The sequence below is a fragment of the Hemiscyllium ocellatum genome, chromosome 12 (assembly GCF_020745735.1).
Source record: "Hemiscyllium ocellatum isolate sHemOce1 chromosome 12, sHemOce1.pat.X.cur, whole genome shotgun sequence".
In the NCBI taxonomy this organism is placed as follows: domain Eukaryota; kingdom Metazoa; phylum Chordata; class Chondrichthyes; order Orectolobiformes; family Hemiscylliidae; genus Hemiscyllium; species Hemiscyllium ocellatum.
The window spans coordinates 60,815,239-60,949,155 of record NC_083412.1 but is presented as its reverse complement, the minus strand read 5'-3'; the positions used below and the strand labels follow the sequence as shown (position 1 = coordinate 60,949,155).

At 40.1% G+C, this 133,917-nt stretch overlaps 1 protein-coding gene across 3 annotated transcripts; it reads right to left on the bottom strand.

The window, feature by feature from the left end:
- Nucleotides 1-17,736: 17,736 nt before the first annotated feature.
- On the bottom strand, nucleotides 17,737-97,928 carry wars2 (tryptophanyl tRNA synthetase 2, mitochondrial). 3 transcript variants are annotated; one of them, XM_060833095.1, is made up of 6 exons: nucleotides 97,829-97,928; nucleotides 35,766-36,017; nucleotides 29,025-29,105; nucleotides 23,352-23,437; nucleotides 19,009-19,127; nucleotides 17,737-18,220 (listed from the first exon to the last, which is right to left on the bottom strand). In XM_060833095.1, exons 1-6 carry the CDS (start codon nucleotides 97,919-97,921, stop codon nucleotides 17,772-17,774), a joined length of 1,080 nt encoding a protein of 359 aa, XP_060689078.1. In that variant the 5' UTR covers nucleotides 97,922-97,928; the 3' UTR covers nucleotides 17,737-17,771. The 3 variants fall into 3 exon arrangements, 1 of the variants encoding a protein (XP_060689078.1); XR_009645242.1 differs by lacking the exons at nucleotides 17,737-18,220; nucleotides 19,009-19,127; nucleotides 23,352-23,437; nucleotides 29,025-29,105 and adding an exon at nucleotides 92,306-92,448 and having other exon boundaries at nucleotides 35,937-36,017; nucleotides 97,829-97,918; XR_009645241.1 differs by lacking the exons at nucleotides 17,737-18,220; nucleotides 19,009-19,127; nucleotides 23,352-23,437; nucleotides 29,025-29,105; nucleotides 35,766-36,017 and adding an exon at nucleotides 91,087-92,448 and having other exon boundaries at nucleotides 97,829-97,918.
- Between the last annotated feature and the right edge of the window lie 35,989 nt (nucleotides 97,929-133,917).

Here is a 133,917-nt window from a genome sequence, read left to right as displayed (position 1 = left end):
CATCTAAAGAAAGAAAGAGGGAAAGCGCGTCGAGTTAATGCCTTAATAAGGACCGCCCAAAGATCTTCACGAGCAGAGGCTACTTTTGCACTCAGTTATACTGCAATTTAACTCAGCTAATTTGAGCAAAACTGGGCTGGTACCAACAGTTCACAAATCCATCACAGTAATTCATTTTGATGTGGTCATTGATTGAAGGGGGAACATTGGCCTGGAGAGGTATGTGTTCTTCCACCTGCGCCAGTTACTCATTGTCCCAGTTTATACAATGTGAATTAGGTCGTTAGGAAAGGTGCACTAATTTCTGTTGAGCTTTAAACTAAACGGTTTGGGTGAAGCGCACACCAACCGGAGTGTCTTTAGATAAAACCTCTTCGGACTTCCAGTACTTGGATATTTTGCATTAGTCTCAAACGACAACATTTTTATTCCTCTCTCAGATTTCTTTTTATTCTCTGCCCTGTGTATTCATAACATTCGGGAGGAGATCGTCAAACCAGCAGATTAAAATGCCTGAGCCAACTTGCAGTCCAACTGATTGTTTTTACTAATTCACAGAAGCACAGAACGGTAACGGAGCAGAAGGAGGCCATTTGGTCCATCTTGTCTATACCAGCTCTCCCAATAAACACCACGAATTAAGTACCAATCTCCGTCCTTTCTATCCCTCCGCATCGTTGCTGTTTTAACATTTAAATAACAATTTGCTGTAATCCAATCGCGAATGCCTCGATTGAATCTGCTTCCCACTCGCTTCCATGCAACGCGTTCCAGACCTGAAACATTTCTGGCGTATTTCTTTTTTCTCTCGCATCGACTTTTTCTTCTTTCAAAAATCCGCTTTCGATCTGCTCCTTCGCGTTTTTGATCGGGTTCAATTAATGGCAGCAGTTCCTCTCCGGTCTTCTCTGTCCAGACCCTCATGAATTGACCGTTCACAACTGGGAGAAGCATTAGTAGAATAAATTCCAGCCGCGTTTCTATTCGCTCCGTTGGCTGGTCTTCAACAGCAAGATGTCAGGTCCCTTCAGGACTTGCAGACGGCCATCAAACTGCACCCCACAGAGAGAGAAAAAAAATCATCTCATCCCCGCGTTTTCTAATGAACGCTTCCTGGTAGCGCATGTTCGTGTTAAAAACTCAGGAATTGTCGATTGCAGGTCAGGGCCGGGCCTGGTACACCCAGGATCTGATATCTGTTTCGGATGACCGTCTTTAACTCAGAGCAGTTACAGAGTGAAGCTGTCTGCCTTGGGTGCATTTCAACACTGGCGAAGATTCGAGAGCGAAAGATTGCTCTTGGAATTCGGGGTTTGAGAGAGAAAAAGAGACACACACACACACAGGGACAGATAGAAAGTGGAATCGATTAAATCAGGGATGAGGTTATTTTAGTCGGATTATATAAACCGTTCTATCAAATCAAAGGAAATTAAAGTCTTTGGCTCAGGTCAAAACTATTCAACAAGTTTATTTGGAACGAAACTTGCCCTTCTAATCCCCCGCGATGGAAGGTGGGCCAGGAAAATCCCGTTTCCTCAAATCTTGAACCTCACTGAATGTACATTAACAACTGCCCCCCAGCCTCCAGGTGAAATGAACGAGATGTAGAGACATCGAAGGAAATCATTAACATTCACTCAGAAACGTCGCAGTCTCAGGTTGACTGGGAACCGCGATTTTGATCCGATCTGGACCGGATATACCTGGATCTGGCTCGGCCGAACATCGCCGTCTGCTTGTCGGAATTGGTCATACCTGCTGAAACCTGACTGCATCCTCGGTCGGGAATCTTGTTATGACTTTTTCAACAATGCTGTGTGAGGATTTTTGGTTTGCTCTGAATGTTGTCCGCTTGCTCGGAACGCAGAATGCGTTCTGTCCCGACACCAGAAACACACAAACCGTACAAACAGATCCTTCGTTTACAGTTCGGGTATTCCCCCACGGGGAATCAAATTCAAACCGGACACCTTTTATCCGTTTCATTAATGTATAGCCGAAACAAAACGACTGTTAATAAATCAAATAAAAACACGTTTTGTCTCGGTAAATTCAACGGGTTCTCTCTTTTTACAGCGATGAGCTCTGGACTACAAATTTACGTTTAGAAGTGATACACATTCAGCGTGGTAACCAGCTTCGAAAGCTCAACCCTTGCGTTTTTATTTTACCCCAATTTCAAAGCTAATTGTTGAACGCTGCTGTGATGGATTTATTTTGATGGCCAATTGCTCACATTTATCATTTACAGTGATGGTCACTTTATTCCCCCGGAGGAACGTTACCCCAAGAAGTGAAAACTGTTATTTTCAGACGCCCCAGTTCCTGCCTGATCAACAGAATCGTTATAATTCTGATTGGTGACGAACGCAGTTCACAGAAAATCCCATTAGCAGAACAGCCTCCGTAGTATCTATCGGTGTAAGTAGCTTCCCTCGATGGCTGGGAGCGATTACATCATTAACAGAGAGGGTAAAGGATCAGAAATCCGGCCACCTCGTGAATTTCCACCCGTAATCAAAGGTTTTTTTTCTCAATTTAATTAGATAGCTTTCTTCGTACATTTTTGTTCTTTTACCACCTATGTTCTGGAAGTGTTGAACAACAACAAATTTCACCGGGAGACTTCAGCAATTTTGTCTCGTTTTGTTACACTTAAAATATATATATATATAGTTTCTGGCCATTTTCAAACAACCCTTTATTTTACAAAATTTGCAACGTGGGCACTTTACTATGGTTACACTTGTTTAAGCACAACTTTTAAGAACTTGTAATTGTTGGCGAGCCTCCATCCTAATGGTAATTACACAGTATAAATGCATGACCGTGTAACTTTGAACGATACTAAATCAAAACACATAACATATGCAGAATAAATGTGATCCTAATCCGAACTAATTTCTTTGAGTTTACATCCTCGGGTGATTTTTTTTCCATATTAACTAAACTGTATGAAGTAAAAGGAGGGGAACTGAGAATCCCGCCCACAATTTATTTCCCAATCTCCAGTCACTTTAGTCAAATAGTGTTGCAGGCACTACAGGTAGTCAGGTAGTACACTCAGGTAGTCTTCCATATTACACAAAGTCTCCACTATTATATGCTCAAGACAGTGTCCAATGCTGTAGCTATAGTCTCCAGAATTACAGGTATACTCAGACTGTCTTTATTGTTACACACACTCTCAGTTTCCAATATTACAAATATACTTAAATCTGCATTTGCTACTGCAGATATATTATTACTGATATACTCAGACCATATCCAACACAGGAGACATTCTCTGCAAGTGTTACAAATATACACAGATAATCTCCAATGCTATGGTTATATTCAGGCAGCAGCTGGTATTACAGGTATATGCATGCAGCTTCCATAGTTACAAGTTTGCTCATGCTGCCCGTAGTGTTACAGGGATATGTCGGCAGTCTCCAGTGTTACAGCAATACTCAAAATATCATTACTGGCACAACGTACAGTCTGAGGCATTAAAACTATACTGTATTCCAACTTCCATCTCCAAAGTAATCATTGATCATCTTGTACACTAACCTACATTTGTCATTGTTGCATTTCATTTGCCAATTATTTGCCCATTTGGCAAGTTTCTCAATCCCCTCCTGTATCTGTTGGATTTTCCTCAATGTGTATCGTCCACTCCAACCCTAACATGTCAGCGTAATTTGTAACTTTGAAATTGTGTTTATGATTCCCAAATCCTAATTGTTAATCTAATTATGAACGACCCAGCACCAATCATCACGAAACACCACTCGCCACTTTTGCCACTATCTCACTCCCAGTCTCTACTTTCTGTCCTGAGGTCAGCTGTTCATTTTGCCACCTATCTATTCACTCCACATTCTCGAACCGTATTCATTAGGGGACAGTTTATTAAAGCCACTTGTAAAATCCAACTATATTACATCTGCTAATCATTGTCTACCGTCTTTATTACCTTCTCAAAAAAAGTAAAAACTTCCCTTTTGAAATTCAGGCTGATTAATCATTTTTTGTATTTCCAATTTCTAGATGTCCTTTTAGTATTCATTTTATTTTTTAAAAAATTGGCTTTGAAAGAAGTCCGTTACCTACTCTTTCTGTCCAAGTGATATCAGGATAGTTCAAATCCCCAAGGATTATCATTCTATGACTTTCACTCAATTATCTAATGCGTCTGTTTATTTCCTCATCCACGATGTCGACTGCATCGATTTACCTGATTGATTTTTCATTCACTTTTGTCTGTCTGGATTCTCTTTCGGTTTTGCTGATTCCACCACCAATGTTATCCCAGATTAAGCTGTTTAGTGCACCTCTCCACTTTCCCTCTATCTTTTGTAAATAAGTTGTGTCCTGTCATGTTTGATCCTCAGTCCTGATTTTACTGTAGCCATGGCTCAGTAAACCCTACTGTGCTTGGTTCCTACCACCGAATAATTGCTTCAATTCTTCAGTTACATGACGAACCTTATGAACATTATCGTGCAGACATTTAACTTAATGGTTGTTATGATTTCTTTGCTCCATTTTTAAACATTTGCATTCTTTAACTTTTGTTTTAAAGATTCCTGCTGCATTTAGTTCATTTGACATCAGCACCCTTTGCTTTAATATTTCGTATGTTCACCCTTTTCTTGTTTACATGTAGGCTGTGCAAGTTTATTGCAGTTCCTCACCCCAATTTTACTATTTACCCCCTCTCTATTTATCTTTCCCTCCAGGATATGGATTCAATTGGAGAATTTACTAATGGTACTGCTCTTTCTGCTCCCAGAACTGAAGAAAGCATTCCATGAAAAGGAACCACTCTTCTCCCATATCAGTCTGATAGCCACATTCTAATCACCCTGACCTTTGCCAATTTTTATAGTTTTAGACAACAAATCAGACATTATTACCGTTGGATCGGAACCAGCGACATAGGTACACCCAGTTTCCAGTAATACAGGACCACACAGGATTACCCAGTATGGCAGGTAAATTCATTTGTATCCGGTATTACAAGTATACTGACACAGTATCAATTATCAAAAATAATTTCAGTCTTCAGCGTATTTCGTATTATAGTCTCCGTATTATATATTCTTGGGTTATCTCCAGAGATCCAGGTAAGCGTCCAGTCTCAAGTATATTCCGGAATCTATTGTGGCTCAGTGGTTAGCACTGCTGCCTCACGGTCCCAGGTTCGATTCCAGACCTCGGGCGACTGTGTGGAGTTTGCATATTCTCTGCGTGGGTTTGCTCCGGTTTCCTCCCACAGTCACAAAGATGTGCTGGTCAGGTGGATTGGCCATGCTAAATTGCCCATAGAATAGGTGCGTTAGTCAGAGGGAAATGAGTCTGGTTGGGTTACTCTTCAGAGGGTCAGTGTGGACTTGTTGGGCCAAAGGGCCTGTTTTCCACACTGTAAGTAATCTATTCATATATACTCAGGTTGTCTCAAGTCTTCCAGGAATGGTGTCCTTTATTATGGCTATTCATAGACTGTCTCCTACTAATATGGGAACGAGGTGGTTAACCCATATAGTAATACCAGAACCGACGCACAGACCAAAGCGATTAATATGCATCTTGAAATATTTTCATAACTAGCTCTGAAGGAGGGCCACCGGACATGAAACGTTAATTCTGTTCATCTCTCCACAGATGCTGCTAGATCGAAATTTCCCCGGCAATTTCTGTTTTTGTTTGTTTCAGATCTCCTGTTTGTTTTATTTCATAATTATTCTTGATTTCCCTTAAGGCTGTCTCAGAAATAAAACAAGAGTATAATAAATCCATCACATAATCTAATCCTTTAAAATTCCCCAGAAACATTATTAATTCAAGGGAATAAATAATTGCATTGACAAGATAAACACTATTGTGATTACTGTAATGTAATCGAATGAACTTTTGTTTTGAAAAAGGCAGACAAGATAAAAATGCTGCATATTACATTTTAGCAAAGCCCCCTTCTCCCCACCCCACGACTTTCTTTGGTTCCATTTCCACCAGCTTATGCATTCGAGTAGTTATGGAGGTCCCAATTACTCTGAATGGCCGTCTCCATTGCATTTTGAACTGTTTTCCCCGAGTTTATGCACATGGATACATTAAACACGCTGTAGTGCCCTCTACTGGTAGAGCGGAGTCACACAGCAGTAATTTTTAAAAAGGGCTGAAAGGAAAGGGATATATGCTTTAACATTGATTACACTGCCGGAAACTATAATACACCAACGAGTACTGTATTGTAATCGGTTATGTACATGTCTAGAAGAGCTCCCGAGTTCAAATCCCAAATTTTGAAACTAAATTTAGTAAATCAGATAATCGACGAGCTAAAAGCTGCTGGAATAAAAACAGGTTCTTTAAAGTGCACTGATGTCTTTAGGGAAGGAAGTCTGCTACGTGAACCCACTGCCAGATTTTCGGACAGATGTTTAATGTTTTCTCTTAAGGAATTCTATTTTGGCCCACTGCTGTAAAACAGAAGGGGAGAGAAATATCATTTAACGTTGTAGCAATGACTCCACCGTCACACCAAGACAAACTTAGGAAATCAAGGTCTCATTGCCACAGCAAAAATCTCCTAATTAACAGGAGAATTTGTGCATTCTTAGGAATTATTTAACCTCAGAACAAGCCTTCAACAGGGGTAAGGAAACCAATACAAGGGTTACCTACTTTAGCTTTCCCCTCCCATTGTAATTTTTTTACTGCTAAACATATAAATGGTTGGAATAATGCCTGCACATCATTTACTAAGTCTTGGCTTATGAGAAGACATCAGTATGTTGTGTTGCACTATCGACTTAGAACATTGAAGATTACTGCACAGTACAGGCCCTTCCACCCTCGAAGTTGCGCCGACCTGTGAAACCAATCTGAAACCTATTTATCCATCTTATTCCATGTTCATCCACATGTCTATCCCATGATCATTTAGATACCCTTAAAGTTGGTGAGTTAGTGGATCCAAGATAGTGATGTCCTGTTAGGATTGCATTTGCTGGGCTCTGCGCTGCAACACCAACCCAAGAGAGCAAGAACGCATCCCAAATACTTTACTGTGAGTAAAAACACAGTAAAGGAGCTAGAAACCTGATAAATATCAACTTATCTTTAGGATGGATCGAAAATAGGTGCCGCAGTCAAAACGTGCAAATTGTATATTACAATTTGTAATTTAATGGCTCCACTTCCATCAAGCTAGAAGGAGTTGACCCCGACTGAGTGTTGCAGACTGGCACATTCCAAGGTCCAGGACTACATGTTGAGGAACGCACTGAAGCCTGAGGCAGCTGCCGCCAAGGCACAGTGGGGAAAGACCACAGTGTAACATCTGCCTGCCTAAAGAAGAACAGGGGGCCCATGCAGTCATTTGGGCTCTGCTGATGCCTCAGCTAAAAATGTAATCATACAGACCTGTAAATAGGAATGATTACTCTGTTTCGGTGTGCAAACAAATGGAAGGTTTACATATGTATGGCATGTCCAACTGTACAGACCATCAAAGTATTTTATGAATAAAGTATATTTTTGAAATAAAAAAAAAGTCCTGATGAAAGTTTAATGGGAGTGTATAAAAATATGGTCAGGACCAACTGCAAGCATATAGTCAGAATCATATAGCATGGACACCCTTCAGTCCAACCAGTGCATGCTGAACATAATCCCAAACTAAACTAGTCCCACCTGTCTGCTCCTGGCCTATATCCCTCCAAACCTTTCCTATTCATATACTTATCTAAATGTCTTTTAAATGTTGTAACTGTGCCCGCATCCACCACGTTCTCAGGAATTTCATTCCACACACAAACCACACTGTGTAAAGAAAAAATGCCCTTTATGTCTTTATCAAAATCACCTTAAAATATGCCTGCTAATCCTGAAATCCCCCATCCTAAGGAAAAGGCACCTCCCATTAAACCTATCTATAACCTTCATGATTTTTAAACCTCTCAATTGCTTACGCTCCAATGTAAAAAGTCCCAGCCTTTCTTTATAATTTAAATCTTCCATACCCGACAACATCCTGGTAAATCTCTTCTGAACCCCCTCTGGCTTAATAATATCCACTAAACTAAGAAAAGCTACAACACAAGTTATTGGGTTTAAAGTGATTGCAAAAAAGTTTTAATTAGCTTCAAGATGGAAAACAAAGTGTTAAGAGTTAAGGGCGGATAGTCACAGTGAGTGGAAAGTAATGCACCACATGGATCAGTGTGAGGCCATTGCTGTGCACAATAACAGTTTGGACTTTGGAATCAAAAATACAATCTTTACATTTTAAATAACACTGAAAATGGGTTGGGAGATTGCAATAAATCATTGAGGAACACTAAAAAATTTGCAGTAAAGGCAATAATTAGCAAATGAAGTTCAACAAAGAGTAAGTACATTTGGATGGTTAAAAGGGGAAGTTACATATTAATCGGAAAGTAATTACTTTTTGCTTGGGATCTCGAGTACAAGTATATTGATTGCTAAAAATTGCTCTATGCTTTAGCAAAACCATAAAGAAAACAAACAACACACTAATTTTTATAGGGATTTTAAAAAAAAAGGGAAGTTATAATACATTTGTATCAAACTTTGGTTCAACTGCCCCGAGATGTACTGTGTGTAGTTCTGGTTACCATATTACGAAACACTGCAGAAGATTTTCAAGGAAATTCCAGAAATGTGAGGTAATACAAATAAGGGAAGGATGAACAGGATGAGGTTCTTTTCCCTTCAAAAGAAGACAGAGACGGTGACCAAAAAGAGTTCTTTGAAATTATGAAAGGTTTTAATAGAGTCAATAGTGACAGAATGCTTTCTCTTGTGGGGAAGAGATTATTAACATTAAACGGTCACCAAAAGTAAAGGTCAATTTGGAATTCAGCAGGGTTTCTTTTAATACAATATGATGAGAAAGTGAAATTCATGACTACCAGCAGTTGAAGTAGATAGAATAGAGGAAAAGCTAAATGTAGGAGCAGAGAATTTAGTTATAATCATACAGTTAAGGTAAGGAAAGATAGGTACTGACTCAAGTGGATTATAACTGGATTGGCCTGATCAAATATCCTGTGTATGCTCTTACCCTACAAAAGTCTCCATCATTAAAGAAATAATGTTACTTACTGGCATTTGCCAGCAATGTCAATTTACACTGGGCACAAAAGAATATACAGACCTGTTTGAGGTCTATGGAAAAATCTGCTTAAATAAATCAATTCCAGCAAAGGGACAGAAAATAAAACAGAAAGTTATTAGATTAGATTATTAGATTACTTACAGTGTGGAAACAGGCCCTTCGGCCCAACAAGTCCACACCGACCCACCGAAGCGCAACCCACCCATACCCCTACATTTACCCCTTACCTAACACTACGGGCAATTTAGCATGGCCAATTCACCTGACCCGCACATCTTTGGACTGTGGGAGGAAACCGGAGCACCTGGAGGAAACCCACGCAGACACGGGGAGAACGTGCAAACTCCACACAGTCAGTCGCCTGAGTCGGGAATTGAACCCGGGTCTCAGGCGCTGTGAGGCAGCAGTGCTAACCACTGTGCCACCGTGCCGCCCACTTATCTGAAATAAAACAAAGAAATGTAGGTACTAGTAATCTGAAACAAACAAATTGCTGGAGAAACTCAGCAGGTCTGGCAGCATTTTTGGAAAGAAAGCAGAGTTAATGTTTCAAATCCATTGCTTCCTCGGAACTAAAGACCATCCTGAAGAAGTCACTAGACTTGAAATGGTACTGCTGACCTGCAGAGTTTCTTGAGGCATTTCTGTTTTTTTTGTAGAAAATTGTTGATAGTTTCGTCTCTCAACAGTATAACAAACCCTTTGTCAATTAACACCCTTTTCAACCTTCTCCCAATAAGTGGCAAAATGACAGAAAGATCATGGATTGATAACTTTTGTGCCCATGTTTAGTTTGTTTTCCACCCAAAACTGAACTTCTTGTTGCTAAAACACCAGAGTGGAATGCGAGGGCATATCTGCTGTTAATGTGAAAGCAGTATTCGATCAAAGGATACATATATGAGTGATACAAGCATAAAACTTGATTAGATATCAGGAAGTACTTTTTTTTAAGAGAAGGGTGACTTGACTCCGGGGAAGTTGGAATCACAGCAATTGTTCAAAAGGCAGCTGGATGTATTTGTAGCTGGGCTTAGTATTATAACTTAGGAAGGTTTCCCCACCTGTTGTGCCTTCTTGAATATTGCACCCATGTCCAGGACAGATTATCACTTATCATTACTCCTAGGAACTTGATGCTGTTGGCCCTATCCATTGATGTAGATAGGGGCATGTCCTCCTCCTTTCTTCCTGAAGTCAATAATCAGTTCTTTTGTTTTGCTGACATTGAGAGAGAGGTTGTTATCATTGAATCATCATTGCTTTAAGTCTTGATTTTCTAAGATTCTTGAGATACTTCGAGCTTCTAGAAGTCAGATACGAAATACATGTTCAGATTCTGTGCACCTTCCTTGTTTCCCACTATTCATTCTTCAGGCTCACTCTGAGGGACCAATCATTAATTTAGATACTATCTTCCTTTTCAAATACATGCAAAAGCTTTTACTGTCTGCTTTGAGTTTTTTGATAAAGGAGTTTCTTGGGGAACCATTCTCAGCCTAACCTCCATCTTTGAGCTGGACACAGTTTTGACAAATATTGTATAATAGTGTGTATAAAATATCAACAAAGTTGGTTATTTTCTTAAATGACAATATCACACAATTTAGAAAGTATATTCTACCTAACATCAAGTCACTCAGTATTTGGAAAGAAAAACACAGGCTGAGACACTTTGGAATGTGCTGCTTCGTGAGTAACCTACTAATTGCCATATTTTCTGTTTATATTTCAGAACCCCTATCTTTATTAGTTTTCATTTTTATTTTATCAGATATTTACTGATATTAAATAACATTATTTTTCATTATCACAAAGACTCAAGGCATGAGCATGACCTGTCACATACAAATCTCAAAGAGTAAACAGCAATACTTTTCTTTTAAAAAAAAGCTCTTGTGTGCAGATCTTTAAAGGTAACAGTGAAGATAGAAAAGACTTTAAAAAGGACAAATGGTGTTTTGGGTTATCTACACAATAGCATTGAATATTAAAACAATGAAATTATATTTACTATGTACTGAACAGTGATGAGGCCACAGTTGGACTGTTGCCTGCAGCATAAATGGGACCCCCCACCATGTGGGAAGGATATGGGAGGAGCATTGAGAAGATTCATTGGAATGATACCTGAAATGGAAGAATATTATTGTGAAGATGTGTTTTTAAATTTAAAATTTTAACTGCAAGAGAGGGGTTTGCTAAGTTTGATTTGAGATCGCAAAAAATACTTGACCGCTTTCACAGGATGGCAAATCCTTAGCAAAGGAATCTCAGCCTGAGACACTCACCAGAAGAACCGAAGTGGAAGCGAGAAGAATATTTTTTCTACACAGAGGATTGATAGAATATGGAATGCTTTATATAGCAAGTAGCCCTTGAGGCAGAAACTATATCTTTTAAAAGGAAATTGGATAAATACTTGAAAAGGAAGAATATTAAAGGGTAGAGAAATGGGAGGGAAATTGGATTAGACAGCTCCAGATGCGTAGCTTGGATCAACCTATGCACAATGGGCCGAACAACCCCCTGCTGCGCTGTTCATTCTGCAATATGAAAGCATTTAATACAAGTTTAAAAACAGTAATAGCACCATAACTTATTGCAATATTACTGTGACAAAATTAATAGATTTTGGTATAACTTCTGGGTCAGTGCTGCAACTTAAATTCTCACTGCACATTGATTTGGATTTTAACAGCCAGCTAAAACTAAACTCAAATTGGGCAGCTCTGACATAATCTTGTAAAGAATGCAGTGTTTGCTCTGTTAACAGGGTTTTGAGGAAGTCCAAGCCACAATTGTTAAATACATTTATAGATTTTGAGATTGGGACAGATTGCATCGCACTGACAATTCGCATTGGAATCCTAATGACTTCAAGTAGGACTCGATTAACACAGTTATGAAAATCACCACATTGTGAAACCACATTATTTGAAACACATATTCCCATAGAAACCCATGAAAATGTTTGGATTATGGTCCCAGAATGTCAAACAAGAACAGAATACAAGCCCAAAGTTAAGATAATACACCAAAATAGACATGAAATTATGGAAAAAGAATATATTTAAACGTGCTTTGCCCCGTAAGTAAGATTGCACCTCTGGAGGTGAAATACTGTGAATCTTCGTTCAACTCATCTGCAGTTCACAACCTTGAAGTTTGAGGATCATCAGACTGCTCTTTTGTTGCTTTAGAGGCAGAAGGTTGAGTGTCCTTGGGGACATTTTTAAAAATACATCCAGCCAGAACTGGGGCAGGCAACGATCAAAATGAGCTGAATGAACAGGAGCATGCCCAGGAGTGCTCAGTTTTGGCATGCAGCTATTTCTCCACATGGCTGGAAATCGGGCAAGAACCACACAATTGCAAATCAGGCATGTATTATTGGAATCATGCAAAATACAGTAAAAACACTGTTCTGGTAAAAGCGTGTTTATCAAAGATGATGTATATTTTGAAAAAAAAAAACACGAGATTTTTACTTTGACTCAAGCTGAATTTAATGGAATTCAATGAATAAATGTGTACAGGATGCATAATGCTTGGCTGATCTTATCCCATCAGATTTCCACTTGTGCCTAAATGAAGATAAAGTTCATTAAATCCAATTAGCTCTTTAACAACATCAGATCAATTGTGAGCTTCTGCAAAAATCCAGAGACAGCTCGTTAAAAAAAATCACAAAGAAACATCTGGTGCCAGTTTAAAAAGAACACAGAACCTGAAGTTCCTGGATGAAAAATATTGTGTATTTTAATGGTTTCTATGGAAGCTGAGTTTGATTTATATTTGCACCTCTGGAATTGCAATGGAGTTCTCCTGATCTCCCACCAGAAATTCAATGAAAAATTGTGGAAACATTGAGAAAAATGGCAGATACATTTCCAATATTGTTGGGCAGAATTCATTATAGTTACACTAGAACAGTATGGCTGGAGAAATGATAAACTCTGCTGCATAGGTGTTTTGCATCACAGGAAGATGCTGACAGGGCCAACAGCTGTTGTTGAGTTTCATACACCTGCTAATGGAATCGATTATTGGCAACTCTGCAAGTAGGAACATTGGAGGCCAAATACTTTCTGTCACTCAGCATTTAAAGCTAAAAATATTTGGAATAACTTCAGCCTTGACTTGTGTTCACATGTTACACTCCACCATGACAGCTGATGGATATGTTCATGGAGTTTCCTACTTTCTTGTTAGTTTCTTGGGTATCTATCACCATTCTCAAACAAGATTGGTCAGGATAAAGAACTCAGCTGTCATTTGTAGATTGCTGTACAACTTAAGTGATAAATCATCCATTATCTGAAGCACAGGAGTAACGTAAGTGCAGACTGAGTAAGCAAAGACTGGATGAAATGTTGAGCATGCAAACATAAACCATTCTGAAAGTAACTTTATTTTAGTTTAGGCAAACCTCAGTAGTTATATGGAAGCCCAGTCTCAATACATCACTAATAGAAGGAAACATCATGAATATCCCATCAACTGCTATGGGGTCAACACACAAGTATAGGCTGAGATGTTTGCAAGTATATAAAGTGAAAAAGATAGAGTGGAAAACCACACTAGGCTCTGTCTCAAAATCCATAGTCATTCTTGTGCAAAAGATTATGACAGCCGTTATTCAGTTTAAAATTGCATCAACTTGAAAAGTCACAAATTTAACATGCAATTAAAGTTGTGGTTAGCTTTCTCCAAGAAAGAATACTGTACTTTTATTGCATTGCGTGTGGTCTGTAAAGCAATAGCAATAAAAATGATGGCACAAGACAACGGTTGTAACACTCCATGATCCGTTAAACAACTTAACTTTGGAATGCTTACAAAAATGAGCTACTTTAAAATGGCAGTCATCTAAAGATGCCTGTGGTACATGCACTTTTTCACACATGAGTTCGATCTCCATGAGGACAAAATGATTCATGGAAAACATTTCACATATCATAAGCCACCCATATGTGTCCGCTCATGTGGTTTCTGGATCAGTGATTATACTTGCTCTTATGTTTAAATCAGATGTGATTTCAAACAGAACAATTTCATTCGAATCACTTGAAGTGATAAGTATAGACAAGTTTATTACTTTTTCCTCTGGAGCAATATAAGCCAGTGAAAGAAAGGACTAGGAATGATCGCTGATAATGCACAACTCTCAGTTTATTGGACAGGGTGACTTATCTGTGTCCTTATGTAACTGTACGAGCTAACTTTGCAAAATCACCATACTTAAATAATTATATGTGCAATGCATTGTAAAGATTTACCATAGACTATCCAGCATCTGAACATTTTGCACTGATGGTTTGCTAATCTGTAGTTTGATTGGAACACATTGAAGTTGGAATTTAATGATATGCAATTGTAATTAGTTTGGCAGGAGCTCTCATGCAGCTTTTTCCACAGTTTCTCTTAATATATAGTTGAGAAAGTTGTTTGTTTTCTAAGCTGGGCAGTCATATGGTGCAATTATAAAATAAGTTACAGTATTTACCATACCACAGATCATCTTAGTTTGAGGAGCCAACTTGGCTAATGTTGAAAAATTAAAGTTCAAAATGAACCATCTGTGTCCTGTTGGCTTTCTTAACTAGAATTCACTAGCCAACTTGGATAAATAGTCACGGAAAATATTAGATGTAAAGAATTTGGCAGAAATAGACAAAATCAGTAGCTACTCCAAAATGCCACACACCAGACCAATCATAGAAACAAATACCATGGAACCTTTCGTCTCGTGACACTCCAGACAAAACTCATTAAGCTTGTGAAGTGCTTGTTAGCTGCAAGAGTTGAGATGAATAGAAGCAATACTTATTTAATATACAGGAAAATCTAACAGTGACTGCTTTCCAGTAGAAATAGACAGCAGTTATTCTCAATATTGGTTAGATTCAGTTTTCTGGCATCATGGATTACTCAGGGCTATGTATAAAAAAAAGGTTGACGTTTAAATATCATCTGTCACAACTCCAAGATGTCCCAAGCACTTAACAATGATCACATTTCAAAAGTATTGCGCTAAACATCATCAATGGGACACAGGACACACATATTTTCTCAAGTTCCCATTAATATACATGTATTAAAAGCTCCAAATGTTAATGAACATATCCTCATTTAAACTTAACCACAAGTGATAAACAAGCATAAAGGTGTCCTGATAGCATGAAATCAATAATTTTACTGTTTTTTTAATTACATAAACTGCTGAGTACTCCACTTTTTGCCAGGAATAGATCAACTGAGTTCAATACTTCAGCTATTAAATATACTGCAGAGCAAAGAAACAATGATCAGAAACCAGAAAAATCATAGCTTTAAGCTCAGCTCCATGCTGAGCTCAGCTGTATGGATAGTGCAATTGGCCCCAACATCCAGCAATCATGAGGAGAATGTAAGTTGGTGGGGAGTGGGGGAATGAAATAATCAGTTAGTTTTACCTGATGTTAATTTTTTTTTAATTGCAGGACATCAGATGAGGACAGCATTGAACTAGCCTGATTTAATCCTCCTTCTCCCTCAAAGGAAGGCTAAATTCATACTCTAGGTTTATCCATAAAGGTATGGCAGTATAGCACCCATGAATAGTATTACAGTACAAGTCAGAGCCTTCTGCTGAGAAGATCACTGAAGAATAAAATGCATTTTTAATTCCACTGCATGACAGTTTGCTTTTTCTTACACCACATACCTAATTTATAACAAGTCTTTTTGTTTACCAACTCCAGTTTGATTAGGCTCTTTGGACTATTTATGAAAACACAGCCACAAGCAATGTTGAACTCCTCATGCTTTCATTTTAATCAATAGAGAAATTAGGCCAGTATTGGACTTAATACAGTATTTAAAGCATATCATAAGCATGTTAATGATATACTGTAAGTGTTTGGATTTTACTGTTTTCATTGCAAATACTTCTGATTTTTAATGAAAATGTGCACATTTAGCAACAATAATTATTCATTTTGCTGACAAAGTAGAATTGGTCTTAGAGAAATGTTAAACTTTCATTATGATTTTCCATTTATTTTAGGTTCATCTCCATTTCCATCGGAGAGCAGCCAATTTATTCCTAGTCCTCTGTGGGTTTAAGTTGGCAGGCAGGAAGTATAGAGGAGTATTCCAGGGTAGGTTCCTCAAAGTTTCCCTTTCTCCATGCCAAGGCTCAAATCCACGTCACCTCCCAATGTCACAGTATAAACCAAGGAAATACAGGCAAATTAATCATAAGTTGCATTCTCTTACGCAAGAGATTCAGAGACATTATTTAACCAACTTGGTGGTAAAACCTTTATCCTCTTGGAATCTAGGAGCAAATCCAACCTAAATTAAAAAAAAAGAAACCTTTCCTCCCCAACACAGGAAATAGTAGGCACAGTTTGTTAGGCCATTGTATTTTTCATTGGAACATCAGTTCTAATGCAATTGGGGAGAGAAAATGCAGAGTGCAGGGAAGTGTGTAAATATCCACTATGACAGGAGGAATGGAAAAGATGATTGTTGGTACTCGAGAGATTTGGGATCTTTGCAAATAAAGCACAAAAATGCATCAATGTAACATGAACCAATTATAAGTTGCACTGTATGTTAGCCTTTATTAAAAGGGGGCTGCTGTGTAACACCAAGTAAATCTTGTTGTAATACATAAAGCTTTGGAGAAATTACAACTGGAACACTGCATACTGTTTTAGTTTTCTTGTCCAAAGAAGGTTACAGATGAGTTAGAATGGGTGCAGTAAAGATTCATGAGGTTGATTCTGGAGATGAAAGGGTTGTTCTATGAGGAAAGATTGAGTGGAGTGGGCCTATGTTCTCGAGAGTTCAGAAGAATGAGAAGCAACCTCATCGAAACATATACAATCCTTAGAGGGTTTGAGAGGGTAGATGTTGAGGTGTTCCCTGGCTGGAGAGACTCAAATGTGTGGTCACAATCTCAAAATAAAAAGCAAGTAAAAATGTTATCTTTGGAATTCCGTGTCTCAAAGTCAAGGGTATGGATGCTAAATTGTTAAGCATAATTAAGAAAAAGAATTATAGATTGACCATAGTACTAGATTTTTGGATACCAAACAAATCTGAGGACAAAGGAATTTATGGGCGAAGGATTCATAGGGAATAGAAATTGATATTCAGTCACGATTGTACCAAATGGCAGAGTAAGCTCGATGGGTGAGTGGCCAAACTTGCCTCTGTTTCTTATAATGCAGTATGCTTGTAATTATTTAATGGTTATACACATTTCATTTTCTTTGGGAACTGGCTTGGATCTAGTTTGGCTTTGACAAGCCATGTTAAAAAATCTCATTTTCACTCCCAATTAATATGCTTTTGGGCAAGCCCCTTATTTGCTACTTACCCATGGCATGCTTCTCTGTATTCAATATTTTTTATAGGATTCACAAATAAATTATGATCTCAGAATTATACCAGCTATCATTAACAAACTTTTCTAAATTTAGTAATAACTTGCGCAGATCTTAATATGCATATGTCATAAATAATCACTGACCACCCTTTATGTACGTCATGATTAGTTCTTCCACAGGGTTTCAATTCAAACAGATTTTCTCAAAATGCTAAGGTAAACCAGTAACTACAGTTTATTCTCGATACAGAGTTAACTAAAACCAACCAGTTTCCGGATTTCATGGTAGATGGGGCCTGCTAATTCTTTTGCCTTTTCAGCTCCACAGTTTAAGACTTGCTGCAGGAAACCTTTCTCAGCTTTAAGTCTCTCAATTTCATTCTTTATTGGTGCAAATTTTTCAATGACTGTCTCAGCCACCACATACTTGTAGCGTGCAGTGTCCAATCCTTTGCTTTGATGCACTACTTCCTCAACAGTCAGCCCAGTCACTGCTGCATGCACAGTTACCAGATTTGATACTCCTGGGCGTGTCTCTGGATCATACGTCACTTCAGAGGTGAAGTCTGTTACTGCTTTGCGAAACTTCAGTAGTATATCCTCTGGTGAATCTGTGATACTCACAGTTGCTAACGTTTGAGTGTCTGACTTTGACATCTTTGCAGTAGGGTTCCTCAATGATTTAATTTTTTTAGTTTCACCTGCAAAGAAAGGGGGAATAATGGAAAAGTGCTCATTCGTAAAGTAATATTCAAATATAAAACAATATTGAGTTTGCAATCTTTCGCTGGTGCAAATTCAGTCAAATAGAGGCTGGGCCTGAACTTGTTCCACTTCAACACTGACCTGATAGAACCAATTCTCTTCACTTCCCATCAGTAACTTCGAGTCCCGGGCTTTGATTTTCTCCCTCTTCCTGATTGCTTTCTTGAACTGAATCAGTGTGAAATTTCAGTGGCTTGCACTACCCTGAACAAAACTGCAGTGTCACATCTGGCCTGTCATTAATATAGACTCCCTCATCATTTTTAGCATGGTCATTTACATCTCTTCTTCAATCCCATTGCTCTCAAAACCTTCATAACCTTAAAGTTTGTTTTTTGCAGTGCTGACCTTATCTTATCCTGCACAAAGTCCAGCATTATTTGCCATCTCATTCTTACTCATTCTCAATGACTTATGTTGCTGCTCATTGACTTTGCTCTCATTTTGAAATGCCACCTCTGCTATCTTCAGCATTTCTTCCACTATGTTCAGCATTCATTACCAAAATCTCCACCCATTATGCACAAACTCTCCTTCTGGACCTTTCTGTCCAGCAACCTTCATATCAGTTAATTACTTCTCAAAATCCATTTATAAAATATCATCTCTTTTAGTTCTTTTTTCCACTTTGCTGTCTGAATAATCCAAACCTCCTGTGAAATACTTTAGGCATGCATTAAACAAAAGGAACTGTAATAACATGACCAGTTGCTGGTGTACTCACTTAGAATAGCTTTTGGTATAGGAAAGAGATGGCCATAATGGTTGTTGAAAATTCGGGCGACATCCTGTGTCAACTCCAGATGTTGTATCTGATCCTCTCCAACAGGTACATGGGTTGACCTTATCGGATATAAGAAGAATCTTATTGAGATCCTTCCTAAAGAACAATACAGGTAACATTTCAAGTAGAGGTCTAATAGCAAGCAGTTTGGTGATTCTATGATACACAATGCCGGTCTATCACACAGCATCTCTGTAGAGAAGTCTCTTAATTGGAAATCAGGCTCTTTCAGAATTCTTGCACCCTCAGCCAATGACGAGCTTCAGGGACGTGGTCACTTTATACCTAAAGCTCACCGGAGACATTGAAATATGATCCGCACTTCGAACTGATTGAAGCTCTCACCGGTAGCTTCTGCCTGGCAGTGCACATCCTCTGCTGACTTCATGTCCCCTCCAGGCAGAAGTCTAATTTTACTCCTGCAAACAGCCCCCAAGATCACTCATGCCATGGTGGAGTACATCAATAGGATAAAATTGCAGAATAATTTTGATTATTAACTTGTCCCAAATTTCCGCTGAAAGTGGTCTCACACCAGGTCAACTTGACACCAAATTAATTGCAATTTCAATGTGGAAGGAAATCTGGTTTATGAAATGCCCATTGATATTCCCTAGGTCTATGTTTTTAAAGCTATATCAAGTTAACTGAAATATTTGCAGACCAGAGACATTGCTGTCTAAATTCCCTCAACATTTAATTGCCTTGCTTTGAGGAAGAATCTCTCAGTATGCAGATACACAGAGGTCTCACCTGGGCAGGTTAATTGGAATTCAATTTGGGAAGTATAAATGAGACACTGTTCTGTTAAAACCAACATTGCAGACCACTAAGCTCAAGGGAATGCCACAGATCCCATGGCACTATTTTGCTGAGCAGCAGGGAGTTCATCCCCAGTGTCCTGGTCAATGCTTATCCCTTAATCACAGAATGAGATAGTCTGATTATTATCACTTTGCTGCTTGTACATGTCTGGTATCTATAAGTTGCATGTTGAACTCTCCACATCACAGCAGTGACCCTAGTTCCAAAGTACTTCATTGACTGGAAATTTTTTTGGGACATCCTGTGCTTACAAAAAGATGCTATACAAATACTAGTGTTTCCTCTCTTTTAATTATTCAGAGATAGGAAGCTGTAATATTTGTCAAAATCATACTTGACCTTGGGAAACTAATGGATCCAACACTGTTTAAGTCAGCACACAGACGTACTTACAGCTAATGACAGATGCTTAAACTGGAAGAATTAAATCACTGTCCAAAGTTGATAAACAGACCACCCAAATCTAGAACATTAGATAAATCAGTACCAGCAAAAAAGACAGTCTAAGCAATGCAATCAAAGCTAGTTAAATGTGCTTGGCCAGATTAGAATACATGTTATAACTGATAAAAGGAAGTAACTAGATTGAACGTGGAACACATCTCTGAATGTAGTGGTTCTGTTCGCCGAGCTGGAAGTTTTGGTTGCAAACGTTTCGTCCCCTGGCTAGGAGACATCATCAGTGCTCTGGAGCCTCCTGCGAAGCGCTTCTTTGATGTTTCTTCCGGCATTTATAGTGGTCTGTCCTTGACGCTTCCGGGTGTCAGTTTCAGCTGTCCGCTGTAGTGATTGGTATATTGGGTCCAGGTCGATGTGTCTGTTGATGGAGTTTGTGGATGAATGCCATGCCTCTAGGAATTCCCTGGCTGTTCTCTGTCTGGCTTGCCCTATGATAGTAGTGGGAAACAGCCAAGCAGAACGGACTCAGGATGATCCAGGTAATGATCACAGACGCTCACAACCGACTGCACAAATACAAACAAGAAATTGCGCGCCAAAAGTCGTTAATTTCAAAGACCGCTAATCATGAATGGACCCGGACCATAGAACAGGCTGTCACTATAAGACAGAACAGGATAACACATCGCAAAAAAACGGCACTAAAAGAAAAACTGGCCAAACTAACACACAAAAAAGGGGACACTACAACACACACCTGGGTTAAGAACCTCTCCCACAGACAGCTCACAGACATGGAAAGAACTATACTGACCAAGGGACTCAACTACAACCACAGGGACGCCAAGACAGCAGACTTCCTAGCAGCACTGGAATGCACACTCAGGAACAATGGACTGACTGAAGAGACACAACAAACAGTGAGACAAACGGTCGTACCTATGATGATAAGAAAAAGACAAACACATAACCTCAACACCAAGGAGAGGGAAGCACTGAAAGCACTAAGAAATGATAAGAACATAATCATACTACCAGCAGATAAAGGCAGAATGACTGTCATCCTAGATAAATCAGACTACATCAAAAAAGCACAACACCTACCAGCAGACACCAACACCTACCAAATGAAGGATTCGGACCCCACACCACAACTCACCAATAGAATAAATAACACTCTAAGGAATCTACAAAAAAATGGACAGATAACCAAAGTGGACCTACGAAGAATGAAACCGGAAAGCAACAACACCCCCAGATTCTATGGACTACCCAAAGTACACAAACCAGACATCCCACTCAGACCCATAGTATCACTACCAGGGACACCAGCATACAAACTGGCCAAAGAACTACAACAGAAACTGAAACACCTGGTCAGCGGATCCAAACACTCCATACAATCAACACAGGAATTCTTGGACGCCATCAGGAATACACACATAGACAAAGAAGAAACCATGATCTCATTCGACGTGACGGCACTGTTCACTTCGATTGACAAAACCCTAGCCAGAGAAACAATAGCCAACCTACTGGACATACATAACAGAAACCAGGAGGCGGAACCTATCAACAAAGACGGCATACTTAAACTACTGGACTTATGTCTCACTACACACTTTACATTCAACAATCAGATATACGAACAAATCAACGGAGCACCCATGGGATCACCAATCTCGGGACTCATAGCAGAGGCAGTTATGCAAAGGTTAGAACAAACAGCCCTACCACAAATTCAACCCAAACTCTGGGTCAGATATGTCGATGACACTTTCGTAATCATCAAAAACACGGAAATAGAAAAAACACACCGGATCATCAACGCCACACTCACAGGCATCCGTTTCACGAGAGAAGTAGAAAAGGATAGCCAACTCCCATTCCTAGACGTGATAGTACAGAGAACACCGAACGGAGAATTCACCACAAGGGTACACAGGAAAACAACACACACAGACCAAGTCCTAAACTATGAAAGTAACCACCCCAACACACACAAACGAAGCTGCATCAGGACACTATTCAAAAGAGCTACAACACACTGCAGTACACCAGAACTGCGAAAAGAGGAAGAGGAACACCTATACAAGGTATTCGCCAAAAACGGATACCCGCGCAACTTTATCAACAGATGCCTAAGAGATAGACCACGGAACGAGGACATGCCACAACCAAAAGGACTAGCCACACTACCATACATCAGGAGCGTTTCAGAACTGACAGCCAGACTACTGCGACCCCTAGGACTCATAACGGCACACAAACCAACAGCCACGCTCAGACAACAACTTACTAGAACAAAGGAGCCAATACCCAACATGAGCAAAACTAATGTAGTTTATAAAATACCATGCAAGGACTGCACAAAACACTATATAGGACAAACAGGAAGACAGCTAACAATCCGCATACATGAACACCAACTAGCCATGAAACGACACGACCAGCTATCCCTAGTAGCCACACACTCAGACAACAAGCAACATGAATTCGACTGGGAAAACACTACTATCATAGGGCAAGCCAGACAGAGAACAGCCAGGGAATTCCTAGAGGCATGGCATTCATCCACAAACTCCATCAACAGACACATCGACCTGGACCCAATATACCAATCACTACAGCGGACAGCTGAAACTGACACTCGGAAGCGGCAAGGACAGACCACTATAAATGCCGGAAGAAACATCAAAGAAGCGCTTCGCAGGAGGCTCCAGAGCACTGATGATGTCTCCTAGCCAGGGGACGAAACGTTTGCAACCAAAACTTCCAGCTCGGTGAACAGAACCACTACAACAAGCACCCGAGCTACAAATCTTCGCACAAACTTTGAACATCTCTGAATTTCAGTAGAGCAAGTCAAGAGCGCGAAGAATATCCAAGTATTTAACAATGCTTGTTGAATGTTGATTCCTGTACATTGTTGCATCATTAGATTAAGGAAAAATGGCCAGAGATATAGAAATTTACACACAGGTATTCATGAAGAGTTTGACTAGTAAATCCCCATATCTATTTACAATTATTTGTATGCTAGTTAAAGTATATCTTACTTGTATAACAGAATATCTGCGGACTGCAGAACTGGGTAAGTGAACAGTCCCAAACTGCCCTCTTCCTTCTGACCAGAGCTTTTCATCTGCAAAATATCATAAAATAACTAATCTTTTCAAGGATTCAGGAATTTGTTTTTAACGTAAATTTGGTTGTTTCTGTTAGTTGTTTTATTATGGTTGGACTCTCAAAGCTGATTTTGTTCAGTCAATTAGAGTCTTGCATACAGGGATGTTTGAAAGCAACCCTTTACTCTTCGAATAAAAAGCAAATGCAATGCCTAATAGTTCACTATTATGGGCAAGAAGAAAGCAAGAATAATTTGGGAGCATTCTTTTCATCCTCAGTATATCCTAAATGCCTTATATTCAATTAACTACTTTTGATGACTAGTTATGGTTACTTGGGGAAATACTGAGTGTTGCACTGCAAGGTCTTATAACTAGCAGGGACATCTGCTTTAGTTGAGGGAGCAGTGGGCGGGTAGGACACAAGCTAAATTCACTATTTCTCTCCAAATAGTGCTGAGGGATCTTTTACATTCACTTGAATAGGCAATCAAAACCATAGTTCAACATTTTATCTGAGGAATCTCACACCAGACAGCAAGGCATTCTCATTGCTACAAAGTAATATTGACTTAAATTATGAAGTCTTAGAATAGGCCCAGGACTTTGGGAGTCTGGGGTGTATGTTTTACCACATAACCAAGCCGATACATTAAGATTAACTGTATATTGTACACTGTATCACTCAAGTTTAACCTTTGTAAAGCTAAGGGATGAAAATAAATTACAGCAGTTCAGGGTCTGTTTAACTTTTTTCCTGTACTACAGAAAGAAAATAAGCTTCTTGAAAGCTCAAAATAAATTCAAAGAAGTACAAGGTTTGAACGTATTCCTTTCGATTGCAGAGAATGTGAAAACAAGTCCATGTGTATGATTGTTTGTCACTCATAGGAAGCCTAAATGAGCCACATGACAAGCTTAACTGATTACTTTTAAGATTATCAATCAAATTCGTAACATAACTGATTTCAGAATGTGAACACACAAACATATCAATTAGAAGCAGTAGAATGCCAATTAACCTGTTGAACCAGCTCCACCATTCCCTAAGATTATATAAGATAATGGCCTCAAACTCCACATTCCTGCTTGCTATATCTCTTACCCCGATTATCTTTGACATTCTTGTTAGTCTCTCTCAGACTTATAAATACACAATGACTTTGGGAGAGCTCCAAAGGCTGCAGACCCTTTGAAAAACAAAATTCTCCTAATCTCAGATGTAACTGCAAGATTCGTTAATGTTAAACTACATCCTCTAGTTCTAGTGTCTCCCATAATGGGATCATTCTCTCAGCATCCACTCTATTAAGTGTCCCAAGGAATTCTTGTCCCTTAAGAATCACTTCTTACTTTTTCAAATGCTATGGATAAATCCCGATTCTCCAAAATTCTTTCATAAAATAACACCCATTATCCCAAGTAGTGGATGAGTGAACCTTCTTTGAACTACTTTGAAGGCATTTCTATCCCTTCCCAAATACGGACACCAAAACTGCTTGGAGCATTCCAGCTGTTGTCTCACCAACACCCTGTTCAATTTTAGCAAAATTAGTATTCTTCATTTCCAATCCCCTTGGAATATAATGACAATCTTCCATTTACCTTCTTAATCTTCTGCTGTTCTTACCTTCTAATTTTGTATTTCATATACCAGGACAACCAGATCTCTCGTTAGCTCAGAATTCTACAATCACTTTCCATTTAAATAACATGTTGCTTTTCTATTTTTTCTGGTAAAGTGGACAAGTTCATATTTTTCTACATTGTACTCCAGCTGCCACATTTGCGCCAACTCACTTAACATTTCTATATCTCCTTGGAGACTTAATATTATCTCTTCACAAACTACTTTTTTACCTCATAAAAAATGAATGAATAACAGACGTTGTAAATCAGAAACAAACACAGAAGTTGCTGGAAAAATTCAGCAGGTCTGGCAGCATCTGTGAAGAGAAATCAGAGTTAACGTTTCGAGTCTGGAGACCCTTCCTCAAAAGGGTCTGAAGAAGGGTCACTGGACCAGAAACGTTAACTCTGATTTCTCTGCACAGATGCTGCCAGCCTTGCTGAGCTTTTCCTGCAATTTCTGTTTTTGTTGCTTTCTTTCCTATCTTGGTGGCATTTTATCAACACAGCTACCAAACATTTTTCTCCTTCATTCTGGATTAGAGTGGTGCTGGAAAAGCACAGCAGTTCAGGCAGCATCTGACTGCTGTGCTATTCCAGTACCACTCTAATTCAGAATCCGGTTTCCAGCATCTGCAGTCATTGTTTTTACCTATTTTTCTACATCATCCAAATCAGTGACATAAATTCATACACCTTCAAGCTTTGCCCATTTTGTGAATTAGCTGTGAGAGCAAAGTTCACCATTACTTTCTCCATGGCAACCTGTTGGCCAATCAGAGACGATTTGCCAACTACTCAGCACCATTTTCTCCCCCACTGATATAAAATAGATGAGCTTGGTTGAAATTTAGCATTCTGCATTTGTTTTGAAGAATGCAACGTGAAATGCTTTGGCAACACAGAAGCAGCAGTACGCCATTTGGTGCTTTGAGTCTGCTTCACTGTTCAATATGACTCATCATCATTCTCCTCTTTCTCTACATAGTCCTCAATGCTTTTAATATCCAAAAACAATCTTTTCCTTGACATTGTATCTTTTTATTTTCCTGAACTTTTGATTGTGGACTGAAATGGGAATAGAACCATTTCAAAAACCAAGGATTGTTGCACTTTTTAAAAGCAAGTAACCAACACTCAATGTAAGTATTGTTAACATAGCTGCTTGTTCAAGCAGTAATTGAAGATTAGTTCACAGATGAAATGGAGCCAAGGGGTGTGTTAGAATGAAGCTTTTGTCAGAAACAAGTCACTGACTGATCACTGGTCACTAGTCCACAGACCAATGACAAAACCCTTATGCCTGCCAATAATTATGTGCTTGGTTTCCGGGTAGCTGCATAGCTTTGAGGTGTGAATGCTTTGTCAGAAATTATTGGACCCCTGGAGGACAAGGAGTTGTTTGTGCCCTGCAGTAAAAAACAGCCTGAAGATAGTCAATCTATTTGCCCATTTCAGTTACTGTAGGCTGTGACTTTTAATTGATAAGACCAAGTCCAAGTCCTAGACCTTGAAAGTGAGACCTAGTCACCTGGTGCCTTCTGCAAATAAGTGAAACTATCTGGATTTAGTAAGGGGACGTCATGCCTGACAAACCTGTTGGAATTTTTTGAAGAGGTGACAAGTAGGTTAGACCAGGGAAACCCAGTGGATATGGTCTATCTAGATTTCCAAAAGGCCTTTGATAAGGTGCCACATGGGAGACTGCTGAGCAAGGTGAGGGCCCACGGTGTTCGAGGTGATCTACTGGTATGGATTGAGGATTGGCTGTCTGACAGGAGGCAGAGAGTTGGGATAAAAGGTTCTTTTTCGAAATGGCAGCTGGTGACAAGCGGTGTCCCGCAGGGTTCAGTGTTGGGGCCGCAGCTGTTCACATTATATATTAATGATCTGGATGAAGGGACTAGGTGCATTCTAGCAAAGTTTGCCAATGATACAAAGTTAGGTGGACAGGCAGGTGGTACTGAGGAAGTGGGGAGGCTGCAGAAGGATCCAGACAGTTTGGGAGAGTGGTCCAGGAAATGGCTGATGGAATTCAACGTGAGCAGATGTGAGGTCTTGCACTTTGGAAAAAAGAATACAAGCATGGACTACTTTCTAAAAGGTGAGAAAATTCGTAAAGCCAAAGTACAAAGGGATCTGGGAGTGCTAGTCGAGGATTCTCTAAAGGTAAACATACAGGTTGAGTCCGTGATTAAGAAAGCGAATGCAATGTTGTCACTTATCTCAAGAGGGTTGGAATATAAAAGCACCGTTGTGCTACTGAGACTTTATAAAGCTCTGGCTGGGCCCCATTTGGAGTACTGTGTCCAGTTTTGGTCCCCACACCTCAGGAAGGACATACTGGCACTGGAGCATGTCCAGTGGAGATTCACACGGATGATCCCTGGAATGGTTGGTCTAACATACGAGGAACGGCTGAGGATCCTGGGATTGTATTCATTGGAGTTTGGAAGATTAAGGGGAGACTTAATAGAAACTTACAAGATAATACATGGCTTGGAAAGGGTGGACGCTAGGAAATTGTTTCCGTTAGGCGAGGAGACTAGGACCTGTGGACACAGCATTAAAATTAGAGGGGGTCAATTCAGAACAAAAATGCAGAGACATTTCTTCAGCCAGAGAGTGGTGGGCCTGTGGAATTCATTGCCGCAGAGTGCACTGGAGGCTGGGACGCTATATGTCTTCAAGGCAGAGATTGATAGATTCTTGATGTCATGAGGAATTAAGGGCTGGGGGAGAATGCGGATAAGTGGAGTTGAAATGCCCATCAGCCATAATTGAATGGCGGAGTGGACTCGATGGGCCGAATCGCCTTACTTCCACTCCTATGTCTTATGGCCTTATGGAGAAGGAAGATCAGCAAGTAGCATTCTGATCAAGGCTCATCTCAGCAAATTGAGAACTGCCATTCTAGTCTTTCCCTCCATCAATAAACACATGATCTTTCCCTCATCTTTGTCTGTCTGTATGTACATGTAGATGGGAGTTTTTAACAGGGTTAGAGTCTTAATTAGTAAAATTATACACTGATGGCTCATAATTGTTGGCTTACACTTAGAATCCATTTACAGAGGAACCTCAATTATCTGAAGGACATGGGCGGGGAGTATTTTGTTCAGTTAATCGAATTCCAGATAATCGAATGCTGGATAACATAGTTTAGCCAAGCGTCGTGTCCTTGTGATTTTGCCGGATAATTTGATATTCGGATAATCGAATGCTGGATAGTCGAGGTTCCTCTGCATTTGTAATAAATAGTCATTCTTGTTAAGTAAAGAAGCCTGGCCATACTTCTAGGAGAAAGTGAAGACAACAGATGCTGGAGATCAGAGTAAAAAACGTGTGGTGTTGGAAAAACATAGTTGGTCAGGCAGCATTCGAGGAACAGTAGAGTCTTTGATTCAAACGTAAGCTCTTCATCAGGAAGGGCTGATGATTCCTGATGAAGAGTTTAGGCTCAAAATGTCGACTCCCCTGCTCCTCAGATGCTGCCTGACCGGCTGTGCTGGTCTGTGTTCTGTCAACCTGGGATGAAAAGCCACATAAATTGGTGAATTCTGAGTACTGATTCTGGGAATGGTGAGGCTTGAGTTCCAGGGTCTACCCCAGTGAGGTGTAACAAAGTTTTCTGCCACCAAGTGACAGTACAGGAAATATCTGTCCTATAATTATAGTATAAATCCCACTTGTTAAACATTTGCTGATTGTTAAGCTTTTGATTATGAGGGACTAAGTGTGAAATATTTAAATTATTTTCAAACTCTTTAATTTACACAGGAAAGACATTTGCAGCTACAATCTGTATGCTTTTTGTTCTTGGGATGGGAGTGCCATTAGTTAGGCCAACAGTTGATGCCCATTCCAGTTGCACTTGAGGTTTTCCAACAACCTTACCATTACCACCTCAGAAAAATAGCAGTTTTGGAATAAAGAGTTCACACAGACTTTACTATTCAACAAAGAAGAGAATACCTTCCATTGAGGTAAATGACGTAACCTTGGCATACTTGTTAGACAACTCAGAATCCAAGCTAATTCTGTGTGTTCAGAGACCTGTAAGAGAGTAACATATGTAATCAGGTTGATGGATTGGGAGACTACCAGATAGTAGGTCATTTGAATCTTCTATGAAGAGACATTATTCACATACTGCTGTTACATACTGGTTACAGAGACAGCGAAGTCTGCCTGATGGCATTTCAATTAAATTGCATGTTTATAATAAATAATTATAACATAATTAGATCATTTGGCTTGGCCTTTCAAGGCTGTTCAATGTTCAAATAAGACCAAGGTTAGCCTTCTTTTTCAACTTTACATTCAACAATCTAGTCTGACGATCCTTGATTCCCTTGGTTTTCCAAATCTATCGACACATGTCTTGAACACTTTCAGCAGTAGAGGGAGAGAAATCAGAAGACTCACAATCACTTGAGTGAAGAGATTTCTTGTTTTCTTGGTCGTAAATGGCCGCCCATTATTCTGAAACCATGGTCGTGACTCGCCAGCTCTTGTAAACAGTTTGGCGGCATCGCTTCCGTATCGCTCTTTTAAGAATTTTGTGTGTTTCGATTAGATCACCTTTTAATCTTCTGAATGTTAGGCAAACACAGACCTCATGTACTTAATTTCTGCTATTATGACAAGCCCTCATCCCAGGAATCAGTCTCGTGAATCTCTGTTGCACTCCCTGTAATATAATTGTGTTATAAGATGACCAAGAGAAAATAATGCATTCCAGGTGTGGCCTCACCAGTATCCTGAAAAAATGTAATCCTACGATAATTTTTTTAAAACTCTAATTACAATTACAGGTAAACAGGATTGTGAAGAAGGTAAATGATATGCTTGGCTTTATTGGTCAGTGCATTGAGTATAGGAGTTCAGAGGTTATCTTGTGGCTGTTCAGGACATTGGATAAGTCCCTTTTGGAATATTGCATTCTGTTCTGATCTCCCTGCTAAAGGAAGGATGTTGTAAAATCTGAAATGGCTCATAAAAGATTTAAAAGGATGTTGCCAGGACTGACGGGTCTGAGCTATAGGGAGAGGAAGAATGGGCTGCGGCTGTTTTCCCTGGAACCTCAGAGGCTGAAAGGTGACCTTATAGAGGTTTAGAAAAATCATGCAGGGAATGGATAGGGTAAATAGATAAGGTCTTTTCCCTGACATGAGGGAATCTAAAACTAGAGGGCATAGGTTTAAGATGTGAGGGGAAAGATTTAAAAGGGACTTAAGGAGTAACTTCGTCACACAGCGGGTAGTGTGTGTATGGAATGAGCTGCCATAGGAAGTGGAGGAGGCTGGTACAATTACTGGACTTAAAAGGTATCTGGATGGATACAGTATATGAATCAGATGGATTTAGAGGGACATGGGCCAACTGCTGGCAAATGGAACTGGATTAACTTAGAATATCTGGTTGGCATGGACGAGTCAGACCAAACTTTTTAAGATTCACGTACGTACAAGAACACACAAGCCACTCTGAATGCAAACATTTCTCGATTCCATCACTAATCAAAAATATTCTGCAATTTAATTTTTTCCTACACAAATGGATAACTTAACAATTTGCCATATTGCATTCCACCTGTTAAGTTCTTGGTAATTGAAGCAACTTATGTACATCATCCTGCAGACTCTACATTCACTAGAACAGTACTGCAACTTTGATTTCACAGACTTTGCATGTAGTATCCACTTCACTTTGATAGAAATGCTATTTTTTTGGAAGGAGTGTTTAATATCAGCAACTTCTGTGCAATCCATATGACTAACAGATCAACTGGTTGCCTTTGTAGCCTTAGCTCTGAGAGGTGAAAACAGCATTTCTTCCACCTACTCAGAATAACTGCCAGTCTTCATTGAACAACACCAGGCTTCTGAGTCAGTTTTTACACAGCTATCTAACATTGTGCAAAAGGCAACAACAATTATGACTCTAAGGTATTTGCCTCTTGAAATCCATCTGGAAAATTCCAATTCATCTACCTCCTCAGTTTTTACCCCCATCTAAATCTTCTAATAAAATCGTGGATCCTGCTCCCCCATGCTAATGATATAAATTAACCATCAAAGCAAATAGGAGTTAGATTCTGCTGCTAAGTAAGCATACCATGAGCAGGAGGCAGGTAGCAGGGTTGTTTCAGCTAGAGCATATTTTCACAGAATCAGTACAGTGCAGAGGCCATTCAGCCCATCACGTCTGCACCAATCCTTCTGACGTGCATCCCATCCAGCCCCAGCCCCCACCCTATCCCTGTGGCTCCACATTTATCATGGCCAACCCACATGATCAACATATCCCTGGACACCACAGGAAAATTTAGCTTGGCCAATTCACCCATCCTGCATATCTTTGGACTGTGGGAGGAAACCAGAGCACCTGGTGAAAAACCATGGAGACAGAGGGAGAATGTGCAAAGTTCACATAGACAGTCGTTTAGATTAGATTTAGATTCCTTACAGTGTGGAAACTGGCCATTCGCCCCAGAAGTCCATACTGACCTCCAAAGGGTAACCCACCAAGACCCATTCCCTTCTTACTAATGTACCTAACATTATGGGCAATTTAGCATGTGCAATTCACCTAACCTGCAAATCTTTGGACTGTGGGAGGAAACCGGAGCATCCGGAGGAAACCCATGCAGACACGGGGAGAATGTGTAAACTCCACACAGTCACCCAAGGCTGGAATCGAACCTGGATCCCTAGCACTGTCAGGCAGCAGTGCTAACCATCAAAACGCTCTGCTGCTCTTTGAATAAGGGATTTCTTATTCAGTCACCATAAGTGACTAAGCAGCACTACTTAAGGCTGACTCTTGAAGCAGATACCTTGTAACACATCGGCCTGAGAGAACTAACACAAGGGAGAAACTTACTCAACCCTATCATCATAATCTACCTCCGTCCATGATGGCACTAGTGTCAGAGACAACTGCACAACACATGTGGAGACAAAGTTCCATTACAATGTGAAGGCCACCCCTCCATCATTTGTATACAACTAACACAGTGTTAAATGAGAGAATCAGAACTGGTCTAACAGCTTAAAACTGGACATTCATGAGGGACTGCGGGCAATTAGCAGCAACAGAACTGTGAGGTGCCACAGTTATAAACCTTGTGGTTTGACAGATCCCTCACTCTATCATTAGCAATAACCAAGGGACTAGCCCTAGCTTAATTAGGAGTTTGGAACAGCATACCAGAAGCAGTGCCAGGCATTACACCAATGAAATGCCAACCTGATGAAGTTACCATGCAGGAATATGGATATGGTAAACAATACACGGAAAAGGCTAAGGGCAGAGCTACGAAATCTTGTGACCAATAAACAAAACCAAAGTTTTGGAGTCTTGTCAAATCTAGACATGATGTTGGTGGATAATTAAACAATTATTTGCACACTCTATGACATCCAAGTCCAGCATATGAGTTCAAGAGTCAAGGCTGAAGTGTTTGCAACTATCTTCAGCAGGATGGATAACGCACATTGGCCTCCTGAGATCTAAAATCACAGATGTTAATTTTCTATCAGTTTGACTCACTTCAACATTTTAAAAATGGCTACATGTAACATATACAGCAGAGGCTGTTATACTCTGAATAGTTAGTCAGTAAAAGAAAAGAAAACAAAGCCAGTCTTCACTTGGTAAACATTTATTCACAGAATGAAATATCATCGGCATACATCTCCTGACACCACTCTACTCTTGTGAAGCTAAGTGTCTCTTTGTGTGTGCTCATATAACCACCCAAACACTGTTCTCAGACTGTATGTACTTAACCTCAATTGGTACAATTAATGAAGGCTACAGGCACTAATGAACTTGCAGCTCTAGTACTGAAGACACCGGTTCCTGAATGCCTCTAGTCATGCTGTTCCAGTACACTTACAACACTGCCATCAAACCAATAAAGTGGAAAATTATCCTGATCACAAACAAGTAGGAAGATCCAAACTAGCCAATTACTGCCCTGTAATTCTACTCTCAACTTTACATTTCTCTTGTCAAAGTGATTCAAGAAGTCATCAACAGTGTCACCAAGTAGCACATACTCACTTGGGTGGGAGGAGGTGTGGTCTACGTACAGGAGGTAGGGTGGGAGGAGGTGTAGTCTAGATTACAGGAGGTAACCTCTAAAAATGCCATCCCTTATTCCCAATTCCTTAGTTTCTGTCGCATCTGTTCCCAGGACGATCAATTCCACCTTGGAAAGTCCCAGATGGCCTCCTTTCTTACACATGGTTGATGATGCCCTCCAGCGCATCTCCTCTATTTCACACACCATCGTCCTTGAACCCCACCCCTCCCAACACAACAAGGACAGAACATCCCCAGTCCTCACCTTCCAACCCACCAACCGCCGCATACAACGCATCATCCTCCGCCACTTCCGCCAACTCCAAACAGACCCCACCAGCAGAGATATATTTCCCTCCCCATCCCTATCAGTGTTCCGAAAAGGCCATTCTATCTGCAACTCCCTCGTCAGGTCCACACACCCACCCCGCCACCAAACCCACACCCCCCTCTTGGCACCTTTCCCTGCCACCGCAGGAAGTGTAAAACCTGCACCTACACCACTCCCCTCACCTCTGTCCAAGACCCCAAAGGATCCTTCCACATCCATCTGAAATTCACCTGTACCTCTCCCAATGTCATCTACTGCATCCGTTGCACCCGATGTGGTCTCCTCTACATCGGGGAGCCAGGATGCCTTCTTGCAGATTGCTTTACAGAACATCTCTGGGACACCCGCACCCACCAACCCCACCGCCCTGTGGCTGAACACTTCAATTACCCCTCCCACTCCGTCCAGGACATGTAGGTCCTAGGCCTCCTCCACCGCCAAACCGTTACCACCTGACACCTGGAGGAGGAATGCCTCATATTCTGCCTTGGGACCCTATAACCACATGGGATAAATGTGGATTTCAACAGCTTCCTCATTTCACCTCCCCCCACATTGTCCCAGTCCCAAGCCTCCAACTCGGCACCACCCTCCGGACCTATCCATCACTCCCCCCTCTGACCCTTTCACCTTCTCCCTCACCTTCATCCACCTACTGCTGTCCCAGCTACCTCCCCGCAGCCCCATACCCCCTCCCATTTATCTCTCAGCCCTGACCCACAAACTTCACTCCTGATGAAGGGCTTAAGCACGAAACATCGATTCTCCTGCTCCTCAGATGCTGCCTGACCTGCTGTGTTTTTCTAGCACCGCACACTCAATATTCATTCTTGGCCTCACAAGTGGCAAATAACATTCATGCCATAAGCATGATGTAAGGAGGTAAGGACTACCTCCAAGAAGGGGTATTCTAACCATCTTCCCTTGGCATTCACAGGTATTACCACCATCATTCTGGGAGATGATCACCATTGACCAGAAATCTTACTGCATCAGCATGTGACTGGATATTTTATAGCAAGTGACTCACATTCTACCTCCCTAAAGCTCATTCAACATCTACAAGATACAAATCAAGAGTGTGACAGAACCCTTTCCACTTGTCCTTCTGAATGCAGCTGAAATAATGCACAAGGAGCTTGACACTGTCCACAGCAGAGCAGTCCCCTGTTTGTTTGACACCCAATTCACCACATTCATTGCCTTCCATTACTAGTACACTATGGCAACAATGTATGCCCTCTACAGTATGCACCACAGCAACTCATTAAGGCTTCTCTGCAAGAATCTCCTAAAACCTGTAACCTTTACCAATTAAAAAAATGAAGAACAGTCAGCAAATAGAAACTCAAACTCCAAATCAAATCTCTCTGACTTGGAAATATATTCCCATTTCTTCACTACCATTGGGTCAAAATCTTGGAACTCCTTCCTTAACAGTTCTGTGGTGTCCTTTCACAACCGGAATAACAGGAGGGTATTCAAAAGGAGGCTCACTATCACATTTTCAAGGACAATTAAGGATGAGCGTTTGCCAGAAATGGCCAGACTACATCAACAATTAATCAGGAAAACAAGCAGCAGAGCTCAGCAGAAATGTTTAAGAGGTAGATAATAAAAAAAATTGTTTCAGAAACCAATACAGTATATATTTCAGATGGTCGAGTCCAATATTTTCAGAAGAGGAGAACTGTGGTTCTCTATTAAAATAATATACAATGAGTGACTTTTCTGAATAACACAAGAATGAACAGAAACTCATAACATGAACCAGATAGGAAAAAAAGTACAATTCACCTTCACCATAAAAGCTCCCAAAGCTTTGTAATGTAATAAATAATATTTCAATACTTTGAAACAATCCCTTACTAGAAAGCTGAGGATCCAAATTCCACAGCATAAAGCCTCAATCAAACCAGAGTGAGCACATTTCAGAAGTCGAAGAAAACAGATTTAAGCAATAAAATGTTCTGAAGCAGAAAAAGAAAGAATCAGCCACAAACTTTGTGGCAATCCTTGCAAAAGCATCCAATTAATGGCATGAAGTTACTTTCACAATTCAAGACACATTGTAACAACCACCTGTGTGTCCAACTGCAAAAAGCTGGTTCAGTGCTGCAGAGTTTGTTTGGATCTTACAGCGCAGTTAAGTCAAGTATTTTCTTTGGATGAATATGTTATTTGTACATGTGGAATGCAAAATGTTCAATAATCTTCAGGAGGTCCACAGTTCTGCCAAAGTTAAGGGGGAGTGGGAAATAAAAGGATTTAGAACGTTAGCTGGAACTGACCTTGGATTGTTGAAATAGGACTGATTGCTCAGGGTTAATACCACATGCCAGGAGACTGGCTGTCATTTCGAGAATGTTTTGCCTGAGTTTGCCAGAGTCTTGAGGAACAGTGATGGAGTGCAGGTCCACAATACTGTACAGAATGGAGCTGTATTCATCCTGCAGCTTCACCCAGCTCTCTATTGCTCCGAGATAGTTTCCTAGGTGAGGGACCCCAGTTGGCTGGATTCCAGAGAAGACTCGGTTAACGACCTGCATCGAAAAGTACATATTATGTTCCTTTATAATGTACAAGTTACTAAACAGTCAGTTTGTATACCAATTAGCCCCAGATTGGGTGGATTATATCAGCACAGTGAACAAACTTGTACAATGGTTGTACAGTAATCCACACATTGGTAATTTTTACATCACACACTTATTTTCACAATTCACTCTTTCTCCATCCAAAAGCATTAAGTCACACTGGAAAATAGTTTCACAGCTACCTTTCAGGAGTCACCATCTTGACCATTTTTCATGCGTGAGTGTTGGAGCATTTTCATGTTGACTACAGGGTACATCCATGTCATCCAAGTCCAGTCTAGGCCTCACTGACTACCTATTCCCCGGGTAGGATCAAAGATTACCATTAGGAGCTGCAATGTTGGCTTGGGGGCCCAGGTTCAATTATATTACCAGAGGTTAGTGTTGTGATTGTAACAAGATCAGCCAGGTAGACCTCATAGAATATGGGTTCCCTAATTGGACCAGGTTAACAGCCCCAATCAGGAAGCCCTGGCTGACAGATATAAATATGAGTGTTACAGCTGTTAATGTTAATTGTTTTGTAAACTGTATATTATTTAATACAATAAAAAAAGAGTGTCAGAGGTTCTGTTCACTCTGAGAGCTGCTCTGAGGAAGCCAGACCAGTGTCAAGTACGTTGCACGTGTAAATCAAGGGTGACTTGGTGATGGGATACCGGCCTCTGTGGAGTTACTTCAGTTAGCTAATTTATATGCACAGTGTCCAAATTTCATGGGCTGTAGGTTTTAGTTTTAAATCCAGAACTCTGCATTCAAGAAGAATGTACCAATGCCAAAATAAAAGATCTGTCGAAAAGTATAGGGTCAAAAGTTCCTCATTCCCCAAGACGCATAGGCGATGACAAAAACTTGCCTGAATGTGCAATTTACTCCTGGAATTCTGAGGTTTAATATAATAAAAATAGAACAGGCATTTGGAAATTGACATGGATAGTCCCATTCCAAATCAAACTGCATGTCTCAAAAGTTGAATGTATGGATTGGCTCTCAAAAGAATCTTTTTTTTAAAAAAAATCTTGATTAAGATGAAGGAGGGAGAAATTTGTGTGATTAGCTCAACTCACCATTTGGAAATATTTGCTGCAGGGAGGGGGCTGAAGTTTTGATTTGGAGCTTGGCTGTCACTGTTGGGATTTCTCAGTGCAATGCTTGTTGTGAATACTTATAAACATGAGGTGGGGGAGGGGTGCAGTGGGACGCTAATTCCATGGTATTTTAACAGAACCGTGTAAAATGTTAAGGCTTTTCCACACCTCATCGAAATGGGACCATTTATAAATATAATTTAGATTAGTCTTGAAAAAAAAGCACATCTGGAATTCTAGTTATCATCAGGGATTGCATTTATTAAAATTTTAAGCCAGTTTAGTTGGTAAGATCAGAGTGTCACATGAGTCAAAGAGCAAAATGTGAAATTTCTCATTCCAAAGTACATAAGTTTCCCTTTCTAGATTTTAGTGATTAGCCTTCAGATCAACAAGTCACAAGATAAATATAAAATAATTTTGCATTTCATTAAATTGAATAGCTGCAGCGAGCATGATTCTACATCCTGGCGAAGGCTAAATACTGAATGATGGTCTGATGTTTGAGGGAAATGAAGTGAGGCAGGAACATTAAGATTTACACCTGTCACAGCCACTTGCTTCTTGTTTTATATGGTACATTTTAAAAATTTGAATCAAATTAAGTATTCCAGTGTTCCAGTGCAATAAAATTCCTGTAATATTAATTGTAACACTGTGCAGCCTTTCCACCTCACACCAAATAACTAATAATGGGGCTCACCAATGTGCTTTTGGCATTCCAGAATCAAAACAAGACAAAACTGAGCTCTTTGCATGCAGAAGATGTGACTTATTTATTGCCATGTGTATTTGTACAAAATATAGTGATAAATGTTGCATAGTGTTGTCACTCTCCAGCATCATCTTAAAACAAAGAAAAATAAAATCAAAACAGAGAATATAAAGGCATAAAAAAATGAAATAAAGTTCAATTTTACAGTTCTTCTTGTCAAGTGCTCAGTCATGGGCCTGGAGTGGCCAGCCAAGAGTTCCCTTGTCGCTGGAACAGAGTTGCCACTCTCCAGCACCATTTTGCCTTCACCGACGCTGCTGACACTATTAGTCCTTGTTGGGCGTTGCCAATACAGCCGCTACCATCTCTGCCAGGTCCCACACTGGCCCAAACTTGACTCTGCTACCACCAAGAGTCTGTTCTGGGTCCACCTCACTAATGCAGCTATTGACCTCAAATTCACCTGGACCGTCTCAGACTCCTCCCTCTCCTTCCTAGACCTTTCCATTTCTATCTCGGGCGACCGAATCAACACAGACATCTACTATAAACCGACTGACTCCCACAGCTACCTAGATTACACCTCCTCCCACCCTGCCCCCTGTAAAAACGCCATCCCATATTCCCAATTCCTTCGTCTCCGCCGCATCGGCTCCCAGGAGGACCAGTTCCAATACCGTACAGCCCAGATGGCCTCCTTCTTCAAGGACCGCAGATTCCCCCCAGATGTGATCGACCCTCCACCACATCTCCTCCACTTCCCGCTCCTCCGCCCTTGAGCCCCGCCCCTCCAACCGCCACCAGGACAGAACCCCACTGGTTCTCACCTACCACCCCACCAACCTCCATATACAGCGTATCATCCACCGTCATTTCCGCCATCTCCAAACAGACCCCACCACCAGGGATATATTTCCCTCCCCTCCCCTATCAGCGTTCCAAAAAGACCACTCCCTCCGTGACTCCCTCGTCAGGTCCACACCCCCCACCAACCCAACCTCCACTCCTGGCACCTCCCCCTGCAACCGCAAGAAATGCAAAACTTGCGCCCACACCTCCTCCCTAACTTCTCTCCAAGGCCCTAAGGGATCCTTCCATATCCGCCACAAATTTAACTGCACCTCCATACACATCATCTATTGCATCCGCTGCCTCCTCTATATTGGGGAGACAGGCCGCCTACTTGCGGAACGTTTCAGAGAACACCTCTGGGACACCTGGACCAACAAACCCAACCACCCTGTAGCTCAACACTTTAACTCCCCCTCTCACTCCACCAAGGACATGTAGGTCCTTGGACTCCTCCATCACCAGACCATAACGACACGACGGTTGGAGGAAGAGTGCCTCATCTTCCGCCTGGGAACCCTCCAACCACAAGGGATGAACTCATATTTGTCCAGTTTCCTCATTTCCCCTCCCCCTACCTTGTCTTAGTTGAATCCCTCGAACTCAGCACCGCCTTCCTAACCTGCAAACTTCTTCCTGACCTCTCCGCCCCACCCCACTCCAGCCTATCACCCTCACCTTGACCTCCTTCCACCTACCACATCTCCATCGCCCCTCTCCCAGTCCCTCCTCCCTACCTTTTATCTTAGCCTGCTGGACACACTTTCCTCATTCCTGATGAAGGGCTTATGTCTGAAACGTCGAATTTCCTGTTCCTTGGATGCTGCCTGACCTGCTGCGCTTTTCCAGCAACACATGTTCAGCTCTGATCTCCAGCATTTGCAGACCTCACTTTCTCCTGTCATTAACTTAAGACTAACTTAAAAAAACTAGAGTAATATTAAGGTTATTGATATTTTATTTCCTGTTTCATGGCAGTTTGTAGGTCACTCAAGCTATTAGAATTATACTAAATTGGTCCTGCATCCTAAAACCAGTCAAGTATATCAGTGCCGCTGTTTTCAGGACTCTTTAATCTGATTGTTTCACTGCTATTCTCCTTACCACAGACATCCTGTAGAGAGGCACACTGGATCAAACATCTAAAAATGTGAAATCTCTGCTAAAAATGTCTTGGACTTGAAAAATGAAAAGTTATTTTTCCCTGAATACAGCAAAATTTGGGTATTAAAATTTCAAAGTGACCACTCGCATTTATAGAATGCTTTTCATGAGTACCCAAAGTGTGTTACCCTCAAACATTCCTACCCAATTACATTGTTGCAATCAAGGAAACATGGCAGTCAATATCGGCACACCAATTCCCACAAGTAGCACATGATAATGTCTAAATAGTCTGTTCATGACTGCAGAACATATACTGACTAGGGTACCTGCTCTTTAACAAACAATATCATTGAATCTGTCACAAATGTGCACAAGTATAGAACCACAGAAACAGGACAGAACAGAAGGGAGCCATTTGGCCCATCTTGACTATGCTATCACAAATACTCCCAGATGCCTTTTCTCATTCCATCCTCCTGCACATGGCCCATAGCCCGATAGCTTACAGCACTTAAAGTGTGGATCCTCATACCTTTTAAAAAAGAATTTAGGATGTCTGCCTCCACTACTAATTCAGGAGGTGAATTCCAGACCCTCTGCAAAAAAAAATGTTTTTCTTCTTGTCCCCTCTAATCTTTCTGCTACTTAGTTTGAATCTATGACCCCTGGTTTTTGAACTCTCTGACAAGGGAAACCGGAGCCACCTATCTACTCTATCTCCACCTTGCACAATTTTGTACGCCTCAATTACATCACCTTCAGCTTTCTCTCATCTAAGGAAAATAAACCCAACCTCTCCAGTCTTGTGGCTACAATTGTCCAGCCCTGGCAACATTCTAGTGAATCATCTCTGCACTCTCTCCAGAGCAATTACTTCCTTCCTGTAATGTGATGACTGGAACGGCACACAATACTCCAGTTGTGGCCTCATCAATGTTGTTTATAGTTTCATCATTACATCACTGCTTTTGTATTCTATTCTGCTGCCAATGAAGGAGAGCATTCCATATTCCTTCTTTACAACTGTACCTCCCTGTACTGCTACTTTAGGGAACTGTGCACTCGTACACCAAGATCTGTTACCCTTCTCAGTATATTCCAGTTTATAGTATATTTCCTTTCACTGTTTGACCTCCCTAAATGCATTACCTCATATTTATCAGAGTTGAACTCCATCTGCCACTTTCCTGCCCACTCCTGCAACCCCTTGCAGCTACTCTCTACATGGTAAATTTTTGTGTTATTTGCAAATTTCCCAATTGTATCCCCAAGGTTCAAGTCCAAATAGTTAATGTCAAAAACAATCAGCAAGGATCCCTGTGAAACAGCTTTCCAATCACAAGGGCAGCCATCAAACATTACCCTCTGTTTGCTATTACAAAGCCAACTTCGGATCCAATTCAACACATTACCCTGAGCTTTTATTTTTTTTGGACGAGTCTGCCATGTGGGACCTTGTCAAATGCCTTACTATGTAATTATTATGTAACTATACCTGATCCACGTAGACAACATCTACTGCACTACGCTTATCGATCCACCTTGTCACTTTCCCAAAAAATACAAATCAAGTTTAAAAGGCATGATCTTCCCTTAACAAAGCCATGACGACTGCCACTGATTACTCCATACTTTTCTAAGTGACAGTTTATTCAATCTCTCAGGGTTGATTTTAATAATTTGCCCATCACCGAAGTAAGACTAACTGGCCAAAAAATGTTTGGATACAAAATCCAAAATTACTATAAAACCTCTGCAGGTCTGGCAGCATCTGTGGAGAGAAGGCAGAGTTAACGTTTTGGGTTGACTGACCATTCTTGAAAGCCTATTTGAAGAAGGTTCAATGGACCTGGAACGTTAACTCTGCTTTCTCTCTACAAATGTTTGTAGGCCTGCTGAGTTTTTCTCACAATTTCTGATTTTGTTGTAGGTTTCCAGTATCCAAAGTTTTTTTTAAAATATAATTGGCATTTCTTTGCACCCTTTTTAAACACATTTGCATTCCTACAGTCTCTGGCATCTCATCTGTGTCTAGTGAAGGTTAGAAAGTAATGCTCAGAACATCTGCTATTTTATCTCTGACCACATTCAACATCAGAGGAAACAATCCACCCAGCCCTGGCAACTTACCTGCTTTCAAGGATTCCAATTCTTCTAATACTGCCTCTCTCATTATGATTATCCTGTCCAATCTTTCACAATGGTCCTCTTCAATTACGATATCCATATCATCCCTTTCCTTTGTGAATACAGAGACAAAATATCCTCTGCATCTTCACAGATGCTCCCTTCTTCATATCTGATAGGTTCCACTTTTTCCTTAACTATCCTTTTGTTCTTATATGCTGGAGAACATAGGTTTAAGGTGAGAGGGGATGGACGGTGGTGCATATATGGAATGACTGTGAAAGATAGTGAAAACAGTTGGACAGGTACATGAATAGGAAAGGTTTAGAGGGATATGGGCCAAATGCAGGTAAATGGGTTTAGTTTCATTTGGGAAACCCGGTAGGCATGGCTGAGTTGGATGGAAGGGTCTGTTTCCATGCTGAATGACTCTATAACTCAATCTCCCCCATAAATATTGGGCATCCTTTAATATTTAGCCCCCAGTCTTGGTCACAAATTAACCACATTTCCACAATGACAAGTAAATCATACCCTATCACTTCTACTACCAGTCACCAATTCACCTACCTTGTTGCATTCAGAGATATTGCATTTATTTTTGCCTTTTTAACACTACTGTGTAATTTTGGTCCTGGTTGATTTGAGGACTTGTTTCTGTTGCTTTACATTTTAATTTACAGATTTTCCACCTATCACAACCAGCTTTGTTTTTATTTCATTAGAATTCCCTCTCAGGTTTCTACTCCCTTAACAGCACTAGAAAATTTCCTGATAATGATATGAGTCCCATTTCTGCTAAGAACATAGAACATAGAACATAGAAGGATACAGCGCAGTACAGGCCCTTCGGCCCTCGATGTTGCGCCGACCGAATCCTACCTAACCTATACTAGCCCAATAACTTCCAAATGCCTATCCAATGCCCGCTTAAATGACCATAAAGAAGGAGAGTTCACCACTGATACGGGCAGGGCATTCCATGAACTCACAACCCGCTGTGTGAAGAATCTACCCCTAACATCTGTCCTATACCTACCACCCCTTAATTTAAAGCTATGTCCCCTAGTAACACCTGACTCCATTAGCGGTAAAAGGTTCCTAGTATCTACCCTATCTAAACCCCTAATCATCTTATACACTTCTATCAGATCTCCCCTAAACCTTCTCTTCTCCAATGAGAACAGCCCCAAGTGCCTCAGCCTTTCCTCATAAGATTTTCCTACCATTCCAGGCAACATCCTGGTAAACCTCCTCTGCACTCGTTCTAAAGCTTCCACATCCTTCCTATAGTATGGCGACCAAAACTGCACACAATACTCCAGATGAGGCCGCACCAGAGTCTTATACAACTGCAACATGACCTCAGGACTCCGGAACTCAATTCCTCTGCCAATAAAGCCCAGTACACCATATGCCTTCCTCACAGCACTATTTACCTGGGTGGCAACTTTCAGAGATCTGTGTACATGGACACCAAGATCCCTCTGCTCATCCACACTACCAAGTAGCCTACCATTAGCCCAGTAATCCATCATCTTGTTATTCCTACCAAAGTGAACGACTTCGCACTTAGCTACATTGAATTCCATTTGCCACATTTCCGCCCAGCTCTGCAACTTATCTATATCCCGCTGTAACCTACCACTTCCTTCCTCACTATCCACAACTCCACCGACTTTTGTGTCATCCGCAAACTTGCTTACCCAGCTTTCAAGTCCTTCCTCTAGATCATTTATAAAGATAACAAAAAGCAATGGTCCCAAAACAGATCCTTGTGGTACACCGCTAGTAACTGCGCTCCAAGATGAACATAATCCATCAACTACTACCCTCTGTCTCCTTCCAGCCAGCCAATTCCTAATCCAAACCTCTAATGTATCCTCAATGCCATACCTCCGAAGTTTTAGCATTAGCCTACCATGGGGAACCTTATCGAACGCCTTACTAAAATCCATATACACAACATCTACTGCTTTACCCTCATCCACTTCCTTGGTCACCTTCTCAAAGAACTCAATAAGGTTTGTGAGGCACGACCTGCCCTTCACAAAACCATGCTGGCTATCCCTGATCACGTTATTCCTACCCAGATGTACATAAATCTTATCCCTTACCATTCTCTCTAAGACTTTGCCCACCACTGAAGTCAGACTCACTGGCCTATAGTTGCTAGGGCTATCCCTACTCCCTTTCTTGAACAATGGGACCACATTCTCCATCCTCCAGTCCTCTGGTACTATTCCTGTTGACAACGACGACATAAAAATCCAGGCCAATGGCTCTGCTATCTCCTCCCTAGCTTCCCATAGGATCCTGGGGTAAATGCCATCAGGCCCAGGAGATTTATCTATATTCATCCTTTCCAATATTCCCAAAACCTCTTCCCTGCATATTTCCAGGGCATCCATTCTAAGGTGCAACCTGTCCTCCTTCTATAGGCCCCACCTATCACAGAGCTGCTTCCAATGTCTCAGAAGCTAAAAACACTCCCTCTTGCACCATTTTTTCCAGCCACATGTTTGTTTACTCTGCCTTCCTGTTTTTAAACATACTTGTGCGTGGCACTGGGAGTAAGCGTGAGTCTTAAAGGTATTTTGAGTTTCTTCCTTGTTCCCTATATTCTACTTTTGGGGCCTCATCCTTTTTTTTAAAAAAATTATTCTGTTGGTTCCAATTTGGACCACAACATCTGGCTCTTCACCCTCTCCCAATAGAATGACTTGCATCTACTCTGTGACATTGGGCACCGGGGAGGGACAACGTAATATCCCAGAGTGACAAACACATGTGTGTTCCAGAAATTATCAGATCACATATCATTCGTGTCCTTCTACTCTGCTTCCACACTCCCATCAATGTCTTCAACTGAACCTCTTGTGTTGCCATAAAATGGTCACTTCACACAGCAAGTTATCCTGTCATACCTTAAGGTTATATTAAGCCAGCAGAAAAGTGAAATTACTCAAGAATCAGATCCAGTGAATCCAGGGAAGTCACCTTTGACCAATTTATCATCATTCTTTGAAGGAGGAACATAGGTTGTAGGTAAAGGGAGCCGGTAGAAATATTGTACTTTTATTTCCTCCATCTTATTTACTGATAGTTATGCAATGTTCAGTACTGTTCATAATTCCTTTGCAGCAAGACTTGGAGAACATTAAGGAAAATTATTTTCTCCACATAAATTCCAAGCAACAGCTGTTCCAAAACTACTGTGAATTTAACCATCTCCTCTTGACATCAATGGCATGACCACCATTGAATTCCACACCATCAATATCCGAACCAATAACTGAACTAGACCAATTGTGCCTGCAAAGGCAAGTTAGAGGCTGAGAGCTTGAATGACAGAGGGATTATGTGTGCATGAGAAAGGGTGATTCTGTGTGATTGTCTACTTTGTATATGTGCGTGTGTGTCTGTGTGTTAGTAGTGATTCCATGTGTGAGAGAGTGTGACCGTGTATGTTCGATTGTGTGCTTGAGAAAAAGTGAGTGATAATGTTTGTAAATATATGTACAAGCTTCTGTGGAAAGGGATTATTTCTGTGTGAGAGAGAGAAAGAAAGAAAGGAAGGAAGGGAGAGGGAGTGTATGAGTGAGTGATTGTGTTGTGTGTGAATGTGTGCATGTGAGTACGAGTGAGTGGAAGTTAGAGTGTAAATCAGTCTGGGAGCCAGATGCACTTAAGCCCACATGCAGACTACCCCTGCTCATGCTCCCTGCCAAAGAGGTATCAGCTGGTAGAAGAGGACTATGCAGCTTTTCAGGCAACCTGCTCTTGAACCCCACTAGGATACAAAATCTGCCAACACCAGGCTGGAGCGTGCACCACCAGAGGTTAAACTCAACAACTTAGCTTGGCCCCAGTCCCATCCCCAGCTGGTGATCAGGACTTGGGGCTTAGTCTGTTTCGTTTTATTTCTCAACTGAAAAGGCAAAAAAAAAGGTTTACTAGACAGCTCTGCTGCTTGGCACTGATTAATGACCAAATGTATTTGTTATTAATTTAATTGCATTTTTGATTTATTACTTTTGAATTTTATTTTCAGAAGACAATGTTTACCGTAGTAGAAAACTTTATCTTTCTGAAATGTTCTCTCTGGATTCCAAAGAGAAAAATTGAAATATGCCTCCCCCACTATGGTTGGATAAGCCTGCTATACACCAATCAGGAAGCAGGGGGAAGAGGCATACTAAAAGAGGCCAGTGTTAAAACAGTTAAGGGCAAATGCTGAACCAGGGCTGAAGAAAGTTTGTTCAGCATATAACTGAAACACAGTTCCTTTTGTTTCAGATACAGTCAAATATAATTATAATAAACTCTACCACAATTCTCTTCTTACAACAAGGCATCTCACTGGCCCCCAAAGTGGTTTCCTGTAGTCAGTAAAGTTCAAACTTTAATAATATACCTCCACAAACAACCATTTGCCAATCCATCACTGTATTAATGAAGAAATTTGACTGTACACCACAGTTTCAATGCCAGCTTTCAATAAAAAAAATTCCAATAGTCCAACTACTTCCTTAATGTAACAGAATTTGCTCAACACTGGATTAATAAAAATGTTTAAACTTGATGTGACAAATACACTGACTCTTATGCAATTTTTCAATGTGCCTTTTTCTTACAGTAACATGACTGGAAAATGTAAACCACAAAAGAAAACTTGTTGTTATGACTGGTAGAATAAAATATTGCCCACCTAATGCCTAGTGTTCTCCCGTGCTGAGACAAAAACTATGGTCTCAGTTCCCTCCAAGGTGAGACACTGGTCTTCAGTAAGTCACTGGAGAGGTACCAAGTTGAGACAAGGTACATCTTCACATACAGGAACGAAAGGTTAAAACACCCAACTGACTGATTAACACTTCACTCTTGAATTCACTGACATTACAGGTACAAAAGCAGAGGTGGTCTGCTTAAGCAGCAGCGTTTTGCCATGGAGAGAGTGTGTGTTTAGTTTGGGGGGAGGTATAAATTTAGAAGCAGTAAAATGAATTTCTTATGCATAAAGTGAAAATTAATTATGTAATTCACTGCTTGACCTACACACTTAATTTCAATACTCACTTTTATAAATGCACTGTTTATTCTGTCTTAAAATGCAAGAGGGTGACAGAAGTTAAAGCTACGTTTCTACTAAGTGACAAGAGAAGAAAAGTGCAGTGGAATTACCAAGCATTTTGAAACAATGCTCTTGGGAATATAGTTTCTGCATTTCTCATTCTAAAAGTCATGACATCAAAGTGACCCCTGCTGATCAAAACAACTTGCACGTATAGTCAACCTTTAATCTTGTAAAACATATCAAGATGTTTCATAAGAACATTATCAAACAGGGTCAAATAATTTAAAGGCCATGAATTTCATTTTGTGCTTTATAAAGTTGTGGACTGAAATGAGAAAGAACTGCTTTAAAACGAATGATTTAAAGGATTGCTGTAAAAATCTATTAATTTGATATATATATGGCAAGCATTGTGTAAACAATGGTTTGAACAAGTTGTAATTGAAGTTTGAGTGGTTGATGAACAGGAACTAAGTGGCTGTCTACTGGCGCAGCTAGATGGCATCACAAAAGTGGATTGGTCCATGACTAGAGGCCACTTATCAATGGCAAAAAGCCTTTTCTCAGGTCAACAACCCTGTGATTGGTCCCCAGGCAACTGAACAGCTTGGGACAGGGAACAAGATACAGAGAGAAATGATCTGATTGTCAACAACTGAGGAGCTCTCTCACTTCTCTCCAGATAAAACCCACTCTAAGAAAACCAGTTTCTTTCTTTAATCAGTTGTTTTAAGTTATAACATTAAATTGATAAATTTCCAGAGAAAGATGACTGAAAAGCAATATTCTGACCAGCGTAAAAATAAGAATCATCTCAGCAACATGCGAATAGGAACCATTGAACTGCCTTCCCAGTTTTCCTACATCCACAACCTACTTTTGCTTGTGTGCAAGCATATATGTGTGTGTGTGCATGCACACAAACGAGAGTTTAAACAGAATCAGAATTTTAATTTGTCATATTACACGCTGATTTTTTATAACTGTTTACCTGGAGTGAATGCCTAATTACTAATCATGCTAATCTTGCTTTCTATCAAATGGATTTGGAAATTAGGTTGAATAGGCAACATTTTAACATATTTGGTAATCTATAATTTTTGTAACAATTCTGGGAACAGTGGCAATACCATAGTGACCTATGATAATGGGAGGATACTGGGGGAGATGATCAATAGCTTGGTTAAAAAAATGTAGGCTTTCAGAAGCATCTTGAAGGAGAGCTTGTCATGCAGAGAGGATTAGGGAGGGAATACCAGAGTTTAGAGTTTAAGCAGTTGACACAATAAACCACAATAATGCAATCAATAAAACTGGTTCATGTTGCTGATGTGATGCTTACATTAGTCAGGATGTTGTTTTCCAGTTGCCTTTTGCTGGATGTTTCCATTGGTTTACAAGAGATACAAGGTAGTTGGTTTGCTTATAAAAGATCTCCTGAATTATCAATTAAAAGTCACAATTTAGAACAACATTGCCTGAGGTCAGAAAAGGAGCAAAACAGCAATCTCAGAGAATTGTGGGGATAAAGGTTGCTATTGTAACAAAAGGGGGTGGAATGGGATAAGGGCAAAGGACCAGTGTGACTAGGAGTCCTGCTACTGTCCTCCCACCAAGTAGGAGGAGTCAAAGAAGAACTTGGGAGAGTAAGGGGTGGGAGGGTAGCAAAGGAAGGAAACTATTGAAGCAGCAGACAGCTGAGCCTTCACACTCCTCAAACAGAGGGACAACTTTAGAAAATGCAGTTGGTGATGAAGTCCCTGAAAGAGGAGGAAGTCAGAAAAGGACAAAACCACCTCCCCAACAGGCAACCAGAGGCCACTCCCTGCCAATATGGCTGACGAGGAGTGCTGCTTTTAGACAAAAAACAAATCAGGACAATTTCCTTCACTCATAGCAAGTGAGATAATTTGTGATCACTACAGGAATATAGGAGAGGACCCAAGGATTAAAACTATAAAAGAAAAAAGGCAATGGTAAGCAACAAAAACCTTTGTATGTTAATGCAAACGATTCCTATTCTACATAGCATTAGAACAACTACGCCATATACTTCATCTTTGGATTACCAGACCAAGGTTAACATCAGCCTGCTGTTTCTGCAGGGATGTCTGAGATCCCCTCAGCTCCTACAGACTGTGGTCACATTGGTGATCTCATCGGCCAGGGATCTGGTCAGGAGAAATTGAGTCATGTTCCTCCGGTCTCAGTATTCTGTTGTGGGAATGCAACTGCACTGTGGGAGTGGTGGGTGGGTACCTTCTTGCAGCTAACATTTTGTTTAAAAACTCTCCACTCCAGTTCATTAACGTGTACAGTTCAGCTCAAAGCAGCTAGACATCTTTCAGCAACTAGCTTGATCTTGGGATGATCCAGCAGGAATGACAGCAGACTACACACTATGTCCAGACTCCTTATGGATTGGCAAAAGGTATTAAGCCTTGTGGTGTCTTCAGCACCCCAGCAAATGCAGTCTAGATGCACCTAGGTGAAGCCAGATGGATCAAAGTCTATTACACAGACTTCCTATTTATGACTCTCATATTTAGTTACATTCACCAACATCAATCCAATGTTCTTCTCTGACCAGAGTCCCTGTTGGTTGACTGTTACCGACAAGAAGACCAGAGGGATGGCAGTGGTCGTGGAAATTGAACAGAAATCTGCTGACTCCAGAAAACATTGAGGAACTCAAAAGGGCTTTCAAAGGTTGGAGCACACTACAAACCCTCTTTGAATTTCCAGGATTCAAATGGGAAGCCATTAAGATGAACATCAAGGTGTTCTTCATCCTTCAAAGATGTTCAGAAAAAGCTGTGGCTGCACTCTTTTGGGACTGATGTTAAGGAGGATCCTCAGGTGGGAATGGGCTAGCAAGGTTCACTCTATGCATTGGAGGCTTTGAAGATCACCTGATAGTCCAGTGTCCATTCTGTGAAGCAGGATGAAACATGCTCACAGTCCCTCTGCCACAATAAGACAGAAACCTCTGTGATCAGCAGTCTGAAGGAAGAAAATGCCTCATAAAGTCATTAGAGTTTGGTCTTTTTGAAGTTCAAAATAATTTTATACTGGATTGTTAAAATCAAGCCTGCCTCCCAGTCATTCCTGCCCTTCATCATGGACACCTCACACAGGGGAGAGTCTAAACATAACTCTGGATGAACTGATTAAGGTCTTTGTGTAAAACTCCTAGAAGTGAAGACTTACCAGTTGAGTTGTATTAATCCCTTTGGGCCAAGACCTTCTCAATGTGTTCAGATATGCTTCTGGCTTACTTCTAACCAGAAAATGTAGCATTATCCTCATCTACAACCTTAAAGGGTAAGAGGGAGGAAACTAGAAATTGGCAACCCGTCTTACTGCCAGACGATTCACGTATGGTTTGGGGTTGGTGAGTCACCTTGAACAGACCTGCACTGTAACAGGCAATGCAGGGCCAATGTGCCATTCAGGGGTTGAATAACAGCTTCATCAACCTAGATCAGGAGAAAACCTGTGACAGAACACTGCACAGCTACATAATGGAAATGTGATCTCCAAAATGGTGCTCAGAGAGAGAATATGCAATTGGATATAATTGTTCTGCATAAACATCATAAAACTATGCAGATTCAAGCAATGGGTGGAAATGAGACAACTTTCTGATCAAACCTGGACTCAGGCAGAACTTTCCTCCTTCCCCTCTCCTGTTTCTATGTCTTGCTAATGGTGACCTTACTTTGTGCACCTCTTGTGCAGCCATAATCTTGGAGCATGGCTCTGTGTAAGCACCCTATGATCTGTATGTTCTTGTTTGTTATGATCTGTCTGTACTGCTCGCAAAACAAAGCTTTTCACTGTATTTAGGCATACGTGACTACAATAAATTAAATCAAAATCAAAATGCAAAATCCATCAGGAATGATGTGAAGGTTAACAGTGGCGACTATCCAAGATAATAAAGGCACTCAGATCAAAGTCTCACTGCACGAGAGTGACATCACTGCTTAGATGCATAGACTGATTAACATCAGTGATGGTTTGAACTGACTTTGGAAGTCAGCAGGTAATTTCCATGAAGTCTGGCAGGGAAAGAATATGGTGGATCATGACAGTTGGTTCCATGAGCACACTGCCAGAGTCACTTGAAAGTCTCATGAATTGACAAAGAAGCACCAAGACGTGGCTTGGGTGATGGTGTGAAAGAACATACTCATCAGCTCCTTCCAATACATTGCTTGCAAGGTGGTTATGGTTGGGGAGAAACTGTTGTCCACCTTCTCGTGGAAAGGACATTTACAAAAGAACATCTCCAGACACCGGGAGACAGAATCAGAGATTTTCATTGAGGTTCACAATAAGCAGTGCTGTGATGCAAGTCTTTACCCACTTTGGGCTGTTTCTACGAATATACACCAAAACAAGCATCTAGATAAAAGATGCTTTTTGGTCTGCCCAAAACCTAGTCTTTCAGTGCAGAAAGTTGTTCTTGACTGGTGCTGCAGATGTGCACAGTCCAAGGTCCAAGAATACATGTTGAGGGACACACTAATAGTTGCGGCACCTACACAAAGGCTCAATAAGGAAAGGTTGCTGCCTAAGGCCTTTCAGACATAGTACACCAATGAGCTGGAACCTGGAGAACCCACCAGGCTGTGTGTCTTACCAAGAACGTACATTCTGAAACAAGAGTACTAAAAACTTATTGAGACACCTCAAAGTGTAACATGATTTTTAGATAAATGTTTTATTTTACTTTCATAATTTCCAGTTTAAAATGTTAATGTCCTCCGGCTGCACACATCATGTCAAATGCAATTTGTAAATAGTAAGAGTATTATAATAATATTAAGTAGACTATGCTATATGGAAACAACGAACTTTATTGTAAATTTTGTAATATTTTCTACAAACCTTATAAATATTAAGTATATTTTTGGAAAAGAGATCAAAAACTCAGTTCAAGGTCGAGACTGTACAAAGTGTTGTTCACCTCACAGAATGCCAAAAGCAAGGGATGAAATTTATTTACATGGGCAGGTTGTATCTTCATTACTTCTGGTCAGATCAAGCAATGTCAAGTGCTTACTATTTCTCATGCTTCCAATAATTTATTCCATGGATAGTACAGGAGATGTATTAGCTTCTTTTAGGCTATTACACTTTCACATCCTGGGAAGTGTTGCTGAACAAAAGAGTCCTTGGAGTGCAGGCTCATAGTTTCTTGAAAGTGAAGTCACAGGTAGATAGGATAGTGAAGGCGGCGTTTGGTATGCTTACCTTCATTGGTTAGTGCATTGAGTATTGGAGTTGGGAGCTCATGTTATGGCTGTTAGGCCATTATTTCAGCCACTTTTGGAATATTTTGTGCAATTCTGGTTTCCCTGCTATAGGAAGGATGTTGTGAAACTTGAAAGAGTTCACAAAAGATTTACGAGGATGTTGTCAGGGTTAGTGGGTTTGGGGTATAGGGAGAGGCTGAATAGGCTGGGGCTATTTTCCCTGCTGCATCGAGCTTTGGAAGCTGAGGGGTGACCTTATTGAGGTTATAAAATCAAGGGGCATGGATAGGATAAATAGGCAATTTCCTCAGAGTGGGGGGAATCCAGAACTAGAGGGCATAGATTTAAGGTGAGTGGGGAAAGAAATAAAAGGGAACCAAGGGGCAACATTTTCACACAGAGGGTGATGCATGCATGGAATGGGCTGCCAGAGAAGCTGGTGGAGGCTGGTACAATCCAACATTTAAAAGGCATCTGGCTGGGTATATGAATAGGAAGGGTTTAGAAGGAGATGGGCCAAATGCTAGCAGATAGGACTTGTCTTCTATAGGATATCTGGTCAGCATGGATATGTTGGACTGAAGGGTCTGTTTCTGTGCTGTATATCTCTATGACTCCAGTAATTCATTCCAACTAGATGGATTATTTGCCACACTCTGGCCTACAACACAGAACTGGATACGCATTCTGGCAGATTGCCCATCTTTTGACTTGGCTTGAAACTAGAAATCGAGTTCCTCAGTCTGTTCTTACTGTATAGCTGATAACTTGAGAGCCATGCCATCATCCTCACTTTCCATGGGACTCAAAGGCTATATCAACTCATTTGTTTTGGAGTTTAAAAGAAAGATTCAAGAGATGGATATTACACCTACTATGTTAATTGTCAGGATGGTCATCTGGTTACCTAATTTGAATCAATGCAACTTTCCAGTGGACATCAGAACACATTTGACCTCAAAGGCAGTAACTCGCAAAGTCTTGAGCCCACTCATGTAAGGACATTTTTGCATTGCAGAGGTACCAGCCTTTCTGATAGTTTTGAGTAATTTAGAGCAGAACAAACTGTTCTCTATTAGCTTGTGCATCTACTCATCTACATGCCTCAGTAGACTTAAGCTCAATGGTGTAAGGACGTCTGAATACAGAGTTTACCATTGTCAGTTCAGCTATTTGAGAGTTTGGTATTGGCTCAATCTTATTTATAACTTTAAAATAGCTACAGTCAGTTCTCCTATAACACAATGGTTGTGTTCTTGTGCAACCCTGTGCTACAGAAAAATCGTGCTTTAGAACCAGCACTTAAAAGTGTTGGTGATATAACCCCATTACAGACAACACACATTTTAAAAGATTGCGCTTTAGAAACAGCATCCCCAGTTTGTCAATCACGTTTCAGTGAATTCGTGTTGACGAAACAGGTTATAATAGAACAACCTTCATTGTGGTTTGCATCTAATTCTATTTACTCATTCTTTGGCCTAGGTCACATGTTCTGCTATGCTGAGCTCTACATACACAGCACAGCTCAAGATAAAACTTTATGGATCTAAACATCTCAGCTACTCGGTGCTTAAAATCAGGATTTTTTCTGCACACTTTGTTTAGTGAAGCTACAGGCCAGTTTATTAAAAAGTATGATCTACCCTGACTAACTGAGCTACCATGTGCTATACATTATGAACCACAGTGGTTCCAGATATTGCTACCACGGTATATACAAACATCGACACTAGGAACAAAAGGAGAGCATTAGTGTCCGCATTCAATAGGGTCTTGGCTGATCATCACACTTATGTGCTGATAATGTCTTAACTGCAATCATCTGAAATGCTTTAGGCAGATTCACCACCACCAAATCCTTTGTACTGGTAGTAGTTTAAATTTCTTAGAACATGTTATGAAGGATACCCGCGTGAAGTCTTCAGCAAAAGGAGGGTTCAGCTCAAAAAACCAACGAGGTTTATTTCATAGTCCTCCATAGCTATTTAGATTACATGTGAACAAGTAGTCTCACAAGAGAAGAACACATTGCTGCTAGCTACTGGCACATGTACAAAACACATTGATCAGTCCTTTATATCCTGATAGTCAGAGCTTATCTCTTTCAGGTTTTAACTGCCTTGCACAATGTTGCCCTACTCCACAAGCTTCTTTCTGTATATATTTTATATAAATGTTCAATTTAAGACAGCTCCATGTATCTGACTTTATTGATGTCACTGTTGAACATTTGCCCTCTTTAGAGGATCTTTAGTTTCAGAGAATATTTCCTTCAGAAACAACTATAATCTTTTACTTTTCACATTACAGGAAAGTAGACTTGCATATGATGATGTGTTCTATTCTTGCATGTACTTGCTTGGATAAAGGTGTTATTTTATCAGGTTTATTCGCAGACAATAAACCTGATTGAACTGTTTTGATACTGCTTCTTTTATGCAATTGAATCACCTGCAACAAGTATCTATTACCAACTCTTGGTTTTTGGGACACTAAGGATGTCTGATGATCAGGTTCTGAAGATGCATTTATAATTGAAGATTATCGAATCATCTGATAAACCTATGGAAACCAGTAGTATCATTTGGTCTCTCAATTGTGAAGAGCTGCGGGACACCAATATAGTTCATTTTGAATGATGCATCATGCAGCTCTCAACCAGAAGGTTACAATTTCATTCTTATCAACTAACGGATCATTTTTGATAATACAATATCATTCTGTGTCACCTTGATAATTAGTTGGGTGACTGTTTGCTTATGAGCTGCATCATGTCTGGTTCAGATGAGTCAACAGTTACAGCTAGGAAAGGTGGATTCACATCTTCCAAAAGTGACACATCATCATATAACGATAGGTGTCACAGTGAAGGTATATCTTAGTATTCTGGGTTTCTTTTCAAAGATGCTTGCTGTAAGGTGGTAAACCACTTTTTACCAGCAAGCATTATTAGCTCGCTTATTCAAAAGGTGTTTTTTGGCTTCTGCATATTTTCTGGGAATGCCTCACTTTCTTATAGAAGATGCATTGACATGATGAGGTGAAACTTTGTTCCTGTTTTGTGGTTTTGTAAAGACCAGATTTGAATACTGAATTCTAGCATCAAAGAGTGTAAATACATTTTGTATTGATCTCATGTGATGCTTTGGTGTTCCAGCATCTTCAAAAGTTGACAAAAAGTCAACCTGGCTTTTTGAACCAGGTTGACCTTTTGTCCCTATCATTATCTTGTGATGTTTTGGGATTTCAGCATCTAGCAGTATCTGGATAACTCTTTCCAATGCAAGATCACATTTTGATTAAAGCCTATTTGAAATGGATCAGAAATTGAACAGCAATTCTATCTTGAATTAGTTCAGGTTGTAAATCATCAGTCACAAAATTCTGATAATTTGCAAAGAACGTTAATAACATTTATCAACAGGTTCTCCTGGAAGCTAAACCCTTCTAGTAAAATTAAAACATAAGGTAGTGGAGAAACTCAGCAAGTTTGGTAGCATCTGTTGAGAGAGGAACAAAGTTACCTTTTTAGGTCTGATATAATTCTTCCTCAGAACTAGGTTGCTCCAGACCTACTGTGTTTCTCCAGTACTTTGCATTATTTCAGATTTCCAGCAACTACAGTACTCCGCTTTTATCCTTATAAACCTTGCTCTCTCTCCATTATATGATTGATACTTAGTAATTATCAAATTACTCTTATAATATTGTCTGTGACAACTGTCTTTTCCCTTATATTTTGTCATTCTACAAGTCTGTTATTGAACACACTGAATAAAGAAATGTGTTCACTTGTTCTGGATTCCTCCTGCAATCTGAAGCAATTTTGTATCACATCGATATTTCCGCCCCTCCCCCATAAAGTTCAGTTTATTTCCATCTGAAGTATGAGGTTTTAAGTCTACTTTGAGGTATAATATCTTCCTTAATTTCTATTTTTATTTACTGTTCTTTCTCTTATTTAAATGTTTTACTTGAAAGCTGTTGTAGGAATTTTCTAATTTTATTTGTAAATGGAGCGCGTTTTGCTGTTTATTATTCTAAACTGTACAATCACACTTAATTGAATTAAAGATTGTCACATTTAGCAAGTTTTTAAATGAGGTAATAATTTGGTTTAATTATGGATAATGGGTCATTGGACCCCAAAACGTTAACTCTAATTTCTCTCCACGGATGCTGCCAGACCTGCTGAGCTTTTCCAGCAATTTCTGTTTTTGTATTAGATAAAGATGAGTTACTAATAAAGCTTTATCATTAAGAAGGGTTCTTGATTTTATGAAGATTTTTAACCTTTACCTTATTTTCTTCTTCAGAATTTTTCTTTAATTTCTAGCAAAGTTGGAAAACTTCTATGTCTCAGAATTATCCTTCTATTTGAGCCACAACATTATTGTCAATCATTCAGAGACCATTAAAATGTTCATAGTTTGTGAGAAGATTTGTAGCTTGGGTGCTCGTTGTTGTGGTTCTGTTTGTCGAGCTGGGAATTTGTGTTGCAGACGTTTCGTCCCCTGTCTAGGTGACATCCTCAGTGCTTGGGAGCCTCCTGTGAAGTGTTTCTGTGATCTTTCCTCCGGCATTTGTAGTGGTTTGAGTCTGCCACTTCCGGTTGTCAGTTCCAGCTGTCCATTGCAGTGGTCAGTATGTTGGGTCCAGGTCGATGTGCTTATTGATTGAGTCTGTCTTACAATTAAGAAATATTGCACTCCCTCTGCACCGCCAAAGAGGATGAAAGACCATTATTACAGGCTGTTTCTTCCCCTTCTTCTCAACTATTTTTAATAATAAGCCCAACATGCCTCTTTCTGTTTCTTCTGTGATATCCTTACCAGTTCTGATTGAAAAAGAATGGCATTATTATTACAGCTCTAAGAAAATATTTGATTGTACAGTCAAAATTTGTCTTTTTTCCTCATCACTGGATTTTAATAAACCCTTCTGCTGGCTTCAATTTGTTGACTGTAATGAGTTAAGTTACACTAGTGTTTTAATCATTTCCTGCAGGAGTGTCCTTTTCTCCTTTTAGCTGCCAGCTGTAGCATTTGTAGACCATTTATTTCTTCTTCTCATGGCTGTGGCTTTTGTAGAAATAAAGATTTCTTCAGCCTAAAGCTGCCTGGTTGAAATCCACACTGCTCTTCAGAATGTATGCATGGATGGTTTCCACGAGCTGCTACCACACTATATTTTGCTGTTGTCTATACTGGAACTAGTAACTGAGGTACCTTGAATAGGTTCACTACCACCAACTCTTCTTCTTCGTCTATGATGCTGAGACCATGTGTAGATGAACGTTTACACAGAGGATGGGTTCAATCTTAATAAATAGCAAAGGTTTATTACTCAGTACATTGATATTTACACGATATTCGAGATACATGATTGTCTCATGAGACTAGCAATCCTAACTCAAGAAAAAGTACACAGTACTGCTAGCTACTCAGGCGCATGCACACGCAACACACTGGTTCGCTCCTTCAGGATAGAATCCTTTATATGAGTGCAGCATATCTTGTTGATGCCATTAACTTCTTCAGATCTTAACTGCCTTAAGCAACACCAAAGTGACTAAACTACAAGAACTACCTCTTTTGATGCAAAACACATTTTGGTAGTCACGAAAGGAGCTATATAAATGTAACACTTTTCTTAAAATATAAAATTATTTGCAGACTTGTTGCATCCCTTAATTTTCCTCGAGTGTTCTAAAAACTTACTTTGTTCTGCAATTCCGAAAAAACACCAAATTCTACCAGTTGAAGATCAAAATGAAGAGAAAAGCTTTTTCTTATGTCTTTTCCTGTCTACTTTTTCTTACAGAACAGATACCTCCATTCAACGGGACCAAACTGGAGTCAATTCAATCTGGAAATTAATGTGGTAGGATTAGTTCTTAAAACTGAAATGTAACTGCTTCAGCAATATTCATGCATTAGATAGCCAGGATGAGAGCAGTAAAACAACCATAACTCGTTAGTTAATGATGACATGGTTAAACCTTCAGTATCATAGGATGCATACTCAGACTTTGATTGTAATCCATGTCTGAGCTATTACTAATAATTCACAGCCAACAATTTAACAGTGAGCTTCAATAGCAAATTTGTTCAACATTAAATAAAACTTGCATACATCAAAATGGATAACTCTGCTGGATCCTACACGTTATAAGGTCAAAATAGTAATAGAAAGTATATTTCACTAGGCTCTTAGTTTCAACAACAATGTCATTTATTAAAAGTTGGACTTCTAAGCAGAGAAAACCTTGCCCTTTTCAAATTCTAATGGTAAATAAATATGGACATTTAAGAAATCGAGGAACAGAGGTTCTTTGATAAATAAGCGATTGTGAATGCAATTATTGTTTCTTCTATCTAGTGAAGCATTCAGGCTTTACGAAGAAGTTGCTCTCACAGGTATAAATGAGCTGTCACGGACCAGTGCAATTCTTCAATGCATCAAATTCTGTGCTGCTCCATGCTCTAGAGCATTGCTGTCTACAGGTCTCGCCATTTGTTGAAGATCCATCAAACCATTGTTATAGGAGAAAGTGAGGGCTGCAGATGCTGGAGTACCAGAGTTGAAAAATGTGGTGCTGCAGAAACACAGCAGGCCAGGCAGCATCTGAGGAGCAGGAGAATCGATGTTTTGGGCATTGTTATAGGCAGCTGATTAATGAGGCCAGACACTGATTCTGTTGAAGAATGTTTGAACAAGCTGCACCTCCTGAGTCCAGCAAAAGATAAAAGCACATATTGCTGGAAAATCTTATTCATTTCATTTGCATAGCTGATTGTTGCCATTGAGATGATTTATACTTGTACTGCCCTTCTGTGACAAGTGCATAAACCACCTGCTTTAAGATTTAAAATGTCAGAATTTAAAACTAAATATTGATATGGTTCACAGAATATAGCTATAATGCTACGGAGTTGTCACCAGCGAGTGATAATTAACAAGATGTATTTATTAAGCGCTTGCAGTGCTAGACAACATCACATTAAGATTACATACAGGCATAAGGAATCAAGAAAACGCCAACCCAAAAGAATTACGTATTGGAAAGGCTGACAAAAAGTTTGGCTAAAAGAGTGAATTACATTCCTCATATTGAATCGTATTCTTCTTCTGGGAATAGAGGAGTTTCACAATCATTGGCTCAGTTGCTGAATTAAAGAAAGACTTGCATTTATTTGGTGCCTATCACAATCTCAGGTCATCCCAAAGCACTTTACAGCTAAATAGGTCACTGCTGTGCTGGAGAAAACATAACAACAACGTGTGCGCAGCAGGCTGTCACTCAAAAAGTGCTCTACTAATAACCAATTTATTATTGAAGAAATAAAATTAGTCAGAACAATGGGAAGAACTGCTCTACACTTCTTCAGAGTAATGCTATGGAATCTTTCCTATCCACTTTAAACATAAACAGGGGAGAGGCACCAATTTGAAAGATGACAGCTCCAACAACGCAGCCTCTCTTGGTACTAATCTGGAATATCAGTCTAGGTTTTGCGTCCAAGTCTCTGAAGTGGAATATGAACATGTAACCTTCTGACTCAGGTATGAGCACTCCTCACTTGGCAAAGCCAAAACTGAGAAGCAATGCATTGTAATACTACAGCCTGTTAAAATATCAATCCTAGGCGTCCATTACCTGATGTTAATACCCAAGAGTCGAGAGTGTGGGGCTGGAAAAGCACAGCAGGTCAGACAGCATCCAAGGAGCAGGAAAATCGATGTTTCAGACATAAGCCCTTCCTCAGGAATGTCAGTGAATACCCAAGACCCTCATAGACTAAAACGAGTTCTGAAAAGGACACAATGACCTAAAATGGCTGTTGTGATAAAGGGACCGAGGCAAACTTTGTGAAATCAGTGTCAGAGACGGAAAACCTGTTTGCACTGAAATTACTATTTCATCCAAAAACCTGGCAATTCAGTCCATGGCAATAAATTTGCAACTTCTAATTCACACACGTGTGATAATAATCCCATTTAGTAGAGATGGAAAACTGACCTGCCAGATAGCCAGCTTGAAAAAGCAATGAGCGACTCAGGAATATACAAGTTAACCTTTAATCATCAGCTGCTTGGGGCAGAAAAACAGAGCCAAGTTAAAATGGAGTTGTAAGAAAGAACAGGAAGATTCTCTCTCTACCTGTCTCTCTCTCTCTCTACCTATCTCTCTCATCAGCGTGTACAGCAAAAGAAACTTGAACAACCATCATTCACTGAGAATTCAAGCTTATTCATTGCTACTGGATGCAAGTAAACAATAGAGCAGTTGGCCTCGGGTTTAAAATCTAATACTTCAAGTACTGCAAAAATTTTAAAATGGAATTGCCTTTACTTTCCTGTGCATATACACAAACCCCAAATTCTCTTTAGGCATAGTGTCTGTGTTTGATATTACCCTTCAATTTTTTCTTCTCGGATGCCATGCAATATATATCTGCTTTCACTCAAGGAAGTCTTATTCCTTCAAATGCAACTGAACTGAAGTGTGATGGCTGTGTGCTTAAAAAAAATCAAAATATTTGTTGAGACAACCGACAGGAGTTGGTCACTCCTCTTCACCTGATTGTAACAATCCAGTGTGTTGGTGTGATGCTGCTGCTACATTAATCTGGATAAATTGTTTCATTGATCATACAATTTTGTTAGTCAGCCATGATCTATCCTCATCATGTATAACAAAGAAAGACCTTAGATCTACACCAACTATGCACAATGTCTTCAGTAAATGATAGCAACAGCATGGCACACAAACACCCTGAGGTTTGAGGAAAGGGCACCAGGAATAGATTAGAGACAAACTCAGATGGCAGCTTAGGGAATATTGGTTGCTTGCTGATCTAAAGTGCCAGGCTTCAGAAAGCAGCTCTGTGACACAGGACTCTGTGCTCTATGATCTGTTCCCTGGGATGCATACTGAGACAAATATAGACTGTGGCTGGAGGACTATCAGTTCAGTGAGAGATGTTATTTACTCTGCTTGAAATTGTTACTCTTCCAGAGCAAGGAGTTGATCCCCACAGAATGTTGCAGATTCTCAGGTCCAGGACTATGTGCTGAGGAACTTACTAAAACTTGGGGCAGCTGCCACCAAGGCGCAGTGGGGAAAGACCAGTTCTTTTCTGCCAAAGTTAAATGGAGGTCTGTTCAGTTATTGGACCTAGCTGGTACCTCAATTGTGAATCTTGCACAAGAAAGAGATGTCTTTGGCTTGTTTGTTGGATAGAGACCGACTCTAATGTTTGTTTCTTTGATATGCTATGTATAGATCTGAATATGTATATAAATAGCTTTTCATGAATAAAGTATACTTTTAAATTAAAAAAAAGGTCAGTCTTAAGAAAACAGAATCAACAGTTTGTGATAGGACTGATGAGTGTCAGCAGCAACTAAATTATGAACAAAGTGCTCACTGCAGCTTATTTCAGGAAGCAAAGGCCAGTGTTCAGATCATTGGCCGTGCTGATGGTTCTATAGGCCATCAATGAGATCAGGAAGAAACGATTCATGCGCCTCTGGTCTGGGTATTCTGCTGAGGGGAGGCAACAACATTATCTTAGAGATCATGGAGATGATGAATGGGTGCTTTCTTGTAGAAGATGCAAAGTACAAATCACCGATGTCCAATGATCTTGGCTAAAAAGTAATTTTGGCTTCTGCGTACACCTTGTACTCAGTGTTCAGTGCACACTACTGCCCACTGTAGCAAATGAAGAAAGGTTTCAATCTTTTGATTTAAAAAACAAATCACAAATTCAGTTAAGGAGCGAAACAAATAGGTTTATGCTCCTAAGTTAAAAGTGATACATGAAATAAGGTTGAGGTTTACCAATCAGTACAATAATTAAATAAATGAGTTAACACCCAGTTGGTTGGTTGAAGACATATTGAAATCAGCCCAAAGAAAGAGGAATAAAGGGGTTTCATCAAATGGAAGTGACAGCTTAATGACAGTCTATATTCTGCCATTTGTGCATGCCTTGCCTGCATTGCTCCACTTTTTCAGTTGAAGGCAAAGTAAAACAGCACATCATCTAAAAAATGAAATCAGAAAATTTATAACCAGCAAATCTTCCTTGATATGATATGATTCACAAGCAAGTTTCTTTAAGTGTATATAACTCAGGAGCTGAAACTGATGAAATATTTATTACACTGAGTTGCAACTGGAACTCAGGAGACTGGTGAGCTGAGTGTCAGAAAAGCAGTGCCTGAGGTGGATTGTGTCATTGAGAGGCATAATGCTGGCAACAGCAGAGGCAGGTTATAGGTCCGAATCAAGAATAGGTGGGATTAGTGATAGATTATGCACTATTAGATTCAAGCTGACCAAGCAACTGCAAACAGGATGAAATTAAAAAGTTTCTAGTGGGACGCATCGTTCTGGATATAAAAACGAATGTTTAATCCAAGGTCTGCGCATATGTTCAAGATGACCTTTATGTTTGCATCCAATAATATAGAAATGATTAAAAGATACAAAAAGAAGATTGTTTGATGAAGCTTTTGCAGCCAGCATAATTATTAGATGAACCTTTAGCAATCAATTTAATGGGCATCATCACATTTTTGCTTGTGGGAGCTTGCTGTGAAAAAAATTGGTTGTCAGATTTATTACATTAATCACCACACTTAAAAAAACCTGAAAAATGCTTTGGGAAGTCATAAGATTGTGAAACGTACTTATAAACACGTTTTATTTTTTCATCAATTTAGTGATAGTGGAGACCAATATACTTGTACAGCTCAATGTATCCTCAGATATTCTTGCAACTTACTTTCCCTTAACTTACAAACCCCAAACCCAGATTCAGAATTTCCCTGACTTTCTCCATTTTTTTCTTCAATTTCTGTGTAAAATACCAGGGGAAATTAACTAACAAAAACTAAAATAAAGGCAGCAAGCATTAGTGGGCGGCACGGTAGCACAGTGGTTAGCACTGCTGCCTCACAGCGCCAGAGACCCGGGTTCAATTCCTGCCTCAGGCGACTGACTGTGTGGAGTTTGCACGTTCTCCCCGTGTCTGCGTGGGTTTCCTCCAGGTGCTCCGGTTTCCTCCCACAGTCCAAAGATGTGCGGGCCAGGTGAATTGGCCATGTTAAATTGCCCGCAGTGTTAGGCAAGGGGTAAATATAGGGGTATGGGTGGGTTGCACTTCGGTGGGTAGGTGTGGACTTGTTGGGCTGAAGGGCCTGTTTCCACACTGTAAGTCATCTAATCTAATCGAATAACCTGAAAAGGTGACTGAATTAAATCCACATGGCAGTCTTTGCCTACTTTTGAATATCAATTTATCATCTCAAGACAGGACTTGATCTTTATTCCATGTGTAATGCTACAGGAGATATATTTTTGATATTCAAGTATCAAAATCCATCCCAGAACATTCCATTTACACCCTTAAAACCCACTAACAGCAAACAATTGGAACATGCTTAACTTTTCTACCCTTCAGACAGGTACTCACTTGTCTGAAAGCTCAACAGTCTCCAACAGAGCTGGATGCTGGAACCATGCACATGCTATTGTGACTCACAAATGAGCTTCAGGAAACTCCTCAAATTCAATAAACGTTATTCACCCAATGCAAAGAGGCACTTACATGACTTTTAAAACTGTACTACATGGCAGAATCACAGCTTAGTAAATTTATTGGAGGAAAATCCTCGTAAATGGTGAGCAGTGTCATTGTCATGAGCCACATTAAGTTAAATGCCATAATATTTTGTGCTTCACAAACAAGCTGTTGGTTTGAGTAATGCTCGTGTGGCAAAAGAAAGGATCTGTTCATTAAATTTGCGGCCCAGAGTCAAGACAGGTAAGATTGATGCTTTCCTTCAAAGTTCCCACTGAGAAGGGCGGAACAAACACAGAGACCTCTTGTAAGAGCTAGAGTGTTTGGGGGAACTACACACCATGGGGTTCTACCATAGAAAGCATTAACACTTAAATTGCCTGTTTAGTCTTGACCCGAACAGAACTGGAAAATATTTCTTGATTTCATCTTGTATAAAATTTCCTTCATATAACACCTGTAGAGTGTACTGTGTTCAAAATTATGAGGTACACTGTGAAAATGTACAAATCAGGAAAAACACATTCCGAATGAGAATTTATGGACCGACTGAGATAAACTGTTTTCATATAAAACTTTGCTTATACCAAGCCTAATTCCAGTCTATCTATTTCCAGCTGATATTATTACTGAACAAAGTCAGATCCAAGACTGAAATCTGGCTTGATAGATCATTTATTTGTTTCTCTTTTTATTTACCACAGTGGCCTTTCACTGAAATACAAGCACACAATGCTGCAGATCTAATTTTAACTGTTTATTATGCAAAAGCTAAAATAGAATCAACCAATTTGCACACAACACAATTTGAAAGATTTCAAAACACAGAAAAAATATAATCCAATCTAGCCTGAAACCACCACATTCTAGCACTCAAACACTAGAGAGATTTTGTTCTCTCTAACATCTATAGGTTTGAAGTGACTGTTTCCTTGAAGGCCCATTTTGAGAGTTTATTAGTGTCTTCCTTGATTAGTCACACAACTTATACTTCCTGAGATTCAAATAACCCTTCCAGATTCTAACCAAACACTTCTGGTCTGGAATTTTCAATTAAAACCTGACACTGAGGTAACCTATTTGTTAACTTTTCTGAACTAACTCCTTTATCTAGAAGAGACAGTTTCATACAGCTAACTTGAACCAGGACTTTGTAAATTAAAACCAAAAGCTTTTCAAGCTAGGGTGTTTCCCTGAACAGGTTAATGCTCCTCAATATTCACTCATAAAACTCTCCCAATGTAAAAAAATTCCAATCATCACTACAGAGACTCCCCTCTCATAAAAAAAATATGGTTCCATAAATATAGACAAGTTAATCATTAAACATCCATGTATGCACACATAAAAACCCATATGCAACTAGATCCAGAATCTTTATTTAAATTATATGATATTAAATGATAGCAAAGTACATATAAATCACACACATTACATCACATCCTCCAATTACAGCATAAATGAAACCTGAATTTGGATTCAGGGCAGCTTTTACCCAGAGTGAATCGAAAAGGTCTACTGGACTAAAGGGCTCATGCCCGAAACTTCGACTCTCCTGCTCCTTGGATGCTGCCTGACCTGCTGCCCTTTTCCAGCAACACATTTTCAGCTCTGAAGGAATGTCATGCCAATTCACTCCAAAATATGCTGATCCTTAATTCCATACAACACTGGAAAGTGAAAATTGCTTTCCAATAATGTTAATCTTATTGTCTTACAATGTTTAATTGAGAACTCAATTAAATAAGTCAGCTGTTGCAAATTTATTCCATAAAACTAAAATCCTTTTATTTCATACAAATTTTACCAAAAAAAAGTGGAAGTCAAATGATGCTACTGGCATAAAGTCTAAATAACCCCACAAATGCTCATCTTTGATCTCCCTTTTCCACAATGTTCCAAATCTGCAAGAACAAAACCTTTCTACAGTTTGCCTTTTTTCTCCCTATGTAAAGCATGAACTTTACCTACATTCTAGGGGGTAAAATTTCCATTTTGAAAGCAACCAGCAATTCCAGGCATACATTGTTCCCATTTAGCAAATTGAAAAACAGAGTTTGTATCTGAAAAAAAATTACACATTACCAAATGTAAAACCTGCATTGAATGACTGTAACTGTATGGTATTGAAAAACTTCTCCTCGAGAAATATTCTTTCCTGTACTTAAGAGTGACAATTTGGCAAAGTTTGATTAATACACATGAAATAAGATTTATCAATAAAAGTAAGCTCTTTAAATCATAGTGTTGATCCCCCATTTATAAGTGAAACAAAGCTGCTCCTTTAACAAGATTGTGCTGTCCTTGGCTTTTGTTTTCCAGGGAGGTTGTGAAAAATAGCAATTTGAAAACGTCTGGGTTTAACTGGCTTTCTCTGGGTGCTCTGGTTTCCTCCCACAGTCCAAAGATGTGCAGATCAGGTGAATTGGCCATGCTAAATTGCCCATAGTGTTAGATGCATTAGCTAGAAGGAAATGGGTCTGGATGGGTTACTCTTCGGAGGGACAGTGTGGACTGATTAGGCCGAAGGGCCCGTTTCCATGCCGAAGGTAATCTAAACTAAACTACTTGAGAATGTTTTCAAATATAAATAAAATGCACTTGTAGAATAAAAGGGGTGCGGTCAGTTCTCCCAGCACAGCTTATCTCTGGTTTGGCTATTCACTGAAAGCAGTCAGTCAGTTGTGAAACTGCTGGACCCAAAGAAGCAGATCCATGCTGATCCTCCCACTCTCTGACATCTCTCCTGTAAGAACCGGTGTTGGATTTTTCCTTTTTTTACAAAGGGGTATTTATGGGGATTGTTGCAAGTATTTGAAACAGCATCATTAAGTTGGCATAATCTGTTGAGTTTGTGGATGAGTTAAGTTACACTATATTCTGTTCTCGTTTGTTTGCGTTTCATTTGGTTATCTTGCAAATAAATCCTGTATTGTTTAAAACTAAATGGTTGGGCTAGCTGCATCACTCCTGGAATATCCACGTTACATCTGCTTAACACAACTAGCAAAGTTAGGTCCAGGCTACTTTCTTGAAATGATTTGAGGGGGTCTGCCTCGTCCATAACAATGAGTAAACAGATTATACAGTCATAGTGTCAGACAGCATGGAAACAGGCCCTTTAGTCCAATTCATTTAATTTGATTAATTTATTGTCACCTATACCGAAATACAGTGAAAAGCTTTGTTTATGATTGGTACAGGCAGATCGGTTAGCAAGGCTGCACAGATCAAAAAGGTAAAGACAGAGGCAGACAGATTACATTGCGCAAGGCATGCCTTAGGCAAGATCAACGTTAGCAATGTCTGAGCTGACCAGACATTCCAATCTGACCAAGTCCCATTTGTTAACATTTGACCCCCTCGCCCTCTAAACCTTTTCTATTCATAGACCCACACAGATACCCTTTAAATGTTGTAATTGTACTTGCCTCCACCACTTCTTCTGGCAGCTCATTCCATACCATCCTGCCTACCTGTGACTCCACTTTCAAAGAACTCTGCATTTGCACCCCTAGGTCTCTTTGCTTGGCAACGTTCCCCAGAGCCCTACTACTTACGTATAAGTATCGCATTGGTTTGCCTTACCAAAATGCAATGCCTCACATTTATGTAAAATTATACTGTATCAGCTCGTCCTCAGGCTGCTGGCCTATCTGATCAAGGTCCTGCTGTATTCTGAGAAATCTTCTTCACCGTCCACTAAACCATCTATTTTGGTATAATCTGCAAACTTACAAACTGTATGTCCTATATTCAGATGTAAATCATTTACTTACACACACACAAACAAACAAAAACGGTGGATCCAGCACCAATACCTGTGGCACACCACTGGTCACGTCTTCAGTCTGAAAAACATCCTTCATCCGCCACCCTGTGTCTCCTACCTTCAAGCCAATTTTGTATCTAATTGGCTAGCACCCCTGGATCGGATGCGATCTAACCTTACTAACCAGTCTACCGTGCAGAACATTGTCATTCAGGCTTTACTGAAGTCCACACAGACATTGTCTATCACTCTGAAAATGACATTAATTCACATGCAAAGGGATTTTCTAGCCATTTTGGGTTACAGTAACCAGTTACTTAGCAAAAGTTAAACCTTTCAATTAAATTATAAAATAGTGAACTGCAAGCCAGTTAATCTGATGTCAGTCGGGGAAAATGCTGTAACTTGTTTTGCAGTCTTAATAATGTATTTATAAAATCAAATCATTAGAGAGTAATGACATGATTTTACAAAGACAAAGACAGTCGTGCTAGACAAATGTATTTGTTGTTTGAGATTTAAATAGGAGTGTAGTTAAAAGGGGAATTAGTATTTTAGTTCTTATGGTTTTATTGGTTGCCCTTGAGCTGCCTTCTTAAACTGCTGCAATCTATTTGGTATAGATACCCCAACATGACATTAGGCAAGGAATGACAGGATTTTTAACTCAGTGACATTGGAGAAATAGTGATATATTTCCAAGTCAGGATGGTGAGTGGCTTGAAGGGGAACTTGCAGGAGTGGTGTTCCCATGACTTGCTGCCCTTTTTCTTCTAGATGGAAGGGGTTATGGGTTTGGAGATGCTGACAAAGGAGCCTGACTGAAATTCTGCAATGCATATTGTAGCTAGTATACACTGCTGTTATTGAGCAATGGTGGTGATTGAATGTTTGTGGATGTGGTGCCAGTCAAGCAGACTGCTTTGTTCGGAATAGTGTAAAGCTTCATGAGTTTTGTTGGAGTTGTATTCATCCAGTATTTCATTAGACTCCTGACTTGTTCCTTGTAGATGGTGGATAGGCTTTTGGGAGTCAGAAGATGAGTTGCTTGCTGCAATATCCTTAGCCTTTGACCTGTTCTTTAGCCACTACATTCATATGATTAGTCTAGTTCAATTACTGATCAATGGTAACCACCAAGATATTGATAGCAAGCATATAACATTATGGATGGCATGGCAACTCAGTGGTTAGTACCGCTGCCTCACAGCACTGAGGACCTGGGTTTGATTCCAGCCTTGAGTGACTGCCTGTGTGGGGTTTGCATGTTCTCCCTGTGTCTGCACGAGTTTCCTCCAGCTGTTCTAGTTTCCGCCCACAGTCCAAAGATGTACAGGTGGTTTGGCCATAGTAAAATTGTCCATAATGTCCAGGAATGTGAAGGTTAGGTGGGTTAGTCATGGGAATTGTGGGGTTACGAGGACAAGATGGGGTTTGTGTCTTGAGTCTGGATGGGATGCTCTTCAGAGGGTCAGAGCAGACTCGATGGACTGAATGCCCCATTTCCACACTGTATGGATTCAATGATTCTACAATAATTGTAATGCCATTCAATACCAAGGGGCGATGGATAGATTATCCCTTATTGGAGATGGTCATTGCTTCACATTTGAGGCATGAATACTACATGTTTAGCCTGGATATTTTCCAGGTCTTGATGAATTTGAACATTTGGACTGCTTCAGTATCTGAGGAGTTGTGAATGGTGTGGAACATTATGCAATCATTGATGAACATCCCTCCTTCTGAGTTGATGATAGAGGGATGGTCATTGATGAAACAGCTGAAGGTAGTTGGGCCTAGGATACTATCCTGAGGAACTCCTGCAGAGATGCTCGGGAGCTGAAATGACTGACCTCCAACAATCATAACCATCTCCTTAGGTTCCAGGTATGATGCTGACCAGTGGAGAGTTTTCCCTGATTCTTACTTAATCCAATTTCACTTGTGCTCCTTAATATCACATTTGGTCAAACAAGCCTTGATTTCAAGGGCTGTCACTTTCATCTCACTTTTGGAATTCAGCTCTTTTGTCCATATTTGATTAAAACTGGATGAGTGAATCTTGAAAAACCTAAACTGGACATCAAGGAGCAGGTCATTGCTAAGAAAATGCTGCTTGATAGCACTTTTGATGACACTTTGCATCACTTCATTAAAGATACTTTGATTTACAAAAAGCATTTGTTATGGTAATACTGTGCAAAATTAAGGTTCATAGAGCTGAGGACATTATATTAACAGGGCTGAAAATGTGTTGCTGGAACGCTGATAAGGGAGGGGAGGGAAATATATCCCTGGTGGTGGGCTCCGTTTGGAAGTGGCGGAAATGACGGCGGATGATACGCTGTATACGGAGGTTGGTGGGGTGGTAGGTGAGAACCAGCGGGGTTCTGTCCTGGTGGCGGTTGGAGGAGCGGGAAGTGGAGGAGATGCGGTGGAAGGCATCGTCGATTTCATCTGGGGGAAACTGCGGTGCTTGAAGAAGAAGGCCATCTGGGCGGTACGGTATTGGAACTGGTCCTCCTGGGAGCAGATGCGCTCCGAAAAGACCACTCCCTCCGTGACTCCCTTGTCAGGTCCACACCCCCCACTAACCCAACCTCCACTCCCGGCACCTTCCCCTGCAACTGCAAGAAATGCAAAACTTGCGCCCACACCTCCTCCCTTACTTCTCTCCAAGGCCCCAAGGGATCCTTCCAGATCCGCCACAAATTCACCTGCACCTCCACACACCATCTATTGCATCCGCTGCACCCGATGTGGCCTCCTCTATATTAGGGAGACAGGCCGCCTACTTGCGGAACGTTTCAGAGAACACCTCTGGGACACCCAGACCAACCAACCCAACCACCCCATGGCTCAACACTTCAACTCCCCCTCCCACTCCACCATGGACATGCAGGTCCTTGGACTCCTCCATCGCCAGACCATAACAACACGACGGTTGGAGGAAGAGCGCCAAATCTTCCGCCTAGGAACCCTCCAACCACAGGGGATGAACTCAGATTTCTCCAGTTTCCTCATTTCCCCTCCCCCCACCTTGTCTCAGTCAAATCCCTCGAACTCAGCACCGGCTTCTTAACCTGCAATCTTCTTCCTGACCTCTCCGCCCCCACCCCACTCTGGCCTATCACCCTCACCTTGACCTCCTTCCACCTATCGCATCTCCAACGCCCATCCCCCAAGTCCCTCCTCCCTACCTTTTATCTTAGCCTGCTGGGCACACTTTCCTCATTCCTGAAGAAGGGCTTATGCCCGAAACGTCGAATCTCCTGTTCCTTGGATGCTGCCTGACCTGCTGCGCTTTTCCAGCAACACATTTTCAGCTCTGATCTCCAGCATCTGCAGACCTCACTTTCTCCTCCATTATATTAACAGGGTAAAGATTTGGTTAACGATCCGGAAACCAAGAATAGTTGATTTGGAGGTGGTGCTGGACTGGGGTGGACAAAGTTAAAAATCACACAACACCTGGTTACAGTCCAACAGCTTTATTTGGAATCACTAGCTTTCGAAGCGCTGCTTCTTCATCAGGTGATTGTGGAGCAGAATCATAAGACAAAGACTTTATAGCAACAGGATTGTAGGGTCATGGAATGTAATATTAAACAGGTAGTAGCTAGTGGAGTGTTGTAAACATCTGTATTGGGACATCAGCAATTTACCATCTATATGAATGACTTTGACAAAGAGCTTAAGAGCAATGTATTCAAATATGCTGGTCATACAAAGTTAATTGGGATTGCAGCAATTAGGGAGTGTAATGAAACTGCAAAGAAATACAGACAGGTTAGTTGAGTAGGCAGCAAGGTGCAGATGGAGTTTAATGATACAAGAGTGACGTTATTCACTTTGGTAATCAGGATAGAAAAAGAAATTTTTAAAAATAAAATATATTAAACTGTTAAGTATTTATGTTCAATAAACTTGTGCAAAGACAAGCAGTTACAAATGCAAATAGCATTTTGGTCTTTATTGCAAAGGGTTTGGAATACAAGCATAAAGAAATTTTGCTACAATTACATAAGGTTTTGGAGAAAAACACCCTGGAGTACTGTGCAAAGTTATGATCTCCATATCGGAGGAAGCATATGTTTGTATAGGAAGCAGTATAACAAAGGTTCACTTGTCTGTTCCTTAGGACAAGGATTGTCCTATGATGAAAGGATGATTAAATTGGGCCTATATACTCTGCAATTTAGAAGAATGAGGTCATCTCATTGAGACGTAGCAGATTCTGAGAGGCCTGAAGGGTTGACAAAGAGGTTGTTTTTCCTGGCTGGAGAATCTAGAACCACAGATGATTTAGCTAGAAATAAGGAGAAATTTCTTCATTCAGGTATGTGTGGATCTTTGTCATTACTGTCCCAGAGGGTTATGGATGTTCTATTGTTGACTATATTAAAAGGTGGAGCTAGATGTCATCTATTTCAGCAAAGCAAGGAATATGGAGAATGGGTGGGAAAGCAGAGCTGAGGCAGATGATCAGCCATATTGATCACATTGAATGGTCTGGCAGATATGGGGGCATTTGGTCTGTCCTCTTGGTGGTCTTAAAAGATCACAGAATTCTGAATTCCACAAAATGCAATTTGTGCTTTAAATTCTATGTTATTTGTGCCAGTTGATGATCGCTAAGGAGCTGTGCTGAAGAAAACCCAGAGTAATTGAGAAGAGTTTCTAGACCTGTGCACTTAACTTTGATAATATTCCAAGTGCTTAGCACAAAATGGAGGGGGTGAGAAATATGGGCAGAAGTAGTTAGCCTGGGTTTTAAAAAAGCTTTTAAAGATGAGAGAATTGTTTTTTTGTTAAGAAAAAGAGACTTTGCTGCCAGTGAAGGTTGAGGCTAGGAAGGGATTTTAAGATGGGAAGATGTAGTTAAAAGTACAATGTGGCAGTTAATCTTCATACAAGGTCCTAAGTACTAATGAGGTGCAGTGGGGAAAGACCACTGTCTAAGGTCTTCCTGTGCATGTTAAATGGGTGTTCACTTAGTTATTGGACCCTCCTGGTCTTTCAAATGCACGTAAATATGTGGTTCAAGTAAGAGGTGCCTTTGGTTTGCCTGGAATGGAGTCAAACTCCAATGTGCATGTTTCCTTGACATACCACTATATAGAACTGAACTGTGTTTGTGTCTCGATATATAAGATTTTTTTATGAATAAAGTATATTTTGAAATAAAAAAGGTCCCAGATACCAATGTGATAAAGGATCAGCTAATCTCTTTGCAGCATATAATATTTTACTTTTACTTCAGATTTTCAATATTAAAAGTTTTCCTTTATCGCTAATAATTAGTCAGGAATACTAGGGTTTGCTATTGTGAATTTCAGAACTGAACTTGACTTGTAGGGTTCATTGAAACCATTTAACCCACCCATAAAAAGGAATAACACCTGGTGACTAAATATTAATCTTACATCTGCACAGAGCCTTGCATTCAAGTAGAACACTGACATCAACGGGATGATAATCAACCCAAACAAAAAACCTTACACTGATCCAAATTGCCTGGAAAGAGATTTTACTATGTGTAAAGGTTTCAATTAATCGGCACCCTTAACCAGAGATGTGATTCATACCATAGATTGGAACAACAGTCACAAATTGGAGTTTGTCATTGTCGTTGATAATGAACTGCTGCTGTGTGTATGTTTGGCAACATTCCAGGAACCCTGCTGCCAGCAAGAACAACTTTCCCAAAATCTTCGCAAACCAGCTCCTAATGAGGTTTAAGAGCCTCATGGTTACGTTTCGGTAATAAATCCTGAATAACACCATCATTACCTGCAATTTCTCTTATTTCTGACAATGACTTAAAACTCTGCATTGTGCACTGAAGAAACCCCCAATTACATTACGACAAGCAGACTGATTCACAATTAGCAATGTTGCTTTTTAAATGAAATCATTCATTTTTATAAATACCAAGGGACCTGTGATTTGAGTTAGCACTCCATAAATTTCTGGAGTCACATGCCTCATCTGGCACAGTCACTGGAATGCATTAACCTTCAGAGAAATACAAGGCGACATTTGTTAACCCAGAATAACAAAAGCAAAACCAACTTTGAAACTTCCAATTTGTTGTGAGGAAAAATGCTAAAAGACAGGATTGGAGGATTACTGGCTTGTACACCACCTAAAATAAAAAGAAAGTGTTGGAAATGCGCATATTTATCATCATCTGGAATCTTAAAAATAACCGGGCAGTTTGGGGGAGATCTTTCTTGTGATAAAGTCTCCCAGCAAAATATTCACCCAACATTTTGTACCAGATGCTGATACAGGTGCTGTACAGTGCTGGCACTGTCAGTTTTCTAACCTCTACTCTTTGTATACTCTTACTGAAGACAGCCTGTTTAGAAGAACACTTTTGTTAATCTACTTTTGTCAAGTTTGGAAATTGTGTGGGATCATACCACAAGACCACGTATCAATCAAACTCTTTAGTGTCATGGCTACACAACTGACTGTCATCAAGGGGAGGAAAAGAAAGCAGAAATATGACATACACATTACAAAACTCAAAGGGTGATAAAGGTACATTGGGAGTATTGCATACAATAAATCACATAAAACATCTGGAACTGTCTCATACTTTTTCATCAAGGCTGCTTATGAGCCTAAATTTAACTATTTCATAATTAGTGCCAGGAGTAAGTAAAATTCCTGCTCTAGTAAAACTGGCTCCTTCCATCTGTTTAAGGCACATAAAAGATGAACAACTTTTGTTAGTCTATTTACTTCAATGTTTTCAATATAGAATATAAAATTACAGATGTGCTGATATACCACACTTCAATGATGTGAGATTTCCTGCAAAATATTCTAATCTTATCATCTTAAACCTACCATTTTAAGACGATTTCTAACAATCAGTATTTGACACCAGGTGCTCTTAACATATTATAAGAATGTCACTTCCTGACATATGGGTTTTGTGCAAAAGTACTTCCAAATACAAGATCTTGTTTTGGTGATGCTGGAAATGCTGACAGAATTATTATCTCTATGCTGGCTGCCACATCTATTGAACTGGTTCAAGTGGTCATTATCACTGTATTGCAGCCTTAATTTGAATTATAATACAATCAGTCCAGTCCCACAAATGGAACAACTCAGCATATGATCACAAGTATATTTTTACTTCAACTAGAAACAGAGAAAATAGGAGCAGGAATAGGCAGGTTGGCTCTTTGAACATCATTCCATATGATCATGGCTGATCATTCAACTTAGTACCCTGCTCCTGCTTTCTCCCCTATACCCTTTGATCCCTAGAAGAACCATCATCTATAAGATCTGTTTTTTTACATGGATTAGTTTTTTTACTCCCAAACCTAAGGTGCCTACATTATTGGGTGCAACATCTGTTAATGGATTGCTTTTTCTGATCTAGGGTTTTATGTAACACAGGGAATTTTCCTGGTTTTTAAGCCAACATTTCTCTTTTCATACCACGCACGCGCACACACACACACACACACACACACACACACACACATAAAAGGCAATTGGTGATTCATCAAATGACAAATACAGCTTGCATAATGAACTTCACAATAATAATTGCTGTATCTTTGCATATCAATAAGGATCACTGCAAACACTCTGACTCAAAAAGAAAATTATAGAAACTGAACATGTACTTGAACATCTTTGTAAATAATAAAGAAAACACGTATGTGTTTTGTGGCATCAGGACAACGCAAAGTTCTTCACGGACAATAAATTATTTTTAGTTATGTAGTGATCACTGATGTGCTTCAAATAGCACTACAGGAGTTTTTACATCTCCTTTAAAGAGCAAACAGGACGTCTGTTTAACACATTACCAGGGTGCTTTTGAACATAACAGGGTTCCCTAAGATACCTCATTAGCATCCAAGCTAGTCTATTCAATTGCTCATCAATGAAAGCATATTAAAATATAGGTGTTGCAGTACTCCAACCCTTAGATTACTTATGGATTATTACATAAATCCATAAGAAATATAATAGAAATTGGAGGGAATATCAAAGTTGATAGGTGACAAAGTTGGTTGGAAGCCTCAAATTAAACTCATTACAGCACAAGTTTTCCAGGTTGTAACATAGATCAGTTGTAGAAGTAATTAAACCATATTATTAGTCAACGCATTGAATACAGGAGTTGGGAGGTCATGATGCAGCTGTACAGGACATTAGTTAGGCCATTTTTGGAATACTGTGTGTAATTCTGGTCTCCCTGCTATAGAAAGGATGTTGTGAAACTTGAAAGGGTACAGAAAAAATTTACAAGAACATTGTCAGGGTTAGAAAATTTAAGCTGTAAGGGGAGGCTGAATAGGCTGGGTCTGTTTTCCCTGGAGCGTTGGAGGCTGAGGGGTGACCTTCGAGAGATTTATAAAAGCATGAAGGGCATGGATAGGGTGAATACCCGAGGTCTTTTCCACAGGGTGTGGAGTCCAAAAGTTGATAGCATAGGTTTAATGTGAGAGGGAAATATTTAAAAGGGTCCTAAGGGCAACTTTTTAACACAGAGGGTGGTGTGCTAATGGAATGAGCAGCCAAGGAAGTGGTGGAGGCTAGTACAGTTACACCATTTAAAAGGCATCTGGATGGGTATATGAATAGGAAGGGTTTAGAGGGATATGGGCCAAATGTTGCCGAACGGGACTAAATTAGGTTAGGATATCTAGTCGGCATGGACGAGTTGGATCAAAGGGTCTGTTTCCATGCTGTACAGCTCAATGACTATTTACTGTACAATCCTGTCACAGTTTGACACTAATTTTGGCACACTTTAAATAACAAAATGCTTGAGCTTTGATGAGTTTAACTTTCCCAGATCTTTGACTATTGGGAAAAAACTGTAAAATTTGTGCCAAGGAGAGTAAAAAATCACATACAAAGCAACCAACATTCCATTAGCAAACTTGCTGCCACATCAGTCATGCACAAAGACCAAATTAACTGATTTCAAACATCTTCTGTATAAATCAGATTCATTTGCCACCCAAAGAGCTGAATGTTAGCAGTTGGAAAGTGTGAAGGCCTGTTCAATTCTGACATATCAGCTTTTCAGATGGGGCGATAGCCACATGATAGTGGCTGCAGTCACAGTGAGAGAAACTGGGAGCTAGGCAAACAAGGCATGCAACTGCACATCTCCTTAAACAGATTGAAATTAACAATGTGAAAGGCAAGTGTAAATAGAGTGGGTGAATTCAATATCAAGTCAGGTACGGAGAGAAAGAGGAAGGGGACAATTTTTTAAATTTAACGTCCGACATTTTAAAAAATCTCTAACAATAATTAAACCTTGAAGAAGTGTGATTCTATACTTGTAACAGTTTATTTCAATGTCGGCACTAACATTTATCATGTCATTAAGAAAAATTAGGCTAAAACAGACATACCTCCATACTGCGGTGAGTTTAGTGCATATTTTTACAAAGTTAATGGCAGAACAGCATGATTCTGACAGCAGCTTTTGGATTGCCTTGTTTTTCCATGCATCCAACCTTGCCTGCGTGCAGCATTTGCACATAATTAGAGGTTTTAGGCACCCCGTTATTTTCGTAATATTATTTTAACTGCTGTCTTCTCTCCTCAAGTAGCTATGGATGTCCTGAAAAACCCTAAAATTAATTTATTGCAATTAAGTGTGTATTTTAAGAATAGAGTCATACAGTTATACAGCACAGAAACAGACCCTTCGGTCCAACTCATCCATTCCAACCAAGTTTCCCAAACGAAACTAGTTCCACTTGCCAGCATTTGGCTCATATCCCTCTAAACCTTTCCTATTCGTGTACCTGTCCAAATGTCTTATAAATGTTGCAACTGTGCCTGCATCTACCATTTCCTCTGGCAGTTCATTCTACATACGAACCACCTCTGTGTGAAAAAGCTGCTCCTCAGGTCCCTTTTAAAATCTTTCTCTTCTCTCCTTAAAAGTATGCCCCCTAATTTTGAACTCCACAACCCTAGGGAAAAGACGTTAGCTTATCACCTTATCTGTGCCTCTTATGATTTTATAAATCTTTACAAGGTCAGCACTCAACCTCCTACACTACAGTGAAAAAAGGCCCAGCCTACCCAGCTTCTCTTTAAAACTCAAACCCTCCAGTCCCAACAACATCCTGGGAAATCTTTTCTAACCCCTCTCCAATTTAGTAATAATCTATAGTAGAATGATCAGAACTGAACACAGTGCTCCAAAAGTGGTCTTACCAATGTCTTGTATAACCTCAACATGACATTCCAACTCCTATACTTAATGGTCTGGGCCATGAAGGCAAACATGCTGAATACCTTCTTAACCACCCTGTCTACCTGTGATACAACTTTCAAAGAACTATGTACCCGAACCTCTGGGTCTATTTGACAAAACTACCCAGCGCCTTGCAATTAAGTGTAGAAGTCCTGCCCTTGTTAGTTTTACCAAAATGCAACATCCATTTATCCAAATTAAAATCCATCTGCCACTCTTCAGCCTATTGATCCAATTAATTAAGATCTCTTTGTAATCTTAGATAACCACCTTCATTGTTGACTATACCACAAGTTTTGGTGTCATCTGCAAACGTACAAACCTAGCATAGATCCCTGCAGAACACCACTGGTCACAGGTAAGGAGGTGTCTGGCAAGTTGGAGGCTTTAAAAAGTGAGGCATTATGTTCCTGCTACAGTCAAAGGTAATACTGAAAAGTGTAGGCAACGATGGATGAACAAATGATGTGGAGGAGCTGGTGTTGGACTGAGGTGGACAAAGTTAAACAACACCAGGTTATCGTTCAACAGGTTTATTTGGAAGCACTAGCTTTCAGAGAACTGCTCCTTCATCTGGTGGTTGCGAAGCAGGACCATAAGACACAGAATAAAACAAGATTACTATGCTATGCAAGTAAAATGATATATTTAACAAGCCTAGATTGTTGTTAAGGCTTTCAGCTTTTAGAATGGTTACAGGTTTCGGTTTTCTCTCTCATACATACACGCATACACCCCCACACTCACACCCACACACGCATGCACCCTCTCACAGGCTTATACCCCATTACAACCAAACACACACTTTACCAAACTTGCACGCACGCAAATACACATTCTCATGTGCACTCAATCACAACACACAGACACACACACAAACACAAGTCAATGGGGTGAACTTACATGTGCAGAATTATATTTGCAGATACATTCTATTTTGCTCAAAAAATGCACAATCTGCAGGCAGACAATGCAGTCAATCCATATAATATTTTGTAAATTCCACTTTGGAAATAGAACCAGTCTGACTCAAGATTGGGATACAGACAGACTCTGATCCCACACCTTTAATTCATTGTCTGAGCTGAGATGCCATCTTTTTCTTTAAAATAAAGTCTTAAGTTATCTTGAGAATGTGACTCAAAAGAAGTTCTAGGATTTACATATTAATGAACCAAAACCTGTAACGCATCCCAAAAGGTGAAAGACTCAACAAGACTCTTTGTTTGTTAAATATATCATTTTACTTGCATGACACTGTAACCTTGTTTTATAAATTCTGTGTGTTATGATCTTGCTTCACAATCACCTGAAGGGGCAGCGTTCTGAATGCTAGTGCTTCCAAATAAACTTGTTGGACTGTAACCTGGGGTTGTGTGATTTTTAACTGGATAAACAAAGACATTGAGGCTCTGGTCAAAATAAGGAACCAGCATAAATTAGGAATGGACAACTGGGATCAAGTGAATCCCTTGAAGAGTATAAAGGATGTAGGATCTTTCTTAAGAGGGAAATCAGGAGGGCAAAAAGAGATATGAGATAGTTTTGGCAGATAAGGTTAAGGATAATCCAAAGAGATTCTATAAAGTAAATTAAGAGCAAAAGAGCAACTAGGGAAAGAATAGGCACCTTAAAAGATCAACAAAGTTGTATATGTGTGGAACCATAGAAGGTGGGAGATATACTAAATGAATATTTCAGGCTGGTTATTATTGTGGAAAACAACATGGAGGCTTGGGCACTCGGGGAAATATATATTGATGTCTTCAAAACAGTCAACATTTCAGAAGATGCTGAGGTCTTAAAAAACAAAGGTGGATAAATCTCTGGGACCTGAACCAAGATATTGTGGAGAGTCAGGAAAGAAAGTGCAGGACTCCTAGAAAATATATCTGTGTCATCTATGGCCACTGGTGAGGTGCCAAGGAATGGAGGGTGACTAATCTTGTCCCTTTATTTAAGGAAGGCTGTAGGAGAAGCCTGGGAACTCTAGACCGATGAATCGGATGTCAGTAGGTAAGTTTTGAAGGGGATTCTGAGAGATAGGATTTATACGTATTTGGAGGGAAAAGGACTGATTAAGGATAGTCAGCAAAGTTTTGTGCATGGGACATCATGTCTCACAAACTGGATTTGAGTTTTTTTGAGGATGTAACCAAAAATGTTGATGATGGCTGAACAGTAAATAATGTCAACATGGGCTTTAGTAAAGCCTTAAACAAGGTTCCGAATGGTAGGCTAATTAGTAAAATTAGATCACATGGGATTCAGGGAGAGCTTGCCAAGTGGATACAAAATGGCTTGAGGGTAGAGACAGAGAGTGGTAGTGGAGGGTTGTTTTTCGGACTGGAGGCCCATCCCTTGTCAGCTGAGAGTACTACAGCTCACTAAGCCCTCCTATTCCAGCGCCTCTCTGCTGCCTGGAACAATGTTATCCAACATAATTCTTGCAAACAATAATCCTTTGAGAAACCAGTGCAATATTGGACTTTAAAATATGTTGTTGCTCCAGCCTGCATTATTCCATGCCAAACCCGTTGGGCGGCATGATGGCTCAGTGGTTAGCACTGCTACCTCACAGTGCCAAGGAACCGGGTTCGAGTTCAGCCTCGGGTGACTGTGTGGAGTTTGCCTATCCTCCGGGCGCTCTGGTTTCCTCCCACATTCCAAAAAGATGTGCAAATTAGATGAACTGGCCTTGCTGAATTTCCCATAGTGTTAGGTGTTATAGGGAAATGAGTCTGGGTGGGTTACTCTTCGGAGGGTCAGTGTGGACTTATTGGGCCGAAGGGCCTGTTTCCATACTGTTGGGAATCTAATCTAATCTTATTACTGCCCAGTAAACTGACTAATGACCCTTGCTGCCTTGTAGATCATTCTAGGGCACTCTCAGGAGCAAGGAACACATTTTATAGGATTGACATTGTTCCTGAGTTGTTGGATTGTGTAGTCAGTAGCGCAGGTCCAACAGTAATTACATTTTGTAGCTTCTTCATTATGGCACATAGCCTTGAACAAGTTTTGGTATCCCGAAGACAGCGGACAATATAAACATTACATGCAAAACATGTTTTAAAATAATAATTAAAATGGAGCTCTTAAAATTTTCCAGTAAGGCAAAATGCATGTGAAAATAATAAAAGGAGATTTGAAATGGTAGATATAACGCGATATCTTAAGGAAAAACCTACCATGTGACAACTGCCACCCCCTCCCCCCAACACGTTGCAAGCGAGATGTACATGGACATTCAAGCCTAATTTTATGGTTAAACTGGGTAAATTAAGCTCCCAAGATTGAATTTCAAATGAAAGTGAAGTTCACAAATATCAATCTCTACACTTTCTATATTGGTTCCATCTGAATCACACACTTGTTGTAAGTACAGCTCCATTTTCAACTCCATGCTTCCTATGGCATGACAGCACTGAAAAAGATTGCATCTTCAGGCAACGGAGTGGAATTGAAAATGATGCTATCAATACATATAAACCCTTTTGGTATTCTATTTTATGAACTGTTATAGCACTTGAGGTTAATAGCTTAGATTCCCTACAGTGCAGAAACAGGCCCTGCAGCCCAAAAAATCCACACCGACCCTCCGAAGAGTAACCCACCCAGACCCATTCACCTACTCCCTACTAATACACCTATCACTGTGGGCAATTTAGCATGGCCAATTCACCTGACCCAATTTGTGCTTAAAATTCTATGTTATTTGTGCCAGTTTCCCAATTTGACCCAATTAATCTAATCTGCACATCTTTTTGGACTGTGGGAGGAAACTAGAGCACCTGTGAGGAAACCCACACAGACACAGGGAGAATGTGCAAACTCCACACAGACAGTCACCTGAAGCTAGAATCGAACCCGGGTCCCTGGCGCTGCGAGGCAGCAGTGCTAACCACTGAGTCACTGTGCTGCCCCACTTAATGGCTCTGAAATTGTTTGGAAAATAAAGGTGAGTTTAACATCTATATGACTCTTGCTCTTAAGCAACTCAACAATTCGCAAGTTGATACACTTCAGGAGGTCCAAACTGCCAAAATTTGTTACAAGATTTTAACCACCAGGCTTGTGAAAATAGGAGCACAAGACCGTGAATTTCAAGATAATGCTGCTCTTTCCTAATGAATATGCACACAGTTAGGATAGGTAGCATCGTTAAAAGTCCATTTAATGATGTTTCTGCAAAGTCAATTGATTTCTCCAGAGCAGGGAAGAAATTGAAATTACTGATACTTATTCCTATGATCAGAAAATTTTGTTCTCATAGGTTCTTTTTTTAAAAATAATACTTCCCTAAATTTTATTTTTAGTTTTCCTCAATTCAAATTTTCATGCTTCTGGGGTTTCTCTTTCTTAATTCAATTAAACTCCTAGGTCATGGGATTCCTTCACTGTCTTTCCTCTTTGTTCTTTAAATTGCTTAAGAATATTGTGAGTCCGATTGTTTACCAAAGTCCTAGATGCCCTGAATTCCTCGCAGTTTCACAACAGGCAATTATTAATTCCCACTTCCATCAATCCTAAAGGCAAAAGATTTTAGCTGAAGTTAAAGGGAGGTAAAGTCTAACAAGGCATGCTGCGGTTGTGGGTATGTTTACCGAGCTGAGAAGTTGGATTTGCAGATGTTTAGTCCCGTCTGGGTGACATCCTCAGTACTCTGGAGTCTCCTGTGAAGTGCTGCTGTACTGTCTCTTCTGGAACTTATTTGGTTCCGTTCCTGCGGCTTCCGGTTGTTCATTGTAGTGGTTGGTTTATTGCGTTTAGGTCTACATGGTTGTTGATGAGTGCCATGCTTCTAGAAATTCTCTGGCTGTCCAATGTATAGCTTGTCCTATGACCGTTGTCTTGTCCTAGTTGAAGTTGTGATCCTTCTCATCTGGGACAGCTGGTCGTGTGATCGTCGCGTTGTTTGTCTGTTAGGCATTTGCGGATGAAGTTGCAGGGATATCGTTCTTGGCATAGACTTTGTCTCAGAATTAACGGCCAGACTTCTCCGACCACTGGGATTCATGACAGCCCATAAACCAACAGTCACGCACAGACAACAACTCACCAGGATAAAAGACCCTATATATCCATCATCTGCAAGGCCAACGTAATTTACAAAATTCCATGCAAAGACTGCAGGAAATACAATATAGGAAAAACAGGCAGATAACCAGCAATCTGCATCAATGAACACCAACTAGCCACTAAACACCACAACCAGCTGTCCCAAGTATTCACACACAGATGGCAAGGACCACAAATTCGACTGGGACAACACAACTATCATAGAACAAGCTACACAGAGGACAGCCAGAGAATTTCTAAAAGCATGACACTCATCCACTGTCTCCATCAACAAAACACATTGACCGAGACCCAATATGCGGCCACTACAACAAACAACCGGAACTGGCAAGCGGAGCAGCAGGAACAGAGCCAAATCATTTGCAGAAGACACAGTACAGCAGCACTTCACAGGAGGCTCCAAAGCACTGAAGATGTCACCGAGGCAGGGGACGAAACATCTGTAAATCAACTTCACAGCTCAGCAAACATACCCCTACCACAGGAACTGGCGACCGAGTGACAAATCTTTATGCAAACCTCGAACAAGGCAGGTTATGAGTTGACACACTCCATCAAATTCTGGGCCAATTATTGACTTACAATGTATTTACTTTATCCCTTCAAATAATTCACTGTTTTTCTGATAACATCCTGCATCATTTTGGAAATGAGGAAACACTTAGTAGCTTGCACGTTTTACTTGAATTCAAGTTAAAAGAAAAAAAAACTATAAAGCCAATTTATAACAATCTTTCTATTTATTTATTTTCTGCTTGCTGCACTGTTGGTTCAGCTGAGTTAACAAGACATTCAATAAATTTCAAATCCAAAAGTTTTGTTAAGTGTAATAAACAGTTTGCAATCAAAGCAAATTATTATGGAACTTGCCAAGACATGGTCAATAAGAAGCTTTGAGGAACCTGTTTAAGGAAAGACCATGTATTTCACCTAATACATACTTCTAAGTACAGGAAGCAGTCACTGAAACCACCTTAATTATGGGGTGGAAAGAAAATCACATAACAATCCAGTACCAGAGAATAGATTACATTTAATTGAAACAAATAACTTAGTATTTTGTGATTCTGAACCCAGGTTTTGAACAGAGAGAAAAGATCTTTGCATTAATCTATTAGAGATTTCCTATTGTAATCTATATCTTAAGTGTTCAAAGCTACCATTACACAACCACATCATTTCCATTCTTATTTTTGAATCAGTAGTTACTCATTTATTACAAATTATTTTAAAATTTTAGACGAGAGCATATTTTTCCCTTTCAAACTGAATTTTGGATTTGTGAAGGATAAAGTGGTACACTTACTGCACTTAAAACTTTACAGTATGCCTCTAAATAAGACCATATTGCTCATTTTATATATTTTACAAGGCTTTCATCCCATTATTTTGCCAGGACCCTTGGGACAGTCCACCTGGCATTTCTAATATTACATGGAACTACAGTTCATGGTTTGATCCTGTTTTACCTTGTGATTTAAAAGTTCTTGAGCGGGAAATATCAGCTTTGAAGAAAAAAAACTGTACAAAAAATGTAGATGTATTATTTTAGTCTGCAGAGAAGAACAGGGGAGGGAAAACAGACAAGTTATAAATTTCAACCATTTCTAACCAGTTCAGTAACGTGCTACTGTATTGGCTGTTAGAAAATATATACAATGGCAATAAAATGTTTCTGCATATCTTGGGACATGAGTACTTCAATAATGTCTGCTATTATTGGAATAAAAACTGTGCATGTATGCTCAAAACATAAAACAGCACCTGGTTTAGCATGTAATGCCTTCTACTCTATTCCATGTATATTACTACATAAGAGTTCTTTAATTTCTAGGCTACAGTGAATCTTGTGTCAACAGCTGACCAACACACTCTCCCTTTCACCACTGTCTATATTCATTGAGAGTGTCAGCATGGATTTGTGAGGGGCAGATCATGCCTTACAAATCTTATGGAGTTCTTTGAGGTGGTGACATGATAGGTTGATGAAGGTGGTGTACGTGGTCTTCAGCAAGGCATTTGATTACGTTCCCCATGATAGGCTCATTCAGAAAGTTAGGAGGTGCAGAGAAATCTGGCTGTCTGGATTCAGAATTGGTTGGCTGACAGAAGGCTATGGTTGTAGATGGAAAATATTCTGCCTGGATGTCAGTGGTAACTGGTGTCCCGCAGGGCTCTATTCTTGGGCCTCTACGCTTTGTAGTTTTTATAAATGACTTGTATGAAGAGATTGAGGGGTGGGTTAGTAAATTTGCTGATGACACAAAGGTTGGAGGAGCCGTTGATAGTATCAAGGGCTATTGCAGGCTGCAGCGTGACATAGACAGGATGCAGAGCTGGGCTGAGAAATGACAGATGCAGTTCAACTTGGATAAATGTGAAATGATGCACTTTAGAAGGTTGAACTTGAATGCTGAATATAGGATTAAAGACAGTATTCTTGGCAGTGTGGAGGAACAGAGGGGTCTCGGTGTGCAAGTACATAGATCCCTCAAAGTTGCCACCCAAGTGGATGGGGTTGTTAAGAAAGCATATGGTGTTTTGGCTTTCATTAACAGGGGAATCGAGTTTAAGAGCCATGAGGTTTTGCTGCAGCTCTACAAGACCCTGGTGAGAACACACTTGGAATATTGTGTCCAGTTCTGGTCGCACTATTATAGGAAAGATAGAAAGGCTTTGGAGAGGGTGCAAATAAGATTTACCAGGGTGCTGCCTGGACTGGAGGGCTTGTCTTACAAAGAGAGGTTGACTAAGCTCGGACTTTTCTCTCTGGAGAGAAGGAGGAAGAAAGGTGACCTGGTTGAGGTATACAATGAGACGTATGGATAGAATCAATAGCCAGAGACTTTTTCCCAGGGCAGGATTGACTGGCACGAGGGCCATAGTTTTAAGTTGTTAGGAGGAAGGTATAGAGGAGATGTCAAAGGTAGTTTCTTCTCAAAGAGAGTAATTGCCATTGGTGGTGGTGGAAGCAGAATCATTAGGCACATTTAAGTGACTGCTGGACATGCTCATGGACAGCAGTGAATTGAGGGGTGTGTAGGTTAGGTTATTTTATTTTAGGTTAGGAATAATCCTCGGCACAACATCGTGGGCCGAAGGGCCTGTTCTGTGCTGTACTCTTCTATGTTTTATGTTCTATGAGGTGCTCTCAATAAATAGCACAAGGTCCCAGATATGGTGAAGTCCACATTGAAATCAATTTGCCTAAAAATCTATTTTGGTAGCGGATGATTTTACCAGATTTCACCCACATCAGCGAGACCATCTCATCTCTGAAGAATCATTACCAAAACCTTGAGCATTTTGTTAACCCAAATCTCCTCCCTTCTACTTTCATTCAAACTTGTGCAATGTCTGTTTATCCTTCAGACTTCAAGTTCCATGAAGTTGCTTCGTTATCTGCTCAGGCTCCTTCAGCCCGACCCAACCTCCATTCGTAAGCATGGCCAAACTCCAACATTCTACACACAACCCATCTACCAACTTTCTGCTTTTAACAAAAGCCAATCTTTGAAAACTTCATTTTTTTTAACCTAGAAACATAAAGCATAGTAGCAGGAGTAGCCCTTCAGACCTGCTCTGTCATTTAATATGATCAAGGCTGACCATCCAACTCAGTACCATGTTCCTGCTTTTACCCCAATCTTTTGATCCCTTTAGTCTGAAGAAATATTTCCGTCTTTCTTGAGAGTCTTTGATGTCCACAAGCTTAATTCCTACAGTGTGGAAGCAGGCCATTCAGCCCATTGAGTCCACACCGACCCTTCAAGAACATCCCGCCAGACTCACCCCTTTAACCCTATCCCTATAACTCTGCATTCTTCCATATCCCTGTCCTAAAAGGACTAATGTTCATCCTTTGACTGTGATCCCTGGTTCTGGACTCCCTGGTCAATGAGAACACCCTTTCTGCATCTGGCCGATCTAATCCATTAGGATTACATCTGTCTCATTCTTCTAAACACCACTGAATATGGTCCTAACTGATCCAGTCCCTCCCTATATGTCAGTCCCATCAATCCAGGAATCAGTCTGGTAAAGCTTTTTATACTCCCTCAATAACCAGGAAATCCTTCCTCAAGCGGAGAAAACAAAATTGCACATAATACTCCAGGTGTGGTCTTACCAGTGCCCTGTATAAATTACAGCAAGACATCCCTGTTCTTGCACTCCAATCCTCTTGCTATGAAGGCCAACATACCATTTGCCTTCTTTACCACGTGCTGTATCTGTATGCTTATTTCAACCAATTATCATAAAAGGATACCCAGGTCTCGTTAGATCTCTATCTTTCCCACGTTATTATCATTTAGATAATGTGCCTGACTAGCTGTGGTACGAAAGTGGATAACTTCACAATTATCCACATTATACTGCATCTGCCATGTGTTTGCCCACTTACTTAACTTGTCCACACTAAAGCTTGGCTGTATTCACCTCACAGCATACTCTCCCACCCAGCTTTGTGTCATCCACAAACTTGGTGATATGATGTGCAGTTTCCTCAATGAAATCGTTAATATACATTCTGTCTTGCTAACCTTAGATGCTGCAACCATCACTCTACACTGTAACAATCGAAAACATCTCCACTTTCATTGTAAAAAAAAGGGTCATTCTTCTGTTTAGTCCAACTTACCATCACCATTGATACCTGTACTAATTTACTTCGAATTAGTCAGATTCGCAATGGTCTTCACACTATGACACAGGCAATTTCCAACCTCTGTTTCAATGGTACACTCCCTAGTTCAAATATCAGTTTACAACTGCTCACTTTCCTGGAAATTTCCTACAATTTCAAGAACATTTCCAAACCTTCTTTTCCTTATCACAAAATCAAAATAGAAACACTATGTCCTGCAGCTAGACTGGAACAGGAAACTGGTGCCACCCATGTTTTCATTTTGCACCCACTGAAAGGCTGACACCCACTTGCTCATGTGGCTCTTTGCTTACTAACTCAGAGGCCATCATGTGTGGTTCTTCATTGTCACCCTCCCACTTGCCACTCTGTTATTTCAATTACGTGGAACAAACAGCAAGGAAGTGGGGCAGCGAATGGCAGGGAGACAATGAGGGTTGCGGAGGAGTGAAGTGGTAAGCAGGGGTCAACCAAGTGTTAAAGACTAGGGCAGAAAATAACCCATGATCCTAGGATTTTTGACTGGTGCTTTGAGGTTAAATATTGTGTGACAATTACAATGTTTAAACATATTAGGTTGATGGAGTCACATCAAGCACCTGTACTTTGGAAAATGTTTGAAAAAGAACAATTTTATTGCTGTTTCAATTATTAAAGTATCTTTGACTTGCTCAATGCTACTCATGGGCTTATTCCTTGATGCAGAACACTAACTGTGGTGTTGCTGCCTGTGATGTCACAGGCACTGCAACTTCATGTGGGGGCGAGTGTGCCCCCAGCAATTTTGGTGGCAACAAGCACAGCCTACACAAAGTGCTGTTAACATATAGGTCCAGCAATAATTATGGAGCTATGTTTCAAATACTTACTGCAATTTCTTTCTCCACAGACAGCACCAGACCTGCTGAATATTTGTATCATTTTTGGTTTTATTGCAGCCTTTCAACATCTGCAGTATTTTGTTCTTGTTCTTTCCATCACAAACTATCTCTTGGATATCTGTCGCTTGTAACTTCAACCCAAATGTCTGACAATAAACATAAGCAGTTTATGAACTCCAAAAAAAAGACACATGCTTGACAGCTTCTAAATTTCCATCTACTCCATTCACAGGTATACTGTCTCCCTCTTCTGTCCTGACTTTGCAAAGTGCATCTCCTTCCCACGGTCCAAGTATATGTTTGCTCAATCTCATCTTGTCGCAGTCACAATAATCCAATTACTCCTTCTAGATCTATTTTCAAACCTAAACTCTGGAGTTGCGTTTTGAAAAATAGCTATCATTACATCTTCCTTCAAAAAAATATTCTAAATTCCTTCACATTTCCTGACATGGCCTTTTATATCAAGGTAACCACTCAACTCTACGTTTAATACATCCTAATCTGGTCTCATCTGTTTATTCCATTGAGACTCTTCTGGAAAGTATTACCAGTAATGTCTTGTGATTACTACAAACACAGCATACTATGATTCTTTATCTTGCTTAATCTGACATTTAGTATTTTGGAACCATTTATTCATAGTTTCTCCACAGCTTCTCCTTTGTGCTCCATTTCATTGTAATTCACTGTTGTCTCCATTTTTCACGTTCCCAACATGACTTCCTTGAATGAATTCCTCTCCTGTGCTATTGTCCCATTTTATTTCCCATTTCTGTTTAACATTTGGGAAACAAATTATTTTGTTATTCCATAATCCCATCCATCAGACTATTCCTGCAAATTCTCACTGCAATTGCCCCACACCGGTAACCAAGTCCAAGCTCATTTTAATACTTGCATTCTGTCTCATTAGTCTTTCTGTTAAATAAGTTCAGTGGTTTACTAAAAACAAAGGGAGTCACCATTTGCTTGAGGAAAATATATTTTTTAATAAAATATCCATTATCTTTCCATGGCCTAAATAGTTCTTACATTGCATATATGGTACACTCTGAAAAAGGAAACAATTTCATAAGCATCACTAATACCAAAGCAATCTGAAACTTCAGCACTTTTCTGAAATTTGTAATTCAATTGACGGAAAGGTAATTATCTTGAATACTGTATACTCACTCTCATCTCTCATGAACTGGAACTGAACAAAATCACATTAAGAACCTTGCTTAATCAGTAATGCAGAAGAACTGCTGGGATACACCTACTCTATCACTGACATGTTGTCAGCTCACAGAATTTTTAAAAAGTCTGCTCCAATTAGAAAAGATAGCTTATAAAATGTCTAATCAAAGTTATAAATCGTGCACGTATAATTTCTGCAACTCATAAGGAAAATTCTCACTGCTTTACATCTAGTAGCTTGTAAGGGATTCCTTTTTTGTGGGATGTACTCTACAGTCAGTGGTTCTACTGTAATGTGTCCTCAAAAAAACATCTGTTTCACACATGGTTTCTGAAAGCTAAAGTGACTAGCATTTTTGCATGTGACAAGTAAACACACATTCTTTCAATCTCAAGTCGAATTTACTCATAAATTATCCAAGGCCTAGCAAAGCTGAAAAGCATGCTAATTTTACAGCTGATTTTTTATTCATTGGGTAAGGTGTTGGGGAGAATCAACTGGCAACTGCTCTTATCTGAAAAATCCTGTCATTACAACATTTATGTAAATAGTACTCAGAAAGAAAGGGGTAGGGTGAAGTGACAGGGGAGTTACTTTGGAATTATGTTGACAACAAAGAAAGCTGAAAGACAACAAATAATAATAAAAAAGAAACTTGACAGTAAAAGAAAATAAAGGCATTACACAGAGTTAATATCAAAAGATTCAGAGAGAAGATGGCTGGAAATACTATAGATACAAAGTAAGAGCTGGTCTGCTCCAATTACAACATTTAGCTAGTATAGAATCTAATATTCAAAGAACATATCATATGAAATAACAAAGACATGCTGGGAATTAGAACATACTTTGTGTACAAAGTGCAATTGTTTAAAAGTAATATTATCCATATTCAATTCAATTATTAGCATGAACAATATATCCCATTAAGATGGCTGGTTTTTTTTGAAAGCTATAAATATTTGAATTTTCTTTTTAGGAAACCAAATTCTTCCAATCACAGATAAGGAACAAAAATGACTTTATTTCTCTGAGTACAAAATAAAGAAGCTTAAATGAACATGGCTTTATCATTCATTCAATCTGTTGTTGCAACTTTTTCAACTAGTCTTGCAAAGACAAAAGCTGGGACCAATATACCAACAACATCAGGTTCATTGATCTGAAATCATAAAATCATAGAATCTCTACAGTATGGAATGTTAACTATTTTTCTCCAGAGATGCTGCCAATCTCACTACTTTCAGCATTTTGCCTTTTTTATTTCAGATTTTGATTATCTGCATTAAAGTTGGAACCATATCTATCTACTTTATATGGAATCAAACAACTTTTCTGTCTGAAGTGGTCAACTACATAATTTGAATTTAAGCTAAAATAATAAGCCAGCAATTTAAATTTAAGACATTGGTAACCATTCCATAGAGTTTTCCAATTAAGGACCATACTCATTGTTTTGCACTACATCAAAACAAATCATATAAAACCCGACTTTACATCAAACTTAAAATGCTTAGAACCAGGAAGTTGTGGCAAATTCCATTTGGACTTACAAGAAAGAAGTTCAGTGTTTTGAGCCATAGACATCTTCCCAGTCGGAGGTGAAATGACACTCCAGAATATGTTTTTAACCTCAATAATTATGGGAATGCAATAAGTTACAACCACATCTCACATCCCATTGCATTCACAATTAATTGATTTAATATGCAAGTTGGGAGGAAGAACAGGTAAAATGACTGTACCTTGGAATGTGAATAGCAGTGATTTAGGAGAGCCTGAATCAAATAAGAGGATGAGACCAGAGCTGCTATTGCTTCACATTTCTAGCAAGACAGACATCTCTCTTCAGAAAATTAGCTAGGTTCGCCTTGTTTTCCTTTATTCTGCTTCTTTCCAAATACCCACACAGTCCCCGCCCCTCAGCCCACCAAAGCCACAAACCCATTCATTCTCTTTTGCAAGTTTTAGTCCTATGTTTCCTTATTCTCTTCCACTTTTCATTCTTTGATTTTTCTCCCTTTAGTATTTAATGACATTATAACTGCAAAACCTCATTTGGGGTGGAGAGAGGAGGCAAAGAGGACACAACAAATGACTCAACCATTAAGAGGAAAATATTCGACCAGAAATTGAGTGCAAGATTACAGTGAAAAAAAAGTCAGAGATTGCAGCTGGGGATATGTGCTGGGGAGGGAAGAAAAAATTGCTGGACCTATGGAGATAATGGAGATTTTTTATTTGATTACTTTAATGCAAAATACATGAGCCATTCAGCACTCTTTCATATTTTATGGATAATGAGATAGGTTTGCAGCAAATTGTGCAATTAATCCTCCCCAAGATTTACATGGTTGTAACTTCATTTTTTTTTGGTACCCAGTGCAAAATATGGGGTCCCAACAAGGCCTCTACAAAGGCTTTTAGGAACTCAATTAGTTTCACTTTCTAAAAGTCAGGAATATATTTAAGTCTATGAATAATTGATTGGTCCCTTTAATGGAGAATAAATATGAGCAATTAGCACTCTTTACACTTTATGAACAGTGTGAATTTGTGCCAGATATGAACCTTCTAAATAATGTTATCCTTTGCCTATTGTGCTGGTTGTCCTGCTGATTGACACAGTCGTCCATAAAGTATTTCCAAATGTAGCCACTGATATCTCATTCTTTTCCTTATCCTTCATTCCCATCATATGTTGGTCTTCTGCACTGAGAAAGAGTAAGGAAATAACTGTCATGTTTCAGCAATCCAGCCTTGAAAATACAATAATGCCAAGCCTTCATTGGGGGTAATGACCAAAAATTGCATTCCTTTAAGAACTTTCACTTAAAAATTGGTACATTTTAAAGGTTACATAAATATTTGACAAAATGTAATTATGTAGCCTCACTTAGCTGTACATTACAAAAAAACTTTCAAAGCATTTCCAATTAATTACTTCTGAAATGCTAGCATTGTTATGAAGACAAACATAGCACTCAAAACACATGCAAGATTCACAGAGAGATCTTGTCTTTTATCTGGAGATGTTGATTCAGATATAAATATTTCTTACTTTGATCAGTGCCATAGAAGTTTCCATATCCACCTGAACAAGATTATATAGATTTGCTATTGTACGTAATCTGAAAGATTTCACCTCCAATAATGCAACATATTCTTAGTATTGTGTTGCTGAAGGCTTTGCAGTGGAAACTGAATGCAAGTCATGATTTGGAGATGCCGGTGTTGGACTGCGGTGTACAAAGTTAAAAATCACACAACACCAGGTTATAGTCCAACAGGTTTAACTGGAAGCCCACTAGCTTTCGGAGCGTCGTTCCTTCATCAGGTAATAGTGGAGGACTCAATCCTAAAACACAGAATTTATAGCAAAAATTTACAGTGTGATGTAACTGAAATTATATATTGAAGCATACCTTGATTGTCTGTTGAGATTTTCATCTGTTTGAATACCATGATAGTTTTATTTCTTTCATGTGTAAATCACAAAACTTCTTTTTTAAAAAGTTGCATTCTCGGGTTAGCTGTAACAATGGGTGATAGCTAGACAATATGTTGAAGGTGTTAGCCCCCTGTGTTCTCTGTCTATGTCATGATGTCTAGATTGATTCTAATCTAAAAAGTGAGAATGCAACTTTTTTAATAAAAGGTTTTGTGATTTACACATGAAAGTGAAACTATCATGGTATTCAAACAGATGAAAGTCTCAACAGACAATCAAGGTATGCTTCAATATATAATTTCAGTTACATCACACTGTAAATTTTTGTTATAAATTCTGTGTTTTAGGATTGAGTTCTCCAGTATCACCTGATGAAGGAGCGACGCTCTGAAAGCTAGTATGCTTCCAATTAAACCTGTTGGACTATAACCTGATGTGTGATTTTTGACTGAATGCAAGGTTGTCTGACTCAGGTGCAAATGCTTTCACTGAGCCAAGTTAACACATGTACTTTTAACAATCACTCTACAGAGATTGAGAGCAGATTGTTAAAATTTTATGGGTTTAACAGTACTGCAATTGCTGAAATTATTGTAGAATAATCTAAGGATAATTAATTCCACAATCTGACGAGAAGACAGTGATATTAGTGATAAGTGTAAGGCAGTTGGTTTGCAACAAACATTAAAATAAATTATATTTTCTTTAACTATTTTAAAAGTTATGATTTTCAAACCATTTGCCTTAAAACAGAATTCATATTCTGATAAACACAGACATCATCACTTGGTAAAATGTGACCCAGATGGACATTTTTTTTAAAATTCTGTGTTCAGTCTCTTTAAAATTCAGCTTATCCAGAGCTTTGTTGCTCATATCTTGATACTCCTCAAAACCTACAAATTTGACCGAGCTTTTAGTCATCTTCCCTAAAACCCCTTTATGTAGGTTAGTGCTAATTTTGTTTGATGGTGGTCTTGTGAAGTGCCTTGCAGTGTTTTACTTTGTTAAACATGCATAATTTAATAATAACCCTGAGATACTCAACTATTGAAACTTGAAGTTTTGCTCTTCCCATCTCTTTAGAACCAAGGAAAAAAAAAGTGGGAAAAAGTGAGTTTGATTAAGGTGTCAATATAAAGCAAATTGTAGGAGGAAAGGGTGATATTATACACTGACTAGGCTGGGTATGAGTAAAACTGTAATTGAATATCTTGTACAGTGCTGCGATATTTATACCATAATGAACCAAGGCCTGATTCCAATGAAACTAAAATACAACTGCTTCAACTCAACAATGGTAGGCTGATACAATTGTGGTCTTTGAAATATTACTTTATAATAACACTGCAGCAATTAACCAACATTAATTGTCCACTTCTCATTGGTAGTCTCTATCTTACATGTCAGTCATGACTCAACTGGTAACATGCTTGTCTCAGTGACAACATTTGGTGTTCTAGTCCCACTCTGGCATTTGAGCACAAAATTCTGAATTCCACTGCATTACTTAAGATGTGTCATCTTTCAGATGAAATGTTAAAATCAAGACAACATCTTTCCTCTTAAATGGATGTCAAAGGATCCTGAGGCACTATTTCAAAGAAAAACAAAAGGAGTTATCCTTAGGATCCCTGCCAACATGCATCCCTGAATCAACATCACAAAAGCAAATAACTTGGTTGTTATCACACAGCTATTTGTGGGAGTGCACTGTGTGCAACTTGGCTGGCACATTTCTTATGTTATAACATTAACTATACATCAAAGTACTTTATTGGCAGTGAAGAGCATATATTGTATTGAAGCACTACATCAATGCCATTTTTAAAAATTCTGTAACTCCCTTCCTATATTTCACCACTTACATCTCCATCTTTAAAAATCTCACAATGCTTCTGAATTAAGTGCTCCATCACTACTTCTAACGATCACTCCATGACTCAACAATCACATCACTTGCAAATATCCATTTTATTTTCTTTCGTGATCATTTTATTTCATCTTTCATGTAATTTCCTTCTTACTCCACTCCCTAGTAAAGAAGGGTATGTATACATGGAATTTGTTAAATTTCAAGCAGTTGTTTTATTTGGGTATATTTTGACTTACCACAGAGAAACAAGAACAAGGTTCCCCATGGGAGACTGGGTGGCAAGATTAGATCTCATGGAATACAGGGAGATTTGGATACAGAACTGGCTCAAAGACAGAAGGTGGTGGTGGAGGGTTGTTTTTCAGACTGGAGAGCTGTAACCAGTGGAGTGCCACAAGGATCAGTGCTGGGTCTTCTACTTTTTGTCATTTACATAAATGATTTGGATGCGAGCATAAGAGGTACAGTTAGTAAGTTTGCAGATGACACCAATATTGGAGGTGTAGTGGACAGTGAAGAGGGTCACCTCAGGTTACAACAGGATCTGGGCCAATGGGCTGAGAAGTGGAAGATGGAGTTTAATTCAGAAAAGTGAGAGGTGCTGCATTTTGGGAAAACAAATCTTAGCAGGACTTATACACTTAATGGTAAGGTCCGAGGGAGTGCTGCTGAACAAAGAGACCTTGGAGTGCAAGTTCACAGCTCCTTGAAAGTGGAGTTGCAGGTAGATAGGATAGTAAAGAAGGCGTTTGGTATGCATTGGTCACAGTATTGAGTACAGGAGTTGGGAGGTCATGTTGCGGCTGTACAGGACATTGGTAAGGCCACTGTTGGAATATTGCACGCAATTCTGGTCTCCTTCCTATCGGAAAGATGTTGTGAAACTTGAAAGGGTTTAGAAAAGATTTTGCAAGGATGTTGCCAGGGTTGGAGCATTTGAGCTACAGGGAGAGGCTGAACAGGCTGGGGCTGTTTTCCCTGGAGCATCGGAGGCTGAGGGGTGACCTTATAGAGGTTTACAAAATTATGAGGGGCATGGATAGGGTAAATAGGCAAAGTCTTTTCCTTGGGGTCAGGGAGTCCAGAACTGGATGACATAGGTTAAGGATGAGAGGGGAAAGATATAAAAGAGACGTACAGGGCAACTTTTTCACACAGAGGGTGGAACGTGTATGGAATGAGCTGCCAGAGGAAGTGGTGGAGGCTGGTACAATTGCAACATTTAAGAGGCATTTGGATGGGCATATGAATAGGAAGGGTTTGAAGGGATATGGGCTGGGTGCTGGCAGGTAGGACTAGATTGGGTTGGGATATCTGGTCGGCGTGGACGAGTTGGACCGAAGGGTCTGTTTCCATGCCGTACATCTCTATGACTCAATAATAAATAAAGAACAATGATTTCTTTTTTTCTTCTATGACTGATGACAGGTGCAACCAAATGTTATAGGCTGGGAATTTGTCTGGCTTGGACAACATTATAAAGCTGAATTAGCAGATTCAATTCAACTGATAGTCAGAATGAAGCTCTAAACAAAAGGCAAAGAACTGCAGATGCTGGAAAACAAACAAAAAACAGAAATTGCTGGGGAAACTCAGGAAGTCTGCCAGCATCTGCGAACAGAAAGCAGTCAACATTTCAGGTCCAGTGAGCCTTCTTCAGAAAGGATTTTTCCTCTCGATAGATGCTGCCTGACCTGAATTTTGCCAGCAATTTCTGCCAGAATGAAGCTCCCTGGGTTAACAAGTAATACTAATTCAGCTGGTTGTAATACTTACACTCAAAAGAAAAGAATCATCAGCATCAATTGCTTACACAAGAATATTATGTGGCGGTGCCGGTGTTGGACTGGGGTGGAAAAAGTTAAAAAATCACAACACCAGCTATAGTCCAACAGGGTTATTTGGAAGTACAACCTATCGGAGCACTGCTCCTTCATCAGCTAGCTACCTAACAAAGGAGCAGTGCCCCGAAAGGTTGTACGTCCAAAGAACCCTATTGGACGGTAACCTGGTGTCATGTGATTTTTAACTTTGTACACAAAAATAGTATAGCCACAAAGTTTCCTTCCTATCTGTGCTGGAAGATTCAAGTCCCATTTGCCCTGGAGATGCATCTCCACATAATATATATGAACATGCTGATTAAAAGTAGGTATTTATTCATTTTTTTAAAATATAAACTACATACTATTGGGGCTGCAAATTCTAGAAGCACCATAGTTATCCAAAATGATAACTGCAGCAATTCAACCACTGCTTTTACTTTACACACCTAACAATCCATCAGTTTACAATCTAGGTACAGCCAACAATAGCAATACACATAATTGAATTAAATGTTAAAATGAAGTACTCGCAAATCTAAATTACACAACACATTGATTCAGGAGATCAGAAAAGCAACGATTCGACTTCCTCCCTGCACCCAAAGTGTCACTGCGCGATAGATTACCAACCAGATATATTTATATTCCCTTCACACATACTTATACTAGCCGTATGGTTGCAGCTGGGGACCAGAGGGAGAACAGAAACTATTCTTTGTTTCAGGGACAAGATAATCTTGCAACAGCAACATGATCGTGGTCCCCGTAACATTTGTGTCACAGCCCCCGGATCCAAAGCAGGGGGCCAGCCCATGCAGCAAAGCCTCACACTCCCCGGCTATCAGTGAGCACAGGCCGCGCTGCTCCGGCTCACTGCCTGGGCAGGTTTGGGGGGAGTCACCGCAGATTCACAACGAAAGGCTTCGGGGTGGCGCAAATACCTTTGGTGCCAGGCTAGATTCGACGCGGAAAGATCCAACCCCGAGTTTAGAAACTGGAAACCTCATCACCCTCTTCACAACGGGCGCCGCCATCTTCAGGTTAAAGGTCAGCAGTGAGGTCGTGTGACATCACCGCGGAGGCCCCTTTGCCTTGGTGGACCATCAGGGTCAGTGTCTGATCAATGTCTGGCTGAAGGATTGTATACTTCTCATTCCCTCAGCAAATTAACAAAGGGTTAAACCTTCGATGCTGTTGCATTCAGCATGAAGTCAGGGACATAAATCTGGTGAAAATAAGCTGTTTCTAACATCTAGAGTTGCATTAACTGCAAAACAAATGCAAGTGAATCAAAGCAATCCCTACTGTGCTGGGTAGTCTTTATCTCCCTATTTGAATGTCATTGAGTCATAGAGCTTTACAGCAAGAAAAAAAAACCTTCAGTCCATCATGTCCATGCCAGTCATCAAACATCTATTTATTCCAATTCTGTTTCCTTGCACTTGGTGTGCTACGGTGTTTCAAGCATTCATTGTAGATCTTAAATATCTTCAGGGTTCCCTCCTCTGCCACACTTCTGGACAGTGAGTTCCAAATTAGAGACAAAAAAATCCCTGCAGATGCTGGAATCCAAAGTAGACAAAGTAATGGTCCTGAAAAAGGGTTAATACCCAAAACATTGACTTCTCCACCTTCTGATGCTGCTTGGCTTGCTGTGTTCTTCCAGCCTTCTGTTTGACTACAATGAGTTTCAGATACCCAGAACCCTGAAACAAAATTCCTCAAGTCTCCTCAAAACTGCCTTGACTAAGGAAAGATTTCTCCCGATTTACTCTATGAATGCCCCTCATAAATTTGCACACCTCAATCAGATCCCCTTTCAGCCTTCTCTGCTCTAAGAAAATCTCCAACCAACTAGTCTCTTTTCATAGCTGAATCTCTGCAGCCCAGACAACATCTTGATGAATTAGGCTACTACCCATATCACTGGGTGGGTACTTCATCATGGATTTTTAGGTCATCACAGCCCCTGTACTTTTGTATCTTAATTCCATCGTCTTGCTAAACTCTATTGTGTATTAGGAGGCTTTTGGAAAAGAAGTCAGACACCAAGTGCTCTAGCTCCTGAATTTAATGACATTAGCGAGTTTTGTGAGATTTGTAGCTTGGGTTGAGGATGTGGATGTAGGTTTGCTCACTGAACTGGAAGGTTCATTTTCAGACGCTTCATCACCATACTAGGTAACATCTTCAATGATGAGAAAAAGAACAGGAAATGACATCACCAGAAATGACATCACCAATCCAAGGAAACCCAAACATATAAATAGAAAGCAGGAAACACCAGCAGTGCTTCGTGTGGAGGTTCACTGAAGATGTTACCTAGTATCGTGACAAAATGTCTGAAAATGAACCTTCCAGCTCAGCAAGCAAACCTACATCCAAAATTTAATGACACCTTTATACACTGTGCATGCCTATAACGTATGAATACATTACAAGGATCGTGAGACTGAAGTGAATCCAGAAGCTGAAGAACATTAGCAAATTTGTTTCAGTATAGTCGCAATACTGGCATCTACCCAGTAATATGGTCAAATTTCCCAGAGCCATCCTATCCATAAAAAGCAGGGTTGTGGAAGGACTCATTGACAATGCTATCAAGTGGGAGTGACAAAGCAACAAACTGCTCACACATGCTCAGTTTTGCTTCTGCTAGAGAAACTCATCATCTGCCCTTATCTTAGCTTTGGTCCAAGTATAGAGTGAACTCATGTAAGGGGAGAGTGACTAGCCTTGATATCAAGGAGAAAGTGAGGACTGCGGATGCTGGAGATCAGAGCTGAAAATGTGTTGCTGGAAAAGTGCAGCAGGTCAGGTCGCACCCAAGGAGCAGGAGAATCGACGTTTCGGGCATGAGCCCTTCTTCAGGAATGAGAAAAGTGTGCCAAGCAGGCTAAGATAAAAGGTAGGGAGGAGGGACTTGGGGGAGTTTCCCCTCCCCCCAACTTGTCTCAGTCCCAACCCTCGAACTCAGCACCACCTTCCTAACCTGCAATCTTCTTCCTGACCTCTCTGTCCCCACCCCACTCCGGTCAATCACCCTCACCTTAACTCCTTCCACCTATCACATTTCCAACGCCCCTCCCCTCAAGTCCCTCCTCCCTACCTTTTATCTTAGCCTGCTTGGCACACTTTCCTCATTCCTGAAGAAGGGCTCATGCCCGAAACGTCGATTCTCCTGCTCCTTGGATGCTGCCTGACCTGCTGTGCTTTTCCAGCAACACATTTTCAGCCTTGATATCAAGCCAGCATTTAACTGAGTATAGCATCAAGAAGAACAGCAAAACTGACATTAATGGAAATCACGGGAAATTTCTCCACTGGTCGGACTCATCCCTATCTCAAATGTCTATTTCAGTCCCAGTATATCGCTATAGGAACTCCTCAGCATAGTGTCCTAGCTCTATTCATCACTCTTCAGGTACCAAAGCAGACTATGTTCATTTGCAGGAATATCTAGCTTTGTCTGAAAATTAGGAAGTGACATTTGTTCTTGGCAAGTGCCAATAAAGGCCATCTCCAACAAAAAAATGAGTATAACCACCTCCTTTTGAAATTCAGTGTCTACGTTATCAATATCCTGATGTGTTAGCACTAAACAGGAACTGAACTTGGGGCTTTACCACACCACCCTGTTTCCTACCCAAAATCTCCATCTTGCTCCAGTGAACCTCAGCACAAGTTAGAAGAACAATTACATCATTTTCTGCTTGGGGACCATGCTCCCTCCAAACTCAATATCAAGTTCAACAACTTTAGGGCCTGAACTCTCCCATGTCCTAGTGCCCTGCCCGACACACCAAGTCTTGTTATCACATATCTGCCAATACACACTACCTACTGTAAGCCACTAATAGTCACCATTAACAGTTATTCACCCTCCTGGCCAGATTGTTGTCCACTCGTTTGTCTGCCCAACTGTTCTTCTCTCACTTTGATCTTTATCTCCACCTATCATTTACTGCTATCCCCTCCCCCCATCCTATCTTCTGCACGTAAACTGACATTTTCCTAATTTAGAGATGCTGCTGTTGGACTGGGGTGTACAAAGTTAAAAATCACACAACACCAGGTTATTGTCCAACAGGTTTAACTGGAAGCACGAGCGTCCGGAGCGCCGCTCCTTCATCAGGTGATTGTGGAGTACACAGTTGTAAGGCACAGAATTTATAGCAAAAGTTTTCAGTGTGATGTAACTGAAACTATACATTGAAAAATATCTTGATTGTCTGTTGAGTCTTTCATTGTTTGAATACCATGATAATTTCACTTCTTTCATGTGTAAATCACAAAACCTTTTCAAAAGTTGTATTCTCAGGTCAGCTGTAACAATTGGTGTTAGCCAGACAATATGTTGAAGGTATTGGCCTCCTGTGTTCTCTGTCTATGCCATGATGTTTAGATTGATTCTAATCTAAAAAGTGAGGTAACCGAGTTTTACATGAATTGATGCAGTTTCTAAGCAAAGTACAGTGTAACTCTGCAAGTACAAATTCACCACACAAAATATATGTGTACACATGGGGTTTTGTGTCTGTGTGTGTGTGTTTATCTGGGTTGGGGGTTGAGAGTGTGAGAGAGAGTGATGTATGTGTGTAGTGAGTGTAGAGTGTCTTAGTCTGTGAGGGGGTGCACGTGTCTAAATTCATCTCTAAATTCATCCAGTTTTACCGCTGCCTCTATCTTCTCCTGCTTCTGCTGCTCCTCTGTCACCTCAACTTTCTTCTGCTCCTATTGTGCCTTGAGCTGCTGGTCTTCCAATGCCTCAATACCCTGATCCTTGCTCCATTTTCCTGTTCGTCCGTCTGTACCGGCTCTGCTACTGCTCCATCTTCCATCTCTGCTGCTGTCCACCTTCTCTGTTGTTGAGACCACCTCCTCCTTCTCTCACTCTGCCATCTCAAGCTCCTCCTGCTCCACCACTGAGGCAGCCTTTGAATTTGTCCTCTTTTGCCGTAACTACCTTCTGTGTCTGTGTCCACTTCACCTGATGAAGGGGCTGCACGCTGAAAGCTTGTAATTTCAAATAAACCTTTTGGACTATAACCTGGTGTTGTGTGACTTGTAACTTGGTCCACCCCAGTCCAACATCACCTCCACATCTCACCTCCTCCTTCTACTCTTCCTGCTGTCTCCTGTGTCATATTTCTTCCTGACCTGTTAACTCCCCACTATTGTTGCCTTTTCCAGGCCAGGGCAACTATCCCAGTGGATAAAGTATGGAATGCTTCCGTACAGTAACAAATGGGAGTTGGTATAAAAAGTCTGCTTGCTTCTCTCACTCTCTCTCACTGTTTCCTCACTCTTCCTATTAATCCTGTAGGAGGAACCTGTTTAATAATGTCCAAATTTCTGTTACCAGCACTTTACCCCTGACTCCTTTTACTGAAAAAATGCTTTATCCCATGTGAATAACCTTTCCTTTTCAGCAATTCTCTGCAGTTCCAAGTAAAAAAAACATTTTTTCTTCTGTTTAAGCTTTGTGCCCAAATGTCACAGCTGTAAGGTCACTTCTGATTTCAGCTCTGGGAAAGAAAAATTCAGTTGCGAAAACTCAAGGGAGAGAGCAATTGGGGAAGAGAAATCAGGGGTCAATTTAGTGGAGAGAGAAATTGGGGGAGAGAAAAATCAAGAGGTGGAAGATTGTGGTCAAGAGATTGAAAGGAGGAGTGGAGTAAAATTGGTGCCGAGAGATTGGAAGGAACCCAGAAATCCGGTGAGGAAGAACTCTTTTGGGAGTGGAAGGGAATCTCAATCCCGAGAGTGGAGATCAGTGGGAATTCAGTCGTGTGGGGAATGCCTCCTCTCACTGTGGTAGTTCCTGTCCTCCACCCCAAACCATCACACTTCCCCCATTAGATGTCAGAGTTATTTTTACATGAAACGAGCACCCTGAACTTGGCTATCTGTGCTGCCTAATTTGTAAAATAACATTTGTCATTCCATTCTTCATTAAATAAGTAAAATACCAAAGCTGACTGAGGTCATGAAATAATCTTGTTAATAGGTTTTGTGATGTAAAATAATGAAAATACCTTAAATCACAAGTTTATTCTCAAAAGCCAAATTGCATACCAACCTTTGAAAATCTCCACTGAAATTGGTCATGTAAAGCTTGAAATTTTATTCACAGAAAGCAAAAATACAATAATGAACTTATCTCTCAAATGATTTCTCGTTAAAGTACATTAAACGAAATCACTGATCCAAGCTGATTTTTTCCTTCTGGGAGGTTAACAATAAGTTTGACTGATAAATGTACCGTGGCAAGCGGGTGGAAGATTGTAGAACTTTTAGCTAAATGAGGTTTTAAAAGGTACATGTACCAGGGAACCAGAAAAATACAATGTATGTGCCCCCACTACATGATGTGCACACCGCCTGTGAAATAGTCTGCATAGTACACTATGTGTCAGTTGGGATTAAAAAAAATCCAAGGCACAATATCATTGTTAATTGATGTATGGAACTTAGTCAAATTTTGTTTGAGTTCTTCAGCGATGAAGGAAAACCCGTGGCACAAACCGCAAATGCACACATGCTATGATATTTCATTTAATACCAATTAATGATAATGTTGTAAGTTAATAGCCATTTGGGATATCATATTATAATACCTGATTGCTCTTCGGTTCAATGATATCCACTGATAGCTGAAAGATTGCATTTTGCTAAAAGATTAGTTTTAAAAACAAACTAAAGATGTTGAATGCAAATAATGTGAAAGATGTTAAAAATTTCTTGATGGGTCACATCAGCCTGTTCATGAAACCAACTCAGTGCCACTTTCTCGAGGGGCATTAGGGATGGGCAATAAATGCTGACCTAGCCAATGGTCAGATCCCATGAACTTGCAAAAAAATAAAGGCAGCCATTTAAAAATGAAAAATTAACTTTCAGTGAGCAAAAATGGGAAGTGCAGGACTTACTGAGGCAAAAAGTATAATAGGCAGTTTATACAGTAAGTCCACAAAGATACCTGCAATGAAGGACTTAAAGCCAGCACAGCCAATTATCCCAGGTGGTTTTCCCATCCAAATACTAACTTTATTTCAGTTCTGAAAAGAAATCAAGTGGAACATTTCAGAATAACATGGATGTCAGTATGATGGTTCCCTGTGGACCATGTGGATTAGACACTTTGTTCCAATGTCATTCTGGTGGTTCTAATTGATATAAGACTATCAGACATAGGAGTGGAAGTAAGGCCTTTAAACCCATCGAGTCCACTCTGCTATTTTAATAATGGCTGATGGGCATTTCAACTCCACTTACTCCCCTTAATTTCTTGCGAGATAAAAAATTTATCAATCTCTGCCTTGAAGACATTTAATGTCCCAGCCTCCATTGTGCTCCGTGGCAATGAATTTCAAAAGGCCCACCACTGTCTGGCTGAAGAAATGCCTCCTCATTTCTGTTCTTATGTAACCCCTTCTAATTCTAAGGCTGTGCCCATGGGTCCTAGTCTCCCCACCTAACGTAAACAATTTCTCAATGCCCACCCTTTCTAAGCCATGCATTATCTTGTAAGTTTCTATTAGATCTCCCCTCAGCCTTCAAAACTCTAATGAATACAATCCCAGCCATTCATCATATATTAGGCCTACCATTCCAGGGATCATCTGTGTGAATCTCCGCTGGACATGCTCCAGCACCAGTATGTCCTTCCTAACGTGTGGGGCCCAAAATTGGACATAGTATTCTAAATGGGGCCTAACTAGAACTTTATAAAGTCAGAAGCACATCGCTGCTTTATATTCCAACCCTCTTGAGATAAATGACAACATTACATTCGCTTTCTTAATCACAGACTCAACTTGCAAGTTAATCTTCAGCGAATCCTGGATTAGCTTTCCCAGATCCCTTTCTACTTCGGATTGCTTTCTCTTATCATCAACTACTTCTCTCTCTCTATACATATGCCCTTAAGCCTACTCCTTTCACTCTTGTCATTATTCATATTACAGCTTGACATTAAGACCAAACCTTTGCAATAACTGTTTTCTAGTCTGACATGACTTTCTCTAAGACTCAAGAGTCCTGAACAAGAATCATATCAGACTTGAAATGTGACAGACTCTCCACAGTATGCTGCCAGACCTGCTAAATCTCTCTAGCATTTTCTGCTTTATTTTGGATTTACAACATCTGCGGTATTTGCTGATATAAAGCTGTGTTTTCTATGTTTGCCACCAACGTGGTACTTTTAATGCCAGTCTGAGTTGGTGGAAATAGGACACAGATTTATAGCACACTTAAGTGCGTGGAAACTCTATGTTTTAATTGGAATTCCTCCCTGATTAATAGCATTGAGAGTTTGAAAGAGATTCCATAACTTCTTTCCAAAATTGGAAATTGCAATTACAAAATGGCCACTCTAATTAAGTGAATGACTATGTTGAACTACATAGCACTAACACTTTTGGGTGTCTTTAGACTGTCAGTAAAATTCCAGACATCTGGAAACTTGCCCACAGAATGGGACTGACAAACGCCTGTGATGTAGGTCACCTGCCCACCTTATGTGGCACAGAATGATATATGGTCCTGAGAATGTAAAAAGGAAGTAACAAAATAAAATTTCTCCTCTACTCAGTGTGATTTATGCTGGCTCTGTTATGCCCCTTTATAGTACCTGGCCCTTTTTAAAAATGCAGACTTTCTAAAGTCATTAACAACTATTAACTCACATTTACAGAGTCATAGTGCCTGCTCACATCATACCATTTCAGCTATTTCCACCTTCACAAGGATTTTTCTGTTAGCTGATGGGCTGTGGACCTAGCTAATTTTCCATTAAAAAATGAAAACAAAGTTTTATATATGTCTTAGTAACAACTCTTGTGAATTGATTTTAACCCCAGCACAATCTATCAATTCAATTTATCAGCACATTCCCAGTGTAATTGAGATGGCTGCCATTTAAACTTTGTTCACTTCATTTAGATTAACGATGTGCCTGCTAGAAGCATGCAGCAACTACATGACAGTAAGCTAATAACATGACCCATGTGAGCGAAAACCTGGGTAGCAGTGCAATTTCATGAGACTTCAACTCGCCAATAGAAACAAAGGGACTGAAAATCTACAAACCTTAGCTGATCTCGGAAGAGTGAACTTTGTCAAATGGCAACTTTGGAACAGATAAATAGGTTAACCATATTGATTGGTAATCAAGCTAAATTAGACTACAAACTGGAAGATTTTATGGGCAAGATTAAATATGTGGAATATATCTTTGTGTTGAAAGTCAAAAGAATGTATTGTAGTAAGAACACGCCAGAGAGATACTCTGTAGCATGAACCGTTCCAGTATATAAATGATTATTTTTTCATCATGAGAAAAGAGACATGAAGTCGAAGCTTTATTTTTTCATGTAATTAAGTTAGTTGTGTAATTCTGCAGACATTTGAGAAGATCCATGCTTGTTTTGCAAATAATAGGCTGCCAGTGATATCTGAAACTTCAACATGTTGTATAATAGTTCTTGGATTCTATTCCCTGTATGTTTGAGTTCCTATTTATAAATGTGCTTTTGGATGAGCAGAACTGCCAAAGAAAATCATGAATTCCATAGGAAAGGGTGGAATATAGAAAGGTAAGCTACGACAGACCACTCTCAAAAGAATTCTTTTAAACTGGTAATGAAGAATCTGCCATTTTCACATCCCCCACAAAATTCTTTTGTTTCAATTGTAATTTCTTTTGACCAAACACGATCAACTCTTCTGTCAATTATTGTCTCCTTTCTTCTGCCTTATCACACATCCTGTTTTTTGTTAATTTTTTCTGCCCTTTCACTTGTTTAGAATCTGTTACATTTTGATCTTTTTCAAGATCTGATGCAAGATCGTCAATCTGAAATATCAACTTCCACCACGCATATTACCAGATTTAGATTCATACAGTCATAGAGATGTACAGCACGGAAATAGACTCTTCGGCCCAACTCATCCACGTCGACCAGATAACCCAACCCAATTGAGTCCCACCTGCCAGCAGCTGGCCCATATCTCTTCAAACCCCTTCTTATTCATATACCCATCCAGATGCCTTTTAAATGTTGCAATTGTACTAGCGTCTACCACTTTCTCTGACAGCCCATTCCACACATGCATCACCCTCTGTATGAAAAACTTGCCCCCTTGGTCTCTTTTATATCTTTCCCCTCTCACCCTAAACCTATGCCCTCTAGTTTTGGACTCCCCCTCCCAGGGAAAAGACCTTGTCTATTTACCCTATCCATGCCTTTCATGATTTTATAAATCTCTATAAGGTCATCCCTCAGCCTCCGACACTCTAGGGAAAGCAGCCCTTGTCAGAAAGAAATCTTGAAATGGGTTTTTTGACTGGATTTTCAGAATTTCTGTGCAAACTAAGCCTAATGGAATCAAGAATGTTCAGATATGCTTAAAGAGTATGCTGAGTTAGCTGACTTTTAGTCATCCTTGCAAGAGGATTCGCAGTAGGGTTAAAATCAACTAGGTAAAAACAATGACTGCAGATGCTGTCATTAGACATTGGAAGAGCATAGCAGTTCAGGCAGCATCCAAGAAGCAGTAAAATCAACATTTCGGGCAAAAGCCCTTCGTCAGGAATAAAGGCAGAGAGCCTGAAGGGTGGAGAGATAAGCTAGAGGAGGGTGGGGGTGGGGAAAAAGTAGTATAGAGTACAATAGGTGAGTGGGGGAGGAAATGAAGGGCTTGGAGGCCCTGGTCATGGCGGATGGAAGTGTAGAGGGATTGGATATCTATGGTGAAGATGAGGCATTGAGGGCCGGGAAACGGAAGTCTTGGAGGAGGTGGAGGGCGTGGGTGGTGTCTCGAACGTATGTGGGGAGTTCCTGGACTAGCGGGTATAGGATAGTGTCGAGGTAGGTAGAGATGAGTTCAATGGGGCAGAAGCATGCTGAGACAATGGGTCGGCCGGGGTGGTCAGGCTTGTGGATCTTGGTAAGGAGGTAAAACCGGGCAGTGCGGGGTTCCTGGACTATGAGGTTGGAAGCTGTGGGTGGTAGATTTCCTGAGGTGATGAGGTTCTGTATGGTTTGGGAGATGATGGTTTGGTGATGGGGGGTGGGATCATGGTCGAGGGGGTGGTAGGAAGAGGTGTCCTCGAGTTGGCGTTTGGCTTCAGCGGTGTAGAGGTCAGTGCGCCAGACTACCAGTGCGCCCCCTTTATTTGCTGGCTTGATGGTGAGGTTGGGATTGGAGCAGAGGGATTAGAGGGCTGTGCATTGTTAGGGTGAGAGGTTGGAGTGGGGGAGGGGGGTAGAGGTTGAGGCGGTTAATGTCCCGGCGGCAGTTGGAAATGAAGAGGTCTAGGGCAGGTAATAGACCAGCGCGGGGTGTCCAGGTGGATGCAGTGTGTTGGAGGTGGGCGAAGGGGTCCTCGGAAGGTGGGCAGGTGTCCTGATTGTGAAAGTAATCTTGGAGGCGGAGGTGACGGAAGAAATGTTCGACGTCATGGCGTGTATTAAATTCATTGATGCGTGGACGGAGGGGGATGAAGGAGTCATCACAACCTTTATAGGACTGCCCTACATAAGGCCACAATATCCCTAGGCTAAAAAGGGGCACAATTTCTGTTCATTACCAGGTTCTTTCTGCTAGTAAGTATACATGTGTGAACATTGGATGAGAGCAGGATCAGGTTTAACACAGATGTAATTGCAGTGTTTATTATCAATATCCCGTATTAAAGAATGACTACTTGAATGAAGTACTCAAGATGTTAGCACCAGTGAAACTGCACTCAATACAAGTCACTGTTTTCATGAGAAAATTCCAAACAGCAAAAAAAAAGAATTTACAAAGATATTGTTGTGCACAACAAAATCACCACACAAATACAGATTAGTGCTTCAGAATTAAAGCACTACTTCAGGTCAATGTTTTAGAATTACACCACATGCTCATGAGAGATTTATACATCTTTGGGAAGATTCTGCAACTGAATCTATTGACATTCCTCTTCTTGCAATATGAAAGAGAGGGAAAAGAAGGAAAGAAATCAAAATCAAATTGTTATCCTCGATTTGGATCTTTTTGAGTATCTCTCTATTGGATGGTGCACTGCCCTCCATGTGTGCCTCTGCTTGAAGCTGACATGAAAGATATTACTAAGACAGATGATCTTGTATGGCACTGTACAATACACATCTTGTTTGAATTAGCTAGTAATAAGACACAAGATGTAATATACACCTTGTTTGAATCAGCTGTGCAGACCTCAATCATTTCAACCCATAAAATACAAACTGATCATTTTATTCTACTCAATCACCTCTATTGTATGTATTATGCCCATCGTGATGGGTGCAGAAAATTTACTGAATCTGTTTATTTTAATTTATACAAACTTTAAATTTTATTTATTTTCTTATGTTATTTGATAAAGACTTTGAGAGGTACATTTGTAAAACTTACTTGGTTTTAAAAGGGTTAATTCTGAATAAAAGGATTAGTATCTGAACAAACATGTCACTCACCAATCTGACCTTCTTTGGTGCATAGTTTTTCAACTTTGCTTTCTTCGCCATTTGAATTATTCAGAATCTGGTGGGGAACGACCACCTGCACAAACATAACTATTCAACAGCGTCAGACACTCCAATAGAGGCATCTGATACCCTTGTGCATGTACTTAATGCACAACAGACCCGACACCATCTTGTGCCAGGCAATGTCAAAAGTTTGAGCTTTGCAGTTGGGTTGACAGGGTGGGCCTGATTGATAGACATCTGGCTGGAACGGGGAAGGCTAAAGCCACCCTGGGAGATCATCAGTGGTTTGAAGCACTTTGTGAGAACCTTTGTTACAGATCTGATACAATGGAATCTCAGTTAAATCTCAAGGCAGTTCTGTAAATGGTGCAAAGTTCAATAAATGAAAAATATACTGAATTAAAAGTGTGAGAATACTGTTACTGTACATCTAATTTTGTTACAAATAATAGTAATTCTGACATTTATATAGACCTTCATTTTACAAAATGATTTATACGATAATTTCTTTTTGCAATGTGATAGCTGTATTCATGTTGGCACATTGATGTACGCACAAACGTGTGAGTACCAGGAAAAGAAAAATCACGCAGGAATCCAGATTAGTCAGATTTTCAATTGACGCCAGTAGTTATATCTAGCGTCACTAAGTGATTTATTTTTGCTGAACAAGAACTGAATTTGAAATCCCCTTCACTCCACCATTGTTTTATTATCTGTCTGTAATATTCTAAATGTGATAAGGGGCTGATGAAGGGTTTATGCTCGAAACATTGATTCTCCTTATCCTCGAATACTGCCTGACCTGCTGTGCTTTTCTAGCACCACATTCTTGACTCTGATCTCCAGCATCTGCAGTCTTCACTTTCTGTTGTTTTAATCACATTGTTCTGATTGGTGGCAAAACTTCCTTGCAGCCATCTAAGCTCTTGTTGTCATTGTTGTAATGTAAGAAATGCAACAACCAATTTGTGAAACAGAAACACAAATTGCTGGAAAATTCTCAGCAGATCTGGCGGCATCTCTGGAGATAAATCAGTGTTAGCATTTTGGTTAGTTCTGAAGAAGGGTCTGAATTTCTGAAGAAGGGTTATTGGACACAAAACGTTAACTCTGATTTCTCTCCACAGATGCTGCCAGACTCGCTGAGCTTTTCCAGCAATTTCTGTTTCTATTTCTGATTTCCGCTTGTGCTGTTTATTCATTTTTTAAAATCAATTTGTAGTCACTGAGTCCCACTTACAGCATGATATTCTGTTTTAGTGATGTTAGTTGTGGAATAAATATTGGACAGGGCATTGGGTGTATGACCTGCTTTGGAATAGGACCATGGAATCTTTCATGTCAATCTGACATGGCAGATGGGCTACTAATTAATATCTCATCTGAAGGTTATCACCTTTGACAGTGTGGTACATAGACCATAGAACATTACAGCTCACTACAGTCCCTTTGGCCCTCGTTGTTGCACCGACCTGTGAAACCATTCTGAAGCCCATCTACTCCCTCACTATTGCACTAGAGTGTCAACCTAAATTTCTTTTGTGCTGAAATCCTGGATTGTGAATTGATCTTTCCCAATTACTCAATCCTGGAATTGCAGTCATTCAAGCTCATGTATCACTGCCCAGAAGTATAATTGTTATCCTAACAACTGAGCAAGGAAAGCGAAGAAATTAAATAAAGATTGGTTTCAATAGTCATCCTTTGCAATATTGCACTACATGAGAAATTGTGGAGCAGCATCAATAATGAAACCCATACAAATGAAAACCTTCATACATCTCATGTTGGATGTTAATGAAGAATATATGAAAGGCTCTCTCATAATGTTCCTTCTAAGCTGCGCAGTTGTGAGTGGCTGAGGATCTGTGCATGGTGATCAATGTACTGACGGGATCCCAGCATTGACTTGCAGTTTCGGAAGTTGCTGCCATGCATGGATCTCACAGGTGGACACAGAAGAAAAATTATTTCGTGGGAATGTGGTTCTGGGGTACAGTTTTACCTGAGTTGCTAATATGTTTAGTTTTGACAAAAAGGTTATACTGGGTGGAGGCTGTACAAGACACAAAGTGCTCCTGAACAGCACACTCGAACTACAAGCTCTTCATTTAACCAATTAAATGTCACATTTGTGATGCCAGCAGACATACTTGCTGTCAGCATCACCGAGTCAGACATTTATCAATTCTGAAATGACAGTAAATCAGTCGACAGTAAATCAGTCAGGCACACGCGAGCTGAATAAATTAAGTTAAACAAAAGCAATAAATACAAAATCATGAGGAATAGGTGAAACAGGTTTGAATTCATGGTAAAGCATGTAGTAGAACTTATTGCAAGTAACAGTAGGTCAAGAGTGTGATATGCAATACTTGAAAATGTGGCTTTCAATGATATTGTTGACAACAACAGGAAAGTTGACGTCCGATACTTAGTAGAAACCAAGACTTGCTCCTTTCATGACACAAGATATCCTAAATGCTTTTGGGCCAATGAAGTGTACAGTAGCTGTCAGAAACTTGGTACCAATTTGAAAGCAACAGATCCTAAAAACAGAGCACTAAGTCTATAAATTCTGTTTTAGTAATCTTGGTTGAGAGATGAATGTCCACCAGGATGCTGGGGAAAATTCACAATTAATCTTGAAGCAGTGTCATTGAAACATTTACGCCCACCTGGCGATTCAGACGTCTTCAATTTACCATGCAACTAGAAAGGTAACAGCTCCGAAAAAGCAACATTTTTTTCAGTACTACATTGGATTGTTATGTGTAGGTGTCAGGAATGGGACACACAACTCTCTGACTCAGAATCACAAATGATGCCGCTGTTGAGTCAATGCTGACATGTCAATGTATTAAATAAATATATGAAACTTTGAAAATTGTACTTCACAGCCAAGCATTGGTTATAAAGAACGTTGTAGCTTTTATATAGTTGTATTATAGGTGTTATTAAAAAGATTTGTATTACAGCCAGCAAACTAATTGCTATAAGTATATAAACATATATTACCTAATAAAGCAACTATATAAAATGAGTACTGTATTGTGCAATAGCTTTGCTACAGTGAGGTGATTATAAAAGTTAAGTAATGGTTACCATAGTTTCTGAAAAAGGTTCTGATTAAATCTTATAACGAATTTTCTCCATTGCAATGGTTTTCCATAATGAATTTAGTCATGGTGGCATTTCTGGAGGTTTTCTGCAGCAGTGTTTTCAGACATAATGTAAAAATGTCAAGGTTGCAATTCTTTTTAAAAAAAGAATAATGTGGATTGAGAAATAGTTCCATAAGTTCTCAAATGTCCCATAATAATATGGAGCATACAGCAGTGTTTGTATAAAAAGCTGCAGTTCTAAGCAGTGTCTTGCTTGAGGGTCTATCTCAAGAATGTTTCAACACACTGCATGACAAAGTGATGGAGTGTGGGTCAGTGCCCAGGGTTTCCCATGGAGTGAGCTGTTGAATTTAAATGTACCACCCCAAGCAATTGCTGGGTGAAGGCCAATCACTTCCCCATAGGAAGTGGGAGAGAAACCATAGATCTGACATTTTTATTAAAACAACCTCTTGAATAGTATTAACAGTGTCTTAGCTTATTTCATGACGCTAGCCTTGCTCCTGTGACTATTCCCTAATTTCCTGAGACTGGGCAGCAAGGGGAGAAGAGCTCCACTTATCTCCATGGTAAGTTTCAGTTTTCAACATTGCTGCTCGCTACTTTCTGTCTTCAGTGCTCATTATAGAGTGAACGGGATGAAAATGCATTCATTCAATCACAGATGAGCTTTACAAATCACATGTGAGTTTTGGGAATTGAGGTGTTGAGCGCAGGATTTTCCATCCATTCATTGTAAGGGACAGAGAGGCCTATACATTCTACAAAACTCCATCCCAATTAAAAAAAAACAAAATGCCAGATTAGGTAGGAGTGTGAGCTCATAAAATCTAAAGGCCTGATGTTTCAGGGATACAACAACATTGTAAAAGGCAAGGCAGTGTGGGACATGTGTTCACCATGAGGTTGTGGTATTCATCCTGCTCTACATTGTGGGTTCACTAATTTAAAAAGCATTAAGGCATGCGAGTTGCCTGACCTCAGATATGTTGAGAGGAGGCAGGGTGGGGCTGATCATACTGGTGGAAAACCAGGCAAGAAGTGAGCCACAAGCTGGTCTGCTGAGGGAGAGGGATATAGAAATCTGGTGCAGCAAAAAAAATGCAACCCATACTGATCGTTAAAGGAGTAACAAGAGCACTGATGAACGCAGCGAACCTGAATGGTGAGATGGCAGCAAGGTCCTAAAGAAAAGCAATGAACAGAAGAGAGGCTTTCCTGGATTTTTTCTTTAAATGCAAGAGAACAGGGTGAGGATGATTACGTCATGTCAGGTTGATGTCAGAAACTCTCTGTGAATGGGATATGCATCATATGAAGCTTTGGCACTAACTGTCATCTTATCAAGCCCCAGAACTCCTTTACATTGCAGCAAGGAATTTCGCAACTGCGTCAGAGCAACTAAGGCAAACTAATGTCACCCATTCCATCTTTGTAGTTGATCCACCAATGTGGCACTACTTCATTCATTATTTTATGTGAAAAAGGCAAATATGCAAATGATGTCTAACCCTGGGGATCAGAGGCTTCACAGGTGTCATTTTGTGGCTTGCTGCCTGTGAACATAGGTCTCTGGGTTCTTGCTCTAATCCAACAGGCGAATGCCTGTTGAGCATATAATGCACAAAGCTGATGAAGGCTAGCTCATAGGACCTGAGAGACAGGCTATGGAGATTAACTGGGCTCCAATTCTACTCTCAATGTCTACATCCTGGTACTAGTAATCATGCCATGAATGTCTCAATTTGATTTTCTTGACAGAAAGACCTTTGACTAGCTAGCACATTCAGCGCATAAACTAAGAGAACTGACATTTGAGTCTTGGGGTCAATACTAACTAGTTCCCAGATCCTTTATGGCTCCATCTTTAAGAAACTACCGTGAGATTGATCCCATTGTGCCTGCCCTCGGCTCATTGTTGAGAACTCAGGGACAAAACACAGCACAATATCTGTGGCTCAAACTTGCCTTTATCATGCTCTTTTCTTCAGATTACAGCTTGTGTGATACTTATAGCCAGCTCTTTCACATAACCTGTAGCAGATCACAAGGCAGATTGCCGAAGTTGTAATGTGCACTGCTAAAACATCTTCCCTTCATTAAAGACCAGCTTGTTCCCAAGAGATTTATTGGACCACAGCTCTGTCAAGTATCAGTAAAATCTCTGTCTCTCCATAACACCTTTGTGCAGCATCAGGATAGGTGTAAGAAGTGCACAGAAATATCAGTAGTAAGCATAGAGATTCCTCCAAGCCACCTAATGAATTGTTGTTCCCTTAAGCAAACTTCTTTGAAAAAGTATCAAGGGAGTATTGTGGTTTGCAGAAACTGGTGAAAGGGTATCTACTGATGTGACTTTATTCAACACACCTCTCTCATTCCCATCTGCACCTTCTCCTGTTCTGCCTCCCTCAAAAAGGCATAAATGGGAATGATCATTTAGCAAACCCAATGGCAAGGTCTTGTGGACAGAAGTTTGGTAACAGAGAGAAAGAGTTCACTTCCTGAAGGTACGAGTGGACAGTTTGCAAAACCCTCTATCAGCACAAGTATTTCTTATAATCAGTTTGTCAGCCTGACTATACGAATCAAATAATGTTCATGTTCAAAACTTGTCAAGCAGTTCCTGATTTAAAGCCATGAATTTAAATTACTCCACTTTTCAACAGATTTTAGCTACATAGTGGATTTAATTCTGGTGTAAACTGTGTAATATCTGGTACAGCATTTTTTTTTCCCCTTATTATCCTGCCATCTGTATATATGCAAGATTTTCAGCAGGACATATGCCCATCAGGAGACAATTCCATTGGATATTAGAATCGCCATGAAGTCAGGAGAGATCAAAGGCTGGAGGGTGCAAGACTTTATGTGTGCACTACTTCAGTTTAAAACCAGCCAGAGAGAATCCTGGAACATAAAGCCTTAAGTTTGTTTCCCTTCCTGGCTTTGAATAATGAGCATGGACATGCATGGAAGATGTGAAAATTCCAGTACAATCACACATGAAAAATTGTGGTAAAATTACAATGAATGCTAAGACTTGCAAGGAATTAAGATAAGATAAAATGTTTGAAGAAGTAGATCTTTTAAAGATTATGCACATACAAAGAATAGAGCCCCAGACAATACATGCACAATAGAGGGAGACTGTAGGGTTAAAGAAAATCTATGTGAAAACACACAAGTTACAGGCATGGTTAAAAGTGAGCATTAGATCCTCTGTCAGAGACATGTATTGGCCTCTAGAAAGAGCCAGTAGTTTAGGAATAATCTGCCTGTCACAATTCAATTTAGGTTCTGTCAGAATCACTTGGCCCCAGGCCTGGATGCTGCCTTGATTTGGAATGGATGTACGAAATGTCATAAGAATGATAATGTTGGAGGTGGGATAAAATGGGTCATCCTCAACATCAAGGCATTTTATTTAATAGAAAATTGAATGAATGAACTTCAGTAAAACTGAGCTGAATGCAGACCAAAGGGAATGTCCTCAACTGACAGGGATAATATCTGACAAAAAGGTAGATGGTTGCCATGAAGACAAATCATTGACAGCCCCATGGCATTCCTGCCAGAAATCCTTGAGGCAGTACCCTTGACCCAATGAGCTTCCACTGCTTCAATCATTTTCCTTCCATCATAAGGTGAGAAGTAGGGCTATTCATGGATGATTTGACTGGATTCAGCTCCATTCGTAAGTTATCTAACAATGAACAATGTTAACTTACCTTAATATTGTATAAATGCAGTGAAAGATTGCATGGCACCTCACATGACTGTTATCAAACAGAATTTGACACCCAGCTGCAAAAGGAGACATGAAGAACAGGTGGGTAAAAACAACGACTGCAGATGCTGGAAACCAGATTCTAGATTAGTGGTGCTGGAAGAGCACAGCAGTTCAGGCAGCATCCAAAGAGCAGTAAAATCGACATTTCGGGCAAACGCCCTTCATCAAGAATAAAGGCAGACAGCCTGAAGCGTGGAGAGATAAGCAAGAGGAGGGTGGGTGTGGGGAGAAAGTAGCATGGAGTACAATAGGCGAGTGGGGGAGGGGATGAAGGTGATAGGTTGGGGGCGGGGGGAGGGTGGAGTGGAGCGAGTTTGTTTCAGGACATGGTTGAAGAGCATCAGGGCAGAGGAAATGACCTGGGAGTTGCAGTGGGAGAGGGACTTTCTGAGATTCTTGTAGAGAGAGGAGGAAAACTTCTTCAAGGCAGACATCCTTGCAAGAGGATTCGCAGTTGGGTTAAAATCAACTAGGTAAAAACAATGACTGCAGATGCTGGAAACCAGATTCTGGATTAGTGGTGCTGGAAGAGCACAGCAGTTCAGGCAGCATCTGAGGAGCAGTAAAATCGACGTTTCGGGCTCCTTGAATGCTGCCTGAACTGCTGTGCTTTTCCAGCACCACTAATCCAGAATGAAGGACAGGTGATCAAATGTTTGGACAAAGAGGTGGATATTAAGGAGAACCTTGAATCATGATGAATAGGAAAGGTTTGGGAGTATAAAGGTCAAGCACAAGCAGGTGGGATTAGTTTAGTTTTGGAACATGGTCAGCATGGACTGGTTGGACTGAAGGGTCTGTTTCTGTGCTGTGTGACTCTTGTCACTCTATCACTCTAAAAGCATGAGCAAGGAACTCAGTGATATAAAAAGAACAGAAATGGACAACAAAGTTTTCAAAGGATTGTCGGGCTAGCAGAGATTACAGAAATAGAGTCGCAAGGCCATTGAACAATTTGAAGACAAGGATTAGAATTTTAAACTGAAGACTTTATTTGATTGGGTGCCAACATAAATCAGTGAGCACTTGGTTAATGGGTAAATGACTATTGGCATAAGTTTGTATATGAATGGAGCAGCTCATGCCTGGTTCAACAGCACCTGAATAACATCCATATTTGGTCTAACAAACAACAGGTAACAATGCATTACAGAACATTGGTGCTGAATCAAAACAATGTAAATCCACACATTATGCCATTTTGTGCATGCTATTAGCACAGAGGATCCGGAATATCCAGATGATTCACCAGCATCATCTCTGGGGATGGACAATACAAGTGGTCATAGAATCATAGAGAGGTACAGCACAGAAACAGACCCTTCAGTCCAACTAGTACATGTCAACCAGACATCCTAACCTAATCTACACTCATTTGCCAGCACTTGGCCCATGTCCCTCTAAACTCTTCCTATTCATATACCCATCCAGATGTCTTTTAAGTGCTGCAATTGTACCAGCCTCCACCACTTCCTCTGGCAGCTCATTCCATACACGCACCACCCTTTGTGTGAAAACGTTGCCCCTTAGGTCCCTTTTAAATTTTTTCCCTCTCATCCTGAACCCATGCCCTCTAGTTCTGGACTCCCCCACTTCAGGGAAAATACTTTGTCTATTTTACCCTATCCATGCCCCTCATGATCCTATAAACCTCCATAAGGTCACCTCTGAGCCTCCGATGCTCTAGGAAAAACAGCCCCAGCCTATTCAGCCCTTACCCATATTACCCTTACCTTGAACATTTTTTACATTTCCATATCTTCGGCTGGGTCAGATTTCTGTAGCCGTTAGTCCTGCTTTACCATACTTGAGTGGGTGAAATAAGGACCTCAGAGATTTGGCTCAAAAGTTAAAAGAAATCCATAAATTTATGGAGCTTACCTGTGTTCCTCAATCCTTAGTTATTATCCTTTTACCCTTAAGCATGGCTTAAAATTGGTTTCTAATTGGCAAACAAGCTTTACTGGAAGATTCATAAGCGCTCAAATTAATAACTTGAAATAATAATTACTACATACATTCAGAAAGGCATTTTAATACTACATGCCTGCTCATTTTTCTTGTTTAAAGTTTTATAAGGTATTTGCATTTCATGAATTGTCTTTTGTTAGCTTTGATATTTACCACAGCATTCTCCTGATATTTGGGTCTATTGAATATGACATTTTATTTTAATATTTCAACATTTTAAGAAGGGACTTGAGTTTTCCTTAACTCACAATATTTTATGGTTTATAGAATAGCACATTGTAGTAAAGTTTTGGTCGTATAATAATGAAAATAGCAGGGCGAAAGTGAGGACTGCAGATGCTGGAGATCAGAGTCTAGACTAGAATAGTGCTGGAAAAGCACAGCAGGTCAGGCAGCATTTGAGCAACAGGAAAATCGACGTTTTGGGCAAAAGCCCTTCATTGAGAACCCCTCAGGGGTGAAGAAATAAATGGGAGGGGGGTGGGGCGAGAGAGAAGGTAGCTAAGAGCACAATATGATGATGAAGGTGATAGAGGTTGGAAAGGAAGATTGACAGGCAGAACAGGTCATGAGGATGGTACTGAGCTGGCAGGTTAGAACTGGAAAGGTGTGGGGAGGGGACATGAGGAAACTAGAAAAGCCCACATTAATGCCGTGGGTTTGAAGTTTTCTGAGGCCTGACCTGCAATGAAATTAGCAGCCAACCATTTTAGATGCAACTTATTACTGCTTGTGTTTGTTTTGAGACGTCATGGTCTAAGCGTGTGGATTGTATGATTAATTCCTTTTTATATTATTGTATGGAATTCTAAGCCAGCATTCTATAATCACGGTTACATTTAAGGTACAGACAGTCCTGAGGGTTTGCTACATTTGATTAATCCAAGTAATTAATGACATTCAGTTCTGTCTCGAAATAGAGAGGGAGCCTGTTGTGAGGCTTTCAATACAGGAGTCCCTAATTTACAAACTTGCAACTTATGAACACTTGTACTTCAGAACACCGTCTCACACTGCGTGCAATTTTGAAGACCCAACAAACGGACATTTCCTGTACTTACAAACGGCTTCTTTATATTGGCCGACATTGTGTTCAATTTACGTAGAAACCGACTTGCAAATGGACTCATCAGTGGAATCTGCACGCCTGGGGACACCCTGTGGATCAGAAACCCTGAAGAGATATTCAAAGTTTGTTACTGGAAGTCAATGTGCATGTGTGTGAGAGAAAAGCAGATTCCATATTAGACAGGGCTGCTGGTAGCAATGCTGCTAAAGTTCTGTTGTCGTTGGGGCTCGGGGAAGTCCTAGAGCAGTTGAATTACTCTGTGCACTGAGAGCTCAGGATGTCGTCAGAGCTGTGCAGGGTTCATAAGAAGACAATGCATAATTAATAGATCACTGTAGCTGAGAGAGGGGATTAACACCCACAATAAGTGTTTGCTTTGTGCAGTTGAGCAATGTTAGGGTTGGGAATCATCCAGGGGGAGTAGTGGCTTGTGAAGTTCAATGTTTGTGAAAAGCTGGAGTTGTGCTTATGAGTAAGTGCAATTTCAAGAAATCCAGCAGATTGGTAACCCTGGGAAAGCGAAGTGGACCACCAGGACGTGAGCGATCATTGAAGCTATCCATGACAGATCGGGATATGAGGGTGTTCAAGACCAGGTTATTCAAAATGAACAATCATTAAATTTCATTGAAACTTCACAGGAATAATAACCTACAGCATCACTAACATCTGGGACTGAATGGATTGCTGAAAAATGCAAGCAGTCTGTGTTCTGTTGGATATTTAACATTTGTTTGTTTTATTACCCACATTTGCCGCAAGTTCGGGATGTTGAAATATAAGTCGTCTACCTTGCTCAACCTTTTACCTGTCAATAATCTTTGCCTGTTTGAGTAAGTTTTATTTGTTACAAACTAGTTATTCTTTGTTGACAGAAGAAATGGTTCAGATAATGGAATGCTGAACTATATGTAATCTAAAGCCTATGTTCGTTATTTACCCACTCTGGTTAAATTTAAAATTTGCTATGACCAATGGCGATGTGACTGGAAAAGAATTAGCGCACCCTTTAAATATTCAAAGGTAATAGCATTTTTCTGGGTAAGAATAGGTTAAAAAGGTTTGATTTTTTTGAGGAAATAGGCCCTATAATATTCTCAGGTATAAACTATTTTCTTTAAACAATCGATATAAGTAATTTATTTATAGGAATGAATTAGTTATTGCTGGGTTCAGTCAATATTCAGCAAATTAGTATACTGTCAATATTGCAGAGAACTAAAGCCATGAATCTTCCTGAGGGCACTGTCATTCTGCTGCCATAACTTTATTGGAAGTTTACTGGAAGCCCTGTGGACACATGTGAATAGGATTTCTTCCACTCTTCTGGGAAAGATATGGCTGCAAAGCAGGAGAAGCTCCAAGGAAATTCTTGACCTTTAGAGGGGTTTGAAACTGTGTATGCTGAGCAGCTGTCATAATAAAGATACAGGAGTGTGCCAAATTCCTGTTCTGCCAGTAGATGTCACTTGCACTATTAATAAAGATCTTAAAATGTATATAGCACATTTCATAGCCTCAGATTGTCCCAAAGTACTTCCAGACAATACTTGTGAGAAATAACCATTTTTAAAATAATAACATTTGCACTCTATTCGATAGATTAAGAAACAAGAAGTTCTGCCTTACATATACAGAGATGTAGACAAAGCCAAGCAAGATGTCATGAGTGGTATGCTACAGGACTTGGTACTGGAGCAGCAACTCTTTGTGACTTGTATAAGTGATTTGGATGAAGGGACTGGAGGATGGTTGGTAAATTTGCTAACGACACAAAGTTAGGTAGGAAGATGAGTCATGAACCAGACAGGACGAGCCTACAAAGGGATATAGGTAGGTTAGATGAGAAGGCAAAGATCTAGCAAATGGAGTACAAAATAGAGAAATGTGAAATTGTCCATTTTAGCAGAAAGACTAAAAAGAAGCATATTGTCTAAATGAGACGTTGCAGACCTCTGACATTCAGGAACATCTTGGTATCCTTGTGCATGAATCACAAACGATACAGCAAGTAGCCAGGAAAATCAATAGATTATGAAGTTTTATTGTGAGGGGAATTGATTGTAAAGATTAGCAAGGTTATGTTTCAGTTATATAGGGCACTGTGAGATTACTGAGAGATTCACTGGTGGTATGATTATCAGGGTTTTTCAGGAATACACAGTTGAGGCTAAAATCAGATCAACCATGATCCTGTTGAATGGTGAAGCAGACCTGAAGGTCTGAGTGGCCGACTATTGTTCCTTGTATGTGTGAAGGTCCACATTACATTCCAATGCTGTTAATAAGGTTCCCCAATCCAACTCATCAACCTACTGCTTACATATCTTACTTCTATTAAGTGGACAATCATGACAAATAGACCTCTCAGCCACCTTGTAATGATGCCAAGTCAAAAATGCAGGTTAATAATTCCACACTTACGCAAACTCTTTGAAACCAAGTGTAGTATTCAATTCTAATTAAGTTCACTGGATTTGAAACGTTGACTCTGCATTCTATCCACAAATGCTGCCAGACCTTCTGAGTTTCTGCAGCAATTTCTGCTTTTGTTTCAGATTTCCAGCATCTACAGTTCTTGGTCTTATTATTATAGTATTCCATTGTGGGTTAAAAACATATTGCAGTTTCTGCTGCACACCCTTATAGCACACCAACAAATTACTCCGATCCTGTACCATTATGTAGGCCACAGCCTGAGTATGGTGTGCAATTCTGCAGTCCACATTATAGGAGGGTTGTGATTGAACTAGAGAGGGTACAGAGGAGCTGCAAATGTGTTGCTGGTCAAAGCACAGCAGGCCAGGCAGCATCTCAGGAATGAGATGCTGCCTGGCCTGCTGTGCTTTGACCAGGAATTCTCTATTCCTGAGATGCTGCCTGGCCTGCTGTGCTTTGACCAGCAACACATTTGCAGCTGTGATCTCCAGCATCTGCAGACCTCATTTTTTACTCGAGGGTACAGAGGAGGTTTACCAGGATGTTTCCATGGATGAAAAGTTTTAGTTATGAAGAGAGATTGGACAGACTACGGCTGTTTGCCTTGGAGTAGAGGAGACTGAGGGGGTCATGATTGAGTTGTATAAAGTTATATGGGGCATAGATAGTGCAGGAAGAAAGAGACTTTTCCCCTTGGTGAAGGGATCAATAACCAAGGGCATAGCTTTAAGGTAAGGGGCAGGCAGGAGATTTACAGAGGATGTTAGGAAAAACCTTTTCATCCAAAGTGTGGTGGAAATCTGGAACTCACTACCTGTAAGGATGGTAGAGGCAAAAATCTTTGAAACATTTAAGAATTATTTAGATGTACACTGGCAATGCCAAGTGCTGGAAAATAGGATTAAAATAGTTAAATGCCTATTTCCAACTGGCACACATTTGATTGGCTAAGGAGTGCAGTAGATTTCTATGACTCTGTCAAAATTAGAGTGGTGCTGGCAAATCACAACAATCAGGAAGGATTCCTGATGAAGGGCTTTTGCCTTTCGATTTTCCTGCTCTTCGGATGCTGCCTGACCTGCTGTGCTTTTCCAGCACCATTCTAATCTTGACTCTGATCTCCAGCATCTGCAGTCCTCACTTTCGCCTCTATGACTCTGTGCCTTATGAAGTTTTAAAAATAAATACGTCATGCTATAACGCATTAATGTGGTAGAATGAACAAATGTAATTGCATTAGCCTTTACCTTGGTTCTCATAAGTTCACTATTGAGGCGGATGAAGATTAATCTGACATTTCTGCATTGAAAATATATTTGGTGTTTGTGACAACCATCAAAATATTTCTGAAACAGAAGAGTTACTACACTCGAAACGTTGCCTCTGCTTTCGCTCTCCAGATGCTGCCAGATCTGCTGAGTGTCTGCAGCAATTTGTTTTTGTTTCAGATTTCCACAGTTCTTTGTTTTATTTGTTTCTTAAAATATTTCTGCTCAATTACAAGCATTTTCTTTCCCTCTAACAAAAATGCATATCTAACATTAATAATCACAAATAAATACTTGTGTACAATACCGTATGTATAAAACCAAAACATTTTTTGAGATACAAGAAATCTCAGAAGTAATACTTTTCTATGAAGGAGTGACTGTACGATAATGAGAATAGCAGCCAATCCATCCTGAAGACATTTGTTTCTGCTCTAAATATGTGATTTGTGATCTGTCCAGTTTAATATGTTTCCTTGATGTGTTATATTTCAACTATTAGAAGTGTGACATCATAAAATTGAACATTTCGAAGTTTCAGAGTTGGAAGGTTGAAGCTAAACCATACCAAAGACTCAATGAAGTGAACACAGTTAATAAATTGAGCAAGTTTAAGAAATAATTCAGTTTACTCTATGAAAGTCTCACTATCCGATTGTAATCTGATTTTATGAGAAAGACGTGTCCAGAACTTGTTAAAACTACATTTTAAAAACAAGGATTAGTTAAAAAAAAGCCAACAAACTGGTTGTAATAGCTGTTAGCATCAAAGGCAATAGTTTTTGTTCCAAATACCATTGATTGAGTGTTTGACCCTCCCAATTTCTAGAAAGAGCACCAAACAACATCAAAATAACAATTTTTCATAACTTGTATGTTATCTAAGTCCCTTCTCTCAAAAAAGATTATGCAGTCAAAATTTATTCTCCTTTTCAAAGTTTTTAATACCAATACTGGTCACCTAATATCACCTCATTTTACTCTTGTCTCAGGTCTGAAACCTTCAATCATGCTTTCATGATCTCTAGACCTGACTAACATTCCAATGCATTCCTGATTAGTTTTGCACATTCTATCCTCTGTAAGCTTGAGGCCATTCAACTGCTGCTAATGTCGTAACTTGCAAAAGTCTTGTTCACCGACCAGACCTGTGATGGCTGAATTGCATTAGCTTCCATGAAGTGACATCGTAATTTTAATGTCATTGTCCTTGTTTTCAAATCCCTCCAAGGCCTCACTCTTTCTATCTCTGGAATCTTCTCCAGCCTCATACTGCTCCAAGATAAGCTGTTGTCCCCTAATTTTATCCTTTTGAGCATCTGCAATTTAAACTGTTCCACTATTAGTGTCTGACTTTAAGTTGCCTGTGCCCTTAGTTCTGGAAAACCTTCCCTACATCACACATATCATCTAGCTTGTACCCTCCTTTAAGATACTCCGTAAAACCTATGGCTTTCACTCAGCGTTTGATAATCTGAACTAATATCTCCTGATGTGACTTAGTGTCATACTTTACTTTATAATAGGCTTCACAAGTGCCTCGTGACATATCATGTAAAACAGTATATAAATATAATTTTCCTTGTTGGTACTTTTACAGTTAGAGAAGAGACTTTATTTTGCAAATTAGTTTAAATACCCTTTATTTTGCTTTGCAATTCTCGTGTTGCCCCTAAAGAGTGCATCATGCCTCATTTCTAATTAATGAAGCATTTCTTATATTACATCTCTGCTTGTGGTTGGGACAATGCATTGAAATCTTAACATTCATTCAGCACTGTACTTCCTTGCTGGTGACGCTTTAATTATAATAATAAATAAAGGTATGACAAGGTGCAAGGTGTGCATTCACAATTTAATTATGCAGCAGCGAAATGTTGCATGTTTTTGAGACTAACAGTAGTCTTACTAAGCACAAATTTCCCTCTTCTGGTACAGTGGTAGTGTACCTCTCCCTGGATGAGCAAGCCTGGTTCAAGTTCAGCCTGCAGCAGAGATGTGTACCAACATCTCTTAAAAAAAGCACACGTTGGTTTTCTCCTATTTTTAAAAATGTGTTCATTCATTACATTTTTTAATACAGCACAGAACAGGCCCTTTGGCCCTCAATGTTGCGCCGACCTGTGAACTATTCTCAGCTCGTCCCCCTACATTATCCCAAAATCATCCACGTGCATATCTAAGAATTGTTTAAATCTCCCTAATGTGGCTGAATTGACTACATTAGTAGGTAGTGTGTTGCGGCAGGATAGAAGCGATTAACAGTAACAAGCTTATTTCAGATTTATACTTTTCTAATACACCTGAATGTATTCTGTCACCCAAATTTAAAAATATTTTTTGAAAATAAAATTTCTGTCTGATCCAATGGAGTTCTTTGCTGGCATCATTGAGTTGGTAAATGGAGGCGGATCAATAGAAATTGCTGCTTGGATTTTCAGAAGGTATTGCTAAAGTTTTATTATCAAATAATCATAATAGAATGTGAACTATAATTTAGAAAAGTAACAATGATCACCTTATGCAGAATGTTTGGTGTTTTAATTAGATAATTTGTCTAAAGGGAATATTTGCTCATACCTCCAATTTGATAAAAGAATGATTGATTTAGATTGGAGCTTTAAAAGTATGATATTTAATCTGTCCTGTAACTCAGTTTCTACTTTGCAATGGATGTCAATCATATTTCTCACAGATTGGCAAAGTTCAGCCAGCTCAAATACAGTGTTTCACAATACTTCCACTGTTGCTGTACTATGGACTTCGCTTACAATTTCCTGTTGGTTAGTTTTGTATCATTTCCGTAAACCTAAAGTCAATTTTTGTTGTACGAGCCTACATAATCGATACCTTTGTTGTGCATAGAGACATGTTAGAGACAATTTATTCCATGCCCTGAATGCTACAAAGAAGTGGTGCATATTAATAGACATATGAGAACATAAGAACAGGAGTAGAGTTTTAACCAGTTAAACACAATCCGCTATTCAATACAATCATGGATAATCATCTTCCTCAATGCTACATTCCTGCACTATCTCCGTGGATGTTGATGTCATTAGTCTTCAGAAATCTATCAATTTCTGTCTTGAACATATCCAATGATTGATCTTACACAGATCTTTCAGGTAGAGAATTCCAAGATTCACCACCATTTGAATGAAGAACTTCTTCCTCCCTCAGTCGTAATGGCCAAATCCTTATCTTGAGATTATGACCACTTGCTCTGGACTCGCCAGCCTCAGGAGAAATGTAAACTACATCCACCCTGTGAATTTCATTGAGGTCAGCTTTCATTTTTCAAAACTCTAGAGAATACAGACTTAATTTCCTCAGTATGTCCTCGTCAAACAACCCTTGGCCTCAACTTAATACAATACTTCAGGTGAGGTCTCACCAAGATTTCAAATGTTATGCACATATGTATCAGGTATCTTCACTCCCGCACTCAAATCTCATTGCAAAGAAGGCTAATATACTATTCCTAATTGCAAGTTGCACCTTCATGATAGTTTTTAGTGACCCATAAACAAATACACCCAAGTCACTTTGGACACGTGCACTTCTGAATCTCTCATTGTTTCAGAAATATTCTTCTTGGAAGCTTTATTCACATTATTTTCCATCTGTCATGTTCTAGCCTATATACATAGCCTGTCCAAATCCTCTTGAAGCCTCTTTGTATCATTCTCAGAATCTAAGTTCCCAGCCACTTTGTTGTCATTAGCAGGGATCAGTGTTTGGACCCCAGCTATTCACATTATATAATAATGTTTTAGATGAGGAACTAAATGTTAAATCTCCAAAGTTTACAAATGACACAAAGTTGGATGGAAAAGTGAACTGAGAAGAAGAAGCAGAGATGCTTCAATGTATGAACCAGTTAAGTGAGTAAACAAATACATGGCCAATTAAGTATAATGTGGACAAATGTGAGGTTATCCATTTTTGTAGCAGAAACAGGAAGCTGAAAGTTAGCATACAGATTCAGCAGATGGTGAAGAAGGCAAATAGTATGTTGGCCTTCATAGTGAGGAGATTTGAGTACAGGAGCAGGGATGTCTTGCTGCAAATGATGAGGACACATCTGCAATATTCCATGCAGTTTTGGTCTCATTATCTGAGGAAGGATGTTCTGACTCTGGAGGGAGTACAACCAAGTTTTACTGTACTGACTCCTGGGATAGCATCACTAACATTTGAAGAGAGATTGAATTAGTTTGGACAATATTCACAGGAGCTTAGAGCTTAGCAAGGAATCTCATTGAAACCATTAGGACAAGACAGGGTAAATGCAGTAAGGTTGTTCCCAATGACCATTGACATAAGTAGGGAAGATGTGTTGGGCATGCTAGAGGTTATTAAGGTGGACAAATCCCCAGGACCAGATGGGATCTATCCCAGGTTGCTGAGGGAGGTGAGAGAGGAAATAGCTGGGACCCTGACAAATATGTTTGTTTCATCTTTAAACAGGAGGACAAGAAGGGTAGTAGGGATATTCCGGGTAACTACAGACCATTGAGCCTGATGTCAGTGGTGGGAAAGTTGCTGGAGAAGGTACTGAGGGATAGGATCTATTTATATTTGGAAAAGAATGGGCTTATCGGTGATAGGCAACATGGTTTTGTGCTGGGGAGACCATGCCTTACCAACTTGATAGAGTTCTTTGAGGAAGTGACCAAGTTGATAGATAAAGTCATAAACATGGACTTCAGTAAGGTGTTTGATAAGGTTCCCCATGGTAAACTAATAGAGAAAGTGAAGTCACATGGTGTGCAGGGTGGTTTTAGCTAGGTGGGTAAAGAACTGGTTGAGCAGCAGGAGACAGGGAGTAGTAGTTGAAGGGAGTTTGTCGAAATGGAGAAAGGTGACCAGTGGTGTTCCACAGGGGTCAGTATTGGGGCCACTGTTGTTTGTGATATGTATAAATGATCTGGAAGACGGCACTGCTGGTATGATCAGCAAGTTTGCAGATGACACGAAGATTGGTGGAGTAGCAGAAAGCATAAGGGACTGTCAAATAAGACAGGAGGATATAGATAGACTGGAGAGTTGGGTGAAGAAGTGGCAGATGGAGTTCAATCCAGACAAATGTGAGGTGATGCATTTAGGCAAGTCTAATTCAAGAGCGAATTATACAATGAACGGAAGAGCCTTAGGAAGAATTGATGGGCAGAGAGATCTGGGAGTTCAGGTCCATTGTATCCTGAAGGTTGTTGCACAGGTGGATAGAGTGGTCAAGAAGGCATATAGTATACTTGCCTTAATTGAATGGGGTTATTGAGTATAAGAGTTGGCAAGTCATGTTAAAATTGTACAGGACGTTGGTTCGGCCGCATTTAGAATATTGTGTAGAGTTCCGGTTGCCACATTTCCCAAAGGAGGTGGACGCTTTGGAGAGGGTGCAGAGAAGGTTTACGAGGATGTTGCCTGGTATGGAAGGAGCTAGCTATGAAGAAATGTTAAGTAGGTTAGGTTTGTTTTCATTAGAGAAAAGGAGATTGAGGGGCGACCTGATTGAGGTTTACAAAATCATGAAGGGTATAGACAGGGTGGATAGAGATAAGTTTTTTCCCAGGGTGAAGGATTCCATAACGAGAGGTCATGCTTTCAAGGTGAGAGGTGAAAAATTTAAGGGGGATACACGTGGCAAGTACTTTACACAGAGGGTGTTGGGTGTCTGGAATGCGTTGCCAGCAGAGATGGTAGAGGTAGGCACAGTAGATTCATTTAAGATGCGTCTGGACAGATTCATGAGTAGGTAGGGATCAGAGGGCTTAGGAATTGGGGGGCAGGTTTAGACAGTAGATTTGGATCAGCTCAAGCTTGGAGGGCTGAAGGCCCTGTTCCTGGGCTGTAAATTTTCTTTGTTCTCTTTGTTCTCTGACCAATACAGGCCATTTAGAACTGAAACAAGGCAAATTTTCTTTGCCTAGACAATGGTGAGCCTGGGGAATTCTCTGACACAGAAAGTGGTTGATGCGAAACATAGAATGTTTTCAAGATGTAGTTGGATATAGCACTTGGGGCTAAAAGGATGAGCATATGGAGCAGAAACGGGAGGTGGGCACTTAAGTAGGAGGATCAGCCTTGATCATTCTGAATGATCAAGCAAGTTCAAAGGGTCTAATGACCAACTCCTCTTCCAATTTTCAGTGTTTATACAGGGGAAGGAGGGAGCTGTGCTATTGGAAGGGGCTTCATTTAACCATGCTGGGACCAATTTCTTGGCAAATCATGTAACTAGATTTGTTTTAAGGCCCTGAAGAGTTGCCTCACTCTAGAATGTAATATAAGTCTGGAAGTAATGGAGGCATTTAAGAAGCGCACCACAATTGTTACGAGTGACCTTAATTAGCATATTGACTGTACAAATCAGACAAGAGTAACATGGAAGACAAATTTTGAACGTATGTGAGGGATTGTTTCATGTAGCAATATGTTGCAGTACAGGCTCTTTTAGATTTGCAATGTGTCCAGAGAAAGGATTAATAAAAGAACACAACATGGTGGAATTTCAAATTCAGTTTAAGGGACTGCAATTTTGGTTTCAACTTAATTCAGGGCAATTACAGAGGTATGAAGAGAGAGTTGTCTGAAGCAGACTGGGAAAATGGAGAAAGGTGAGCAGTGACAGAGTTTTGAGCAGATATTTCATAACCCTCAGCAAAAATTTATTCTGCCAAAAAGAAATAGTGGGCGGCACGGTGGCACAGTGGTTAGCACTGCTGCCTCACAGCGCCTGTAGACCCGGGTTCAATTCCCGACTCAGGCGACTGACTGTGTGGAGTTTGCACATTCTCCCCGTGTCTGCGTGGGTTTCCTCCGGGTGCTCCGGTTTCCTCCCACAGTCACAAAGATGTGCAGGTCAGGTGAATTGGCCATGCTAAATTGCCCGTAGTGTTAGGTAAGGGGTAAAATGTAGGGGTATGGGTGGGTTGCGCTTCGGCGGGTCGGTGTGGACTTGTTGGGCCGAAGGGCCTGTTTCCACACTGTAAGTCTAATCTAATCTAAAAAGGCCTTGATGAGAAGTCCTATGGTTAGCAGAGGTAGTCAAGGAGAATATCCAATCAAAAACTAAGACATACAAAGTGGCAAAAACCAGAAGTAGGCCGAAGGATTCAGTTTCTTTCAGGAATCAGCAATCGATAGCTAAAGAAGTAATAAAGAGAGAGAAAATTGATTGTGGAAACAATTCTGACAAGAAATGTAAACATAATCAGCAAACAGGGAACTTATTCCCTATTTTAAAAAGGGAAGCAGGTTAAATAAGTGTAGGACCATTGAATGATGCAATTGGGAAATTGATAATGTGGAACAGGGACACTGTAGATCATTTAAGCCAATATTTTACATCAGTCTTCATGGTGAATCATCCCAGAGATGATAGAGAATGTTATCTGAGAGGAAAGTTCTTGTAACAGTTGCTATGGCCAGAGACCAAGTATTTGACAATTTAATGGGAATAAAGACTAGTCATCAAGACCTGATGAACTTTATAAAAAGTTTAAAAGGAACTGGCTGCAGAGATGGTCATTGGAGGTAATGGTCGAAATATTCCAGAATTCACCCATTCCAGCAGATTGAGAAACTGCTAATTTTAGTGGAGAGGGAAGCTGAAAGCAGGAGACTACAGGCTAATTAGCTAAACATATATCATTGGATAAATGCACAAATCAATTATTAAGGAAGAAATAACATAGCATTTTGAAAAAAACTTCGCACAACCAAACCGAGATAACATAGTTCTGGGAAAGGGAAATCATGGTTAACAAATTTGCTAGAATTATTTGAGGATGTGACAAGCAGAGTTGACAAAGGGAATCATTAGATGTACAACTGGATTTCCGTAAGCGTACAATAAGGTGCCATATGAAAAGCTATTGCACAAGATAGGAGCTCATGATTGGAGGTAATGTATTCATATGGATTAAGGACTGGTTAATACAAAGAAGACAGAGTCAGGATTAATAGATCATTTACAATTCAGAAAGACATAACTTGTAGATTGTCAAAACGATCAGTCCTAGAGTCTCAATTATTTTGTATTTGCATTCATGACTTGAAGGAAGGGGTAGAATGTAATGTATCCAAATTTGCTGATGATATAAAATTATGTGGAAGGGCATGATGTGATGAGGACATAAGGAATCTGAAAAGGGGTTTAGCTGGTTGAGTGAATGAGCAGAAACTTGGCACATTGAGTTTAGTTTAGAAGTTTGTCACATTATTAGTAACAAACAAAAGACAGATCACTATTCAACTGAATAGAGACTCCAAAAATGCCACATAGAAGGATTTGGGTATTCTTGTATAAAAGGTTTACATACAGGTGCTGCAAATAATTAAGAAAGCATATTGAACTTTGACCTTTATTGTGAGGAAGTTGGAGTTTAATAAATACAGAACTGTCCAGGGTGTTAGTGAGGCTGCACCTGGAGTACTGTGTACTGTTTTGCTCCTCACATTTAAAACAAAAAGGAGGCTGTTGAGACAGATTCACTAAACTGATTCCTTGGATGGAAGAGTTGATTCATCATGTACAGCTTTTATTCATTCTGGTTTGGAAGAATGAGGCATGACTTTATTGAAATTGACATGATTCTGAGGAGACTAAACCGGATGGATGTTGAGAAGAGTTTTCACGAATGGAAGCTATTAGAAGGCTGCCCTTGATAAGTCAAATCTCTATAGTGATTACTCTGGATAAGCTGAACACATACTGCTTTATTATTTGACCACGCAAACCAACGGAGAGCTGAGTCAGGATACCCTAAAGGGTAAAATCATCAGCAAGCATTTATTCGACATTGAGATCTCTTCATGAAAGTCCCCAAGAATGGCTGAAGAAGATGATGACTTGAGCAATCCAATGAATGCCTGCCTTCTTATCCAGTTTCACTGTATTACATTGGGAGCAATCACCTGTTTCAGCAGGAGAAACATTCTTCGCAAAGAAATGCCAGGAAGTAAAAGGTCCTCCAGTTTCAAAGCCTTCCATATCTCAGACTCCCAGGGATAGAATCTAAGTCAACAGTTTTCAACCCAGAGATCCACCAAACTTCCATCATCTGAAGGTGATGTGTTTTTTTCATTCACTCGTGGAACATGGGCATCACTCGCTGGCCAACATTTACTGCTTGTCCCCAGTTACTCCTTTAAGAAGGTGGAAGTGAGCTGCCTTTGTGAACTGCTGCACTCCATATACACCAGGTTAATCCACATGCTCTTAAGGAGGGAAGTCCAGGCATTTAGGACTAGTTCAGTTTCAGAAACCTGATCAGCGTGGACAGGTTAGGCTGTTTCCATGCTGTTTAACTCTACAAATCGATGTTAATAAGGTGGGAGCAACGCAAGGATTGAAAAGGCTCTGAAACTGATAATAAATGGAAAATAATAAATGATAACAATTGCTTCCTTACCTATGAAAGGTTTTTGTCCCAAAAATTGTTCTGAGAATGTGCTTTCACTGCTATGTTATGAGTTCCCAGATATTGGGGAATATTGTGCTTTGTTAGCCTTCTTTGCCTTTGTCAGCATTTCAGATCAGCTTCTGCAGCTCTTCCATTGAGCTTTGATGCAGAACTGGAAGACCAACAGCAGTTATACCAGCAGCAACACCAGCAACAATAGTATCAGCCGCAGTAATACCAACAGCAGCAGATATACCATCAGCAGCAACACCACCGCCATCAGCAGGAATCCCAGCAGCATTGTGAATGGGTCTTCCTCATTCAAAGGCCTGATTGAGGGACTGGCTATTAGGAAGGGGGGGCCAGACAGATCAAACTATTTGCCCTTTCTTTCTACCCCTGCCTTCCACAAGGATCCTCCTCATTCCTGGACCTCTTGGCCGGTCATCAGTCAGCAGACATGGCATTGTCAGTGGTACTGCTGAGAGTAAGAATTGCTGGTTTCAGGTTAGTGAACAGCTTTTACTTGGCAGGATTTGCATCTCTGACATTTGACAACATAGAATGTAAAGCATAGAACTGGACTGTACAGTACAGGCCCTTCAGCCCTTGATTACTCTAAGATCAGACTAACCTGCATACCCTTCATTGTACTATCTTTCATGTGCCTATCCAAGAGTCGCCTAAATGTCCCTAATGTCTCTGATTCTACTACCACAGCCAGCAGTGCATTCCATGCCCCACCACTCTCTGTGTAAAGAACCGACCTCTGACATCTTCCTTAAACCTTCCCCCAATTACCTTAAAATTATGCCCCCTCGTGATTGACATTTCCATTGTGGGAAAAAGTCCCTGACTATCCATTCTATCTGTTCTCTCATCATCTTGTACACCTTGATAAAATCACCTCTCATCCTTCTTCACTCCAATGTGAAAAGCCCTAGCTCCGTCAATCTTTCTTCACAATACAGGCAGCCTCTTGGTAAGTCTCCTCTGCACTGTCTCTAAAGCTTTCACATCTTTCCTATAATGAAGTGACCAGAACTGAGCACAATATTCCAAGTGTGGTCTAACCAGGGCTCTGTGGATTTGCAGCATAACCTCGCAACTCTTAAACTCAATCCCCCTGCTAATGAAAGCCAACACACCATATGTCCTCTTAACGACCCTATCAACTTGGGTGGTAACTTTGAGGAATATATGGACATGGACCCTAAAATCCCTCTGTTCCTCCACACTGCCAAGAATCTTGCCTTTAACCCTATATTCTGCATTCAAATCCAATCTTCCAAAGTGAATCACTTCACAGTTTTCCAGGTTGAATTCTATCTGCCACTTCTCAGCCCAGCTCTGCATCCTGTCAATGTCTCGCTACAACCTACAACAGCCTTACACACTATCCACAACTCCACCAACTTTCATGTCATTGGCAAATGTACT

Bases quoted from the DNA above. Each gene is read 5' to 3' on its own strand.
- wars2 (XM_060833095.1), bottom strand. From the start codon at position 97,921: ATGGCGGCGCCCGTTGTGAAGAGGGTGATGAGGTTTCCAGTTTCTAAA. The intron at 36,018-97,828 runs GTATTTGCGCCA...TTTTCGATGCAG, and splicing joins AATCTAGCCTGGCACCAAAG to GTCGTTAACCGAGTCTTCTC. The intron at 29,106-35,765 runs GTCAGTTCCAGC...ACTCTCTTACAG, and splicing joins TCCTATTTCAACAATCCAAG to GTCTCTGAACACACAGAATT.